Source organism: Triticum aestivum, chromosome 2B, assembly GCF_018294505.1.
Source record: "Triticum aestivum cultivar Chinese Spring chromosome 2B, IWGSC CS RefSeq v2.1, whole genome shotgun sequence".
Taxonomy (NCBI): domain Eukaryota; kingdom Viridiplantae; phylum Streptophyta; class Magnoliopsida; order Poales; family Poaceae; genus Triticum; species Triticum aestivum.
In genome coordinates, this window is record NC_057798.1 from 213,281,278 (window position 1) to 213,425,456 (window position 144,179).

Below are 144,179 nucleotides of genomic sequence, written 5' to 3' on the forward strand. Positions count from 1 at the left end.
CTCCGGGAAGAAGGCGGGATACTCGAGTCGAAGACGATCCTCCCTTTCCCAAGTTGCTTCATCCTCAGAATGGTGCGACCATTGAACTTGAGAAACTTGATATTATGACGTCGAGTGGTACGCTCGGCCTGATCGAGGATACGAATGGGGTACTCTCGATATGTAAGATTATCTTGGAGATCAAGCATTTCGTGGTCCACTCCACGGATAGGATCCGAGAAGCAACGCCTGAGTTGAGAAACGTGGAAGACATCGTGGACTCTGGAGAGGTGCGGAGGTAGTTCCAATTGGTAGGCAACTTCTCCTCGTTTGGCGAGAATGCGAAAAGGTCCAATGTAACGAGGAGCCAATTTGCCTTTGATACCGAAACGATGGGTTCCCTTCAGAGGGGTAACCCGAAGGTAAGCCTTCTCGTCAACCTCGAAAGTCATAGCCTTATGTTTTCGGTCATATTGACTCTTTTGACGGGATTGGGCTGTTTTCAACTTTTCACGAACGATGCGAACTTGTTCTTCTGCTTCCTGAATCATATCCGGGCCAAAGAATTGTCTTTCCCCGGTTCTGACCAGTTAAGGGGTGTTCGACATCGCCGTCCATAGAGAACTTCAAAAGGGGCTTTACCCAAGCTAGATTGATAGCTGTTGTTGTAAGCGAATTCGGCAAATGGAAGGCACTTCTCCCAATCCATTCCGAATGAGATAACAGAGGCTCGAAGCATGTCTTCTAGAATCTGATTGACGCGTTCCACTTGACCACTCGATTGAGGGTGGAAAGCGGTGCTGAAGGAGAGACGGGTTCCCATAGCATTTTGGAAACTTTCCCAAAATCGAGAGGTGAAAATACTTCCTCGATCCGAGTTAATTTCCAAAGGAACACCATGGAGAGACACTATCCGGGAGATGTATAAGTCTGCCAGCTGACTAGCGGTTATACTCTCACGAACAGGTAGGAAATGGGCTACTTTGGAAAGACGATCGACAACAACGAAAATAGCATTATTCCCTCTCTTGGTCCTGGGAAAACCGGTAATGAAATCCATACCAATTTTATCCCATTTCCATTCAGGAATAGCTAAGGGTTGAAGGGTGCCAGCAGGCCGTTGATGCTCTGCTTTTACACGACGACAAACGTCGCAATTAGCAATATACTGAGCAATTTCTCTCTTCATCCTAGTCCACCAGAACCTCTGGCGTAGGTCCTGATACATCTTAGTACTACCGGGATGAATGGTGAGAGGAGATTCATGAGCTTCCTTAAGGATCAAACGCCTCAGGTTTCGCACTTTGGGAACCACTAGTCGATTCCCGAAGTATACGACCCCTTGATCATTAATGGAGAAACAATTCGCAATTCCTTTTTGATGTTTCTCTTGATGCGGGAGATTCCCGGATCTACCTTCTGTGCTTTGATGATCTGATCCGTAAGGGTAGGTTTTGCCACCAAGGTGGAAAGAAAACCTTGAGGAACAATGTGAAGGTTAAGCTTCCGAAATTCCTCATGGAGAAGCGGTTGACTTTGTTGTAACATCAGGTTGTTACAATAAGATTTACGACTTAGCGCATCAGCCATGACGTTGGCTTTCCCTGGGGTGTAGGTTATTCCTAAGTCGAAGTCTGTGATCAACTCCACCCAACGTCTTTGTCTGAGATTCAAATCCGGTTGGGTGAAAATGTACTTCAGACTTTGGTGATCAGTGAATATTTCGCAACGGTTACCGAGGAGGTAATGTCGCCAGGTCTTGAGTGCATAGACTACGGCTGCTAGCTCTAGATCATGAGTAGGATAATTCTCCTCATGTGGGTGCAATTGCCGTGAAGCGTAGGCAATTACGTGTCGATCTTGCATGAGAATGCAACCTAGTCCTTGTCGCGAGGCGTCGCAGTAGATAACAAAGTCCTTGGAGAAGTCTGGCGGTACCAGTACGGGAGCAGAAGTCAGGCGTCTTTTCAGTTCCTGAAAGCTGTGCTCACATTGTGGAGTCCATTCGAACTTCTTATCTTTCTTGAGGAGTTCGGTTAGAGGTTTGGCAACTTTGGAGAAGTTCTCGACAAAGCGACGGCAATAGCTCGCTAAGCCCAGAAAACTCCGAACTTGCTTGACCGATTCAGGTGGAGTCCAATTAAGGACAGCTTGAACTCGCTCAGGGTTAACAGCAATACCTTTACCAGATATTACATGACCCAGATAGGTCACTTCTGACAACCAAAATTCACATTTGGAAAACTTGGCATAAAGGCGATGCTCTCGAAGTTTCTGCAACACTAGCCTTAGATGTTCGGCATGTTCTTCCTCGTTCTTAGAGTAGATGAGTATATCATCGAGATAAACTACGACGAATTTATCCAGATACTCCATGAAGATTGAGTTCATTAACCGAGAAAAGGTGGCTGGAGCGTTGGTTAATCCGAAGGACATGACGGTGTACTCGTATTGCCCATAACGAGTAACAAAGGCCGTTTTAGGGATGTCCCCGTTTCTGATTTTGATTTGATGGTAGCCCAACCTCAAATCCATCTTGGAGAAGACTGAGGATCCAGCGAGCTGATCATACAGATCGTTGATCCTGGGGAGCGGATATTTGTTCTTGATTGTGACCAAATTGACAGGTCGGTAATCTACAACCATCCGGTCCGTACCATCCTTCTTCTTGACGAATAGGACGGGGCAAGCCCACGGAGATGAACTAGGTCGGATGAAACCCTTTTTCAAGGACTCATCGAGTTGTTTCTTAAGCTCGGCTAGTTCTAGTGGTGCCATCTTATAGGGTCTTCTAGCAATCGGAACGGTTCCTGGAATGAGGTCTATTACGAACTCAACATCCCTGTCAGGTGGAACACCTGGCAATTCCTCTGGAAAGACATCCGGGAAGTCACGGACTACCGGAACGTCCTCAAGGTCTGGCAAAGGGCTGGCGTTAAGAGAATATAACTGTCGCTTGGCTATTCGGGTCAAGACATTGACTATCTTCCCCGAAGGATGGGTGAGTTGAACAGTCCTAGAGAAGCAATCAATTTTGGCTTGATGAGCTGACATCCAGTCCATACCCAAAATGATATTAATATCTGAAGATTTAAGGGCTATCAAAGATGCGAGGAAAACTAGTCTGTCGACTTGGATTTCATTTCCATGGCTTACTCTAGAAGTTTGCCATTTGGATCCCGGAGTTTGAATTACCATAGAGATTGGCATGTCACAGAATGCGATGTTATGCAAACGAGCATAATTTTCGGATATAAAAGAATGAGAGGCTCCTGTATCGAAAAGAACAGATGCCGGGTGGCAATTAACAAGAAGCGTACCAAGAACGACGTTGGGATCCTCTTGAGCTTCCTCGGCTGAGATACAGTTGACATGGCCACGTGTAGCGGTGGCCGGCTTGGCGTGGAACACTTTTCCTGTCGGCTTGCCACGGCCAACAGCTTTAGCAGACTGGTTGGGGTTGGTCTGGGGACACTCACGCATATAGTGGCCAGATTCCCCACACTTGAAACAAGTCACGGAACTGGTACGTGGAGGAGCATTGTTGGTTGGACCCCCATGGGGCTTGGCTGGAGCAGACTGTTGAACAGGGCGAGGCGCCTGGAAAGATGGCCTCGGTGTGAACCTGGGGGGCAGGGCGGTGTTGGGCACCCACACGCGGCGCTTCTGAGGACCAGCACCGGATGAGGAACCCATGTCACGGCCATGCTTGCGTGTTGCGTCATAATCAGTCTGACCAGTTTCAGCACTGATGGCTTTGTTAACAAGTTTCTGAAAAGATGTGCACTCATGCAGACGGAGGTCGCGGCGAAGCTCAGGACTAAGTCCCTTACGGAACCTTGCTTGCTTCTTGGCATCAGTAGAAACTTCCTCAGTTGCATATCGTGCGAGGTTACCAAACTCCCTGCTGTAAGCATCCACAGAGAGTCGGCCTTGGGTGAAATTGCAGAATTCCTCACGTTTACGGTCCATGAGACCCTCCGGAATGTGATGTTCACGGAAAGCCTCACTGAATTCAGCCCAAGTAGTGACATGGCCCGCTGGGCGCATAGCTCCATAATTCTCCCACCATAGACTGGCGGGGCCTTCAAGATGATATGCAGCAAAGGTGACCTTGTCAGCCTCAGCTACTAGCGCGGAACGCAGCTTGTGAGAGATACTGCGAAGCCAGTCATCAGCGTCGAGAGGCTCGACGGAGTGGTGGAACGTGGGTGGATGCAATTTGATAAAATCACTGAGTGACACCACGTTAGTCCTCTGATGGTGTGTTGTGTTCTGTTCAATACGCTCCAACAAACGGTTGGTCTCCCGCTTGTTTCTCTCAGCTTCCATCATAACCTCGGCTAGGGAAGGAGGATGAGGCAGATTTGCATCCCTGACTTCACTGCCTTCGGCCTGCTCTTGAGGAGCAGGGTTAGTGCGCGTGTTGACCATCCTAGGTAAACAAGACAATGATTTAGTCAGGATGATAAAATTCCGACATAGGATACAAAATGTAAGGAATAACTCGAAATGCAAGATGATCATCCGTATGACATGGTAGATACAGAAACTGCTTCTTTATTCCATCGTCATACACACCATACAGGGTTTAGTACAAGACCAAACAAAGTACTATTACGGTGAAAAGAGGATTACATCTCATCGGAGGCATCCCAAGCTCCTATACATTATTTTTCTACACCTCCGGAAAGAGTACAAACTAGGTCATATCCCACGAGTCACGCGGGACGATAGTCGACACAGATAGTGCGAACTAGTGATACTACCACTAACTCAGACCGATCCGTAGTAGTCCTCGTAGAAGTCACCTCCATAGCCTGGAAGCTCAACATGATCATCCGGAAACAGACGATCTCGCGGAGCTTGTGGACCATAGGGACTAGGATGAGGTCTTGGACCAACAGACGGTGGCCTGCGGGAACCGCGAGGTGGGGTGATGCCTCCTACATCACGCCAACCCATCACGTCTGGCAGAGCAGATCTCACAGGATAGAGATCGCGCATATCCGAATATCCAGCTTGCACCGCCGGTGCAAACCGAGTCAATGTGGCCCAGTGGTCAGCACGGGTATTAAAGAGCTCTAACCTCAAGGCCCGATTTTCACGGTCCTTATCCTCGAGCATCTCAGCAGTGGTGCGAGTCCGTGAATCCTCCTGAGTGGGGTCAGCATAGATAGCCTGAAGATACCCTTGTGCTCCCGGAAGTGATCCTGGCATATACCGGAAATCAGAGTCCCGAAATAGACCAGATCTGACTCGCATGATGGTCATCATAGAGTAGGCGGCGTCCTGCACAGCCATCTCAATAGTAACCCCGAGTCCATAGGAGCAGTGAAGGGGCTCGGTGGACCCAGGATAAGATGGAAATATCCTGACAGTGCAGAGATACTGGCTTTGATTAAAGTCTCGGAATTGCTCTTCGACCGTGTACTCAGGATACCAACGGTATCCAGCCTCAGTCATTACCCTGACCAACATGGCAGTATGGCCGGGTACATCTAGGCATCGGGTCAGGCGAACCACTTGATTGAGGTCGCGAGTGGCCATCTGAAAGCACAATCATAATGCAAAGGCATTAGAATTTCTAGCAAAATTTCGGCAGCATAACAGCTGTAAATGCTCAAGAAGGATTTTGAGACATTTGACAAAGGATTTCATACACACTCAACATCATCATATCAAAGTTCTGAAACCATCCTAACAACATAACGTGGTAGAAGAACTGAACTAGGCTTGTATCCATCAAACCTGTAAGGTACTACTGATTAGTAACACGTGAACCTGATAGAGAGAATAGATCCTAATTCCTTAACCCCCGGTGGAAGAATAGACTGACTCAGATCAGAATGTCATAAGATAAAGGAGTAAAAAGAGCCTTACGTTCCAACCCACAAACAATTCCCCTACATATAACTAAAGAATTTCTAGACTCAACATCGACCCGTTTGGCTTGGAGAACCTACAGGCAGTCCGGCTCTGATGCCAACGCTGTCAGGACCCCGACTCGATGTCACATTGATCTAGCTGGTAACACCTCATATCACTTTGCGGCCTCACGCATGGTATCCCCACGGGTGTCGCCTTACCTTTGCCCGGGACCATTTGCGCCTTTTGGCTCACGTATATGATAGTGTCGCTAGCATCCATATGATAAGGAGCCCGGGCTGACATGACTAGTCGTAAACCCAAAGTGGCACAGACTTACAGGGACAGGCATCCATGACCCAGCTTCGAACGTGTCGGTCATCAGCAAGTGGGTCCGGGCTGTAGCACTGGGCTAGCAGGACTCCGGTAAACCGGGCTGTAGCGGGCTAACAGGACTCCGGTACTCAATGCGTGACATTTCCCCGAAGGGACAGACACAGGAACGAAGAAGGACACATGCCGGCCAGCCTAAGTGTTCCAGAGCAGTAGCAAGCTACCATGGCTCAGCGGTAACACTAGGAGACATTTCCCGGTAAGAGAGGCTACTAAAGATAAACAACTAGATAGTCAGATCCCACACATACCAAGCATTTCAATCATACACACAATATGCTCGATATGTGCAAATACAACGAAGCATCACAACATGACTCTACGACACAAGTACTTTATTTAAGGCTCAGGGAGCCATACATAACATACACAAAGGTACGGGTCTCACGACCCAGCATTCAAGTCATACAGTCATACAAACCAGCAGCGGAAGTAACTTGTCTGAGTACAGACAACTAGTAAAATAAAAGAGGCTTGGAAAGCCTAGCTATACTACATGGTCCTTCACAAGCTCAGGATCACCATCTGGGCCTTTAGCCTACTCGTTGATGTCAACGTCTACGTAGAACCCATCAGAAGGGGTTGCAGCGTCTTCTGTAAAATGTAAATTATAGCAACATGAGTACAAAGGTACTCAGCAAGACTTACATCAGATCCTACATACATGCATATTATCAAGAAGGGTTGGTGGAGTTATTGCAGCAAGCCAGCTTTGACTCTTGGCTAGGCTAACCTACGAGACTCGAACTTGAAATGGTTTTGCGCACACGAGTCCATTACTCACCACTTCAATACACTACCGAGGATCCACCTCCGTCTCCCTACAGAAGAGCCATCCTCGGCACTCACGCTTATCTTGAGGCTTTTAGCAGTTTCCATTTACTTGTCTATGAACTGTATAGGCAACCAAGTAGTCCTTTACCGCGGACGCGGCTATTCGAATAGATCATGTTAACCCTGCAGGGGTGTACTTCTTCATACACGCTCTCACCACTTACCGTCGTTTACACGACATGTACTCGGCAACCTTCAAGCGGAAGCCCAACGTGGGTGTCGGCCACGACCTACCTAATCACCTAAGTCTCCAGTCCAGGTTTATCGCCTATCCAGGTTCCATCCGCAGGGAGTCCGGCCGAGGTTTCCCATACGGCCCCGAACGATGTGAACAGGGTTCCCGAGATACCTAACGGGTATTCGGTACACCGTGCCACGTACCTGCCGCATCACAGCCCACCCCTACGGTCAGTGCTGTCCACGACCTCCAGTAGGCTACAAACACCAGAAACTACTTGCAACTCCTGGACAGAGAACTAGGGTGAATAAGAAGTCGAGAGGGTCCATTGGTTTCGGGCCCAATGCATGGTAGTAGCTGATTCTTAAATCACACATACAGATCTCAGTGCTTAAGGTCGGCTTCAATGAAACAACCCACCATGTACTCCTACATGGCCTCTCATCGATACCTTTACCAAAACGTGTTCACCCCACCACTCTCATTACCGACATAATCATTTCACTCTAGCCCATCACCCAGATGAACCAGACCTGACACGACTCTAAGCATAGCAGGCATAGCAAGGTAGGAACAACACATACATATGGCTCAATCAACTCCTACACATGCTAGTGGGTTTCATCTAGTTACTGTGGCAATGACAGGTCATGCAGAGGAAATGGGTTCAACTACCGCAGCACACAGCAGTTTGAAACGCGTTGTCTTAATGCAGTAAAAGAGAGCAGGAGCGAGAACATGGGATTGTATCGATATGATCAAATGGTTGGTTGCTTGCCTGATGGTTCGATGCACTGATACGGTTCTTCGTTAGGGTAATCACGATACTCCTCGGAGACAGAACCTGTCGCAAGGGACACCGATACACAACCATCACCAAACAATGTGCAACAATATGATGCATGCATGAAACATGGCAATATGAGTGTGTTGGGCTAATGCAACTAAAACCAGAAGGGTTTGAACCAATTTGAATCAAAGATTCAAATTTCAAACTCAAACATGGCCTTTTAAAGTGCTTTTCCTTGTTCTGCATTAAACATCAGGTTAACTTGTTTAGTCATGCATGAAAATAGTACAGATGGATAGATTGGATTTTTCTGATCATTTTTCATATATAATTTGTCTGATTTGGAGTTACAGAATAAAAGTTATGAATTTTTGAAGTTTAAATTATATTCTGGAATTTCCTATATTAAAATAATTCCAGAAAATCATTATTGCGTCAGCCTGACGTCAGTGTGACGTCAGCAGGTCAACGGAACACGTCAGGGTCAAACCTGACAGTGGGTCCCGCATGTCAGGGTGATTATTTTAATTAAAGTTAATTAAAACTAAACATGTTTAATTAACAGGGCTGGGCCCCACCTGTCATTGACTCAGGGGAGTCAACCAGGGCCCACCCGCGGTCAAAGCCAATGCCAGCGGCGCCGGCGTTTAGCCGCCGGCGAGCCCGACGCGGCGGCGGGAGTGGTTTTGGCCGTTTCGGCCACCAAATGGGTCGCGGAGACCACCGGAGTGGGGCTGAGGACAAGCCGCAACTCTTGGTGGAGTCCATTGGGGTCGGGGTGGCCGGAGTTGGCGCCGGCGACGACTTTGGCGGCCACCGGGGTTCGGCCGAAGATGAACTTGGTGCTAGAGGGGTCGGTGAGGCTCGGGGAGTGGCTAGCTAGGTGCTGCGGAACTCGGTGAGTAAGATGGACACCAGCTTCTGGCCGGAGGGTGGCCGGAAGCACGTCGGCGACGAGATCCGCGGCGGTGCGGGCGTGTGATCCTCGTGCGGTGGCTACACGGCTCGGGAATGGGAGAGGGAGGGTCGGAGGAGTAGCTAGGCTCACAGCGCTCCCGTAGAGGCCACCGGCGGGGTCGGGGACGAGCTGAGGCGGCGACGGCGTTGAAGGGGATCTCCGGCGACGGCGAGCTCGGGCGAGGTCGGTGCGGTGGTCTCGGGCCGCACGAGCACACGGGGCTCGGCTAGCTCGATGAAGTGGACGGCGGCGGAGCTCCTGGACACGGTGGCACGGCGTGGGGTGGACGGAGGGCGTGGCTACAGCGAGGGGGTGGCGGCGATGGCGTCGGCCATGGCTGGGGCGTGCGAGGGGGAGGAGCTGGAGAGGAGAGGGGGTGTCTGGGGGGTTCGGGGGAGAGAGGGAGGCCGATTCACGGCGTTAGCCGGGCGAGGGAGGCGGCGAGGCGGCGAGCAGGTGCGTGGCACCCATGCGGTGCTCGCCGTCGAGCACCTGCCTGCCTGCCTGGCCGGCAAGCAGCTCGCTGGCGCGGTGTTGGGCTGGGCCGACAGGTGGGCCGGGTGCTGGGCGCCAGGTAAGCCTTTTCTATTTTCTTCTGTTTTCTGTTTTTTAATACTTCTGCAACTTTGTTGAATTAATAAAAATACTTAGGCAACTCCTAAAATCACCAAACCACTCCTGGTCCATAGTTGGATTATTTCCAACATGAAACATTTTAGTTTGGAGATATTTGAGCATTTAAATATTTTATATAATTTTAAATGCCCAAATTCAAATATTTAAGATTTAAATCAAAAACCCTAAGCTGGCCTAGAAAAATGTGCACCACTTTTGGCAGAGGTTCTGAACCAAGACAAAAATGATGGGCATTTTAGAAGGGCATTTCAGGTTCATTGAAAATTATTTTTTTAGTAACCCTAGTTGGTTTTAGAGGGGACTGGGGGTTCTGTCATCCCCATTTCAGTTTTCTGATGAAAGAGTAAACATGATGCAACACTCTAATGCATGGCTAACTAGGATGTGACATAGTTTCAGCCCGTTTATTTCCCTGCTGCGGCGATTTTAACTTTATCCGAGGATTTACAGTTTTACAGAATAGTCCCCCTAGTTCATGCATATAATAACTCCACAACCGTGCATCGGATTAAAATAATTTATATATGTAAAATGCTCAGAAAATTGTGTAGATTAATAATATGCCAGTTTCATCTATGTTAAAGATGTTTAACATGCTGTTTGTGTTTATTTTGCATAATGCCATGCTAAAATGCTTTATTTCATAACTTAATAACCGTAACTCTATTTTAAATAAACTTTATATGTAAATGAGGTGGAAAAATGCCTAGATTAACATGGTCCACCTTATTTTCCTGTTTAACAAACTTAAAATATGGTTTAGGGCAGAACAGTACTGAATCTAAAATATGCACATGGGGATTTTCCGAAATTGTTGTTTGTTACTTCCGGCCTCATTTAAACTTGCCTAAATAGTTAGTTTTCTTATGCTTCACTTCTTGCCATGTTTAACAACATTTAATATTGTTGGGTACAAAACCGAGATCAAACTAAATAATTGCATGTGGTGTTTTGTCAATATGCAACTCGTTGCATATTGAGCTCCACTTAATTTGTAGTATTGTGTGTTGCAGTTTGCCATGCCATCCCTCTTTAAACCGGACATGCATCATACTTGTTTGTGCTTCATGCCATGTATATGCTTGTGCATTTATCATGTTGTTTGTTTCTTTCCGGTGTTGCTTCTTAGTTCCGGTAACGTTGCGTTCGTGAGGATTCGTTCAACTACGTTGGTTCGTCTACTTCATGGACTATCATTGCTATGCTAGTTGCTTCGTTCTATCGCTATGCTGCGCTACCTATTACCTGTTTATCAAGCCTTCCCATATTGCCATGAACCTCTAACCTTTGACACCCTTCCTAGCAAACCGTTGCTTGGCTATGTTACCGCTTTTGCTCAGCCCCTCTTATAGCGTTGCTAGTTGCAGGTGAAGTTGAAGATTGCTCCATGGTGGACAGGATTTTGGTTGGGATATCACAATATCTCTTATATTATTAATGCATCTATATATTTGGTAAAGGGTGGAAGGCTCGGCCTTATGCCTGGTGTTTTGTTCCACTCTTGCCGCCCTAGTTTCCGTCATACCGGTGTTATGTTCCCGGATTTTGCATTCCTTACGCGGTCGGGTGATTTATGGGACCCCCTTGACAGTTCGCTTTGAATAAAACTCCTCCAGCAAGGCCCAACATTGACTTTTACCATTTGCCTCACCACCACCTATATTTCCCTTGGGAGTAATTAACCCAAGGGTCATCTTTATTACACCCCCTCGGGCCAGTGCTTGTCTAAGTGTTGGTCCGAACCAGAGCCACTTGCAGCGCCACCTCGGGGAAACTCAAGGGCTGGTTTTAGTTGTACGTAGTGTTCATCCGGTGTTGCCCTGAGAATTAGATATGTGCAGCTCCTATCGGGATTGTCGGCGCATCGGGCGGTCTTGCTGGTCTTGTTTTACCATTGCCAAAATGTCTTGTAAACCGGGATTCCAAGTCTGATCGGGTCTTCCTGGGAGAAGGTCTATTCCTTCGTTGATCGCGAGAGCTTGTCATGGGCTAAGTTGGGACACCCCTGCATGGTATAATCTTTTGAAAGTCGTGCCTGCGGTTATAGGCAGATGGGAATTTGTTAATGTCCGGTTGTAGATAACTTGACACCAGATCCGAATTAAAACGCATCAACCGCGTGTGTAGCTGTGATGGTCTCTTCTCGGCGGAGTCCGGGAAGTGAACACGGTCTTTGGGTTATGTTTGACGTAAGTAGGAGTTCAGGATCACTTCTTGATCATTACTAGTTGACGACCGTTCCGCTTGTTCTCTTCTCGCTCTTATTTGCGTATGTTAGCCACCATATATGCTTAGTCGCTGCTGCAGCCTCACCACTTTACCCCTTCCTTTCCCTTTAAGCTTTGCTAGTCTTGATACCCATGGTAATGGGATTGCTGAGTCCTCGTGGCTCACAGATTACTACAACAACAGTTGCAGGTACATGTTATGCGATGGTCATAACGTGAGAGCGATGTTTGCTTGTGTTGAGTTCTTCTTCTTCTTCTTCGATCAAGGGATAGGTTCCAGGTCGGCAGCCTAGGCTAGCAGGGTGGATGTCGTTTGAGTTTCTGTTTGTGTTTCATCCATGTCGGATGGTGTTCTTATGTATTGTGATGTTGTATTCGTGTGGCATTGTATGCCTTATGTATGTATCCCCATCTATTATGTAATGTTGATGTAATGATATCCACCTTGCAAAAGCATTTCAATATGCGGGTCTATCCTTGGTGGGACCTTTGAGTTCCTTTTGGATAGGGTCGCATATAGGATGTGACACAAGTAGATCACAAGATCCCTATGATCCTTTGAATTATACCGCCGGCTTATGTGACCCGGACAGTGAAGTTGATAACTCAAGTCTGTAAGAGCCGGCACATATGATATTTGTGACAACTCAAATACTTATGATTGTATAAAAACAGATAATTTTTTTGAGGCTTCTGATTTGAATAAGACCAGTAAACTGTTCCAAAGCGGTTAAGCTAAGATTCGAATACGATCATATAGCTCCCAGCGGCGTTGGCGTTGTCGATCAAAGTGGGTATCGACAGCTATGTTCTCTTTGGTTCGAATACGACCTATGTTTGAACAGGAAGCCCCCAAATGGCCTTAAAAGTTGTTTAACGACGCTGATTCGAATACGATCCACGTCGATTCCCAAAGGGGTTGAGCTATGATTCGGATACGATCAAGAAGCCACAAAGTAGGTTTAGTAGTTTGCTAATCAAAAGGGTATCGACAGCTATGTTCTCTTTGGTTCGAATACGACCTATGTTTGAACAGGAAGCCCCCAAATGACCTTAAAAGTTTTGGCATTGCGCTGATCAAGAGGATACTAATAGCTATGCCCGATGAGCAGGAAGCCCCCAAGTGACCATAATAAGATAAACCGTAAGGCATGATACCCATGTTTTGAACCGCGCCTCTTGGCAGCAAGCTCTCTTTGGTAACCATTAATTTGTGTGAGATCTCGAACTTGCGAGAGATTAATTCTTTTTGAACCGGAAATTCTTAACCCGGATATTGAGATCCTCAAAGCTTCGTAAGGGACAAATTTACCTTGATCCAGATGTTGAACAGGTTTTGAGAGCTTCAAAGCTTTGCGGGAGAGAGATGTCTCTTGAGCTGTATTTTAAACCGGAATCTTCATTTTGAACCGGAAATTTTCCTGACGGCTTTTAAATATTCACCAACAAAGCAGTAGCCTCCAGGGCTGGGTTATCTTCCCTTCAATGACCTGGAGCTCTTGAATTCATTGAAACCGGCTAATTTTGCCGTGCCATACCATTGTAGCCCCTGAGTCTCAAGATGACTCGAAGAGTTGGCTTGAGATTTTCCATATTTGACCATAGCAGAAGGTGTATATCATTGGCGTTGATAACGCGATGTGAATCCACAGAAGGTTGAGGTGACTGCGGTGGGTTATAAATGATCCCGTATGAACCATGTCAGCAACTCGGCCAATGGTTCCTTCAAACTGGTTGTTTGAAGTTAACCAAACCATAGTGGCGGCGACTTGTGCGCCTTCCCATTGAGCCATCCAGTGCAGACGACGACTGATAATATATGATAATTTGCCTCCAATTTGTTGGAAGAAAACCGGGTTTCCCAAGTAGTGACTTGCTCATACTCAAGAAACAACTCATGCAGACAGGTGCGGCCTGATGTGTTGATGTAGACCAGGCCACGAGAGACGGACGGTAAAGACGACCGCAACATTTGAGGCGACACAGATATAAACCGGCCGTGGCGTTGTCAGCCGGTGCGCACGGGCAAGTTGTCCTCCTTGTTGTAAGCCGGCGTGGTCGCGAGAGATAGCCACGACGTTGTAAGCTGGTGCGGGAGTCCATTGAGTAATGATGATCACCTGTGCCAAAAGATGTTGGCGTGCCTCCGTCTCCGCGGTATAATATCACTTTTTGTCATAAATAATTGCCCTGCATAAACAATATTGCAGACCAAGGCAAAGATAAACTATTCTTTGACAAAAACAACATGTGCTAATAAGACAAACTTGGATGGATATCACCTGATTTGTTCGGATGACGGATGATCCATTTATCGCTACAGAGGTGGCTCAGGCAGACCAACGACTCAATATAGTTCCGGCGGCTCAGGCAGACCGGCGACTTAATATAACCCCGGCGGCTCAAAGCGGCAAGGGCGGCTCAACGCGGCTCCGACGGGTTGATGTAGATTAGCTGCACGGGTGGCGACTTACACACACCTGTTCCATCATTAAGCGGGCGCAGACGCCGATGTGTGATGATGCTAACATACACTCCATCGGCATAGTATAGCACCACCTTTGTAATGAATCTTTGTCCTGCACACATAAAAAATACATAGACCAAAGTAGTTGTTCTCGGATGAAAATAATATGTATTAATACACAGGGCGACCGGTTTAGCACCTGCTGGCTGGCGCAGGTCGTTTTACCGGAGGCCTGAGGCGATGGGGAGGAGCCGGCCGCAAAGACTCGAGGAGGCCGTGGAGGTCTTTGGTTTATCAGGCCAGGCCGGACTGGTGGATTTGACTCGGAGTCAAACCTGTTGCAATTCGGCGACCAACGCCGGAAGTGGTTACTTAGCAGCAACCACAATGTCAGAGAAGCCGGATACAGAAACGAGCCACAACGTCAGAGAACCGGAGACGAGCCATGACCGAATTGAGCGAGTTAGCAAAAGACAGTCAGGGACGCCCACTTTGACGGCAACTTGATGCTACCGCATGAAGCAGAAGGTAGGGAGAAACAGTGCCAAGCAGCAGCTAGCAAGCACGCACACATATAAAATAACCGTGCATGCATAGCGGCAACAAGTACCCTTCAGCCCGCACACCTGCATCACAGCGACGGAGACCCGGAGGCGGCTCATAGCGGATGAAGACTCCGGCGAGACATGCGGAGACAGCCCACGCACAGGCACGGACGGCTCTCAGGCGGTGGCAAAGCTGGTGAGTGGATATGGTTTACGGGCGAAGCCGGCGAGGCAAGCCCGAGATAGCGTAGATGAGCCGACGTGACGGCTCATAACAGTTCTACGAGGACGATGACTAGAGGCCGGCGGTCCGAGGCTGTGGTGACTTGCGGCAGAAGTAGGCGGGTCATGGCACTCGGCGGCGACTCTCAGCGGAGTGAGGCCGGCTCTACGCTGCCTAGAGATGGCACAACCAGAGGCGGGGCTGAGTCCGCGGAGACCTCTACTTCAGAGTGATAGCAGGTTCAATGGATCCATGTTTTTTTTTGTGTGATGGCGTACTCAAGTAGTATGTGTATACTAGTAGTATTCCGACGTGGCAGATCGTATCTTTTCTCTGATTTTTTTTACGTGGAAGTAGCCTGCAACATCATTGGCTAATTGCCTTGGGACTTGAAGCTAGACGTGAATAAGAAGATGTGGCCGAGCTTCCAAACTTGAGGTCTTGGAAACGGTATTGACAGGCCATCGAGGCGAGACCCGGAGGCGAAGAAGCACCAGCGAGGCACGGTCGCAGCTACAGCAGAGTCCGAGTCCTTCTCCAGGTTGAAGTTACTTTGACCGAAGTCAACTGGGTTGATGGTTAGCGATTGTTGCGCTGAGACCCTGCGGCGCTAGATTGAATCCTTCTCAGCACTTTGTTTTCTTGATTTTTTTTCTTTGATGATTGAACGGTGACGGCGACCCCGATCGCACAGGTTTCGGCGAGCAACCAATGAAAACTTAACACGCCGATGGCGATGGCAACTTGTGACTTCTTTTCTTGGCGACTTGCGGCAGATATCAAATAGCAACCTTATTTTTTCTTAAATCTTTCAAACTATGAATCTGGACTAATGAACTCGAAACTGATGCAGATCTTCTCCAACCGGTTCTTCTTCACCCGGAAATTGCGAACTTGTCGATCCCTGTGAGAGATCCCTCCAAGAACTCAACACCATCGTGCGCGGGCCCCATGGTGGGCGCCAACTGTCGTGGTTTTGTCATGGCAGATGTCCTTAGTGTCAGGACTTAATGGTGAGGCCAACGTATCTATGTGGTAGCTTGAGAGGGGTTGAGTGGGACGAGAGACGCAGGGCAGATCAACACACAAGACAAGGATTTAGACAGCTTCGGGCCCCGGGAAACATCATCCGGTAATAGCCCTACATGTTGTTTGAGGATAGGTCTCATTATGATCACGAGAGAGTCGCCGGTCGGCCGGCTCTTGTGTCTAGCCTTAGAGATTATTGCTTCTTGCTTGTCCCTCTTTGGGGAGCCCTGCCCCTCCTTATATAAGTTAGAGGGGCGGGTTACATGTGGAGTCCTAGTAGGACTAGGACTAGTCTATCTTTTCTTACAAGTTGAATACAAGTCCGGGTCTTGCTTTCTTTCTCTTAAGCCGACCTACCATAACGTAAGCCGGCCTTCTGGGCGTTGAGCCTCTTGGGCCCCCGGGTCTTGTCACTCCTCTGATCCGCTTGCCAGGTCACCCATAAGTCGCCAGGCTCGGGCGGGTCACTTAGTGAGTCGTCTAGTCACGGCGGGTCATTAGTGAGTCGCCAAGTCCGGCCGGGTTATACATCCGGCCGGGTCATACCGCGGGGTATATCCCCGACACTACTGGTACAAACCCCCAGTCCCGAGGGTGGACTACTCCCTCCTCATGATGAAGATGGCAATCGATGATGATTTCCCCCTCCAGCAGGGTGCCGAAAAGGGGTCTAGATTGGTTTTCGTGGCTACAGAGGCTTATGGCGGCGGAACTTCTGATCTAGGGTTACCCCGAGGGCTTTTGGAATATTTGACAATTTATAGGGCGAAGAGGCGGTGCGGGAGGCCACCGAGGTGGGCACAATCCACCTCGGCGTGCATGTGCCTCCAGGTGCACCTTGGTGGGTTGTTCTCTCATTGGAGCTCCCCTCTGGTATTTCTTTGGCCCACCGGGTGTCTTCTGGTGCAGAAAAAATCTCCAAAAAGTTTCACTGCATTTGGACTCCGTTTGGTATTGATTTTCTGTGATGTAAAAAACAAGCAAATAACAACTGGCACTGGGCACTATGTCAATAGGTTAGTCCTAAAAAATGATATAAAGTTTCTATAAAATGAATGTAAAGCTTCAAAGAATGATAATATAACGACATGAATACTTCATAAATTATAGATACGCTGGAGACATTTCAGCATCCCCAAGCTTAATTCCTACTCGTCCTCCAGTAGGTAAATGATAAAAGAAATAATTTATGAAGTCTGAATGCTAGCAAAGTGCATAAGTTTGATCAATGATAATTTCAATCACTTTTCCTAGCATCACAACATCAATTCTTTCTCATAAACCTTCTCATGTTAAAGTAGCAACCAATTCACATGTTAAGGTTCAAACAATGAATTATCTTGGAACTTAACAACCTATATCCTTAGTCAGTAAACAATTGCAATTCAACTTATTCAGCAGAGTCTAAGTAAGAGATCCACATACTCAATCATCATATAGTCTTCCATGATTGCTACTACTCAAAGCATATTCTTAGAACAAATGGCATCCATCAAACACCGAGAAAGATAAGGGCTTAATATTTTGCCTCCTAATACGTCCATTTTGCATCATGCTTTTATATTGATATTTATTGCATTATGGGCTGTTATTACACATTATATCACAATACTTATGCCTTTTCTCTCTTATTCTATAAGGTTTACATGAAGAGGGAGAATGCCGGCAGCTAGAATTCTGGGCTGGAAAAGGAGCAAATATTGGAGACCTATTCTGCACAACTCCAAAGTCCTCACACTTCACGGAGAATATTTTTAGAATATATAAAAGATATTGGGCAAAGAAAGCACCAGAGGGGGGCACCTACCAGCCACAAGGGTGGAGGGCGTGCCCTACCCCCTGGGCGCGTCCCCCGTCCTGGTGGGCCCCCTAGCAGGCCCCCGATGCCCATCTTCTGCTATATGGTGTGTTTTAACCTGGAAAAATTCAGAAGGAAGCTTTCAGGACGAAGCGCCGCCATCTCGAGGCGAAACTTGGGTAGAACCAATCTAGGGCTCCACTGGAGCTGTTCTACCGGGGAAACATCCCTTTGGGAGAGGGAAATCAAAGTCATCGTCATCACCAACGATCCTCTCATTGAGAGGGGGTCAATCTCCATCAACATGTTCACCATCACCATCTCCTCTCAAACCCTAGTTCATCTCTTGTATCCAACCTCTGTCTTAAAACCTCAGATTGGTACATGTGGGTTGCTAGTACTGTTGATTAATCCTTGTAGTTGATGCTAGTTGGTTTATCCGGTGGAAGATTATATTTTCAAATCCTTAATGATAATTAATACTCCTCTGATCTTGATCATGAATATGCCTTGTGAGTAGTTATGTTTGTTCATGAGGACATGGGAGAAGTCTTGTTATAAGTAATCATCTGAATTTGGTATTCATTTGATATTTTGATGAGATGTATGTTGTCTCTCCTCTAGTGGTGTTATGTGAATGTCGACTACATGACACTTCACCATGATTTGGGCCTAGGGGAATGCATTGGGAAGTAATAAGTAGATGATGTATTGCTAGAGTGACAGAAGCTTAAACCCTAGTATATGCGTTGCTTCGTACGGGGCTGATATGGATCCATATGTTTCATGCTATGTAGGTCTGGGTTGGTGCCAATAGAGATTGGCTTGCATACCTCCGGCCAGATACCACCATCATTTCGCACACATCCACATCAGTGCGGTCGTTCCCGTAGATCCCTTCTCCACCATGGGGATTGGCCTTCCATACTGGCTGGGATTGAATACGTATGATGATGCCTACATGATATTGAAGAATATAGAAATTGCGGACCCACCGACAAAGGGACGCAGCTACGATGATTACTATCTCATCATGGTGTTCGACATAAGGATTGCCATCAATGCAAATGGCAGTAATGGCAGAGGATGGCACATGTTGGCCCCGATAGATTTGTACCCCTACATGTTCGAAGACGCCGTGTGCCATGCATGCCGCATCTTCGCGTGACAAGCCAGGGGACTTATTTCATCTAGTTTCCATCCTACTATATGGGAGATTACAAACGGAATGCACAAACAATCATTTGCATCCCTAACAGCACCCCATTATTTTGTAGGGTCCAACCATCCCGCGATCAAAATTAGATCACCGATCCTAGATGTGCATTTGCATCCACGATTTGGTCTAACCTGGAACCTTGTAGCTGACTTTGACATATTAGGATCAACTATCTTAGCAGTCGCTACCCATGGTTCCATTGATGTGCAACATGGTCACATGATCTAGCATGATTGGACCGTCACCATCCACCCAGGAATTCCATTTTTTCATTGATGTGTGTTAGAGTAGTAGTACTTGTTACCCGTTTTCTTTTCTTGACCAGGACATGTTTACTAGTACTGTTACTAAAGTTTGGTACTAAATTTTTTAACCCTCTCGCCTTCTCTTTCATTGTAGTAGTAAGGAGTACTAGTACTTTTTTTTACCTTGGAGGATGCGTATAGCTAGCTAGGCCCTTGAAGACTTGAACCCACTAGCTCCCACCATTTTTGTTTTTCCATGTCTAACTATCTCATCCGTGTAGCCAGGAGTGGCTATACATAATCAATGGGTTATTTTATTTCCTCTATACTGGAGTAGTACTACTTGCTGCACAATATTATTGACCGCCATATTTGAGCACAACATTATCATGCATGGACCTTGACCATATACATCACCATGTGTCTAGATCTGAGATGCTATGTGTACTAGATGAATGGCGCTGAGTTTGACCCCCGTGATGCTATGTGGGTGCCGAGGAACACTCTTGGAGAGTACCCACTTTTCATTGGGGAGAACTACCCCATTGTGAAGCAGATGCCACCTTTCGTGCACGACACCGAAGGCTTGCCATTCATGAAGCATGGTTGTGTCTTTAGTGCGCACCGCCGGATGAATGACATGCTAGGACACGCTATCCCTGATTTATGCCGCTTCAGCTTGGATGAGTCTCCATCGTGTGGAACCGGACAAGAAAGCTGCGACAATGATTCCCGTTGCCCACTGCTATCGATCGTGCCATCTATGAAGAACACCTGGGACTGGAACCTGGATGAGGACATGGACATGGTGCCCATCTATAACGTGTAAGTGGAGTATGGTAAATTGTGAATGGTAGTGCTGTAAATATATGTAGAGAGTAGTGTAGTCACGCACAAGTTTATCACATGAAGTGGAGATGAAGTTGTGTGGCATGCTGGCATTTGTCCTTTAGAATTTATTACTAGTAAATGTGTTATGTGTCGTGTAGCTATTGCATGGGCTCCAACACGCTTTGTGAGAAAAAAAGGTTGCCCAAGATTGGCTATAGGTGACGTGGCGGCATCATACAGTAGCGATCATTCATTATAGTTGTAGTACTAGGACAACAACTCCTATAAACCTTGCGCTTAGCTCTTAGCCTCTTCAGGAGGTTCAAAAGTTCATACTCCTATGAACATTGCACTTGGTTATTCGCCTCTTCGGAAGGTCCAACAATGATGATACTACAGTACAATATGCTTCTCGCAATCTAACACCAAAAGAACTATTGCACGTCCACCATGATGGCGAGGGAGATGGAGAGAGCGCTGTAGTCAAAACCCTCCACTCGTCCTATGAGCTACCACATGTGGGTGAGGGAGAGGGCGTAGTAAGCAAGCTTCTTGTCATTCAGTGAGTTGACGTGACACATCAAAGTAGTACTAGTCCATATTAAATCCTTTCCGGTTAATATGGCTTAATTTGAAACAAGAAAAACACACCGATGTTCAATGTACGTAACAATACGCTCATTACGGTCACTATATAGTTTTGAAGTGATTATACGGTCACTAGCTCATCGTATAACACCATATTGCACCCTGCTGACCGGCCACATAGTCGATGTGGCACTTTGTTGACTGGTTAAATTGACACCTGGTTTCTGGGTCCCACTTGTTAGTTGGTGGAGCAAAGAAATCAGTTAAACAAAACTTTACGCAGGCGCGACAGGAGTCCAACCCTTGCGCGCGAACCACCCTTGCTATGTATGCGAGTGCATGCACATGTATTCCCTCTGTCCGTGAAAAACTGTACATCTAGCATTATAAATTTTTCCAACAAAGAGTGTACATCTACACTTCCAATGCACTTAGCCTTTAATCTAATCGGCACTGATTGACTAATGCACGAACTTGTGCTCTAGCTATAGGTTGCATGTCTATCCTTAATTACAGCATGCAACAACATTCATTTAGTCTTCTTCTATCAATGGTCACATGCACACATAAGTTTGCTATACTTTTGGGCGTTAATTATGCCATGAAGTTTTGGTTCCTCTCCATCAATGTGTAAATATCTATATGTACAGTCTTTCACGGATGGAGGGAGTAGGTTGAGCACTTGAGCGTGAGCGCGTGTGTTGCGGCGTGCGCTGTGTGTCGCATGGATGCGTGAGTGTTGCGTTCGTGCATGTGTACGTGTGACTGTTGCATGCAAGCATGAGACTTTTACTCCCTCCCATCGACATCTTCATATTTCAAGCTTCATTAAAATGTTGCATGCCAGAATTAAGAGAAACTCACTAATGTGTGTAGGTATTTTGTTCCCCATGCATGCATTCCAATTAATATGTTCGTAAAAACAATTTTCTAGAGGAAACCGAGCCCATTATTGAGTACTTTTGGAAAAAAATCTTCGGGCACTCATCATTTACTACTACCTTGGTTGATGATTTTTTTATTGACCTATATATAAACATCCGTCCTGATTTATTTGCCCGCTTCTGTCAGGACCCCGATCCTATGCCACACTGATCTAGCATGTAACACCTCATATCACCTTGGGGCCTCACGCACGGTATTCCCACGGGTGTTGTCTTACCAGGCCCGGGACCGTTTGCGCCTTTTGGCACACATATATGATAGTGTTGCTAGCATCCATATGACAAAGAACCCGGGCTGACATGGCTAGTCGTGAACCAAAAATGGGGCTAACTTACAGGGATAGACATACGTGACCCAACAACGAATGTGTCGGTCATCAGCGAGTGAACCCGGGCTATAGCAGTTGGGCTAGCAGGACTCCGGAGAACCCGGGCTGTAACAGGCTAACAGGACTCCGGTAGACACCGTGTGACATTTCCCTGAAGAGACAGACACGGGAACGAAGAAGGACACATGCCGGCCAGCCTAAGTGTTCCGGAGCAGTAGCAAGCTACCAGGGCTCAGTGGAAGTACTAGGAGACATTTCCCGATAAGAGAGGCTACCAAGGATAAACAACTAGATAGTCAGATCCCACACATACCAAGCATTTCAATAACATACACACAATATGCTCGATATGTGCAAGTACAACATGGCATCACAACATGACTCTACAACTCAAGTATTTTATTCAATAGGCTCCGAGGAGCGAGATATTACAAACATGGGTCTCTCAACCCAGCATTCAGAGCATACAAGTCAAAGCACATGCGGAAGCTTAACATGTCTAAGTATAGACAACTATAAATGAAAAAGGCTGAGGATCCTGACTATCTATCAGATCCGGCCGAGGGCACAAGATCGTAGCTGAGGTAACAGGCTAAACGTCGAAGTCCACGCATAACTACTAGTGAGACTGGAGTCTCTCAGCAAAAATAGAAATTAAGCAAACGTGAGTACAAATGTACCCAGCAAGACTTACATCAGAACTAACTACATATGCATCATTATCAACAAAGGGATGGTGGGGTTTAACTGCAGCAAGCCAGCTTTGACTCGGTGGCTGTCCTGAACTACGACTGCAAGTAACTCTTTGTGGTGGCGCACACGAGTCAACATATTCACCAACCAATACACCACTATGGATCCACTTCTGTCTCCCTACGAGAACACCATCAATAGCAATCATGCTTATCTTGCGCATTTTAGAGTATCCACTTTACTTGTCTATGAACTGTATAGGCAACCCAGAGATCCTTTACCGTGGACGCGGCTATTCGAATAGATCATATTAACCCTGCAGGGGTGTACTTCTTCACACACTCTCTTGCCACTTACCGCCATGTACATGTCATGTATCTCGGCAACCTTCAAGCGGAAGCCTGGCGAGGGTGTCAGCCACGACCTGACTAACCACACAAGTCTCTAGTCCAGGTTTATCGCCTATTCGGGTTCCATCCGCAAGGAGATCCGGCCGGGGTGTCGCTCACGGCCCCAAACGATGTGTACAGGGTTCCAAGCCCACCAAACGGGCGGCGCTTGGCATACCCCGCAACGGTGCCTAGTCTGACCCAAGCTAACCTGTACCAGGTGCCACTTGGTAGACTACTAACACAACCTGCAAACACCAGAAACTAGTTGCAACTCCTGGACAAAAATTGAATTGATTAATAAGTCGAGAGAGCTTGGAGTGCCTGGAGCCCAATGTGTGGTAGTAACTGTTCATGGATCACAAACACAGAACTCAGTTCCTTAGGATGGCTTCAATGAGACAACCCACCGTGCACTCCTACATGGCCTCTCACCGCTACCTTTACCAAATCGTGTTCACACACTTAGCTCTCAACAGTAGGACATGTTCACAACTTCCCAATTCATCCCCGATGAATCAGACCTGACACGACCCTAAGAAATAGCAGGCATGACAAACAAGCATGAATGAGTAGGCACATTAGGGCTCAAACAACTCCTACTCATGCTAGTGGGTTTCATCTATTTACTGTGGCAATGACAGGTCATGCAGAGGAAAGGGGTTCAGCTATAGCATCATGTAACAGTTGAAACGTTGTTGTCCTAATACAGTAAAAGAGAGCAGGAGCGAGAGAGTGGGATTGTATCGGAATGAACAAGGGGGTTTTGCTTGCATGGCACTTCTGAAGATAGTATAGGTCTTCATCAGTGTCATTGAACTCATCGTCAGAACCACGTCTATCGAGGGGGGACAAACACCGGCAAACAAGGAAGAACACAATCAATGCAATGCACAATATGATGCATGATCATGACATGGCAATATGATGTGGTTTGAGCTAATGCAACTAGCAGCAAGTTAAATGGAGTTGGTTTGAATGAAAGATTCAAATTCAAACTCCATATGTGATGTTTTAAATGCCCTTCATATGATTTGCACTAAACAGCAGCTAACATGCATGAAAATGGTACAGATGGATAGATTGGATTTTTCTGATCATTTTTCATATATAATTTGTTTCATTTGGAGTTATGGTCGAATTTCTATGAATTTTAGAAGTTTTGGGCATTTTCTGGAATTTATAAATCATTTCTGATTTATTTTAAATCCCAGAAAATAGTTACTGCGTCAGCCTGACGTCAGCGAGTCAACGGCCAGCCAGGGTCAAACCTTACAAGCGGCGCCCACTGGTCAACGAGACAGGGGTTAACCCCATGTTGACTTGGACTTTGACCCGCTGCGGGGCCTGTCGTCATTGACTAGGTGGGGTCCAGCTGGCGGGGATTAGCGCTAATCACCCTGCCACGTCGGCTATTGCCAGAGTTCGGCCGGCGGCGACCAAACCCGCGGTGGCAACGCGCCGGACTTGCGCTAAAGGCGACTGCGGCGGCGGCTAAGGGCACCGGGGCGTAGCCCGGGCTCGTCTGCATCCAGGGAGGCAGGTGGGACGCAGCGGGGACGGCGGAGCTCGCCGGAGCGGAGCTCGCGGCGGCGGCCGGAGCTCGGCTCGAGCGGCCGCATGACTGCAGGGCACGAGGAGGCCGGATGAGGTGTGCCACAGCCTCTTGGGTCCTCTTGGAGCTCGTCTACGAGGCTCGTACACGATGGCGCTAAGCAGAACGACGGCGGCGAAGAGGTGCGGCGGCGGCGAGCCTTGGCCATGGCGGGGGATGGGGCTAGAGCATGCGAACACGAGGGGGAAAAGAGGTGTTTAGGGCAGGGGCTCACAGCGAGTCCATCAAGCGCGAGGGCGAGGTTGGGGACGCCCTGTAGCTCCCGAATTGACGGCGAGGATCCACGGTGGCCGGCGATGGAAACGGCGATGCTGGCGATGTTGTAGGGCACCCGAGGACACGTGGCACATCTGGGATGATGCAGATGGCAAGACAGAGCTGATGGGCACGACGGTTTCTCGAGGGACGGTCGGTGTGGCAGTGTGCGGTGGCGACGACAGCGGTCGGGCGAGAGAGAGAGAGATCAAGGGAAGGGGGTGAGAGTGCGGGAGAGTGAGGGAGAGAGGCAGGGAGGTGTGTGGCGCCATCTAGACGCGTCAGGGAGAAGGCGGCAAGCAGGACGTGGCCCTGCGCGTGCTGGCGTGTGACGAACACACGCTCGCGTCCTTCTAGCACGAGGTGGGAGACGACTGGCAGCGTAGGTGGGCTGGGCCAACTCTTGGGCTGCACAGTGTTGGGCCTGTGGCTGTAGGTAAGCGCCAGGTAAGGTCAGGTGAGCTTCCTCTCTATTCTAATTTTGTTTCTGTTTTCTATTTTTCTGTAATTGTTTTGACTTAATTAAAATGCTCACGCATTTTCAAAACCCCTGAAAATAATCCTGGGCTCTTTTTGGAATATTTCCAACAGCCCTCACTTAAGTTCAGAATTATTTGGACATTTAAAATATTATATAGCATTTAAATGGCCAAATGCAAATAGAGTATGATTTAATTCATTGACCTTAGGTGTCCTAGAAAAATGTGAACCAATTTTGACAGAGGTTCTAAACCAAGACAAAAGTGATGAACATTTTTGAAGGGCATTTCAGGTTCATTGAAAAAGTATTTTAGGTTGAACCTATTTGAATTCCATTTGATGCTAGGGTTTGAAAATCCCCATTTCAACTTAAATAGAATTTAAACATGATGCAACAAGATGCAAACACCAGGCAGTACCAGAAGCTAGGGATGTGACAGCTTCGTACTAAGTGTAAAATTTTGACCATAAATTTAACTAAGAAAGTGTCAATGCATGTCATAAAAAACTATACCATTAAAAACTATGTTCAAATACGAATCACTCGCTCTCTAGCTGGTCGTTTCTCAACCTAATTGCTAGCCTTTGCCTGTACTAAGCGGGACTATTGCTTGTGCATCCAAACCCTTAAACCAAAGTTATTCCAGATGAGTCCACTATATCTTCCTATATGCGGTATTACTCTGCTGTTCCAAGTAAATTTGCATGTGCCACCTCTAAAAATTCAAATGAACTTATGTTTTGTGTGCCCATACCGCTCATGGAGCGACAGGGGGTGGTCAGTATCTTCCATGCTAAGCGGGTTATTCTCATGATGAGTGTTTATTCACTTGTCCTTGCACGAGAGGGGCCGGTAATTGGGATCCCCAGTCCTATCATCAAAAAGTGCAAATAATTAAACAAAACTCCCCTGGACTGTTGTTAGCATGGAGATCACCTGAGGATTTGTCTAGCCATGGCTTGTGTTTGTTGGTGGAGGGGGGGGGGTAAACTTTACTTTTACTGCTTGGGAACCACCGCAAATTTGTTTATCATGGAAGATATTGGAAACTCTTGGTTGTGACGTTGACAGGAAAGGTATACCTCCAAAAAAATTATTTATATCTGATTTAAGCCTTGTGCTCTGGCACCCCTGCAAATCCCTGCTTCCCTCTGTGAAGGGCCTATTTATTTACTTTTATGTTGTTTTACTTTTATTATTGAGTCATCACCTTCTCAAATAAGCACTAGTACTGAGAGCACTATTGTCATCCCCATGCATTATGTATAGTTAATGTTGATGTTGGGGTCTACGGTAGGGTGTGTCGACTGCAAATTAAAATTTCCTATGCGCAGAACAACCAAGAACATGCTACGGGAGATGGATCACAGATCGTTACCAATAGACGCGCAGTGCCGTGCAACGGAAGTAGAGTTGAGGCGGCGCGTTGCCGGAGTCGTCTCGTGTTCCAGAAGTCGTCTCCTCCTTGCCGATCTCCCACGTAGCCGATCGGATCCTGCGAACAAGTTCACCGGAGCGGCGCAAGTGCACCGCCTCTAACAGTATCCGCGCGTGCAGGAGGAACACCGTGCGATGGACTGCTAGGTCCGATCACACAGTCGGTGCCGAGTGGAGGTGGCTAGTTGCAACACATGCAAAGCCCTAATGACGGCGCCGAAGCGATCAACCGCATGAGTGTGCCACACCTCCACTTTATATAGGCGTCCATCGCGGGCTCAACACTTGGGCCTCGCATGAACCCTAAAGCCCAAAGTCTACTCGGTCACGTTCCAAGTCCAGTTCGGATCACATCCGACTAGTGTCCTCCGAACCGACCTCGTAGGTTCCTTCCCTTAAGCGTGCGACCCCTTAGGTTCAAGTCGGCTTGGTCACAGTTTGGATCACCTCCGACCTGCACGGTTGGTAGCGGCCTCTAGCAAGGCGTGCCGACCACCAAGCAGACTATGAAGCTAGTTAGGTGAACCTGTACAATGTGTCACACTTCTGTTCCCTTTGCCTCATGATGTATGTTGTCGGGCTCAAGGCGAGACTATCATCCTTGTGCTAGCCTGACCTCTTTCTCGTTCCAGTGATGCCGACCACTATCCAGATTATCTCATAATCCTTGTCGCATGCCCATGCTTATCCTGGTCAGATCACACGAGGGGCCCAGAGTATATCTCTCCTGATCGGAGGGGCAAATCCCATCTTGCTCGACCATGTCTCGTAGCATGGGACTGGACAAACCCGAAACCTACCTTTGTAACTACCCAGTCACGGAGTAGCGTTTGGTCAGCCCAAAGCAAGTCTGTCACCATCTCGAGCACATGTGTCAGCTCAGTTCTTAGGACATAGAACGTATGTTGTACTAGAGACTCACATATGACATATCGCTGCGTCTCATAGTTGGGTCTATTTGACTCGGACCTTATCTCGACTCGGATTCGACTACGTCGAATCCGACCAGATCCTTCCGAGTCCATATTATCCGGTTAGCATCCAATGCTCCATGGCTAGTGAGACCGAGCCATCCACCGTGTCATATGCTAGTCTAGTCTGACGTGTGCCCACACATCACTTGCGACTAGGGACAATTTAGGATGTATCATACAACACAAGATCTCACAGACAAGTCACGTACTTGCCAACAAGTATCACTGATTACATCCAAAGACTATCTTTATTCATAAACACACAGGAAATATCATCATATATGATTGCCTCTAGGGCATATCTCCAACAGTCTCCCACTTGCACTAGATTCAATCAAATAGGCATCGAATGCCCATAGCTCTAACGTGCCCCTCATGCTTGGGTTGTGGAAGCGGCTTAGTCAATGAATCTGCAATATTTGCATCCGTGTGAATTTTGCATAAGTCTACATCACCATTCTTTATTATCTTTTGTATTAGGTGATATTTCCGATCTATGTGTCTGACCTTGTGGTGATTCCTCGGCTCCTTGACTTGTGCGATGGCACCAAAATTATCACAATAAAGGTCCAATGGTTTTACCGAGACTGGGAAATACCAAGATCATCCAGAAAATGCCGGATCCAAACACCTTCCTTTGCAGCTTCACACTTCTGTGGTAGAATCGGCCACCGTATCTTGCTTGGAACTCATCCAACTCACTGCCGCTCCGTTGATGACGTACACAAATCTGGAATGTGATCAACAATCATCTCTATCGGTTTGGAAACTAGCATCGGCGTAACCCTTTACGACGAGCTCTTCCTCACCTCCATAAACTAGGAACATCTCTTTAGTCCTTTTCAGGTACTTCAAAATAGTCTTTACCGCTGCCCAGTGACTCTCACCTGGGTTGGCCTGGTATCTACTTGTTAGGCTTATTGCAAAAGCAACATTAGGCCGTGTACATATCATGGCATACATGATGGATCCGATTGCCGAGGCATATGGGATCCTACTCATCCTGCATCGCTCATCAGAGAGCAACACGGGCAGAGGATCGGGCCCCACCGGCAGCTGTGGGTTTCCTCCCTCGGCGGCGATGATCGCGTGAACGATGCACCTTTTAGTCCTCTACACACACCGGCCGAAGGGATCCGGACGGACCTGTGACCAGTGGTGAGCAGAGAGAAAATGTCGCTACTGCTGTCTTGTTTAGATCTGGAGAGGATGAGAGAATGAAGAGAGCAACCCTAGTAAAGCAAGCGCTCAGGCACCTGTGTACATATATAGTGGAGTGATTATCTTTTTCTCTCCACAACAAGCGTTTCAATTTGTGTATGTGGCATTAAAGAAAAGAAACTCTCTATTTAAGGTGACTAACTGTACGACTCCTACTTACTACTAGTAGTACTAGTATTGTTCACTTGTGCTCCCCGGCCCTCCATTCATTGAACAACCCCATGGGTGAATAAACATATAGTAAGTATTTATATAGAACGAACAAGCTCGAACTATTTTCACGTAGTTAAAAGTTGAGAGCGGGGCTTTTCCCGGGCACTACGTGCGGCAGTTTTCGGGTAGGCGGTTTGTCAGAGAGGTGAGGAGGGTGAGGGATTGGCGGATTCAAACTTACTGCCGGAAAGGTCAGGCTGTGCGATTTGACGGCATGTTACTGCTGGAAAGACTTGTGATATGACTACTAACTATAGTCATGAATTACTGGTGCTACAACCGGGGTGATGCCCCCTTCCGTTCCGCACTCTAATCTGGTGCATGACACGTCGACCTAGATGCTGGCTCTCTCACATGTCGGCGAAGTACGTAGTAAGAAGGAGCCAAGAATGATGTGGTATATTCTACTACTATTACACACGTCGGAGGAGTGCGAACCACGGCAGCCCAGTGAATAAGCAGTGCGAACCACGGTAGCCCAGTGAACCAGCAGTAGAAAACAATGTGGTGATATGCCCATAAAAAATATTGTGCTACGGTCAAGACTGTAGCATGTACAGTACTACTCCTCTTTGTTTGGATCCCTGAGTTAGAGCTAGTTTGGGTTGAAATAGCCTCAAATTATCAAAACATGAGGGGTTAGTTTGAGCAAGTTTGCTCTAACCCAGCTGAAGAAACTAGCCCGATAGAGAGGTTCTAATTGGGTTAGTTATCCTCGGGCCCACTAAAAGAGAACTAAAAAAATCTCCCCTGCCCGCACCATATCGCTCCCTCCCCCGCCCCCCCTCGCACGACTCCTCTCTGTTCCCCATCGGGCCGCCCGCCCAAGCGCCACTCTACCGTTTTCCCCCTCTCTCCTTCGGCTGCCCTCTCCCTCCGGCCTTCGAAGGTCATCCCGCTCCCCCTTCATCGGTTGTTTTTCTTCCTCTGTCATGCACAGAGGCGGCACATCTACCAAGGAGGTCACGAGACGGGTGAGTTTTTTGTTCCTTCTCTGTCTCACAACCATATCATTGATCTTGCTCGCTCTAGCGCTAATTCTGATTTGGAAAAGTAGATCCTGATCAAACTTGGTATAGATTTGTGGTGCACACATGGAATTGTTTGATGCTGCTTGAGGAGGTAATAAATCTTTCTAGAGGCCCAAAGATTCAGTTCACCTTTCTAGGTATTTCAGTTTCAGGCTTGCACTATTTCTAGAGGCCCAAAGATTCAGTTCATCTTTCTAGGTATTTCAGTTTCATGCTTGCATTATTTCTAGAGGCCCAAAGATTCAGTTCACCTTTCTAGGTATTTCAGTTTCAGGCTTGCATTATTTCTAGAGGCCCAGAGATTAAGTTCCCAGTCAGCGGCAAGCGGCCCTGCTACCCATGTCGGTGTCGAGCTCAACTCACAAGCGCTGGCGTTAGAGGGGTTCCCGGGGCTTGGGCTCTACAGAGCCTTCCTCGAGAGCGACGATGACGAGCTCCTCGCTCGGTGCGTGAGGGGCTCCGGGCTCCCTCCCTATCGTGAATGACTTCCGTGATGAGTTAGCTCATGATTTGTTTCATGGAGTGTATTTTTTTTGTGAAGCTTGATTGATGACTTGTATGTTTAAGTGGGATATCTCATTTGTATGGAGAGAGTAAAATTTATCATGTTTTGCATGCTTGATTTGTAAAGATGGTTCATTTATGTCAATTGTGAGCAGGAGAAGGCCACACAAAACCCAGCCACACCAAATCTGGTAGGAAATAGGGTCCAAAGTAGTCAAATGATTGAGAAAGAGCATTTATTATCAATCTAACCCTGCCATCCATACACCTCTTTGGTTTAGAGTTAGTTCAGGGTTAGAATCTAACTCTAACCTCTAACTGAGTTAGAGTTCTCCTCATCTCGGTTCATCGCCATCATACTATCCCCATTCCTGTGTTTTCAGTATCCTGCGAATCAAAGAGGCCTTTTTTGCGGGAAAAATCAAAGAGGCCCTTAGACTGGTTTAGGTCCGGTCCTTTTTTATAAATGTGTCATGTCCAAAATTTAATGAATGTGCTCCGGTTTCTATGAAAATAATCCGGTTTCATGTAGTAATTCATTTATTTATTTATTCTTCTGCGGGGGGGGGGGGGGGGTTGCATGTAATTTGTGATGTCTGAAATGTAAAGTACCCCGGCTTATTCTCCGAGTTGTGCATACACTACAACCTAGATGCTCTATGTTCCACATGTCGGTGAAAGGGAGCACGTGGAAATAGCCTAGGAGTACATATAGGAGGATAAATGCGTGAAAAAATATGTACTGTGAAGCATAGCTGCGGTTCGAAAAGGAGACCTAAAGTGATGACTGCTATAAGCTCCACACACCCAACTAGTGGTACTAGACATACGACTATTTGTCCCTCAAAAAAAGAGGCATGAGTGCTCAGTACTCCTATTCTATCAACACGAGTCTCATCTGACAATAGCATCCGTGCTACAGCTAGCTCTCCTCCCTCGTTTCTCTCTTCTAATTCTAAACTTGGCCGATGCCTGGTGGGCGGGGTGGGTTTGCTCAACTGCGGCCCCACCTACAGTGAAAACGTTACGACTAGAATAAAAATGCCATATACTCCCTCCGTTCCTAAATATAAGCCTTTTTAGATACGGAATACATCATACATATGTATGTAGACATATTTTAGATTGTAGATTCACTCATTTTCCTCCGTATGTAGTAGTCACTTGCTGGCATCTTTAGAAAGACTTATATTTGGGAACGGAGGGAGCACTATACTAATAAAACATTAAGGCCACGAGGCGATGCAGTGCTGGTTACAGGAGGCAAGAAGAAGAGATGCATCCATCAACGATGTCCACCTCCTCGACTCAGGGCGTCGGCCCACCAAACGGCGCCTAAGGAGCAGCGGCTTTCGTGGCCAGGTCGACGTGCTTCTGAACAATGGCATCCAAAGATTCTAGTCGTTGGAAGAAGGCCAACGTCTTTCTGTCCTCGCTTGCCTTGTAGTGGCCTATGTAGACGATTTCCTCGTAGACGTGGATGTGTAGGTCGACAGTTTCTTGCATGGAGAGGCGCTGTGCGGAGAACGCGGCCTCGAGGTGCACATTCTTCGTTGCGACCTCCGGCACCTGCATGGCCACCAGGGCTTGAAAGTGTTCGTCACCATGGAGGCCGATGAGGGTGGCAGGCAATAAGGAGCCTGGGTGCACGGGCTGGAGCAGTACAACAAGGTTGTCCGCGCGCTTCTTGATGGTGGTGAACTTGCGGATGGAGTTGACCATCATGTCGTCTATGCGAGAGGCAAAGCTGGCGTCAGCGAGGGATACAATGCCGGCGGTCGCCAGCACCGTCTGGAAACGCTGCACGGTGGGCCGCAGGCCGGCGCCTTGGATGATTTGGCACAGCCGACTGCCGCTCACGTCCATCGCCTCCATAGGTGCTTGTGGCTTCTGGTCACTTGGTCTTGGATTGGAGTGAGCAGTGTTGCGTAGAGACTAGGAGTAGATGTATTGGAGTGAAACTCTGTTGCATTCACATTATGCTGGCTCTATTATGCTTCTCCAATTAATTCCCTCTGGATGTAATTGAGGATGCATCATTGACCGTTCAACGTCTCGGGAACCACTACCCTCTCCCTCCTTGGCATTCAAGCACCTATGGAGGCGACTACCGCTCGCGTCTATCGCGTGTCAGGAGACGTTCCCGTTGAAGACGAGGTGCCTATGGTGACTTCGTAAATTTCAAGATGATAGTGTCGGCTCAGTCTTTCGGAGGTGCTCATAGGGGTAGGGTGTGCATGTGTGAGTTCATGGGGGTGAGTGTATGCGCGTGTATATGAGCGCTTGTGTCTGTACTGTGTTAGAAAAACATAAATGCATGTCAGAGAGATACTAGTCAGTATACTCAATATTGTGCACCGCAGAGAGGGAAACGAGAGAACTACGTATTTATTTACAGTGCAGATTCACTCATTTTGCTCCATATGTACTCCGTCTCGGTGTAGTCTAGTCACTTGTTGAAATCTCTAGAAAGGAAAATACTCCTTTTTGGTTTACAGGGCTATACTAGCAAGTACATACTACAATAGTGGGCTCACATAGCAATTTTGTCTCATGCAAGAGCCTGGCTATATGCGTGCTCCAAGGTTCGCAACTGCCACGTTCGGGTTGCGCTTGGCTCTTTGCATCTTCGAGAAGATGAACAATGATGTTACTACTATTGCTTCTACAGTATCGAATCCACTATTGCATGTCCGTCCAGCGTGAGCGGGAGGGATAGCTTGTTGTAGTACTATAAGCAAAAGCCTGTCCTCATCTGCGAGCAACCGCGCGCATGGGCGAGGGAGAAGGCGTGTAGTAGTAAAATCAAGCTTCTCCTCGTTGTACAAGTTGACGTGACACATCATAGCACTGGCCCCACATGCTTGTCTCTAAACTTGGCTAAAAGACCCGTGGTGTACAATATATTTGCTGCAACCTCAAACATTTACCCACCACAAATTAAAATATATATTCATGTCTTGAACAGATGAGCGTGCATACTACAATCACCAGGATGACAGGTAGGGCCATAAGCCTATTTTAATTAAAAAAACTTCATGATGGCCACATAGCATGGAGCAGACCCCAATGATTTTAAGCTTACATGCATGATACACGCTATCCTAGACTACTCTACACATGAAACTGCCACACGAGCATCCGGGCTACGCTTGGCTCTTCGCCTCTTTGGGAAGTCGAACAATGATGGAGTACTACTGCACTGGAGGAGTACTATAGTACGCTTCTGGCCGTCTAACAATGATTGAACTGCTGCATGTCCACCGCGTGCGGGAGGGAGAGTGTGTAGCGAAAGCTTCTCCTAGTCCTGCCAGCCACCACGCTCATGGGCGAGGGAGGGACATCGCTTCATTGACTTAGTGATCCTGCCTTGGCGTGTATGACAGGTGGGCCCAACAGGTGGGTAGCCAACCTGTCATACAGCTAAAGGCAGGTGAAGTTAAGTCCGCGAGGGAGAGGATAATCAAACTTCTCGTTTTTGTACGAGTTTGTCAGGACCCCGATTCTATATCACACCGATCTAGCATGTAACTCCTCATATCACTTTGCGGCCTCACGCACGGTATTCCCACGGGTGTCGCCTTACCATGCCCGGGACCGTTTGCGCCTTTTGGCACACGTATATGCTAGTGTCGCTAGCATCCATATGACAAGAACCCGGGCTGACATGGCTAGTCGTGAACCCAAAGTGGCACTAACTTATAGGGACAAGCATACATGACCCAGCAACGAACGTGTCGGTCATCAGCGAGTGAATCCAGGCTGTAGCAGTTGGGCTAGCAGGACTCCGGAGAATCCGGGCTGTAGCAGGCTAACAGGACTCCGGTAGACACCGCGTGACATTTCCCCGAAGGAACAGACACAGGAACAAAGAAGGACACATGCCGGCCAGCCTAAGTGTTCCGGAGCAGTAGCAAGCTACCATGGCTCAGTGGAAGCACTAGGAGACATTTCCCGGTAAGCGAGACTACTAAGGATAAACAACTAGATAGTCAGATCCCACACATAGCGATACACATTACACGTACGCATAACATGCAAGTATGTGCTGTACAACATGGCATCACAACATAACTCGACAACTCATATAGATAAGGCTCAAAGAGCCATCATAGCATTTATTACAAGCGGGGGTCACATGACCCAACATTCAAAGCAAACAAGCAACAAGCGGAAGCATTACATGTCTGGGTACAGACATCTACGAATGAAAAAAGGCTGAAGAGGCTGACTATCTACAACATCCGATCTAGATCGTAGCTGAGGTACAAGCTACTTGTCGAAGTCCACGAGAAAACTAGTAAGACCGAAGTCTCCGCTGCAAAAACATAAATAAAGCAACATGAGTACGAAGGTACTCAGCAAGACTTACGTCAGATCCTATCATACATGCATTTGTATCAAGAGGGTAATGTGGGGTTTAGTTGCAGCAAGCCAGCTTTGACTCAGTGGCTATCCTGTTCTACGACTACGAGAAACTTCTTTGAGGTGAGACAAGGCACACGAGTCCACTAATCACCACACAATACACTACTATGGATTCATCCCCGTTGTAACGCCCCAGACACACCCGCCGGTGGTCGTTACTCCTGGCGGGATCTAGACTGGCCCCACAGATCAATACTAGTCTTTTCTGCACACTTTGTCCTCACTCGTGCGCACCCGGGAGCAACTTCCCGGTCGGTCACCCATCCTGAAACTACTCCAAGCTGAGCACGCTTAACTTTGGACTTCTATCTGAATGGGCTCCCAGAAAAGAAGGAATTCCTTATTGATATGAGTAGTCTATCATCCCTAATAAGCCATGCTATCACATACACCCCCACTCAGAGGAACCGACGTCCTCGTCAGGCCACAGGAACGTTCCCTCTTGGCACATACGTCTGTGCTTCCAGTCCGGCACATGTGCCATGTCGTGTGCCACGACGGGTCACAAACGTCATGCACAACATGACCGCACATCTGTCCGCAACCATCCGTGTAACCGCGAGGGTCGGCTCTGATACCAACTTGTAACGCCCCGGACACACCCGCCGGTGGTCGTTACTCCTGGCGGGATCTAGACTGGCCCCACAGATCAATACTAGTCTTTTCTGCACACTTTGTCCTCACTCGTGCCCACCCGGGAGCAACTTCCCGGTCGGTCACCCATCCTGAAACTACTCCAAGCTGAGCACGCTTAACTTTGGAGTTCTGTCTGAATGGGCTCCCGGAAAAGAAGGAATTCCTTATTGATATGAGTAGTCTATCATCCCTAATAAGCCAGGCTATCACACCCGTCTCCCTACGAGAAGGCCATCCATAGCACTCACACTTGTCTTGAGCATTTTAGAGTATCCACTTCAAGTTGTCTATGTACCATGTAAGCATCCAAGAAGTCCATAATCGTGGACCCTGCTATTCGAATAGATCATGTTAACCCTGTAGGGGTGTACTTCTTCACACACGCTCTCGCCACTTACCGCCATGTACACGTCATGTATCTCGGCAACCTTCAAGCGGAAGCCTGGCGCGGGTGTCGGCCACGACCTGACTAACCACACAAGACTCTAGTCCAGGTTTATCGCCTATTCGGGTTCCATCCGCAAGGAGATCCGGCCGGGGTGTCACCCATGGCCCCAAACGATGTGAGCAGGGTTCCCAAGCCCACCATCCGGGTGCCACTTGGTACACCGTCCCACTGTGCCTAGTTTGTCCCAAGCCCACCTGGCCGGGTGCCACTTGGTAGACTACTAACACCACCTACAAACACCAAAAACTAGTTGCGACTCCTGGACAGAGATCAAGTTGGTTAATAAGTCGAGAGGGCTTGGAGCGCCCGGAGCCCAATGTGTGGTAGTATCGAGTCATTGGACAACATGCATAGAACTCAGTGCTTAAGGACGGTTCCAGTGAGACAACCCACCATGTACTCCTACATGGCCTCTCACTGCTGCCTTTACCAAATCGTGTTCACACACTTAACTCTCAACACCAGAACATATCATAACACTCCAATTCATTCCCAATGAATCAGACCTGATAAAACTCTAAGCAATAGTAGGCATGGCATGGTAGGAACACAACATGGCTCAATCAACTCCTACACATGCTAGTGGGTTTCAACTATTTACTATGGCAATGACAGGTCATGCAGAGGAATGGGTTCAACTACCGCAGCACAAAGTAGTAGTTGAAATGTTGTTTCCCTAATGCAATAACTGAGTGCAGGAGCGAGAGAGTAGGATTGTATCGGAATGAACAAGGGGGTTTGCTTGCCTGGTAGATCAACAAGGAAGGCACTGCTTCACAGACAGGTACTCTCGAGCACTCTCCGGAGCAGAACCTATCGAGATGGAACGGTGACGGCATCAATACACAACCATATGCAACAATATGATGCATGATCATGGCATGAATAGATGATGCTGATTGAGCTAATGCAACTAGCTTTTATTTGGATGAAATCCATTTGACCCAAAGGTTCAAATGCATCTCCAAAATAAGCTCTTTATATAAGCCATTTTAGTGTTTCACTTATACAGTAGGTATAAGTTGGTTTGACATACATGAAACTGGTACAGATGGATAGATTGAATTTTTATGATAATTTTTCATATATAAATTATTTCAGTCTGAGCTACGGTTGAATTTTTATGAATTTTTGAAGTTTATAGCATTTTCTGGAATTTCCTGATTTAATTTAAAACTAGAAAATGATTGATTGCGTCAGCATGACAGTGGCATGATGTCAGCGAGTCAACCGCGGCTGACCAGGTCAAACCTGACGTGTGGGGTCCACACGCAAATGTCACAGTGTTAAATGGAGGTTTTCTTTACTAATCTAATTAAAATTTGTGGCGCTGGGCCCACTATCAGTGTCTCAGGGTTTAGTTAGGTTAGTTGGTGATTAGCTTAAGCTAATCACCTGACGGCGGGGTCCACTTGTCAGGCCGGCGAGGTCAAAGGGGTCAACGCCATCGACGTTTAGCCGCCGTCGAGGCCGAACGTGGCGGAAGGGCTCGGGATTCGCCCTCCGGCGTCCATTCGGGCGGCGGAAGCCACCCACGTGAAGCCCAGGCTCACGCGCATCTAGGGGGCAGACGGGAGGCTACGGGGGCGGCGAAGCTCGCCGGAGCGAGGCTAACGGCGGCAGCCGGAGCACGGCCAAGGGCGGGCGCAGCTCTGTGGTGCACGGGGACCGCGGCTGATAGCACCGGGGCATAGCCTGGGCTCATCCGCATCCAGCGGAGGCGACGGGAGGACGCAGGGTGGCCGGAGCTCGCAGGAGCAGAGCTCGCGGCGGCGGCCGGAGCTCAGCTCGAGCGGCAGAGGGGCTAGAGGCTCCAGAAGAGCAGGAGAGAGGGGGTTCGACGGTGGGGCTCACAGCGGTCTCGATGGCGTCGTCAGCGAGCTCGGGGAAGGCCGGACGGAGGCGTGGAGGCGAGGACGATCTCCGGCGGTCGGAGGCGAAGATGGCGATGCTGACGGCGTTCCAGGGCACCAGGCATTGCGTCGCTTGGTGGAAAGGACGAGGAAGTCGCTTGGTTCTTCTGAGCTCAGCGGCAGGGCGAGGGGTGGCTGGTGGTCGCGGCAACAGCGAGTGGCAGCGACGATGGCGCTCGGGTGTGCAAGAGAGGGAGCACCAGGGGAGAGGAGAAGGACGAGGGGGTGAGGGAGAGAGCCAGAGAGGTGCGTGGCGCCACCCGAAGAAGCCAGGCGAAGCGGCAAGCAGGAGGTGGCCGGGCGTGCGCCGGCGTGCGTCGGCCACGCGCCCATCTTCCTGGCAAGGAGGAAGACGACAAGGGAGGGGGGCCAGGTGGGCTGGGCCGGCTACGGCGCTGGGCCGCACAGGAAGGTAAGTGTAGGTGGGTTTTCTTCCTTTTTTTCCTATTTTGTTTCTGTTTTCTATTTTATGACATTTGTTTTGATTTATTAATAATACTAAATCATTTTATTTACTTATGCTATTATTCCACAGCCCTCAACAAATGGCATAATTTTTGGACATATATTACATCTGGGCTATTCTGTTACGCGTACCAGAATATTATTCTGTTACCCTACTTGAACTGACGTGGTTCACAGTTGGGACTGATGTGTTTTTCAACCAGAACTGATCTTCCTGCGTGCACGACGGACGGAAACAGGGGATGCAACGTGGAGCTTCCGGTCGTTCTCCAGTGCGATGTTGCGGGCCATTCGTTGCTAGAGGAGACATGTAAGGGGTTCCCCACGTGTGCGCGCTCAGCTGGATGTGTTTTGTGATCTGTAGTCACCGGACGTGACGGCATGGGCATTTTGGCGGCGAACATGTTTTGGGCGTCAGTGTTTACTGTGGTGTTCATGGGCCTCAATTTACGTCATGTTTGTTGTTTTTGATGTGAGAATTATTGGTATGTTAGAGGTTTTTGAGATTATTTTCATCTGTAATTTATGATTACAAGTTTTTGTGTTCTTGGTTGTTTTCCATGCCCGCCATGGAAATCTGTTCTTCTTTTTCTGTTGTTTTACTTTCGAATTGGTGTTGCAGGGAGAGATATAAGGATTGTATGAAAAGATTTGCGTTGTTAATTGTGCTTCTTTGAGTTGTTTCTACCCCGGATTCCCATGTTATTTTGTCGTTGGCGGAGGTGGTGTATGTCGGCTGACTGTAAGCTGCGATTTCTTGTAATCTGGTCAAACTATGTAATTAAGTTGAGTGTTTTTCAGTGTTGTTTTGAATTGCTGTTGTTTGTGTAGTTGGACTGCTGCGTGTCAAAGTTGTATTATGGTGTGTTGACATCGGAGCCGCACCGATGGCTCTGCACTTTGATTATAAAGCCCAAGCCCTCTGTCAGTTTCATTCTACGAGCTGCAATCAAAGAAAAGCGAGATGGATCCTGAGCTGGGAGAGGTCATAGAGGAGGAGGGGGGCGCCATAGATGTGAGGGCTGTAGTAGCGGAGCAGAGGAGGAGGAGGCGCAGGCGAAGGCAGATGGCGCGACGTGCTGCCGAGGAGGAACTAGAGGCAGAGTTCAACAGACGGCTTGCGCGTGAGGTGATGGATACTTGCAACTCCAATGAATTGGAGCTTCTTTTCCCAGAGGGCAGGGGAAGGAACCATATTCAGATCGTTAGTTGGGCTAGGGCGAGAGTGGCCACGGCTCCACATCCATCCACCACAGCAAAATGGCGGTGTTTCTTTGATTGTTATGAGTGAAGTAGTGAATATTATGTTTTTAAGATTTTTGTTGTGAGGGAGCAGATGTCTGAATGACTAAATGAATTCAACTGTTTTTGTCTCTGAATGTGTTGTTTTGTCTGCATATGTTTGACATGTGCACCTTTGAACTGCTTGTTTATCTGAAGTTGAACTGATTTGCGGTCAAATGTTGCATGGCTTGTGTAATAACTAGTTTGTACCAGCTGGCTGCCCATCTGCCTATTTATTATTTTTATAATCTGCGAGTCTCCCTGACTATAAACGCTATCCATCTATGTGTGGTGTGTGGCCAAGTCTTCCCCCTCCTTTTTCTTCCTTCTTCCAGAATCAGATCTAGGTTTCTCTCCTTCCCTTCATTGCCTTTTTCCCTGTTCCTGTGTGTTCCATGGAGGATTGTTCATGCGGATGCTTGGCAAAGATGGCGCGCATAGCTGACGGCTGTGTGTACGAGTCTGGTTTGGAGCTCACTCAGACTCAGCGGCGTGGGCAACTTTCTTGTCTGCTGTACAACAACCATGGGTTTCGTACACCCTATGTTTGTCGCCTGACGGATGGTGACTTGAAGGAATCATGGGTATGTGTTTCTATTTGTTTTGTTTTCTACTTTCTTGTTGGTTTCTGTTTGAATCCCATGGACTGGATCTGCAGTTTTGTCTTATGAATAGCTTGTCTTTATTTTTTTAATTTGGTTTTGTCAGATTTTAATAGTAGGGATTTATGTGTGTATTTGTTCATTACATAACAGTATTTTATCCATTTTTGTATAATCCCTGATCTGTTTATGAATAGATGTTTTTACTGTAGGTGTATTGATATGTATATTTCTTCAGTTTAGTCAGTTCACATGTCTAGTTAGTTTTGTGTTATTGTTTTGGTTCAGATTTTTTCCATTTTAGTTTGTTATGCAAATTGTTCCTATATCTGTGTAAAAATTCAGTTATGTCAGGTGTTCATTTTGTTTTGTACTCCCATGCCCATTTGCAGGAAATGTCACCCAGGATCAGGATTGTTGCTCCTAGTTCCGGTGTTCTGAAGACGGAGACTTCAGACAAGAATGGGTATCAGTTGATGGATGTTGCCTACCACATCGACTTTGATGGTTGCATCAATCTAACTACTGGGTGGAAGGAGTTTGTGGCTGAGTCTGGATTTGAGGATGGTGATGTGGTTATGGTTATGTTCTCGAAAGAAGACGACTCTCTGACGTTCAGAATTTATGTGCTGTAGGTTTAAATGTGGCAAATGACGCCGGTTGTGAGATTTGTGTGTGGTTGATTATGTTGCAGTATTTTTTCTTTTAAAACATTTGCATGTGAGATGGTTGAATTGTATGGTATTATCAGAATGGTATGGAACAAGTTAAGTAATGTTTTTCCTATTGTTCTGCTCAAGTATAACTGTTTTTATTTATACATTCTTTATATTAGTACTGGAACAATTTCTATAGTTGAACTGATGGGCATCCTTTGTTTTGACTAGTATATTTTTCATGTTCACTACTCGCAGACGGTGTTATACGCTGATGATTTTTTAGAACCCCTTTTTGTTATTTAGTTTGCTGAACTTACATTCTGTTAATGATAATACTGATCTATTTTAGGTTGTCAATTACCAATCAAATTTGTTTGTTGTATAATATTTTTTTCTTACTTTTTTACATGAATTTTGGAGAACATTTTTTCTTTTTTATGGATAAATAATGATAGTTTTGGTATTTTATAAAATTAAAAAATATAATCTTCGCTGCACAGTACTATTTTTTAGTACTTGACCCTTATGAATTGTAGTAATTGAACTTTTTGTAAATTCGTTTCTGAAATTTTTATTTACAGTCTTATTTTTTTTTACTTCTTACCATTATGATGTGTTTGAACTTTTTACAATATTTTTGTTTATTAACTGATTTTTCTTGTGAGTTTTTTTAAATCATCTGCATTTTTTATTTCTTTTGAATTGTATGGTTTTATCAAAATGGTTTGGAACAAGTTATGTACTGTTTTTCCTACTGTTCTGCTCAAGTATAACTGTTTTTATTTATACATTATTTATATTAGTACTGGAACAATTTCTATAGTTAAACTGATGGGCATCCTTTGTTTTGACTGGTATATTTTTCATGTTCATTACTCGCAGACGGTGCTATACGCTGATGATTTTTTAGAACCCCTTTTTGTTATTGAGTTTGCTGAACTTATATTCTCTTAATGATAGTACTGATCTATTTTAGGTTGTCAATTACCAATCAAATTTGTTTGTTGTATAATATTTTTCTTACTTTTTTAAATGAATTTTGGAGCACATTTTTTCTTTTTTATAGATGAATAATGATAGTTTTGTTATTTTATAAAATTAAAAAAAAATCTTCGTTGCATAGTACTTTTTTTTGTACTTGAACCTTATGAATTGTAGTAGTTGAACTTTTTGTAAATTCGTTTCTGAAATTTTTATTTACAGTCTTATTTTTATTTTTATTTTATTTTTTTACTTCTTACCATTAAGATTGTTTGAACTTTTTACAATTTTTTTATTAACTGATTTTTCTAGTGATTTTTTTAAATTACCTGCATTTTTTATTCTTTGTCGTGCGTGATCTGCTAGATTTTTGTAATGGGGCGAAGTATTTTGTTGGGCCATCGGCTTGGGTTGTTGTTTTCGGCCCGGATAGCTCGTCCCGCCTGGCTGTGCAGCACGGCGTGCGCGTGAGGTATGTGTTTAGTCCCACCTCGCTAGTCGAGGGGGCTCTAGACTTGTTCATAAGCGCAGCCGAGGCTCACCAGTCGAACTCCTCTGAACACTTACCAGAGCGCTTATACACGGCGCTCGCTCTCTCTCTCTTGACCTGTGGGCCCTGGACGGCAGGCCCTGTGGTTGTGCGGATTACTAGGGATTCGCCCACGGGCTCGAGTTCAAGTTATCTAGCATTGTCAGGGCCTGCGCCTGTCCTTGGGCGGTCAATTTTTTCATTTTTTGTTGTTTGAATCTAGTACTTGACTACACCAGCAACTTGGACTGGTACTTTTTTGTCCTTGGGCGGTCAATTTTTTTCTGTTCTTTTTTCTGTTTGTTTGAATATAGTACTTGACTCCACTAGTAACTTTGACTGGTACTGCGCCTGTCCAAATGAGCGCACTACCGCGTTAGCACGAGGCCGAGCCAGGAATGAGCCATAGCAGGCGACGACACGGCATGACGCAGCGTCGCATGCGGAGGCGAGTCCGTAACATGACTTGCCCCCGCACCGCACCGTCCCGAGGGGCATAGTTGTACTGACACATCTTCCTTGTATGGACTTTGCCCCATTATCTATCTTAGGGGTGCGTGGGTGGGGGACAGAATAACCGCACTGCGCCTATCAAACAAGCGCACTGCCGCGTTAGCGCGAGGCCGAGCCGGGGGGGAGGGGGGTCGGGACCCCCCCTCCCCCATCCCGGCAATGCCGAGCCAGGAACGCGCCATAGCAGGCGACGACGCGGAATGCCGCGGCGTCGCATGCAGAGGCGAGTCCGTAACATGACTTGGCCCATTATCTATCTTAGGGGTGTGGGTGCGTGGGGGGGGACATGACTTGCCCCCGCACCGCCACCGTACCGAGGGACATAGTTGTACTGACACATCTTCCTTGTATGGACTTTACCCCATTATCTATCTTAGGGGTGTGGGTGCGTGGGGGGGGGGACATGACTTGCCCCCGCAGCGCACCGTACTGAGGGGCATAGTTGTACTGACACATCTTCGTTGTATGGACTTTGCCCCATTATCTATCTTAGGGGTGTGGGTGCGTGGGGGGGGGCAACAGAATAACCGCATTGCGTCTGTCAAACGAGCACACTGTCGCGTTAGCGCGAGGCCGAGCTGGGGGGCAGGGGGGTTGGGACCCCCCTCCCCCATCCCGACGAGGCCGAGCCAGGAACGAGCCGTAGCAGGCGACGACGCGGCGTGCCGCGGCGTCGCATGCGGGGGCGAGTCCGTAACATGACTTGCACCATTATCTATCTTAGGGGTGTGGGTGCGTGGGGGGGGGGAACATGACTTGCCCCCGCACCGCACCGTACCGAGGGCATAGTTGTACTGAAACATCTTCCTTGTATGGACTTTGCCCCATTATCTATCGTAGGGGTGTGGGTACGTGGGGGGGGACAAAATAACCGCCCCCTCCCCCATCCCGGTGAGGCCGAGCTAGGATCGAGCCGTAGCAGGTGACGCCGCGGCGTGCCGCGTCGTCGCATGCGGAGGCAAGTCCGTAACATGACTTGCCCCATTATCTATCTTAGGGGTGTGGGTGCATGGGGGGGGGACAAAATAACCGCACCGCGCCTGTCAAACAAGCGCATTACTGCGTTAGCGCGAGGCCGAGCCGGGGGGAGGGGGGAGGGACCCCCCCCTCCCCGATCCCGGCGAGGCCGAGCCAGGAACGAGCCGTAGCAGGCGACGACGCGGCATGCCGTGGCGTCGCATGCGGAGGCGAGTCCGTAACATGACTTGCACCATTATCTATCTTAGGGGTGTGGGTGCGTGGGGGGGGTACAGAATAACCGCACTACGCCTGTCAAATGAGCGCACTGCCGCGTTAGCGCGAGGCCGAGCCAGGGGGACGGGGTCGGGTCCCTCCCTCCCCCATCCCGGCGAGGCCGAGCCAGGAACGAGCCGTAGTAGGCGACGATGCGGTGTGCCGCGGCATCGCATGCGGAGGCGAGTCCGTAACATGACTTGCCCCATTATCTATCTTAGGGGTGTGGGTGCGTGTGGGGGGGGGAGGGACATGACTTGCCCCCGCACCGCATCGTACCGAGGGGCATAGTTGTACTGACACATCTTTGTTGTATGGACTTTGCCCCACTATCTATCTTAGGGGTGTGGGTGCATGGGGGGGGACAGAATAACCGCACTGTGCCGGTCAAACGAGCACACTGCCGCGTTAGCGCGAGGCCGAGCTGGGGGAGGGGGTCGGGACCCCCCCTCCCCCATCCCGGTGAGGCCGAGCCAGGAACGAGCCATAGCAGGCGACGACGCGGCGTGCCGCGGCGTCGCATGCGGAGGCGAGTCCATAACATGACTTGCCCCATTCTCTATCTTAGGGGTGTGGGTGCGTGGGGGGGGGGGAATAGAATAACCGCACTGCGCTTGTCAAACGAGTGCACTGCCACGTTAGCGCGAGGCCGAGCCGGGGGAGGGAGGGGGTCGGGTTATTATTTGTACTTTAGCCGTTTGTTTTCTCCATCTATATTAAATTTTTTATTGTATTTGATTTTTGGTATTATCTTTTGTAACTGCCCAGAGAAAGTGGGTGTCGCCACGGTTGTGGGCTTTAGCCGTCTGTTTTCTCCCACTCATCTTTTAACCCTCCCACTCACCTTTTAACCTCCGATCTTCCCCATTCCGCTCCTCTCCCGTCCCCAAATCGATTCCGTCTTCGTTCCCCTCATCTTCTCTTCTCGCAGGGGAAGTTGCTACTCCTGTTTCGCCACGGGAGCGTCGGTCGGAGGGTTCAACCCCAGGGGTGGAGGTTCGGGTGCTCTGTTTTGTTCCTTTTGCTCTGCCATTGACTTTGCTTGCGTCCTCTTATGTACAAATTTTCTCTCTATTTCTAATCTGTTGCTCTCTTTGCTGTCCCAGGCTGCACTCGATAGGGTTCCTTTGTTGTTGAACAAGCGTTTGGCGGCAGTGATACTGGATTGCATGGCGGATTTTGTGTTTGCTAGTAAGACTTTTGCTTTTGTATGGCATGCTTCGTTTCTGAAATGGTTCAAAGACCTAATTTTGTTCATGTGTCTTGCAGATCTGGTTCGACAGATTTTAGGACTGTAGATCTCAATGGGTACATCATCCAGTCCGGACAAATTGAATGCAGGTGATTTTCCCTGTATTTTGGATGATGTTTTAACAGATCTGGTTTTTAGGTTGTATAGTTATTGCCGTATCGACTTTATAAGTTTTATGTATTTTTATATGTGTTAATTTTGTCCTGGATTGTATGGTGTGTATGGTTTTGGCAGTTTATGCGACCTGCAAACAGGTTGTAGTACTTATCACCATGTGTATTTGGAACTGTTGTCCTGGCATTTGAATAGGTTGTAGTAGTCAGTGAAGAACTAGTATGGTGTTGAAAGAGTTGTCTTTTCTTAAGTTTGTTCTACAAGTGGTGGGTTCATATTTGTTTTATTGGGTGAACTTGTAGTGTTCACATAGTTGAACTGATTGCTTGTTCTTTTACTTTTTTGCTTATTATGATGTCGTTGCAGATGTTGGAGTGTCGGTGCCTCCTGATTCTGACAAATCAGAACGCTCTCAAGATCTTGTGAATGTTATTTTTGGGACACCAAATCCTCTATAAGAACTTGCGAATGTTGCTGGTGTTTCCCTTATATTTTCTCTTTTTTATCAGCCTTTAATACATATGTATGCTTAGTTACATCAGTTGTTCCTCATGTTTGTGTCTGATGCTATGCGCTTTATTTATCTTTGTGTCTGCAATGTTAATTGTGTTTTAATTTTTTATGTGCGTGGTGATGTTATTGGTTTATGCAGTTAATGATAGCCATGGTGTTCCAGAGGACATTGCTGATGTTGTTAAACATATTAATGATGGAATGTATTCACTTAACGTTGATGATGGTGATCGCAGCTTGCAGTTGTCTGTTACTCAGTCTCAAAGTGTTGATGGCACTGAGCCTGTTACCCAGGCTGAGGATGTTCCTATGCAGTTACAGCTCGAGGATGAAAGGATAAGAAAGAACAAGTATGAATTCCAGAAGAGAAAGGAGTTGGAACAGTGTCAAAAGGCTGCCTGTGTGCAAGAAAGTGATGTTGATGTTGCTCAAGCTCCTAAATATGTAGGGGATGAAGGTGGTGACGTGGGTTTTTCAACTGTTCATGCCGGATCTCATGGAAGTGACATGCTTGTGAAGAAAAACTTGATGCAAACTCGTTTGACGCAAGTGTTTGATCGTGATGGAGTTAAGGAGAAGAAAGTTGTTTTGAAGAGGAGGATGTCAGATCGAAATCCTGATGGCACACAGAGGAGTAGCCCACGTGTGAAAGCTGGTTCCCCACCTGGTAATAGCAAAGCTGATGCGGATAGTGTTGCTGTGAAAATTGGTCCAAACAAACTTGGTGGCTCCTCTGTTCGACGGAGTCCACGAGGTTTGACAAATAAGAAGCCTTCTTCGTCTCCTCTTCAAGAACGGTCTTTGTTGAAAGAAAATAAGAAGCGTAAAGTTCATCCTGCAAAGGTGAACAAAGGTGTGAAGAAGCGTGCTCGTGTTGAAGCTAAAGATGTTGTATCTGAAGAAAATGATATTGAAGTTGATTCAGAAGATGAATTTGCAGTGGTATGTGTTTTGTACTGCATGTGACTTGCTAGTTGTACTTGCAATGATTTAATTGTGTTTGGGCTGGCATGCTGGCCATGTGAGGCTGGTCATTGTTTGCATCAATTTGATTGTGGTACTGATGTTGTTTTAATAGTTGAACTTGTGCAAACTTTTCTTTGTTTTACTTTCCTTCATATGCTTGTTTTGTTTTTCATATTCATTTTTTGCAATGGTATGTCTTTTGTTCTGCATGTGACTTACTAATTGTACTTGTAATGTTTTAATTTGTGTTTGGGCTGGTATGTTGGCTAGGTAAGGCTGGTCATTGTTTTCATCAATTGAGGGTGGTACTGATGTTGTTTTAATAGTTGAACTTGTGCAATCTGTTATTTATTTTTTTACTTACATTCATATGCTTGTTTTGTTTTCTATATTCATTGTTTGCAGTGGTATGTGTTTTGTACTGCATGTGACTTACTAGTTGTACTTGCAATGATTTAATTGTGTTTTTTCTGGTATTGCGACCAGGTGAGGCTGGTCATTGTTTGCATCAATTGAGGGGTGGTACTGATGTTGTTTTAATAGTTGAACTTGTGCAATCTTTTATTTTTCTTTTTACTTGCATGAATATGCTTGTTTTGTTTTCTATATTCATTTTTTTAAGGTGTGGCTTCTTTATTTTCATTTACAGCCTGTTAGCGTTATGAGTCCGGTCAAGCCGGTGGGAGGCAATGCTGGAAAAGTTGCCTTGGATGAAGGTGACCAACGGAAATTGAACTTAATGAGAGAGGTTGAAGATTGTTCTAAATTGCTCGAGAGTCGGCATGTGGCTAGGGTTCATGCATCTGGTTTTGGTTCTATCTTCAAGTGGAGGGTGAAGTCCAACATTTCCCGCCCTCTGATGGGAGTTTTGTACCTGAGGATAGATTCTGATACAATGACTCTTGACATGGGTGAGGCTAATAAGAAGCTTCGCATCACTAGCAATGGTATACAGCAATTATTTGGTTTCCCTCATGGTGGTCGTTCTGCGCCAAAGCCGTCAGAGGACGGATATGACAACGCTCAGATGAAGTTAAGATCGGAGCTTGACATTAGCAGGAACAAAGATATCAAGACAAAGGATTTGAGGAATAAGCTCAAGGTGCTCGTCAAGGATCCTAGCAAAGATGATCTTGCTCTGAAAGTGTTCTTCATTATTGTGTTTATGAAGGTTGTGTTGCCTGGTTCTGCCCCGCGTGTTTCCAGAGAGGCAGCAATGTTTGAGGGTCTCGTCTTTGAGGACATGGCTAATATGGATTATTGCCAGCTGATGGTTGATGAGCTTAGAAGGGCTGTTGCCAAGTACCGAGATGGTGATACCATGGGGAAGGCAATCACAAGCTGTGCCATAGGGCCTGTACTAATGTACCTTGACTGCCTTATCCATGGCAAGACTGCGGAGCCTGACATGTGAGTCCCCCACATATGTTTCATGGATCCTGCGAAGCTTTCTGATCTGGTTGATGCAGATTTGATAAAAAAAGGCAATGCAGATCCAAAGACTTGGGTGTTTGGGAAGCTTCTGGTGAGTTTTGTTTGTTTTGTGTCTTGCAGACCTTTTTTTATTTTAGGTATAGCTATTTTTTGCTGTAGTGGACATGTGTACTGTAGAGTTGTCTGTTTATATTTTGTATGGTTTAGGTATGGTTTTTTAGTACTGTTGTTTCGTGTGTGGTTGAACTGAATAAATTTATTCAACTGGCCTGTTGGTAAATACTAACAAATTGGCAATGACAGTTAAAGTTTATTAGTGGTGTTGATTTTAAATATGCTAATATCATGATTTATTTTTCCCTATGTGTTGCATTGATTGATTAACTATTTTCCCTTTTGTTTGTAGTGGAAAACTCATGAGGAGGTTGTTTTTTCTGAGTGTATAAACGGCCAGTCCTAGAGAAGCCGTCGTCTCAGGTTCCAAAGTTTTCATCTCTTCCTGATGAGTTGAGGGATGGCCGTGGTGTTGAGGGTGCTGGTTATGTCCCCCCTGGCCCTAGTAATGCTAGTGCTTCACAGAGGGAGGGTTTTGGTATTGATGTTGCTGTTTCAGCGTTGGAGCGTGCTGAGCATATCTGTGTGTTCTGAGCTGCAAAAGGTCCCAATGACAGTTGAGCATCTGAGCTGTATCAGCGATATCCTTCCTGAAGGTCATCAATTTAATTCTGAGGAACCTGTTAACTACATTGAGATGGAGAGAATTTTATTCGGTGATATGTGTGATGGTGCTGCTAATCTAGTTCAGAGCTCGGTTCGTCTGTTGAACAACATGAAGCGTTTCAGAACTACGCAAAACTCTCGCTGCAAGCCATATTAAGAAAGTGCAAATGTTGTTATCAAGCAGTTTGAGCAGCATGAGGCTGCTGCCACCGACAGCAGGGCTGGTGATGGTACCGAGGCTAATGTTTTTGATCACGAAACGAATGATGTTGGCTTGGAGCGTCCTGATGTTGATGGGAGTCAGTCCTTGGTGCTTGCAATTTTTACTTTGTTGTTCTGCTGTCAGTGTTATAGTTGAACTTCCTCATCTTCATCTATTTATTAATAATTTTCTTTCATGCAGATTGATCAGGATGAGGCTGCTGGCACCGATAGTAGGGCTGATGATGGTACCGAGGCTAATGTTTCTGATCAGCATACGAACGATGTTGGCTTGCAGCACCATGTTGTTGATGTGAGTCAGCCCTTGTTGTTTGTATGTTTTTACTATGTTGTTCTGCTATCAGTATTGTAGTTGGACTTCCTGATCTACATCTGTTTTATTAATTTTTCTTTTCATGCAGGAGACGAGTCATAATGTTGAGGCTGCTGTTGACCATGGAGTTAATGATCCATCGACTGATAAGTGCAAGGTTATTTTTATTTTCATTGTGTTTATTCATATTTTCTTGAATTTTCATGTGCACCAATGTGTCTTGCTTGTTCATTTTTCTATCCCACACCGTTTAGAGTTTGCAAGTGGGTAGCTACCTTCTTTGTTACTGTTGTTTTAATTCCTTGTGTTTATTGTTGCTGATAATAGCATTTTTTTGCCTCATTACATTTGAATCAGGGTCCTATTGTTGGCGATGAGCCTTGTTTGCTTGTTGGTGATGTTGCTTTGAATGTTAGCAGCACCAAGTTCGATGATGTTGCTGTGAATGCTTCCAAGGTTTATTTTTCTGTGCACCTCTTGGTAGATTACTGATGTTGAGAGTGAGGTTGTCCTTAGTGGTGGAGATGATGCTCGTGATGTTCCATTGAGTAGTGAGCGCAATGTTGGTACCAAAGTTGCTGATGAGGATGCTGGTGCTGCCAGCATACTTGATTCCAAATCGCCTGGCGTTGGTATTGCTGGGCATGAAAATGTTTCTATTTCTGAAGATTTGCCGCTGGAGAATTTCCTGCCTGGAGGTCTTGATTACGGTGATGCATTGCAAGATGCTTCTAGCACGGAGGAGGCGCCATCCGACGATGATGATTTACTTCTGTCAATTTCTTCTGACCCCTTGATACAGGACGCGCTCTTGTCGTCCCAAGATTTTCTTTCTACAGACCCTGAAAGCGCAGCAATATTGGTGTCCTCTCAAGATGTCCCATCGTCAAACCCTGAAACTGGAGGCATAATGGTCTCATCACAGGAACTACCGTCATCGTCAAACCCTGATAGTCCAGGTAAGGACTTGTAAATGGGGCGTACTTCTCAACTTTGGCATTTTGGACATGTTCTCTTGTAGTTGTTGAACTTATTATTTTTCATCATTTTCTGCAAGCAGAAAGTGGTAATGTTGTTAAGGTTGATACATTTTTCTTCGCTGTTACGAGGTTGCACACGAACCGTACGAAATGGTTAGTTTGGGATTTTGCCCGTACCATTTTTGTCTCTTTTTCTTTCTCTCGTATGATTATTGTTGTTGTTGCAGTAGTTTTAATTCATGTAATCTTTTGTGTTTTTCTAGTCACAAGCCGATGTTTCAAAATAAATAATGTGATGCCAGTGTTGGTTCTATTGCTAATGCATTTGTCTCCACTGGCATGCTCAACTCAGACAGTGCTGATGTTGTTTTATATTCTCTACATTAGAAGTACCGAGACACTGACAAGTTGATAGTTCCTAGATGGGTGACAGTCAGTATTTTGCTTTTTTGTAAATAGGATGATAATTTGTTTTGCCAATTTTCTAACTGTTGTTGTTCTTTTTGTACAACAGACCAAAATCCGTGATGGAAATATTGATTCCAATGTGCTAAATTGGTTCACGAGATCAGGTGCTGATGGTTTTGACCAAGTAGGTGAACTTGGACTTTTTGTACTCATTAACTAGAACTGTCATGTTTTCTTTGCAGTTTAGAGAGGTGGGGGAATGAACTTGATTAGCCTGCTTTTACACCTGTACTTATGAATGATCTGTGCTTCTTTTATTAAAGTTGCACTTATTGTTGCAAGGAAATTGAACTGATATGATTGTTCCTCAATTTTGGGCGGTGGATATAAATTCTTTATGATTATGTGATATTTTGTTTGTACTTCTGAATTTCAATTTCCCTCTTTTATTTTATTGTTTGGAGGCTGAATTTTTTGTTTCATTATGATTTGGTAAATTCATTTTTCCTCTGCGATTTTTTTCCAGCTTCTTTTCCCTACATTTGATCCGCCGTCATTTGTGGCTACCATGAAGCCTAGTGATGAATCTGGGCATTGGTGCTTGATTGTTCTGAATTTGAGGTTCCGTCGTTTCGATTGTCTTGATTCACTCCGTGATGAAACCTCGGGTGATGCAGTTAGATTCTTAAGGAATATGACAGATAATATAAAGAAGCTTTGGAGGGAGTCGAGTGTAGACAGGGCCAAACCGTTCTCGCCGGTGCATATTGATGGTTTCTCTTGTGAGTTTGTGCAGGTGCCGCAACAGGAAAACACGTGAGTATCCGTTTTTAATGATTTTTGCTGGTTGATTTTGTTGCTGGGAGGATGTTGTTCCTGTATTTTTCGGATTTGTGTTGTACCATTTTTTGTTTTTTCCTTTTTTTACAGGCATGATTGTGGATTCTTTATGCTACAAAACTGCAATACCTATTATTGCCGGGAGGATGGTGTAATTGAAATGGTCGATTACAACTATGAAGACATTCTAGACATTAGGAAGACTTTGATGTATACCTGCGCAACTAGCGATGTGTTTGATGTTGACTTCCGGTGTTTGTTTGGCATCAAACCCTGTACGTGTGCATGGACTTTTGTAATTTTTTTGCAGCTTGTACTTCTCTATTAGTACTGTCATGAAATATGTATTTGAACTTACGCTTTGTGCAGTCTTGTTTTTTTTCAGGTGACTGGCTAGATCTTGGTGATGATGACTACAGGTTCTTTGGTAGCCAGTTCTCAGAGCTCGAGCGCGTAGCTATTGATCTTAGCCAGGGGCGTTCTCCCGAAAAGACAAGATCTGGTGTTATGAAGGGGCGGTTGGGAGCTCTGAGTGGTTCTACGGGTGCTTGTGCAGAGAGCCCTACTACACCCAAGAATCCCATTGTGGAATTGATAGACAGCGATGATGATGTGTTTGACAAGATTGCTGGCGTTGGAAGAGTCACGAGGAGCGCTGCTGCCAAAGGTTTATCTCCCCTTGCTAGAATAGTGGCTCGTAGAGCTGGTGGTGCTAGGAAAGATCCTGCTTTGGATTCTGGCAATGTTGTAAGCACGAAGCGTGCGCCCAGAGCTCCTATAAAGTTTTGCTCCCCTGTGCAGCAGCTTCACCCTCATAAATTCCCTCACCTGGACAAGGCTCGCAGGTTGTATAATCGTTGCTTAGTGATGAATGGTGTGAGAAGTATGCCGTGTGAGTATCTCTCATTATTTTTCCTCTTACTTTTCTTCTATTGTTTGTAACTGCTAGATAAATATGACCTGAACTGTTACTTTTTATACAACTCGAACTTCTATGAATGCCTTATCTTGCTTCTCCTTCTTTTTGTTCTTGTGTGAGCTGCAGGAATACATTCTCAATGATACCTCAGCCTGATGAAAGCGTAACTAACTTCATTGGGAATCACATCTGTGAAGTTTTTTCAGCTGGGCAAATGATGGAGGGTGATGTAATGGACTTCCTCATTGATGATTGGAAGCAAGATCCCGAGAGAAATGCTGATTTTGCATCTAGGAAAAGGATATTGCTGAGTCCATATTTCATCACGGTAATCAGTCAGATCGGTTTCTTTCTGTTGAACAAGACTGCCTATTGTTTTTACGAGTTTTAATAATACTTTGCTTGTTGATCCTTTTCCGTTGTCTAGCTTTTTTGTAGGTTGTGCTTGACTGTTCTTTTTACGAGGATGAAAATGAAGTGTTTGATGTAGAGAGTGCAGTGAGAGATTTCAAGAGCTATGTTAAAGCTAAACAAGACTTGCTCAGTGCCGACCTTGTGAGATCTACGAGCTGATTTTTCGTTTTTATTTGTTTGTTGTGATGTTGGTTTTATTTTGAATATTTAACATCTCTTTTTTGGTCATTTGTTTTTAGATCATGATGCCTCTATTCAAGCCTATGGTTTTATCAAAGGATAGGAAAGTGAACCACTATTCCTTATATGTCATGAATCGGTACCGAAGTAGCGTTGACATCCTTGACTCTTTACCTTATCCGAAGAACCACCCTCCTTCAAAGAACACCTATCACAAAGACTGTGAGAAGATTGTGAGTGACATTTATTATTTGTACTGGATTTATATTTCTGCATCTTTGTTTCTGCTTTTTCTGAGACCTAAAACTATGTGGGTTGTTTTGTTTTTTTACAGATTTCTAGATTGGTCAAAGTAATGAAGGTTGTGTATGGTGATGCTCAGTACAATGCGAGCAAGCAGCCCAATTGGGAGCTGTTTGCAAAGAAACCAACGTTTGTCAAGGTTCCACTTCAAGGGGAAAATGAATGTGGCCATTATACTCTGAAGTATGCGGGATGCTATGATGGTGAAAAGATCGTTGAGAACATTCGGGATAATGACGTGGGTTTCTTGTTGAGCTTTTCACTTTCTATTTTTGGCTTATTGTGCATCCTTTTTTTATGTGTCATGATTTTTGATAATTTGTTTTATTGTTTTGCAGCCACGCATTGTTGATTGGAACTTTGAGGATCTGTATAGAGTTGTGTTCAACCGGAATAACCATCTTATGGTGACGGAGCTTCCCAAGGAGGTTCAGGCTTTGGCTCCTGATGCATAGGAGAAATGGTCATCATTTGCATAGTGAATGGGATTGTTGTGTGATATATCTCTTGAAAACATTGTAGGCTCTATTTTGTAGTGTTTGATGTCTTGTTGAGTACTATGTAATAACAAGTATATTTTGTGTTGTCTTTTAAGTGTGGCACAATGTTTAACAAACTTTTTTTCCATGATGATTGTGTGGTTGTATAGCTGTTTCACTTGTGTATGTTTCATCGGGAATTCGTTTTGGTTAAGTTTTATTTTGTTGTACTGAAGACTTATATAGTAGTTGAACTGAAAACACTTTTTTTCAAGTGTATTTACGAGTTGTTGCTGAGAAAGTGAGATTTATTTTATTTTTATCTGATTCCATCCTAAGTTGGACCTTTATAGTTTCTGTACTCTCGTTTTCTTGTAATTATAATATAGTTCTGTTAGTACTGATTTGTAATCTCATTCAGCGTAAGGCTTTTAAAATTTTGGTGGCAAATTTTTGTTTGAACTTCTTGAACTTTACTAGTTGAACTTTACTAGTTGAACTTCATAGTAAAAGTTAAAGTACTGGTTTAAATTAGCTACGTTTAAGAGATAGTCCTATTAAGTTCAAAACTATTTCTTTCTCAATGGATTAATTGGTATCATCATAGCACTTACCGAATATACTTAGTTGTACTGAGATTTCAATTGTGCTAGTACTTTGATTAATTATTTATTTTTTGTGTTGTTTGATGCTAGTACGTCTTCTGTTGTGTTTCTTGTGATTTTTCTGCTTTGTCGAACTTATATCTTTTTGATTTAGTTTTTGGCCTTCTGTTTTTTTCTAGGCTGTGGTTCTTCTACAGGCAATGTTTGGTATAATCCTAGCACTTGTCGTATAGACTTAGTTGTACTGAGATTTCAGTTGTATTGTTACTGTTATTCTTAGTATGTCACTGTTTTAAGGAATGTGAACTAAAGCTTCCCGTTCCTTTTCATATTTTGTAGAATGAACGTGCCGTGTGTTCAATTGTACCAGAACTTTCAGTCTTTGCTTTTCCTGTTACAGTACTTAGTGAATTTCTAAATACTATTTAGCACGATGCTTTTATTACTGAATGTTGTCCTCGGCTGAAACTTAGTCTTTTTAGTGTTCTTCTGAAACTAAAAACTGTTTTTTAGCGTGATAGTACTACCGTTCATGTCTAAGCTGTATTGAGCGTCGAAGGCTACTATTTGCTTTTGTCCTTAGTTAGTCTGCCACTTTTTTTTGCGAAAATATTCATGTGTTATTTTTTTCTCCATGACTAGTGCTGCGTGGCAGCCATCAAGTTTCAACTTCAACCTACTTCAACTTCAAATGATGGATCAACAAAATAGGAAGCTAGCAAACTTGTTGGGTGACATAAGCAAACGATGTACTTGATAGACATAGGCAAACTTGTTCAAACCCTGACACACATAGCATAAGGTAGCTGGTTCAACATAACGAAGGCAAACTACAAATCTGAATCAACAAGACTAAGGACAGGCATAAGCGCAAGCAACACGAATGCAGACTTTCATGCATCTTCATCCGCGAAGTTGCAGTGGTAATAGGGGTCAGCCTCCTGCTCTTTTGAAATATCCCAACCTGTCATGATGTTGTCGATTGTCTTCCATGACTTGTACGTTGCGTATGCATCTATTCCTGCGTACGTGATGAGGTTGTCTGGCAGCGGGCTGGTCCCCCACAGTTTGTGGTCTGCCCTGTTCATCTTCTTCTTCATGCCTTCGTAGAATGGGTGGATGATGCCGCCTGCAACATCGGCAAAGGAGTCGTAGTATTTTTTGGTCTTTGGATCTTTCCACTTGCGCTGCATGTCAATGAAGTTGTTGGGGTTGATTTCCAAACCAGACTTCTACAGCATCCGCTTGTCACCTCCAATGCTGAAACCGACAAATGTGTACAATTTCTCCTCCCGCAGGAAGTCTTTAAGGCGCTTGGGCCTGCAAGGGGGGAGACACACATTTAAAGATTAGTCTTCTTTTTTTGAGGATTTAATTCTTCTGCTTTTTTTGTTTTACAAGTAATAATCCATGAGGTAGATGCTTATATATTATGAGCCATGGATGAATGTAGTTCAGAAACTAGTACACAAAGTCCTGAAATTAAATTCAACTACACCGTGTTATTTTTTCTTTTTTGCTATCTTCGTTCCTTCACCAAATGCTTCACCAAATTAGAGAATCATTTTACTAGAGTCAATGATATATGCGCTGCTTGATTCAAGTTTAGTTTTCTTTTTTGTTGAATAAAAGACCTATACCAGTGCTTGATACATCTTTGTGCATTAATTCTATTTCAAGTTCAAAAATTAGTTTGAGAATCATGTGCATCAAGATATGGACCTATACCACTTCACCAAAGATCTTTTAATACATCAATTCTATAAACTATACTAGTGCATCAAGATCAGAATCTATGTTGGTACATCAAGTTCAGAAATTAATTTGGTGCATAAAGTTCAAAATGTTATAAACTTTTTTTCAGATGCTAATCTGGTGAAACAATCCACTTCACAGTTTCAGAAATGCATGTAACTTGAGAAACATGTACTCGTGCATCCACTTCATAGACTATAGTACTTCATCTAGTTGGGAAACAAGTTTTAATTATGTTTTTAGTGAGTTGTACTGGTACAACAGATGAATGAACAGTAGTATGGGTTACCATTTTGTGGCTGCTGCGATGTGGTATACCAAGCAGAGTTCCTCGACACACAACTGCGGGACTACCGCCATCTGTGGAGGTTCTTCTTCGTCGGTGTACTCCACATCAACTCCGATGAAGTTCGGATACAAGCCACCGCCCTTCATCATGAGCCTGCTCATCACCTCGTCGGCCTTGTCTGGTATGCTGGTGCAGATGATCTCCAGTGTCTCCTTGCCGTGGAGCTCAACCCCTATGAGTGTTTTGGTGTACTCGTGCTTCTTGCCGGGGACGTGAATGTCGACGAGGTTGCTGCTCTTGTTCGAAGTCTCGCCATGGTGACGTTTGGCGGACGGTTCCTCCGCCATCGCCTTCCTCCAGCGACTGTGGGCTTGGGAGAGAGAATTTTTTTGGTTTGTGTGCAGTGGAGATGGAAGCAGCAATGGTGGTTCTGTGAATGAGGCAGAGATGGAAGACAATGGGGTATTTTGAAGTGCGTCGACGGTGGTGTGTTGGATGCGGTTCGTCGGGGGCGTGGGTGTAGTGGTCGTGGGGGTCGCCGTTTGCAGTGCGTCATGGCAACCGCCCAGTGGGTGGCGCGGGTGGTGGCCTGGAAGAACTAACCGTCCAAGACAAATGTTTTTTACTGCTGCACTGATTAGTCTTGTCAAGATGTACTTACGATCTGCTAAATCCCACTTGCATGTTTCTGCGGTGGTGATGATGGCATTTTGGACTGTTTAGGTGACGTATGGATATGTGATGGTGCTGCTAATCTAGTTCAGAGCTCGGTTCGTCTGTTGAACAACATGAAGCGTTTCAGAACTACGCAAAACTCTCGCTGCAAGCCATATTAAGAAAGTGCAAATGTTGTTATCAAGCAGTTTGAGCAGGATGAAGCTGCTGCCACCGACAGCAGGGCTGGTGATGGTACCGAGGCTAATGTTTTTGATCACGAAACGAATGATGTTGGCTTGGAGCGTCCTGATGTTGATGGGAGTCAGTCCTTGGTGCTTGCAATTTTTACTTTGTTGTTCTGCTGTCAGTGTTATAGTTGAACTTCCTATCTTCATCTATTTATTAATAATTTTCTTTCATGCAGATTGATCAGGATGAGGCTGCTGGCACCGACAGTAGGACTGATGATGGTACCGAGGCTAATGTTTCTGATCAGCATACGAACGATGTTGGCTTGCAGCACCATGTTGTTGATGTGAGTCAGTCCTTGTTGTTTGTATGTTTTTACTATGTTGTTCTGCTATCAGTATTGTAGTTGGACTTCCTGATCTACATCTGTTTTATTAATTTTTCTTTCCATGCAGGAGACGAGTCATAATGTTGAGGCTGCTGTTGACCGTGGAGTTAATGATCCATCGACTGATAAGTGCAAGGTTATTTTTATTTTCATTGTGTTTATTCATATTTTCTTGAATTTTCATGTGCACCAATGTGTCTTGCTTGTTCATTTTTCTATCCCACACCGTTTAGAGTTTGCAAGTGGGTAGCTACCTTCTTTGTTACTGTTGTTTTAATTCCTTGTGTTTATTGTTGCTGATAATAGCATTTTTTTGCCTCATTACATTTGAATCAGGGTCCTATTGTTGGCGATGAGCCTTGTTTGCTCGTTGGTGATGTTGCTTTGAATGTTAGCAGCACCAAGTTCGATGATGTTGCTGTGAATGCTTCCAAGGTTTATTTTTCTGTGCACCTCTTGGTAGATTACTGATGTTGAGAGTGAGGTTATCCTTAGTGGTGGAGATGATGCTTGTGATGTTCCATTGAGTAGTGGGCGCAATGTTGGTACCAAAGTTGCTGATGAGGATGCTGGTGCTGCCAGCATACTTGATTCCAAATCGCCTGGTGTTGGTATTGCTGGGCATGAAAATGTTTCTGTTTCTGAAGATTTGCCGCTGGAGAATTTCCCGCCTGGAGGTCTTGATTACGGTGATGCATTGCAAGATGCTTCTAGCACGGAGGAGGCGCCATCCGACGATGATGATTTACTTCTGTCAATTTCTTCTGACCCCTTGATACAGGACGCGCTCTTGTCGTCCCAAGATTTTCTTTCTACAGACCCTGAAAGCGCAGCAATATTGGTGTCCTCTCAAGATGTCCCATCGTCAAACCCTGAAACTGGAGGCATAATGGTCTCATCACAGGAACTACCGTCATCGTCAAACCCTGATAGTCCAGGTAAGGACTTGTAAATGGGGCGTACTTCTCAACTTTGGCATTTTGGACATGTTCTCTTGTAGTTGTTGAACTTATTATTTTTCATCATTTTCTGCAAGCAGAAAGTGGTAATGTTGTTAAGGTTGATACATTTTTCTTCGCTGTTACGAGGTTGCGCACGAACCGTACGAAATGGTTAGTTTGGGATTTTGCCCGTACCATTTTTGTCTCTTTTTCTTTCTCTCGTATGATTATTGTTGTTGTTGCAGTAGTTTTAATTCATGTAATATTTTGTGTTTTTCTAGTCACAAGCCGATGTTTCAAAATAAAGAATGTGATGCCAGTGTTGGTTCTATTGATAATGCGTTTGTCCCCACTGGCATGCTCAACTCAGACAGTGCTGATGTTGTTTTATATTCTCTACATTAGAAGTACCGAGACACTGACAAGTTGATAGTTCCTAGATGGGTGACAGTCAGTATTTTGCTTTTTTGTAAATAGGATGATAATTTGTTTTGCCAATTTTCTAACTGTTGTTGTTCTTTTTGTACAACAGACCAAAATCCGTGATGGAAATATTGATTCCAATGTGCTAAATTGGTTCACGAGATCAGGTGCTGATGGTTTTGACCAAGTAGGTGAACTTGGACTTTTTGTACTCATTAACTAGAACTGTCATGTTTTCTTTGCAGTTTAGGGAGGTGGGGGAATGAACTTGATTAGCCTGCTTTTACACCTGTACTTATGAATGATCCGTGCTTCTTTTATTAAAGTTGCACTTATTGTTGCATGGAAATTGAACTGATATGATTGTTCCTCAATTTTGGGCGGTGGATATAAATTCTTTATGATTATGTGATATTTTGTTTGTACTTCTGAATTTCAATTTCCCTCTTTTATTTTATAGTTTGGAGGCTGAATTTTTTGTTTCATTATGATTTGGTAAATTCATTTTTCCTCTGCGATTTTTTTCCAGCTTCTTTTCCCTACATTTGATCCGCCGTCATTTGTGGCTACCATGAAGCCTAGTGATGAATCTGGGCATTGGTGCTTGATTGTTCTGAATTTGAGGTTCCGTCGTTTCGAGTGTCTTGATTCACTCCGTGATGAAACCTCGGGTGATGCAGTTAGATTCTTAAGGAATATGACAAATAATATAAAGAAGCTTTGGAGGGAGTCGAGTGTAGACAGGGCCAAACCGTTCTCGCCGGTGCATATTGATGGTTTCTCTTGTGAGTTTGTGCAGGTGCCGCAACAGGAAAACACGTGAGTATCCGTTTTTAATGATTTTTGCTGGTTGTTTTTGTTGCTGGGAGGATGTTGTTCCTGTATTTTTCGGATTTGTGTTGTACCATTTTTTGTTTTTTCCTTTTTTTACAGGCATGGTTGTGGATTCTTTATGCTACAAAACTGCAATACCTATTATTGCCGGGAGGATGGTGTAATTGAAATGGTCGATTACAACTATGAAGACATTCTAGACATTAGGAAGACTTTGATGTATACCTGTGTAACTAGCGATGTGTTTGATGTTGACTTCCGGTGTTTGTTTGGCATCAAACCCTGTACGTGTGCATGGACTTTTGTAATTTTTTTGCAGCTTGTACTTCTCTATTAGTACTGTCATGAAATATGTATTTGAACTTATGCTTTGTGCGGTCTTGTTTTTTTTCAGGTGACTGGCTAGATCTTGGTGATGATGACTACAGGTTCTTTGGTAGCCAGTTCTCAGAGCTCAAGCGCGTAGCTATTGATCTTAGCCAGGGGCGTTCTCCCGAAAAGACAAGATCTGGTGTTATGAAGGGGCGGTTGGGAGCTCTGAGTGGTTCTATGGGTGCTTGTGGAGAGAGCCCTACTACACCCAAGAATCCCATTGTGGAATTGATAGACAGCGATGATGATGTGTTTGACAAGATTGCTAGCGTTGGAAGAGTCACGAGGAGCGCTGCTGCCAAAGGTTTATCTCCCCTTGCTAGAATAGTGGCTCGTAGAGCTGGTGGTGCTAGGAAAGATCCTGCTTTGGATTCTGGCAATGTTGTAAGCACGAAGCATGCGCCCAGAGCTCCTATAAAGTTTTGCTCCCCTGTGCAGCAGCTTCACCCTCATAAATTCCCTCACCTGGACAAGGCTCGCAGGTTGTATAATCGTTGCTTAGTGATGAATGATGTGAGAAGTATGCCGTGTGAGTATCTCTCATTATTTTTCCTCTTACTTTTCTTCTATTGTTTGTAACTGCTAGATAAATATGACCTGAACTGTTACTTTTTATACAACTCGAACTTCTATGAATGCCTTATCTTGCTTCTCCTTCTTTTTGTTCTTGTGTGAGCTGCAGGAATACATTCTCAATGATACCTCAGCCTGATGAAAGCGTAACTAACTTCATTGGGAATCACATCTGGGAAGTTTTTTCACCTGGGCAAATGATGGAGGGTGATGTAATGGACTTCCTCATTGATTATTGGAAGCAAGATCCCGAGAGAAATGCTGATTTTGCATCTAGGAAAAGGATATTGCTGAGTCCATATTTCATCACGGTAATCAGTCAGATCGGTTTCTTTCTGTTGAACAAGACTGCCTATTGTTTTTACGAGTTTTAATAATACTTTGCTTGTTGATCCTTTTCCGTTGTCTAGCTTTTTTGCAGGTTGTGCTTGACTGTTCTTTTTACGAGGATGAAAATGAAGTGTTTGATGTAGAGAGTGCAGTGAGAGATTTCAAGAGCTATGTTAAAGCTAAACAAGACTTGCTCAGTGCCGACCTTGTGAGATCTACGAGCTGATTTTTCGTTTTTATTTGTTTGTTGTGATGTTGGTTTTATTTTGAATATTTAACATCTCTTTTTTGGTCATTTGTTTTTAGATCATGATGCCTCTATTCAAGCCTATGGTTTTATCAAAGGATAGGAAAGTGAACCACTATTCCTTATATGTCATGAATCGGTACCGAAGTAGCGTTGACATCCTTGACTCTTTACCTTATCCGAAGAACCACCCTCCTTCAAAGAACACCTATCACAAAGACTGTGAGAAGATTGTGAGTGACATCTATTATTTGTACTGGATTTATATTTCTGCATCTTTGTTTCTGCTTTTTCTGAGACCTAAAACTATGTGGGTTGTTTTGTTTTTTTACAGATTTCTAGATTGGTCAAAGTAATGAAGGTTGTGTATGGTGATGCTCAGTACAATGCGAGCAAGCAGCCCAATTGGGAGCTGTTTGCAAAGAAACCAACGTTTGTCAAGGTTCCACTTCAAGGGGAAAATGAATGTGGCCATTATACTCTGAAGTATGCGGGATGCTATGATGGTGAAAAGATCGTTGAGAACATTCGGGATAATGACGTGGGTTTCTTGTTGAGCTTTTCACTTTCTGTTTTTGGCTTATTGTGCATCCTTTTTTTATGTGTCATGATTTTTGATAATTTGTTTTATTGTTTTGCAGCCACGCATTGTTGATTGGAACTTTGAGGATCTGTATAGAGTTGTGTTCAACCGGAATAACCATCTTATGGTGACGGAGCTTCCCAAGGAGGTTCTGGCTTTGGCTCCTGATGCATAGGAGAAATGGTCATCATTTGCATAGTGAATGGGATTGTTGTGTGATATATCTCTTGAAAACATTGTAGGCTCTATTTTGTAGTGTTTGATGTCTTGTTGAGTACTATGTAATAACAAGTATATTTTGTGTTGTCTTTTAAGTGTGGCACAATGTTTAACAAACTTTTTTTCCATGATGATTGTGTGGTTGTATAGCTGTTTCACTTGTGTATGTTTCATCGGGAATTCGTTTTGGTTAAGTTTTATTTTGTTGTACTGAAGACTTATATAGTAGTTGAACTAAAAACACTTTTTTCAAGTGTACTTACGAGTTGTTGCTGAGAAAGTGAGATTTATTTTATTTTTATCTGATTCCATCCTAAGTTGGACCTTTATAGTTTCTGTACTCTCGTTTTCTTGTAATTATAATATAGTTCTGTTAGTACTGATTTGTAATCTCATTCAGCGTAAGGCTTTTAAAATTTTGGTGGCAAATTTTTGTTTGAACTTCTTGAACTTTACTAGTTGAACTTTACTAGTTGAACTTCATAGTAAAAGTTAAAGTACTGGTTTAAATTAGCTACGTTTAAGAGATAGTCCTATTAAGTTCAAAACTATTTCTTTCTCAATGGATTAATTGGTATCATCATAGCACTTACCGAATATACTTAGTTGTACTGAGATTTCAATTGTGCTAGTACTTTGATTAATTATTTATTTTTTGTGTTGTTTGATGCTAGTACGTCTTCTGTTGTGTTTCTTGTGATTTTTCTGCTTTGTCGAACTTATATCTTTTTGATTTAGTTTTTGGCCTTCTGTTTTTTTCTAGGCTGTGGTTCTTCTACAGGCAATGTTTGGTATAATCCTAGCACTTGCCGTATAGACTTAGTTGTACTGAGATTTCAGTTGTATTGTTACTGTTATTCTTAGTATGTCACTGTTTTAAGGAATGTGAACTAAAGCTTCCCGTTCCTTTTCATATTTTGTAGAATGAACGTACCGTGTGTTCAATTGTACCAGAACTTTCAGTCTTTGCTTTTCCTGTTACAGTACTTAGTGAATTTCTAAATACTATTTAGCACGATGCTTTTATTACTGAATGTTGTCCTCGGCTGAAACTTAGTCTTTTTAGTGTTCTTCTGAAACTAAAAACTGTTTTTTAGCGTGATAGTACTACCGTTCATGTCTAAGCTGTATTGAGCGTCGAAGGCTACTATTTGCTTTTGTCCTTAGTTAGTCTGCCACTTTTTTTTGCGAAAATATTCATGTGTTATTTTTTTCTCCATGACTAGTGCTGCGTGGCAGCCATCAAGTTTCAACTTCAACCTACTTCAACTTCAAATGATGGATCAACAAAATAGGAAGCTAGCAAACTTGTTGGGTGACATAAGCAAACGATGTACTTGATAGACATAGGCAAACTTGTTCAAACCCTGACACACATAGCATAAGGTAGCTGGTTCAACATAACGAAGGCAAACTACAAATCTGAATCAACAAGACTAAGGACAGGCATAAGCGCAAGCAACACGAATGCAGACTTTCATGCATCTTCATCCGCGAAGTTGCAGTGGTAATAGGGGTCAGCCTCCTGCTCTTTTGAAATATCCCAACCTATCATGATGTTGTCGATTGTCTTCCATGACTTGTACATTGCGTATGCATCTATTCCTGCGTACGTGATGAGGTTGTCTGGCAGCGGGCTTGTCCCCCACAGTTTGTGGTCTGCCCTGTTCATCTTCTTCTTCATGCCTTCGTAGAATGGGTGGATGATGCCGCCTGCAACATCGGCAAAGGAGTCGTAGTATTTTTTGGTCTTTGGATCTTTCCACTTGCGCTGCATGTCAATGAAGTTGTTGGGGTTGATTTCCAAACCAGACTTCTACAGCATCCGCTTGTCACCTCCAATGCTGAAACCGACAAATGTGTACAATTTCTCCTCCCGCAGGAAGTCTTTAAGGCGCTTGGGCCTGCAAGGGGGGAGACACACATTTAAAGATTAGTCTTCTTTTTTGAGGATTTAATTCTTCTGCTTTTTTTGTTTTACAAGTAATAATCCATGAGGTAGATGCTTATATATTATGAGCCATGGATGAATGTAGTTCAGAAACTAGTACACAAAGTCCTGAAATTAAATTCAACTACACCGTGTTATTTTTTCTTTTTTGCTATCTTCGTTCCTTCACCAAATGCTTCACCAAATTAGAGAATCATTTTACTAGAGTCAATGATATATGCGCTGCTTGATTCAAGTTTAGTTTTCTTTTTTGTTGAATAAAAGACCTATACCAGTGCTTGATACATCTTTGTGCATTAATTCTATTTCAAGTTCAAAAATTAGTTTGAGAATCATGTGCATCAAGATATGGACCTATACCACTTCACCAAAGATCTTTTAATACATCAATTCTATAAACTATACTAGTGCATCAAGATCAGAATCTATGTTGGTACATCAAGTTCAGAAATTAATTTGGTGCATAAAGTTCAAAATGTTATAAACTTTTTTTCAGATGCTAATCTGGTGAAACAATCCACTTCACAGTTTCAGAAATGCATGTAACTTGAGAAACATGTACTCGTGCATCCACTTCATAGACTATAGTACTTCATCTAGTTGGGAAACAAGTTTTAATTATGTTTTTAGTGAGTAGTACTGGTACAACAGATGAATGAACAGTAGTATGGGTTACCATTTTGTGGCTGCTGCGATGTGGTATACCAAGCAGAGTTCCTCGACACACAACTGCAGGACTACCGCCATCTGTGGAGGTTCTTCTTCGTCGGTGTACTCCACATCAACTCCGATGAAGTTTGGATACAAGCCGCCGCCCTTCATCATGAGCCTGCTCATCACCTCGTCGGCCTTGTCTGGTATGCTGGTGCAGATGATCTCAAGTGTCTCCTTGCCGTGGAGCTCAACCCCTATGAGTGTTTTGGTGTACTCGTGCTTCTTGCCGGGGACGTGAATGTCGACGAGGTTGCTGCTCTTGTTCGAAGTCTCGCCATGGTGACGTTTGGCGGACGGTTCCTCCGCCATCGCCTTCCTCCAGCGACTGTGGGCTTGGGAAAGAGAATTTTTTTGGTTTGTGTGCAGTGGAGATGGAAGCAGCAATGGTGGTTCTGTGAATGAGGCAGAGATGGAAGACAATGGGGTATTTTGAAGTGCGTCGACGGTGGTGTGTTGGATGCGGTTCGTCGGGGGCGTGGGTGTAGTGGTCGTGGGGGTCGCCGTTTGCAGTGCGTCATGGCAACCGCCCAGTGGGTGGCGCGGGTGGTGGCCTGGAAGAACTAACCGTCCAAGACAAATGTTTTTTACTGCTGCACTGATTAGTCTTGTCAAGATGTACTTACGATCTGCTAAATCCCACTTGCATGTTTCTGCGGTGGTGATGATGGCATTTTGGACTGTTTAGGTGACGTATGGATATGTGATGTTTTTCCGTGTGGATGTTTAAGTATTGTTTTTCTATTGAAGTCTTTATACACTATTTTATGTCAAAACATTTTTCAGTACCCTGGGAGTTGTTGCTCAAAACTTGTACTTATTTTATTTTCATCTGTACCAACCTAAGTTAGGCTTTTATAGTTTTTGTATTCTCATTTTAGTGCACTTATGTTTTAGTACTGTGTGAACTGAATTGTATTTTCATACAGTGCACGGGTTTGAAATTTGATGTCACAGTGGTGCGAGTGGCCTGACTGATCCTGCTGTTTTAGTACTGATGTCGTATGTATGTTTGAACTGATTTTTTTTATAACTTAGGTTGGGGGTGGGGGTTTGAGATTATTTTACGACTAGATCATTCGTTGTGGTGTGGACAGATTTTATATAAATAAGAAATTTAGCAGAATTGACAAATAAATTCTATTTGAACTTTTTGAATTTTAGTAGTTGAACTTGTCAGATTTTATATAAATAGGAAATTTAGCATAATTGACAAACATTATATCTTTGAACTTTTAGATTTTTAGTAGGTGAACTTGAAAGTAATATTTTAATTCGGTTTTTTAAATAATGTTTGAACTTTTTGATTTTTAGTAGTTGAACTTGTCAGATTTTATATAAATAAGAAATTTAGCATAATTGACAAACATTATATGTTTGAACTTTTAGAGTTTTAGTAGTTGAACTTGTCAGTTTTTCTATAAATAAGAAATTTAGCATAATTGACAAACATTATATGTTTGAACTTTTTGAGTTTTAGTAATTGAACTTGAAAGTAATATTTAATTCGGTTTTTAAATTATGTACATTTAATAGATAGGCTATTAAGTTCTGTTCTTTTTAGAGGTTCATTGTTTTTGTATCATATTTTTTCTTTTTTAGGATAATTGACAACATTTTTCTTGTAGTTTATATTTCTTTTGTCCCGCCCTCTGGTTACCTGGGCCCGGGCTTATTGGTGGGGTGTTTTGTTGACAATGCAGGCTATTGGGCCGTTTTCTGGCCCAGATACCTCGTCCGCGTGGCTGTGCAATGCGTCGTGCGCGTGCGCTCTGGGTTTAGTCCCACCTCGCTAGTCGAGGGGGCTCCGGACCTGTTTATAAGTGCAGCCGAGGGTCACCAGTCGAACTCCTCCGAACACTTACCTGAGCACTTATACACGGCGCTCGCTCTCTCTCTCTTGACCTGTGGGCCCTGGTCGGTAGGTCCTGCGTTGTGCGGATTACTAAGGATTCGCCCACAGGCTCAAGTTCAAGTATCTAGCATTGTCAGGGCCTGCGCCTGACATTGGGCGGTCAATTTTTTTGTTTGTTTGAATCTAGTACTTGACTCTACCAGTGACTTGGACTGATACTTTTTGTTCTAGTTCTTTGTCAGTTTTGTGTGAGTGTAATTTTTTTCATTTGAGTTTTTTGCCTTCTTTTTTGTGTTTGTTTTTGTGATTATTCTCAAGTGTCTTCTGGTGTCATTTTCAGAACTATTGTACTTGCGTGTAGACTGAGTTATACTGACAGTGCATTCATAGTAGCGCTTACGGACTGATGCTTCTTTGTACTTTTTATTATAGTAAGTATGTAATGTCCGATCAAGTGTACCTAGTTGTACTGACATGGAGCAACATTGTGTGATTAGTTGCATAGTGTGCCTACTTTTCAATTTTGAAATGATGGATTAACAACATATGAAGCTACCAAACCAAACTCATATAATGAGATAAGGAAAACATTGTACTTGCTGACATAACTAAACTTGTTCAAACATGACAAGCACGACATAATAATACTGGTTCCACCCAACAAGAGCAAACTACTAATTTGAAACAACAAGATAAAAGACAAGCACAAGCAGAAGTAAAACGAAGCAGGTGTTCGCACACGAACACGTCAGGTGTACCCTCGACGCCGGGGGTGATGCACCGCAGCTCACGTCGAAGGAGACCCGACCGACAGCGCGATACGCAAGACAGTCGGCGGGCGCTTTTGTAGACCCGAAGCCCCACTTGCCCGGGAGGGACCCCGTCAGGGCTCGCGGCGACTATGGGCTGCCCTAGGTCGATTCGGTCGCCCCTAGAGCCTCATGGATCGCTGCCCTCCAATGCGAAGAACGAACGAAGAATGAGAAAGAAAGATACAAGGGCAGGGGATAAAGATAGATGAACACAAAAGTGTAATAGATTGATTGGTTCGATTGGTGTTGTTCAATCGGCCGTCACCCCCAACATATATAAGAGGCGGCTGGACTTCCCGTACAAGTAAAGGATTCATCTAGGCTTTCCTTACAAGAAAAATTACATCAATTCGCGTTCTAGAGTCCTAGTTCTATTCCAACTCGGATTCAGTAGGAATCTGGCCCAACTTCTGTCTTCCTCCTTGTGCAGGCCGCCGAGCCTCCATGTGACCTCCGATCAAGATGGCCCAAATATCAAACTTGTGCGCCTCGACGATACGAACAACTCTCATGTTGATCACTTTTTCAAATAAGGCCATCTTGAATACTTTTCGAAGTTGTCTTTACCTTCCAGTCGGACTCAGTCTTGCGGTAGACTGAATTATCCGAGTCTTGTAGTGAATTTGCAGGTCATATACTATCTCTGATGACAATGACTCCAAAACCAAAGTTTACTGTCTTGATGATACGCACAACTTCTGTATTGAACACTTCTTCATCCGAAATCATCTTGATAAACTTTTGGGCATATGTTCAGTTTCACTCGGATTTGAGCTCATCCACTCGGATATTAGAGTCTTTCACTCGGATGGTCCGACTGGACTTTTTCACTCGGATGACTATATTTTCACTCGGAAGACAAACGATGACCACATTTTCAGTTGGAAGACAATCTTTTACTCGATCGGTAGGTTTTCACTCGACCTTTTACTCGATCAGTAGGTTTTCACTCGACCTTTTACTCGATCGGTAGGCTTTCACTCGACCATTTACTCGATCAGTAGGTTTTCACTCGACCTTTTACTCGATCGGTAGGTTTTCACTCGACCTTTCACTCGATCGGTAGGTTTTTTTCCCGAAAGGTAAACTTTCACTCGACCGGTGAGTTTTCACTCGGATGGTGAGCTTTTCACTCGACCAAAAACATAGCCTGATCTTGATTTGTCTCCCCAAGTCTCATACGACCTCGGATTGAGACGAATTATAAATGAAAATCGATCGGCTCGACGAGACGAAACTTTTTCGTGTTGAAGGTTTTTCGATTCAAGGCCGTCTTGAAGGCCGAATTGCTCACGCATTGCATCAGACACTTATCAACATGTGTCTGGTGTCAAGCGTAATATTTTGGTCTCTGACCTGTCCAGACCGTATTGACTATAACTTTTGCATATGAACTCGGATTGAGATGATTTATATATGAAAATCGACTGTCTCGACGAGACAAAGACAATTCCTTTAGAGCACTCCTTCATCTGAGGTTATATTTAGGATGTAATCGGCCAAAAAATCACTCGGAACATTGAATTATGCCACTCGGAGTATAGTTTCGGTCCGTAGGATAAGGTCGAATGAATATAACCAAAACATCAAAGTTGTTCCACTCGGCGACGTGAATCTTTTCATGCTGAAGGCCCATTCACTCGAGACCATCTTCATTGCAATCTGTATCTTGCCAAAAACAGGTGTCAACACATGCCCCCCTGTTTTCTGGCAGAGCTTGCGTGCCAGAAAATACCTTGCCTAGGGTAATTTTTATACACGATGTCAACACTCCATCGGCTGTGCATGTTGAGTATGATAATTTTAATCATCCATATGCTCATGTTTGTTGCTTCTTCGATAGAGCCTCTTGGATAATATTTGTCTGAAACAACAATTGGATGTCACAAAGGCTTCCACGTAAATTTCTTATGTCAATCCGGACCTTGCATTTGTCCAGCCATTCCCTGGGAATATTAGAACCCTTCAACAAAGACGGTTGCCAAACGATTATGACCATGCACCTCAAAGGAATACTATCAACAGTTCGGCGACTCAACTCATTATCAAAGTACACCATCAAGCCTCCGCCGAACAACGTCTGTCTCCTGACTTGGATCCTGCAGATAAGAGAAACTTTCTCCAGCCAGCTATATGACTCGCATTAGATCCATCAGTGGCCGACTCCACCGTGGATTCAGCCGCAACTTGTGAGATCAATGTTTGAGTGATTCGTCGATGCATATAAAGATAACATTTGTTGGACGGTTGGCAACGAATCATTGTGAACCTCGATGCACGCCACCCCTGTAGCCAAAAAGTCCTCTAGCCTGAATATCACATCATATTCGGCTTGATTATTAACATGTAAGCTCTAGTCGTCATGAAGTCTTCAAATCAAGCCCGTGAAGAAATACGTGAATAACGCCGATTTTGGGCGCTGCTTAACTGAATCCTGAAAATAATCTCCACGGCACTTTGATTTGGTGTCCAGTGAGTGCCGACTGATAAATGGGATGTCACGCTCCTTTCTTTCGGTCTCCTAAGTCAACATTTCCTTGCTCCCCGAGTGAACAGAGCGTCATTCATCTCGGTGACACACTTTCTCTAGGTCCTGCGATAAACCAACAATATGAGTCGACAACTTTTGCTGCACTAGATCCTCGATTAGTGGCCGAATAATTAGTCGGCCTTCCATTGTTTGGCAAAACTAAGAATTGGCTTTGGGAATATGAGATACACCACAATGAGCACAATTATTCAGATGCCAACTTTGTCAACATAATGTACTCTTAGGGCGATATGCAAATATCGGCCATGTGTCCTTATTTTGAAGGACATGGTGAACCCGTTCACCAAAGTGTGAATAGCCGAAATAATTCAGATGCTTCAGCTGGGATTAAGCTCTAGGACGCTGGCTTTGATGGAACGGTCAAAGAATATGGACGATGTGCCATTTGGAGTCCGCTATATTGAGATGAAAACAATCGACTCTGCCTACCGGCTTCACGCTTGTCCTCCTTTACTCCTGCCGGCTTTGCAACAGGAGATGTGATTCCGCTCTTGACTTGAAGATTTCTCTTGGGAACCCAAGCCATATTCCTCTTCTCCAGCTCCTTGACCCTGAGCCTCTTAAGTTTTCTTTCTTCCCAATGTGATAAGCCAAGTGAGCATCCCGGCTGTGATTTTGTTTTATGCACTAGCAAATTCTTCCTTGCTTTGGGCATCTCTGGCTTGGCCTGTCCAAACTTGGCGATTGGATCCTTAAAAGTAACCTGCTTCTCTTTCTTGTCCTTAGTAGCCAACATAGACTCGGCTGGCTTTTTGTCATCTGGAATTGGATCTGAAATAGCACACTTGCGGCCATCCTTTTTCACTCGGTACACTTGCTTGACCGCATCCATCTTCTTTGTCGAGCTCCAGACCGATTCTTTTTGTTTGAGTCGGTCTATAACATGTTGTTGTTGAACAAACGACGATCCTCTCGGAGCTACATAATTTTGCTGAGGTGGTTTAGAATATGATGGACAGTGTGCCCTTGATTCATACTTGTTCCATGATTGATATGAATAATAGTCAACATGGGGAGGAATCCATGACATTGGTATTGGTGACCCAAAAGGAGGATATAGAGTCTGCTTGCTCAACTTCTTCCTTCGCCCATCTCGGTGTTCAGATTTATGCCTTGGGGGTGACTTCCATGCTTTTATTTCACTCGGCCGATAAGCACTCTTTGCCTCACTTATCTTCTGATATTTTTCTAATAACTACGCGAAAGTGACTTTTGGCTTTTTACCTTTGTGTTTACCATTGCCTTTGCTTTCTTTAATTGTGCATGTATCGGTCTTTGAATTTTCTTGTTGCCCCCCAGTGCTAGATGTCGTCATTGTAGCTTTAATGGAATTCTCGTCTTCAAGATTTTTGTTGATGCACCTTTTAACCATATCCTTGCTCGAAGACTTGACCACGTCATCGTCAGTGTTTACCTGTTGACCTTTAGATGAATCGGCTTGAGATAGCCGAGTCAACATTTGATCACCATCAAGACCAATCTGATACGACTGGCCATATGCTTGTGCCTCAACAAACTCCAATCGTCCTATGTTGTCCGATTGTGCGGCTTGATGAATCACGTTGTTGTCTTTGATATTCTCTTCAAACAAGCATTGCATTTGTTCTTGTCCTGCACTGGACGTACACTCCTGGCCCATTAAACGATATTGTGATACCGGCTCTGAAACAAAACAACCGAATGGTGCCAGCTTAGTGTCATCTGACTCGGTTATGCATTGATTTTTGTTGTCCTTTCCCAATGCTTTTGAATCGGCTATCCTGGAGAACTTTGAACATGGCTTTATATTCCTACAACCAAAATAATTACAGAATATATGTCTCATCTGAGACCAAATGTTAGCCAGGCATGAAACAAACAAAGTTGTCCATATGAATATAAAGTTCAGTCGACATGACAGGAACAACTTTGGTTGCGATAAGTTGTCACTATTAGCCTCTTTGAATAATGCCATGTGTTGATCAGCATGATTAGTGACAAGATCACTCCTAACAAATAGATTACTCATTTCAATTGGTCTTTCAAAATTAATTAGAATCTTACTAACAGGTGCATCAACAATATGATTTTGACCGAATCGAAAATTGAGTAAACTATCTGCTAGGTGTACCTTTGTGAAGACGTTGGAAGAAGAAAATGGTTGCACCACTGGAACAATACATTGTTCCACTTCTGAATAATTCTCCAATGCCTCTTCCTCTTTTTCTGGATCTCGTGCCTCATCACTCGGATTGCCCGAGTATATTTCAGTCGGATTGCCCGAGTGGATTGGACGCTCTTTGTCAGTTGGACTTTGCTCGGCCGTATTTTCTTGGTCTTGATGTTCATCGTTAACTGAACTGTGTTCAACCATATTACTTTGTTCTTGATGATCATCAATATCTTTAGCACGAGACTCACAGGGTAGCATGTAAGCTCCCTTACATCTAGAAAAATCTAACAAGGCCAATTTATTGCGTTTACCATCCCTTTGCTCAGCGAAACTTGCATCTTCTGTTTTGGTACACGCAGCAATAATTGGCTTGATGCACTCGACTTTAGCTGGCGACGCACTCGTCTGGAACGATGCACTTGACTGGCATGATGTACTCAGATGGGTCGATGCATTCGGCTGGTATGATGTACTCGGTATGGACTCTATGCACTCGGTTGTAACCGTCTCTGTGCTCAATCTGGTTTCAACTGAATCTACCATCGTCTTTTCTTTAAAGGAATCGTTCGACTCGGCTGTAGATGACTTATTCGAATGAACCATATTAGCCGAGTGAACCCTTTCTTGCTGATTTGCTTGCAAACCTTTTTGCTTCAATATCGCAGAAGGGCCAACATAAGTGCTGGATGGAGGAAGGCAGTTGATGTATTCTTGCAAATATTCCTCTCCACGGCTCTTCTTGAGTGCTTCGTAAGCCTGTCGATATTCTACTGGTAATTCCTCAAGAGTTGGCGTAGTAAAGCCATTGACTCTATTCCCTGTGAGAGTTGGCTTGACCCCATCCACTTGGGCGACATGTTTTTCTTTAAACTCAGTCCTGCTTGGATTGGCTTGCCCCCCAATACTTTTATGATCTTTCGGCAATGGATTGATGTTGCCGAAACTTTGCAATTGTATAGGGGGTGTATAACATGCTGCAATGATAGGTGAATATGTGTGCACTGTTGTTGAATATTTTCTCACGCCAATTTGATCAATCGGCAACACTTCGTCTTCTTTTAAAACCCTAGCTTTTATTGCCTCATAATCAGGAACCAAACCTTTATCATGTTGCTCAAGGCAAAGAGCGGTAATCTTCTTATTTTGCGCTAAGCTTTTTAATGCAGCCAAAGTCACCTCATCTCCTGCAATATTAGGCACATATGCTCCTGCAGAATCTCCATTCACTCGGCCATAACCACAAAGGTAATCCGAGTCATGAATATTTTTAGTTTCATATGCCACTGAACAATTAATTTCACGAGGTGTAGTATATGATGTTTGAGGATAACCGATCAAATAGCTAATGGAAGCATGGCCGATTCCCCCATCCATCGGCATGTTTGGGGATGAACCCGCATATTGCGAGTCGGCTGCCGATGGATAAAACAGTGAGACAGCCTCTTGTAATTGAGGTGTCATATATTGATCACTCGAACAAATCATGTTGTTCACCGGCATATTGAAAGATGTTGCCGATGCACGAAAGTTCAGATTCGTAAGTTGCATGTCGCGATTCTGTAAATTCCCAGTTTCTCCAACGGAATAACTAGTCGGCCTTTGCTCGTTAGGGCTAGCCGACATGACATGTCCATTGAAAGATCTAGCAACATCAACATAATGGCTATTTGCATCTACATAAGGAGATTGATGATACATGTTACCATTGTAGATTGCAGCCGCTTGATGACGCTCTCCTCATAGCAAGAACAGGCTGGAAACTGTTCAAAGCTTCGTCCCCAGCGGAGTCGCCAAAAAGTGTGTTCGCACACAAACACGTCAGGTGTACCCTCGACGTCGGGGGTGATGCACCGCAGCTCACGTCGAAGGAGACCCGACCGACAGCGCGATACGCAAGACAGTCGGCGGGCGCTTTTGTAGACCCGAAGCCCCACTTGCCCGGGAGGGACCCCGTCAGGGCTCGCGGCGGCTATGGTCAGCCCTAGGTCGATTCGCACGCCTCTAGAGCCTCGTGGATCGCTGCCCTCCAATGCGAAGAACGAACGAAGAACGAGAAAGAAAGATACAAGGGCAGGGGATAAAGATAGATGAACACAAAAGTGTAATAGATTGATCGGTTCGATTGGTGTTGTTCAATCGGCCGTCACCCCCAACATATATAAGAGGCGGCTGGACTTCCCGTACAAGTAAAGGATTCATCTAGGCTTTCCTTACAAGAAAAATTACATCAATTCGCGTTCTAGAGTCCTAGTTCTATTCCAACTCGGATTCAGTCGGAATCTGGCCCAACTTCTGTCTTCCTCCTTGTGCAGGCCGCCGAGCCTCCATATGACCTCCGATCAAGATGGCCCAAATATCAAACTTGTGCGCCTCGACGATACGAACAACTCTCATGTTGATCACTTTTTCAAATAAGGCCATCTTGAATACTTTTCGAGGTCGTCTTTACCTTCCAGTCGGACTCAGTCTTGCGGTAGACTGAATTATCCGAGTCTTGTAGTGAATTTGCAGGTCATATACTATCTCTGATGACAATGACTCCAAAACCAAAGTTTACCGTCTTGATGATACGCACAACTTCTGTATTGAACACTTCTTCATCCGAAATCATCTTGATAAACTTTTGGGCATATTTTCAGTTTCACTCGGATTTGAGCTCATCCACTCGGATATTAGAGTCTTTCACTCGGATGGTCCGACTGGACTTTTTCACTCGGATGACTATATTTTCACTCGGAAGACAAACGATGACCACATTTTCAGTCGGAAGACAATCGTTTACTCGATCGGTAGGTTTTCACTCGACCTTTTACTCGATCGGTAGGTTTTCACTCGACCTTTTACTCGATCGGTAGGCTTTCACTCGACCATTTACTCGATCAGTAGGTTTTCACTCGACCTTTTACTCGATCGGTAGGTTTTCACTCGACCTTTCACTCGATCGGTAGGTTTTTTGCCCGAAAGGTAAACTTTCACTCGACCGGTGAGTTTTCACTCGGATGGTGAGCTTTTCACTCGACCAAAAACATAGCCTGATCTTGATTTGTCTCCCCAAGTCTCATACGACCTCAGATTGAGACGAATTATATATGAAAACCGATCGGCTCGGCGAGACGAAACTTTTTCGTGTTGAAGGTTTTTCGATTCAAGGCCGTCTTGAAGGCCGAATTGCTCACGCATTGCATCAGACACTTATCAACATGTGTCTGGTGTCAAGCGTAATATTTTGGTCTCTGACCTGTCCAGACCGTATTGACTATAACTTTTGCATATGAACTCGGATTGAGATGATTTATATATGAAAATCGACTGTCTCGACGAGACAAAGACAATTCCTTTAGAGCACTCCTTCATCTGAGGTCATATTGAGGACGTAATCGGCCAAAAAATCACTCGGAACATTGAATTATGCCACTCGGAGTATAGTTTCGGTCCGTAGGATAAGGTCGAATGAATATAACCGAAACATCAAAGTTGTTCCACTCGGCGACGTGAATCTTTTCATGCTGAAGGCCCATTCACTCGAGACCATCTTCATTGCAATCTGTATCTTGCCAAAAACAAGTGTCAACAGCAGGCTCTGATGTATCTTCATCCCGTAAAGGGGCAATAGGGGTGGTCGTAGAAGTTTTCACCCTCCCGCTCTTTCGCATATTCCGAACCATCTGTGATGTAGTCGATCATGAACCATGACTTGTACGCGGCGTACGCATCTACTCCTGCATACTCGATGAGGTTGTCTGGCAGCTCGCTCGTCCCCCACATTTTGTAGTCTTCCTGCGTGTTGATCTTGTTCTTCATGTCATTGTAGAATGGGTGGATGACGCTGGTTGCAACATCAGTCAAGGAGTCGTACTCTTTTCCGGTGTATGGAACTCTCCACTTGCGCTGAATGTCGATGAACTTGTTGGGGTTGATCTCCATACCGGACAACTTCAGCTTCTCTTTGTCGCTTTCAATGCTGAAACCGGCAAATGTGAACAACTTCTCATGCTGCAGCATCTCGGTTAGGCGCTTGGGCCTGCAAGGGCAGAGACATTTTGAATATTAGCATTACTTTGATGTTTGAATTATTCATTTTTTTTTGTTTTACAAGCGATGAATCCATGAAGTAGTTGTTTATGTAGGATAAACAATGGATGAATGTACTTCAAAAACTAGTAAAGAAAGTTCTGAAATTAAATTAAGTACATCATGTTATTCTTGTTCTTGGATTATACATAGTTTCAGTCAATGTTGTATGTTCTGCATTGGTACTAGTTTAGTCTACTTTTGTTGAAATAGGATAACACAGAACCAGTGCTTCACCAAGTCCTTAGTTTATTTTGTTATGAAAATAACATTAGATCAAATTCAGAAAATACTTCACTACATCAAGTTCAGAAACATCTTTTTAATACATCGAGTACATAGACTACTCTATTGGATCAACTTCAGAAACTACACTAGTCGATCAACTTCAGAATTAATCTTCCGAAAGATTTTCCAAATAGTAATCCAGTGCATCAGGTTCAAAAATACATTTATAGTGTATCTACTTGAGAAAGTGCAGTAGTGCATCCACTTTTCACAAACCACACTAGTACATCTAGTTGGGAAACAAGTCTGATTAAATTTTCAGGATACAATACTAATAAAACAGATAAACCATATGCAGGGCAAATGAGTAGGATTGCTCACCATTTTGTGGCCGCTGCGATGTGGTACACCAAGCAGAGTTTGTCGATGCACAATGGAAGGACTGCTGCCATCTAGGGAGGTTCATCTTCATTGGTGTAGTGCACACCAACACCGACGATCCTACGAGTCCTGCCGCCAAGCTTTCTCCAAAGCCTGGAGATCAACTCGTTAGCCTTTTCTGGTACGCTAGTGCAGACGATCTCCAACGTCTCGTTGCCATGGAGCTCAACCCCTTTGAGGGTTGTTGTGTACTCGCGCTTCTCGCCGGGGACGTTAATGTCGATGAAGTTGCTGCTCTTGTCCGACGTATCGGCATGATGACGCTTGGCACACAGTTCCTCCTCCATTGCCTTCCTCCGGCGACTGTGGGCTTTGGAGAGAGAAGTTTCTGGTTTGTGTGCAGTGGAAATGGAAGAGGCAATGGTGGTTTGTGGGAACGAGGGAGAGATGGAAGAGAATGGGTTTTTTGCAGTGCGTGGACGGGGATTTGTGGGAGGCGGTTCGTTCGGGGTCGTGTGTGTAGTGGGTGTTGTGGCATGGGGTCACTGTTTGCAGTCCCTTGTGGCAACCGCAGTGGGTGGCACGGGTGGAGACGTGGAAGAACTAACCGTCCAAGTTAAATGGTTTTTATTGTTGAACTGACTAGTCTTGTCAAGCTGTACTTATGACCTGCCAAATCCCACTTGCACGTCTCTGCGGTGGTGATGATGGCATTTTCTGTGGCACCGAATCGTATAGTCAAGATGTACTTATCAGCTGCTTATCCCTCTTGCACGTGTCAGCGTCGGTGTTGATGGAGGTCTGAACTCCTCTACTGTCGTACTCGGACTGATGATTGAAGTGTAATTGAGCGTACCAAATACCAGTGAGACTATGTGGTGGTAATGTTTTTTTAAAACAATTTTCGTATTTTTTAAAGGATTGTTTATATCAAGATAATCTGAGTATTTTTTTACAGATAAATTAGATTTTCACTAGTACGGGATGTATTATATTCGCATTTTGCTTGAGGTAATTATTTTTATGTACTGTTGGTCTTTCTGAATTGGGACTGGCAGAAGCAGGCATAGCTTTGTTTTTTCAAAACGATTTGTTTTTTGAGTCGTTCACTGGTGTGTTTGTTTTACTATGCCTTTTGTACTGCCGACTAAGTATTATCAGTACTGATGTACTACAAGAGTTTAAATTTTTCCTTGAATTTTTTGCTGAGTTACTAGTTGACAGTAGCGTTTTGCGTCATATATATCCAGATAAGTTTTTTCAAATTTATTTGTGACTGCATACAAAAGGATTATCAAATGGTTTATGTAATAATGTCACTGCTTCACCAGGCACAAATCAGAAATTATATCAGTACTGATGTGTACTCTGCCTTGTACTGACAACTGAGAGTTATCAGTACTATAAGAGTTTAAATTTTTCCTTGACATATTTTTTTGCTGAGTTACTGGTTGACAGTAGCATTTTGCGTCAGATATATCCAGATAAGTTTTTTCAAACGTTTTTGTGACTGCATTCAAAATGATTATCAAATGGTTTACATAATAATGTCACTGCTCCAGCGGGCACAAATCAGAATCTAAAAAATAACTTTAGTTCTGATCGAGAAATCACGATAAAGCTGTTTTGGTAACGACAATGTTTCTGAAATGCTTCCTCATTGTGTGCTGATGCAACTGAGACTACAAGGTTATTTTTTAGTTGACGCAGCACGATAACCACTATGTACTGTTCAGTCTTGAGCTTCTCCTAACTGTCCCCGAATGTTGTGCCTTGCCAGCGCTCTTTCCAGGTTGAGCCTTGGTAGCTTCATCGTCAACTTCAGTTTCCTCGCCCCCGACACTATCATCTTCATTGTCTTCGTCCGATTGGCTGTCATTCTCGTCAAACTCTTCTTCTTCATCGTCTTCATTTGATTGCTTGGAACTCTGTACCTTGCCCTGTTTTTGTTCAGCTCCACTGACCTCCTTGCCCACTTTGCACATGCGGGCATTATGTCCGTCAGTTCCGCCACACTTGCGGCAAGTGTAGCTGTTACGTGTGTTGTCTCCATTGGTAGAAAGCTGGGTGGTCCCAATCTGCTTGTTCTTGTTGACAGTGGCATCTGTGCGGAGTGGCATGTGCGGTAGTTATGGTTGCTCACGATGTTGCAGAATCCGCATGCCCTTGTCCCGAGGGGTTTGCCATCCGGGCCAAATTCCACGTGCTTGATGGGGTGTGGTGGCTTTTTGGCTGCTGCTTGCGTCTTGCTGTTCCTCCCTTTTGTGTTTGAGAATATGGGTGGTTTAATCACCCTTTCCTGCTGCTGCTGGTAGGATGTGATATTGTCATGTCGTTCGCCTACAGCACCATCAAGCTCATGATCTCACATGTGAGCTTGTCGGTGCTCTTGAGTGTGCACATGGGCAAGCTCCGGTTGTTGCTGCTCCTCTTCCTCATTGTCAAACGGGTCAATAGCTCCCAGATGGTTCATCTCGGATAACATTGTAGCAATATCCTGCTCAATGGCTTCATTGTCTGCGACACATCCATTTTCAGCAGAATGCATGGCGTCGAGTTCTTGTTCAAGTTTGTCCATGACGACCCGCGACCTTGCCATTTGCTCTTGGCTTCTCAAGCTTTTTCTGTGCACCCTCATGTTTAGCGTCAGCAGTGAGCTTTGAATGCAATATTGGGATGCCTTGTTTGATGCTGTTGTCCTCAAGTCATTTCTGTCAAATGTTGGCTGGATGTTCGGGCATTTGGTGTATCTCCTGAGGATGTATTTCTCTGGAACGCTGGCAGCCTTAATTGTCTGCATCATGCATAGGACATGCACGCAGAAAAGACTTGTATTTGTTTTTGGAAGAGGTGCATGTTTTTTGTCATTTCATTCGAACAAAAACTTTGCAAAAAAAGTAGTACATTATGTAACATCTTTTTTGTAGTCCTCACCTGTGTGGTCCCATAGCCTGCACTCACACTCATATGTTTCTCCCATGGTGTCTGCAACCACCTGGAATGCGTGCTGAGCCCACACAGACAGTTTTTGCAGGTGGTTGTAGTGCACTAGGTACTTTGTGGGCTCTTCCGTCTCTGTCGCCGTGAAGAGTGTGCTCAGTTTTGGCCTATCTCTAATCTCGCTGTACACAACTCGTGTGTACAGCTTTGCCATCTGGGTGTCAAACCCATAGAAGGTCAGCATGTTTTGTTCCTTCTGCAGATGCAAGAATGATGACCAAATTGTTAGTTTTCTCGCAACAAAAACTTCTAATAAAGTTTTTACTTTAGTAAGCATGTAATTTTTTGTCTTACGACAAGTGATAGAGCTATACCCTGTTACCCATTGTCTCCTGCTTCTCTGTCTGCCTCCTGGTTTTGACACAGGAGTTTACCTGGCTGACAAACCGGTGTAGGTTATGTCTCTCATTTACGTAGTTCTTCTTGAGCACATAGTTCATGCTATCACTTTGCTGTGTGGATGTCATTTTGGCACAGAAAATTTCTTTGAAGTAGGCTGATATCCAGTTCTCACACTCGTTCCACATGCCCACCATTGTGGCATCATCGTGGAGGTTGTACTTATCCATGAGTCTTTTCTAGGCATCCTCAAACTCAGTTGGCATGAGGGGCCAGTTGAGAATTGATGTGAATTCATCCTTAAAGTCATCGTGTAGGAAATACAGGTACGCGAGGTGTTCCCTGTACTTCTTCATAATGTGCCAGCGGCATAGCTTATTGTATTGTGTTCTTGAAAACATCTGCGATCGCCAAAGCCATTGCCGGGCACTGGTCTGGTAATGAGAAAATAGACTCCGAGTGGTCAGCAGATGGTTGTGCATATATACCAATAGAACTGACACAACATTTTTACTGTGTTACTTTCCTTTTCTTTTTTGGATGGGGGGTGGTGGTTGGGGGTGGTTTTGGCGATTGTACCTGTGAGGATGCATGTAGGAGCCTTCCTTCTCATGCACCTTCAAAATGTCTTGAACAACCACTTGAATGAATCTGCATCCTCATCTCTTATCAGGGCAAAACCAAAGAATGTAGTCTGTAAGTGGTTGTTAGTTCCGACAAACACCCCAAGTGGCATATGGTACTTGTTGGTCTTATATGTTGTGTCAAACGTTACGCAGTCCCCAAAGTCCTGATACGCCCCTCGGCAGCTTGCGTTCGCCCAGAATATGTTCTTAACTCTGTCAGACTCATCGACTTGCATGTCACAGAAGAATCCCATGTTTATAGCTTTCATCTCCCTAAAGAAGTTGACAGTCTTTAGGACATCGTCCACATCACTGGCGTTAGGTCATGTGTTGCGTAATATATTCGTACTGACAGAGGAAAAAGGACGGAGGCGATTTATGGGAGGAGAACATGTTTGTACTTACAGGTTAATTAGGTCTTTGGTATTCATTTCGAGGAAGTAGCTACCAGGGTCATCACCGCCCAGTATGCTCATGACTTGCGTGTGTTCAACGCCTTTGAACTGCAGGTACTTGACGTATTCCAAGATTGTTTTGTCAAAGTTTTTGTGGGAGTGCAAGAAGACAAGCATTTCTATGGTGAGCTGTAGCATGTGGTTTGTTCCCAGACTATCTCTTTTACGACAAATGTTCCATCCTTTTCCTTCTTCAGCCTCATTTTAGCCCCACAGTTAGTTCTGGCTATCGTCTTGTTATGCTGTCTATTTGCTTCAGACACCTTTGATTCATAAACTCCATGGCACGTGCAATAAAGGTAGGCTCTGGTCTTAAACTTGGGGCCTTCCCTGACAGCAAAACCCGCGTGCTTGTCATATACGTTGTAGAAGTTCTTTGTTTCTTCGAAAGTTTCAAACCTCATCTCTAGCCTTGGCAGAACATAAGCTTCAATGTCAGGTGGCTGCATGCAACAGTGACCAAACAAAAACGGAGTTATGAAAATGTTAGATGGGGTGGTCACAGCACCATGGTATGGACTGTGCTTGTATGTTTTTTTATATGGATATTTACATGTGTATAGCTCTGTGCTGCCTCCGGTGTTTGTTGTTCTCCCTGGTTTATGGGTGCCGGTGGTGTCACCCTTGGCACATGCAGCAATGCATCTCTTGGAGGGATCAATGTTGACGAAGATCTCCGTCTCTCGTTGTACGACCGTCTCCCCTCAGATTCATTGTGAGGTTGCTCCTGTCTATATGGCTCATATCTTGTACTTTGAACCTGCTAGAGTAGCCAAAATTTCTATCTCTTTGCCCTGGTCTTCCCGTCGCAGCCGCTTTTGCAGCACGGATGATTGATGTTGACGGAGCGACTGGTGGAAGACTTGTTGCAACCCATCCACGGCTTCCTGTCCTTGGCTTTTTGCATGCGTTGGGGAAGGAAAACATTTGTTGTTGGTGATATTGTTGGCCTTGTTGCAACCCAGCAGCGGCAAAGCTTGCATTCCCAGATATTGGTGTTTGCTGTGTAGAAGAACCTGTCCGTGCTTCTAATGATTGCGGTGTATCTTCAAATCTGCCAGTATTATTGAAATATCCAGGCGGTATTTCTGGTGTTACCCAACCAGGTGGTGCCCCATATCTGTTTCGCTCATGAAATGCTCGATTCGTACGCCGCCTTGCATGCTTCTGCAAACGACATTCAACGGTTTTGGGATTAATCTGGTTTCGTTTTCAGTCGAACTGATGAACGTTCATGTTCAACACTGATGTACTGGTTTTTAGCACTGCTTGTAAACTGGACATTGAACTCATGCACGACTTCTCTTTTGTTCGTCTATAACTTATGCAACTACACTAGAAGTACTGCTAGTTTATGTATCATTGAACTTACTGTGTAACTGTGGCACTGTCTTAGTACTATCTACTTGGACTGATGCACAAGTTTAAGTTTTTTCTACTTGAACTGAAGCTAACATATTAGAGGTACTGACATTAACCTCGGCATCCTAATCGTGCATCAATGCATCTACATTACAAGTACTGCTAGTTTCTGTATCATTGAACTTACTGTGTAACAATTTTATATTGTTTTCAGTAACAATTTTGTTACTCGTTCGAACTGACGCAACTACATGACTTGTAGTCTTAGAAATAACCACATACAACTTTTCAGTGATAGCTGAACCTTAGTACTATCTACTTGGACGGATGCACAAGTTTAAGTTTTTTCTACTTGAACTGAAGCTAGCATATTAGAGGTACTGATAGTAACCTCGACAACCTAATCGTGCATCAATGCATCTACATTACAAGTACTGCTAGTTTATGCATCATTGAACTTACTGTGTAATAATTTTTATTTTTTTTAGTAACAGTTTTGTTACTCGTTCGAACTGACGCAACTACATGACTTGTACTCTTAGAAATAACAACATACAACTTTTCAGTGGTAGTTGAACCTTAGTACTATCTACTTGGACTGATGCACAAGTTTAAGTTTTTTCTACTTGAACTGAAGCTAGCATATTAGAGGTACTGACAGTAACCTCGACATCCTAATCGTAAATGAACTGATGCAAGCATTTGCAATGTACCATCGGGTTCTTCTTCTTAGCAGGACTGATGAACTGATGGACTGACACAAACGTGGGAAGCAGACATTACCTCCAGTGGACTGACTTCTTCTTCTACCTCTCGTGGCCATCGTACTGGCATGTTCTTCGGAGGCGGCGCCATTGAGGCAACTCTTGCTTGTGGTGGACGTCTGGCGAAGAGGTTCTTTGAGGCAGCACCTTGTGGGGATCACTGCCCCGGAGAAGGAGCACCGGCAACGGAGGGAGGCAGGAGGCGGGGATGACGGCCCTGTCGATGGATCCGGCGATGGAGGGAGGCAGGAGGTGGGGATGGCATCCCCGTCGATGGATCCAGTGAGAGAGGGAGGCAGGATGAAGGGATGACGGCCCTGTCGTTGGATCCGGCGATGGAGGGAGGCAGGAGGCGGGGATGAAGGCCCCGTCGTTGGATCTAGCGTCGGAGGGAGGCAGGAGGCAGTGTCGGATCCGTCGCCGGCCAGTCGTGGCGCCATGGGCTCCCTCGCTCCGGTTGCCGCCGTCGCTCGCTCGCCCACGACGCTTGCCTCCGGCGGAAGAAGGCGGGTTGGGGTCGGGGGGATTCGACGGTGGTGGACGCGTCGCGCCTTATAGGGGGTGTGGGTAACAGAATAATATTCTGTTACCGGTAACAAAATAGTCAAGCCCTTATATATATAACATATATATATATATATCCAATGCAAATAATTATGCATTAATTCCAAATGGGGAAAATAAATATTTATGAGCTCTTAAAAATATTGGTTTGATTTTTATCTCTGTCCAATATTTTCAGAGAGCAACATGAACATTTTCTTGGACCTTTTTGGAGCAATTTTTATCTGGGTCATTTTAAGTAAAGATTCTGAGGGTTTCACAAATCCCCATTTCAAATTTAACTAGTATTTAAACATGATGCACACATGACTAGCTAGCCTCGAGCATACCAGAACTAGGGATGTGACAACTCGCCCCCACTTGAAAGAATCTCGTCCCGAGATTCGGGGGTCGACGGAAAGAAAGCGGGGTACTCCAGTCGAAGACGATCTTCTCGCTCCCAAGTAGCTTCTCTCTCGGAATGATGAGATCACTGGATCTTGAGAAACTTGATGTTATGACGTCAATTGACACGCTCTGGTTGATCAAGAATGCGAACAAGGTACTCTCGATATGTGAGGTTATCTTGGAGATCAAGCGTTTCGTGGTCCACTTCGCGGATAGGATCCGAGAAGCAACGCCTGGGTTGAGAGACGTGGAAGACATCATGAACTCGAGAAAGATGTGGAGGTAGTTCCAACTGGTAGGCAACCTCTCCTTGTTTAGCGAGAATACGAAAAGGACCAATGTAACAAGGAGCCAACTTGCCCTTGATACCAAAACGATGGGTACCCCTTAATGAAGTAACCCAAAGGTAAGCTTTATCGCCAACTTCATAAGTCATATCCTTATGATGATGATCTTACTAGCTCTTTTGACGAGACTGGGTTGTTTTCAAATTCTCATGAATGATGTGAACTTGCTCTTCTGCCTCCTGGATCATGTCCGATCCAAAGAATTGTCTTTCACCAGTTTCTGACCAGTTCAAAGGTGTTCGACATCTTCGTCCATAGAGAAACATCCACCCACTCCCTTTTTAATGTTTCTCTTGATCCTGGAAATTCCCGTGTCCTGCTTTTGAGCAGCGATAATCCGATCCTCAAGATCGGGTTTTGCCACCAAGGTAGAGAGGAATCCATGAGGAGCAATGTGAAGGTTAAACTTACAGAATTGCTCATGGAGAAGTGGTTGGCCCTGCTGCAACATGAGATTTTTGCAATGGGATTTACGACTTAGCACATCAGCCATGATATTGGCTTTGCCTGGGGTGTAAGTAATCCCTAGATCATAATCTGAGATCACTTCCAACCAACGTCTTTGCCTAAGGTTCAAATCTGGATGGGTGAAGATATACTTGAGACTCTCGTGATCAGTGTAGATCTCGCAATGTTTACCAAGAAGGTAATGTCGCTAGGTCTTGAGTGCATAGACTACGACTGCAAGCTCTAGATCATGTGTAGGATAATTCTCCTCATGTGGATGCAACTGATGAGATGCATAGGCAATCACATGAGGATCTTGCATAAGAATGCATCCTAGTCCCTGTCGCGAGGCATCGTAGTAGATAACAAAGTCCTTCGTGAAATCTGGTGGCACAAGTATGGGAGAAGAAGTCAGGCGTCTTTTCAATTCCTGAAAACTATACTCACACTATGGGGACCACTCAAACTTTTTATCCTTCTTGAGAAGTTCCGTGAGGGGTTTGGCTACTTTGGAGAAGTTTTCAACAAAGCGGCGATAATAGCTGTCTAGACCAAGGACACTCCTAACTTGTTTAATGGTTTCAGGTGGAGTCCAATCGAGAACGGCCTTCACTCTCTCAGGATTGACAGCAATGCCCTTACCAGAGATTACGTGGCCTAGGTAGGTCACTTCTGGCAATCAAAATTCACACTTGGAGAACTTGGCATAAAGGCAGTGCTCTCTGAGTTTTTTAGCACAAGTCTAAGATGTTCAACATGCTCTTCATTGTTCTTTGAGTAAATAAGAATATCAACAAGGTAAACCACGACAAATTTATCTAAGTACTCCATGAAGATCGAGTTCATCAAGAGGGAGAAGGTAGCTGGAGCATTGGTTAGACCGAAGGACATGACGGTGTACTCGTACTGGCCATAACGAGTGACAAATGTTGTCTTGGGGATGTCCCCGTTCCCGATCTTGATTTGGTGGTAGCCTAACCTCAAATCCATCTTGGAGAAGACTGAGGATCCAGTGAGCTGATCATACAGGTCGTTGATCCTGGGGAGCGGATATTTGTTCTTTATCCTGACCAAATTAACGGGACGATAATCTACAACCAGCCGGTCCGTACCATCCTTCTTCTTGACGAAGAGGACGGGGCAAGCCCAAGGAGAAGAACTAGGACGGATGAAACCCTTTTGCAAGGACTCATCAAGTTGTTTCTTAAGCTCGGCTAGTTCTAAGGGTGCCATTTTGTAGGGTCTCCTAGAGATTGGAGCGGTTCCTGGGATAAGATCTATGACAAACTCTACATCTCTGTCAGGCGGAACACCTGGCAGTTCCTCTGGAAAGACATCCAGAAAGTCACGGACTACCAGGATATCTTCAAGGTCTGGAAGAGGGGTAGCATTAAGAGAATAGAGCTGACGCCTTGCAACTCTAGTGGAGACAGTGACTATCTTGCCAGATGGATGTGTAAGATGAACGGACCTGGTGTAACAATCAATCTTGGCATAATGAGCTTTCATCTAGTCCATACCCAGGATGATGTTAATATCTGTAGACTTGAGGGCTATAAGTGATGCGAGGAATACAAGTCTGTCAACAAGGATTTCGTTACCATGGCTTACACTAGAAGTTTGCCATTTGGATCCAGGAGTTTGAATGACTAGTGGAGAGGGCATATCACAAAATGATATGTTGTGCAAGCTAGCATAGCTTTCAGAAATGAAGGAGTGAGATGCTCCGGTATCGAACAGAACCAATGCTGGGTGACAGCTGATAAGGAGTGTACCAAGAAGGACATCTGGATCATCATGAGAATCTCTACCTGAGACGTGATGCACACGTCCACATTTAGTGCGAGATGGCTTGGCATTGATCGTCTTGCTTGATGGCTTGAGACAGCCAACAGACTTCTCGAGCTGGGGTGGAACATAACTAGCCTGAGAGCAGTCACATGCATAGTGCCCTGGCTTCCCGGATGTGAAGCAAGTCCCTGAAGTTGGACGTGGACCCACACTGAGAAGCGGTCTACCAGTAGGCCTGGGTGGAACATACGACTGAGCTGGGGGAGGCACCACACAGAATGGTCTCGGTGCATATCCGGAAGGAAGAGCGGAGTTTGGAACCCAAATCCGGCGCTTCTGAGAACTAGAACCGGAGGAAAATCCCAAATCATGGGTGTGCTTACGAGAATCCTCATAAGTGAGCTGGGTTGTCTCTGCATTAATGGCCTTGTTCACAAGTGCTTGGAATGTATCACAATGATGCAGGTGGAGATCATGACGCAACTTGGGGTTGAGACCCTTCCGGAACCTAGCCTGCTTCTTGGCGTCCGTGGACACCTCTTCTGTGGCATAACGGGCGAGGTTATCAGACTCTCTACTGTAAGCATCAACAACCATCTTACTCTGGGTGAAACTACAGAACTCTTCTCTCTTGCTATCAATGAGGGCCTGAGGTATGTGATGCTCGTGAAAAGCCTCAATGAAATCCCTCCAAGTAGGAATCTGGCCAGCTGGAAGCATAGCCTCATAGTTCTGCCACCAAAGACTAGCAGGACCTTCCAGGTGGTATGTGGCCTAGGTGACTTTGTCATCTTCAGCTATGTTTGCGGAATGCAACTTATGAGTGATGCTACGAAGCCAGTCATCCGCATCAAGTGGCTCGATGGAGTGATGAAAGGTAGGTGGGTGCAAGCGAATGAAGTCATGAATGGTTGCAGACCCTTTAAACTGATGTGCGGTGTTCTCCTCAATACGTGCCAACAAGCGGTTAGACTCACTCTTGTTCCTCTCCATCTCTAACATGAACTCTGCCAATGAAGGTGGGTCGGGAGGATCCTCATCCCTACCATCTCCGTGGTTCTGGCTACGAGCAGCAGAACATCGTTTATCTGATGACATCCTGAGAAACGAAACCAAGGACGGAATCGGCATCAACTATAGATTGTAGAATGTAGGACAAGGAAAATAATATCTCTTGAACTCCTAGGTAATTCCGGCAGCATAACGGCAGTAAAATGCCCAGAATGAGACATCCTGCTAAAATGGGGTAGTAACATACTCAACATCATCACCCAAGGCTCTGAGATAGTACTAAGCAGGCTACACCGGAAGTACTCGAAAACTGGGGTATGACTCTGATCAACCAATCCTATGGGACTACAGAGCAGTAACACGTGATCCTGATAGGCGGAAAAGAAAGCCTAGTTCCTTAACCCCGTAGGAATAATAGGATGACTCAGATCAGAAAGCCATGAGGTACAAGGAGTAAAAGGAGCCTTACATTCCTTCCCACAATCAATTCCCTTACATAACTAAAGAATTTCTAGACTCAACTTCGACCAGTTTGGCTTGGTAATCCTACAGGCAGTCAAGCTCTGATGCCAAAGCTGTCAGGACCCTGATTCTATATCACACCGATCTAGCATGTAACACCTCATATCACTTTGCGGCCTCACGCACGGTATTCCCACGGGTGTCGCCTTACCATGCCCGGGACCGTTTGCGCCTTTTGGCACATGTATATGCTAGTGTAGCTAGCATCCATGTGACAAGAACCCGGGCTAACATGGCTAGTCGTGAACGCAAAGTGGCACTAACTTACTAGGACAGGCATACATGACCTAGCAACGAATGTGTCGGTCATCAGCGAGTGAATCTGGGCTGTAGCAGCTGGGCTAGCAGGACTCCGAAGAATCCAGGCTGTAGTAGGCTAACAGGACTCCGGTAGACACCGCGTGACATTTCCCCGAAGGGACAGACACAGGAACGAAGAAGGACACATGTCGGCCGGCCTAAGTGTTCCGGAGCAGTAGCAAGCTACCAGGGCTCAGTGGAAGCACTAGGAGACATTTCCCGGTAAGACAGGCTACTAAGGATAAACAACTAGATAGTCAGATCCCACACATAGCAATACGCATTACACGTACGTATAACATGCAAGTATGTGTTGTACAACATGGCATCACAACATAACTCGACAACTCATATAGATAAGGCTCAAAGAGCCATCATAGCATTTATTACAAGCAGGGGTCACATGACCGAACATTCAGAGGAAACAAGCAACAAGCGGAAGCATTACATGTCTGGGTATAGACATCTACAAATGAAAAAGGCTGAAGAGCCTGACTATCTACAACATCTGATCTAGATCGTAGCTGAGGTACAAGCTACTTGTCGAAGTCCATGAGAACACTAGTAAGACCGAAGTCTCCGCTGCAAAAACATAAATAAAGCAACATGATACGAAGGTACTCAGCAAGACTTACGTCAGATCCTATCATACATGCATTTGTATCAAGAGGGTAGTGTGGGGTTTAGTTGCAGCAAGCCAGCTTTGACTCAGTGGCTATCCTGTTCTACGACTACGAGAAACTTCTTCGAGGTGAGACAACGCACACGCGTCCACTAATCACCACACAATACACTACTATGGATTCATCCCCGTCTCCCTACGAGAAGGCCATCCATAGCACTCACACTTGTCTTGAGCATTTTAGAGTATCCACTTCAAGTTGTCTATGTACCACGTAAGCATCCAAGAAGTCCATAACCGCGGACCCGGCTATTCGAATAGAACATGTTAACCCTGCATGGGTGTACTTCTTCACACACGCTCTCACCACTTACCGCCATGTACACGTCATGTATCTCGGCAACCTTCAAGCGGAAGCATGGCGAGGGTGTCGGCCACGACCTGACTAACCATGCAAGACTCTAGTCCAGGTTTATCGCCTATGCGGGTTCCATCCGCAAGGAGATCCGGCCGGGGTGTCACTCACGGCCCCAAACGATGTGAGCAGGGTTCCCAAGCCCACCATCCGGGTGCCACATGGTACACTGTGCCACTGTGCCTAGTCTATCCCAAGCCCACCTGGCCGGGTGCCACTTGGTAGAGTACTAACACCACCTACAAACACCAGAAACTAGGTGCGAATCCTGGACAGAGATCAAGTTGGTTAATAAGTCGAGAGGGCTTGGAGCGCCCAGAGCCCAATGTGTGGTAGTATCGAGTCATTGGACAACATGCATAGAACTCAGTGCTTAAGGACGGATCCAGTGAGACAACCCACCATGTACTCCTACATGGCCTCTCACCGCTACCTTTACCAAATCGTGTTCACACACTTAACTCTCATCACCAGAACATATCATAACACTCCAATTCATTCCCAATGAATCAGACCTAACACAACTCTAAGCAATAGCAGGCATGGCATGGTAGGAACACAACATGCCTCAATCAACTCCTACACATGCTAGTGGGTTTCAACTATTTACTGTGGCAATGACAGGTCATGCAGAGGAATGGGTTCAACTACCGCAGCACAAAGTAGCAGTTGAAATGTTGTTGTCCTAATGCAATAACTGAGAGCAGGAGCGAGAGAGTAGGATTGTATCAGAATGAACAAGGGCGTTTTCTTGCCTGGTAGATCAACAAGGGAGGCACTGCTTCACAGACAGGTACTCTCGAGCACTCTCCGGAGCAGAACCTATCGAGAAGGAACGATGTCGGCAATAAATACACAACCATATGCAACAATATGATGCATGATCATGGCATGAATATGTGATGCTGATTGAGCTAATGCAACTAGCTTTTATTTGGATGAAATCCATTTGAACCAAAGATTCAAATGCATCTCCAAAATAAGCTCTTTATATAAGCCATTTTAGTGTTTCACTTATACAATAGGTATAAGTTCGTTTGACATGCATGAAACTGGTACAGATGGATAGATTGAATTTTTCTGATAATTTTTCATATTTTAATTATTTCAATCTGAGCTACGGTTGAATTTCTATGAATTTTTGAAGTTTATAGCATTTTCTTGAATTTCCTGATTTAACTTAAATCCAGAAAATGATTAATTGCGTCAGCATGATAGTGGCATGACGTCAGCGAGTCAACCGCGGCTGACCAGGTCAAACCTGACGTGTGGGGTCCACATGTCAGTGTCATAGTGTTAAACGAAGGTTTTTTTACTAATCTAATTAAAATTAGTGGCGCTGGGCCCACTGCCAGTGTCTCAGGGTTTAGTTAGGTTAGTTGGTGATTAGCTTAAGCTAATCACCTGACGGCGGGGTCCACCTGTCAGGCCGGCGAGGTCAAAGGGGTCAACGCCACTGGCGTTTAGCCGCCGGCGAGGCCAAACGCGGCGGAGGGGATCGGGATTCGCCCTCCGGCGTCCATTCGGGCGGCGGAAGCCAACCACGTGAAGCCCAGGCTCGCGCGCATCCAGGGGTAGACGGGAGGCTGCGGGGGCGGTAGAGCTCGCTGGAGCGAGGCTAACGGCGGTGGCCGGAGCACGGCCAAGGGCGGGCGCAGCACTGCGGTGCACAGGGACGGCGGCTGAGAGCACCGGGGCGTAGCCCGGGCTCGTCCGCATCCAGCAGAGGCGACGGGAGGACGCAGGGTGCCCGGAGCTTGCCGGAGTAGAGCTCGCGGCAGCGGCCGGAGCTTGGCTCGAGCTGCAGAGGGGCTAGAGGGCGCCAGAAGAGCAGGAGAGGGGGGGGGTTCAACGGCGGGCCTCACAGCGGTCTTGATGGCGTCGTCAGCGAGCTCGGGGAAGGCCGGACGGCGGCGTGGCAGCGAGGATGACCTCCGGCGGCCGGAGGCAAAGATGGCGATGTTGACGGTGTTGCAGGGCACCCGGCGTTGCATTGCTCGGTGGAGAGGACGAGGAAGTCGCGGTGGTTCTTCTGAGCTCAGCGGTAGGGCGAGGGGTGGCTGGTGGCCGCGGCAATGGCGAGCAGCGGCGATGATGGCGCTCGGGTGTGCGAGAGAGGGAGCACCAGGGGAGAGGAGAAGGATGAGGGGATGAGGGAGAGAGCCAGAGAGGTGTGTGGCGCCACCCGAAGAAGCCAGGCGAAGCGGCAAGTAGGAGGTGGCCGGGCGTGCGCCGGCGTGCGTCGGCCACGCGCCCATCCTCCTGGCAAGGAGGAAGACGACAGGGGAGGGGGGCCAGGTGGGCTAGGCCGGCTAGAGCGCTTGGCCGCACAGGGAGTTAAGTGCAGGTGGGTTTTCTTCCTTTTTTCCTATTTTGTTTCTATTTTCTATTTTCTGACATTTGTTTTGATTTATTAATAATGCTAAATCATTTTATTTACCGATTCCAATTTTTTCACGAACTAGTGGTATTATTCCAGAGCTCCTCAACAAATGGCATAATTTTTGGACATATATTATATATATAACACATATATATCCAATGCAAGTAAATATGCATTAATTCCAAATGGCCAAAATAAATATTTATGAGCTCTTAAAAATATTGGTTTGGTTTTTATCTCTGTCCAATATTTTCAAAGAGCAACATGAACATTTTCTTGGAACTTTTTGGAGCAATTTTTATTTGGGTCATTTTCAGAAAATATTCTGAGGGTTTCACAAATTCCCATTTCAAATTTAACTAGTATTTAAACATGATGCACACATGACTAGCTAGCCTCGAGCATACCAGAACTAGGGATGTGACAGAGTTGATGCGACACATCAGAGCACTACACTCAATATATTTCAGTAATTTGCATTTTACCAATGCATTAATTACAACGCATGCATGCATGTCGTTACTCTCCTTTTGATATTTGCATGTGTTGATTTAATGCACCTTGAAGTAGTATGAATATGTGACGGTAAAGCTTTGTAATGCCCCAGCCCTAAAGCGAGAGATGGTTGTGCACGAGGAGGGCGAGATCATGCAGACGGAACAGGACCCGATGATGGAGCTCTCTATGGTCTCGATGGACCTCACCTTGCTCCATAGCCCCTTGTGACTCCACCCCTTGAAGCCTCCAGTGTATGAGGTTCGAATACACCTCATCCGTTCGGCTGATCAAGCAAGCTGCAGGTTTCTTGATTGACGTGTTGTTCGATTGATTTCTGCAGTGCAAGGGAGGGCACCTGGCCTGCACGGACTGCCATGTCGAGCGCCCTGGGAACCAGCGGCAGTGCCAGAAGTGCAAGCGCGGCGGTGGCTTCGACGTGTGGAACACGGAGGTGGAAGCCATCCTTTCATCGGCGAGGGTGGAGTGCCCGTGTCGGGGAAACTGATCCACGAACACCTATGGGACCGGCGGACCGAGCCCCTTTCGGTTGGGCGGGGGGCGGAGATCGCACGAAGAGTGGATCGAGGCGAAGAACACGAGCAGTTTACCCAGCTTCGGAGCTCTCCGGAAGATAATACTCCTACTGCTGCTTGTCTGATTGTATTGAGTTCTTGCTCGGGAGCGCTGAGTGCTACAGTACACACGAGCTGCTAACGAGACCGAGCGTGAGTGTGTTTCTGGCTTCCGAACCCCCCTCTACGTTGCGCATGGGCCTCCTTTTATATGCTCAAGGGGTCACCGACAGGTGGCAAAGTAGACAAGGGTAAAAATGGAAAAAGAAGGGTGGTTGGTACAGCTACCTGTACAGTGTATCCTACCTAACCCTGACGACAGGGGACAAAGGCATTAAATGCCCGTCTGCGTCGCCCAAATAGTGTAGAAAGGGACCGTCAGGGATGCCACCGCTTGCCACGATGGCAATCTTGTCAGCGTCGCATGCCACCGCGCACCGCTGGTTGCACAGCCTCTCGCCACGCGCGCCTGGAAAAGGCCCCAGGGCGACCCGTGGGTGGATGCGCTGGAGCGCGGGTACAGAGTGGTAGCCTGCCGCGGCAAGCGCCTTGCCGCGTTGTTGTCTTGTCGCGTCCGGAAGCTTGTCGCTCACCGGGCCTTGCCGGGACGCATGGCGCGTCGCGGCAAGTTCCTTGAGATGCCTTGGTTGGCGTTCCCGGCAAGCTCCTCTTGCCGGGGCCTTGTCTTCTTGGCTTGAATGCTTTATTCTTGAATGGCTCCAAAGGGACCACGGAGGACCTTGGCGGTCACCCGGCAAGCCTTGCTGCGGGGTGCTGCAACTGCCCGTGCACAAGTTCGGGATACTAGGGTACCCCTACTCTAGTACACCGACAGGAGCCCCCAGGCCTGGGCCACACACGGTGCCGAGCGCTGTTGGGCCAGGCCCAAAACAGGGCACGGGCACGCGCGGGCTGGGTTACACCGTATCTTACTCCGTATCCACCGCGCCCTCCCCCAACGGCACGCGTCGAATGCGGCGTCGTGGAAGAAATCGTGGGTGGTTTCTTTATTCGGAAGGACGAAACGTCCGCCCCCTCCCTCTTTATAAGCAGGGGAAACAGGGGCAGTTCGCCCATCTCGCCGGTTGTTACTCCAATTTCACAAATCTCCGCCGCTCCCCCTTCTTCCCGAAGCTGAAAGAGAGCAGCGCTCTGCCCCCCATTGCCACCATCACCACCAACGCCGTCGATCTCCCCCACCACTTCCGCCATGGCACCGAAAGCCGACAAGGGGAAGGGCATGAAATCGGTCGAGGCGCAGCGGCTCGCGGCGCTGCGAAAGGAGCGGGCCATCTTCCCCGCCAAAGATGTCGGGGAAACTGATCCACGAACACCTATGGGACCGGCGGACCGAGCCCCTTTCGGTTCGGCGGGGGGGGGGGCGGAGATCGCACGAAGAGCGGATCGAGGCAAAGCACACGAGCAGTTTACCCAGCTTCGGAGCTCTCCGGAGAGATAATACTCCTACTGCTGCTTGTCTGATTGTATTGAGTTCTTGCTCGGGAGCGCTGAGTGCTACAGTACACACGAGCTGCTAATGAGACCGAGCGTGAGTGTGTTTCTGGCTTCCGAACCCCCCTCTACGTTGCGCATGGGCCTCCTTTTATATGCTCAAGGGGTCACCGACAGGTGGCAAAGTAGACAAGGGTAAAAATGGAAAAAGAAGGGTGGTTGGTACAGCTACCTGTACAGTGTATCCTACCTAACCCTGACGACAGGGGACAAAGGCATTAAATGCCCGTCTGCGTCGCCCAAACAGTGTAGAAAGGGACCGTCAGGGATGCCACCGCTTGCCACGATGGCAATCTTGTCAGCGTCGCATGCCACCGCGCACCGCTGGTTGCACAGCCTCTCGCCACGCGCGCCTGGAAAAGGCCCCAGGGCGACCCATGGGTGGATGCGCTGGAGCGCGGGTACAGAGTGGTAGCCTGCCGCGGCAAGCGCCTTGCCGCGTTGTTGTCTTGTCGCGTCCGGAAGCTTGTCGCTCACCGGGGCTTGCCGGGACGCATGGCGCGTCGCGGCAAGTTCCTTGAGATGCCTTGGTTGGCCTTCCCGGCAAGCTCCTCTTGCCGGGGCCTTGTCTTCTTGGCTTGAATGCTTTATTCTTGAATGGCTCCAAAGGGACCACGGAGGACCTTGGCGGTCACCCGGCAAGCCTTGCTGCGGGGTGCTGCAACTGCCCGTGCACAAGTTCGGGATACTAGGGTACCCCTACTCTAGTACACCAACAGGAGCCCCCAGGCCTGGGCCACACACGGTGCCGAGAGCTGTTGGGCCAGGCCCAAAACAGGGCACGGGCACGCGCGGGCTGGGTTACACCGTATCTTACTCCGTATCCACCGCGCCCTCCCCCAACGGCACGCGTCGGATGCGGCGTCGTGGAAGAAATTGTGGGTGGTTTCTTTATTCGGAAGGATGAAACGTCCGCCCCCTCCCTCTTTATAAGCAGGGGAAACAGGAGCAGTTCGCCCATCTCGCCGGTTGTTACTCCAATTTCACAAATCTCCGCCGCTCCCACTTCTTCCCGAAGCTGAAAGAGAGCAGCGCTCTGCCCCCCATTGCCACCATCACTACCAACGCCATCGATCTCCCCCACCACTTCCGCCATGGCTCCGAAAGCCGACAAGGGGAAGGGCATGAAATCGGTCGAGGCGCAGCGGCTCGCAGCGCTGCGAAAGGAGCGGGCCATCTTCCCCGCCAAAGATGTCGGGGAAACTGATCCACGAACACCTATGGGACCGGCGGACCGAGCCCCTTTCGGTTCGGCGGGGGGGGGGGGCGGAGATCGCACGAAGAGCGGATCGAGGCAAAGCACACGAGCAGTTTACCCAGCTTCGGAGCTCTCCGGAGAGATAATACTCCTACTGCTGCTTGTCTGATTGTATTGAGTTCTTGCTCGGGAGCGCTGAGTGCTACAGTACACACGAGCTGCTAATGAGACCGAGCGTGAGTGTGTTTCTGGCTTCCGAACCCCCCTCTACGTTGCGCATGGGCCTCCTTTTATATGCTCAAGGGGTCACCGACAGGTGGCAAAGTAGACAAGGGTAAAAATGGAAAAAGAAGGGTGGTTGGTACAGCTACCTGTACAGTGTATCCTACCTAACCCTGACGACAGGGGACAAAGGCATTAAATGCCCGTCTGCGTCGCCCAAACAGTGTAGAAAGGGACCGTCAGGGACGCCACCGCTTGCCACGATGGCAATCTTGTCAGCGTCGCGTGCCACCGCGCACCGCTGGCTGCACAGCCTCTCGCCACGCGCGCCTGGAAAAGGCCCCAGGGCGACACGTGGGTGGATGCGCTGGAGCGCGGGTACAGAGTGGTAGCCTGCCGCGGCAAGCGCCTTGCCGCGATTGTTGTCTTGTCGCGTCCGGAAGCTTGTCGCTCATCGGGCCTTGCCGGGACGCATGGCGCGTCGTGGCAAGTTCCTTGAGATGCCTTGGTTGGCCTTCCCGGCAAGCTCCTCTTGCCGGGGCCTTGTCTTCTTGGCTTGAATGCTTTGTTCTTGAATGGCTCCAAAGGGACCACGGAGGACCTTGGCGGTCACCCGGCAAGCCTTGCCGCGGGGTGCTGCAACTGCCCGTGCGCAAGTTCGGGATACTAGGGTACCCCTACTCTAGTACACCTACAGGAGCCCCCGGGCCTGGGCAACACACGGTGCCGAGCGCTGTTGGGCCAGGCCCAAAACAGGGCACGGGCACGCGCGGGCTGGGTTACGCCGTATCTTACTCCGTATCCACCGCGCCCTCCCCCAACGACACGCGTCAAATGCGGCGTCGTGGAAGAGATCGTGGGTGGTTTCTTTATTCGGAAGGACGAAATGTCCGCCGCCTCCCTCTTTATAAGCAGGGGAAACAGGGGCAGTTCGCCCATCTCGCCGGTTGTTACTCCAATTTCACAAATCTCCGCCACTCCCCCCTTCTTCCCGAAGCTGAAAGAGAGCAGCGCTCCGCCCCCCATTGCCACCAGCACCACCAACGCCGTCGATCTCCCCCACCATTTCCGCCATGGCTCCAAAAGCCGACAAGGGGAAGGGCGTGAAATCGGTCGAGGCGCAGTGGCTCGCGGCACTGCGAAAGGAGCGGGCCATCTTCCCCACCAAAGATGTCGGGGAAACTAATCCACGAACACCTATGGGACCGGCGGACCGAGCCCCTTTCAGTTTGGCGGGGGGGGGGGGGGGGGCGGAGATCGCACGAAGAGCGAATCGAGGTGAAGCACACGAGCAGTTTACCCAGCTTCGGAGCTCTCCGGAGAGATAATACCCCTACTGCTGATTGTCTGATTGTATTGAGTTCTTGCTCGGGAGCGCTGAGTGCTACAGTACACACGAGCTGCTAACGAGACCGAGCGTGAGTGTGTTTCTGGCTTCCGAACCCCCCTCTACGTTGCGCATGGGCCTCCTTTTATATGCTCAAGGGGTCACCGACAGGTGCAAAAGTAGACAAGGGTAAAAATGGAAAAAGAAGGGTGGTTGGTACAGCTACCTGTACAGTGTATCCTACCTAACCCTGACGGCAGGGGACAAAGGCATTAAATGCCCGTCTGCATCGCCCAAACAGTGTAAAAAGGGACCGTCAAGGACGCCACCGCTTGCTACGATGGCAATCTTGTCAGCGTCGCATGCCACCGCGCACCGCTGGCTGCATAGCCTCTCGCCACACGCACCTGGAAAAGGCCCTAGGGCGACACGTGGGTGGATGCGCTGGAGCGCGGGTACAGAGTGGTAGCCTGCCGCGGCAAGCGCCTTGCCGCGGTTGTTGTCTTGTCGCGTCCGGAAGCTTGTCGCTCACCGGGCCTTGCCGGGACGCATGGCGCGTCGCGGCAAGTTCCTTGAGATGCCTTGGTTGGCCTTCCCGGAAAGCTCCTCTTGCCGGGGCCTTGTCTTCTTGTCTTGAATGCTTTGTTCTTGAATGGCTCCAAAGGGACCATGAGGACCTTGGCGGTCACCCGGCAAGCCTTGCCGCGGGGTGCTGAGACTGCCCGTGCACAAGTTCGGGATACTAGGGTACCCCTACTCTAGTACACCAACAGGAGCCCCCGGGCCTGGGCCACACACGGTGCCGAGCGTTGTTGGGCCAGGCCCAAAATAGGGCACGAGCACGCGCGGGCTGGGTTACGCCGTATCTTACTCCGTATCCACCGCACCCTCCCCCAACGGCACGCATCGAATGTGGCGTCGTGGAAGAGATCGTGTGTGGTTTCTTTATTCGGAAGGACGAAACGTCCGCCCCCTCCCTCTTTATAAGCAGGGGAAACAGGGGCAGTTCGCCCATCTCGCCGGTTGTTACTCCAATTTCACAAATCTCCGCCGCTCCCCCCTTCTTCCCGAAGCTGAAAGAGAGCAGCGCTTCGCCCCCCCATTGCCACCAGCACCACCAACGCCGTCGATCTCCCCCACCACTTCCACCATGGCTCCGAAAGCCGACAAGGGGAAGGGCGTGAAATTGGTCGAGGCGCAGCGGCTCGCGGCGCTACGAAAGGAGCGGGCCATCTTCCCCCCTCAGCTTGGTGCGCAGGAGCTGAGGGAGTACTACTACCTCTTCTGGTCGACGGAGACGCGAGCGCATCCGCGCACGAAGGTACTCCCGGCTGCCGCTTCAGAACTAGTTCCAAACGGATACCCCTTCTTCGCGCTGTTCTTCTACTACGGGCTCTTCCCGCCTTTCTCTGAATTCTTCTGTGACATCATGAACACCTACGGGTTCCGCCTCCTTGACTTCACCCCCAACGCCGTTCTGACCATGGCAGTTTTCGCACATCTCTGCGAAAACTTTGTCGGAGTCCATCCAAACGTAGCCCTTTTTCGCCACTTCTTTATGCCCCGAGTCGAGAGAGGAGAGCCTCTTGCCGGCGGGATCGCTTGGATCTCGAGAGTCGGCAAGAAAGAAGCTTATCTGGAGGGAGAGCTCCACAGCAAGTGGGAGGAATGGAGAGCAGAGTGGTGCTGGATCGTCGAGGAGAACCCGCAGCCGTTTACTGCCCTGCGCCAAGCCCCAATAGTGTGTGGTAATGATTGGAGCAACGTGGCCCCGGAAGACGACAGGCTGAAGATCGCCGTCACCCGGATCCTATGCCTCAGGCTTGCCGGGCTCACCGTAGGCGCCGTTGACGCAGATTTTCTTCGCCGCTGCATCGCCCCCTTGCAGGAGAGGAGGAGACCCGCTTGGGAGTTCCAGAACTCGGCGGATATCATGAGACTGCGCCCGGGCCTCAACTTCAACTTCACCGTCCTGGAGCTGGACGCGATGCTCCTGGAGCTGTTCAAGCGCGATCCTCAACATCCATTCATGTTTCCAAGGGATGTCGTTCCGCTGTGCAACAATTCCTCGCTGGCCCGCATCCATGCAATGATGCCTTTGTGCGACTCGCATGGAATTGTCCCAACTTGGCAAGAGCCGGCAGACGCCATCGTGCAGGAGTTCTTTGACGGCCTGGTAGAAGTGCCGGTCCGCGCTGATGAACAGAAGAGCCTCACCCGCGACACCACCAATGCGGAGATGCAGCGCATCGCCACCAGGCTGGAAGAGGCGGCAGCAGTCGCTGCCGCGGGTGAGTTTGGATTCACCGTGGAGGAGGCAGAAGCAGCAGAGGCGGCAAGCACCAAGGGAGGATTCCCCGGCAAGGGAGCGTTCTCCGGCAAGGGAGAATTCTCCAGCAAGGGACAGTTCTCCGGCAAGGGACAGCACCAACGACCCTCCGGTGGTTGACACCATGACTGCAGATCCTAGTGCAGGTAATCCTCTTGCTTAAAAACTTCCCTTGGGTTCTTCTTCTTCTGATTTTCTTTCTGGATATTTGCTTGACTCTTCTCCTTTTTCCATTCGTCAGATCCATCTGCCGCGGAGCCAATGGAAACCGAAGGAGAAGCCGGCGCTGATGATGCCGCTGGCGAAGAGGCTGCCAAAGCTGCCGCCGCAGAAGCCGGCGAGGGATCCGGCGATCGCACTGACGGGCCCGAGGCCGCAGGAGCACCAGGCGCTGCACCGACCGCCGATCCCTCCGCCGCTGCTGCAGCGCCAGGCTCCGAAGAGCCACGGCCCGGCGCCTACTTGAAGGCCGGCGACAGCATCTTCTTCAAGCTCCCCTGGGCGTCCAGCTCCAGGGCGCCGGTCGAAGGACAAATCTTGGACGGGGAGGTGCTTGCTTCCGCTGGGCTGATGCTGGTCGACGCGCCAAGCAGCAGCAGCGACGAGCCTGAGGAGGAGCGGCTGCTGCGGAAGCTGATGTCGCTCTACCGCGCCCGACAGGCTAAATTGGCATCCCGGGAAGCGCTTGTCGCGAAGGCGGGAGTGGACATTGAGAAGCGCGTGGAGGAGCTCCGGAGTCTCAGGAAGGAAACTCTCCGGTCCCTGGCGGAGGAGTGGGAGCAACTTCTCGAGGAGCGGAAAGCCTTCCTCCTCGAGAAGGCTGAAGTTGAAGAGCAGCAGCGGCTTGCTGCCGAGAGGCTATCTGCACAGGAAGGCGAGTTGGTGCAGCGCAAGGTTAACCTTGACAGCCACGAGGAGGAGCTTGCCGCGCGCGAGCAAGCAATCAGCGGGACTCTGAAGGAGGCAAAGGGTGCTGCCACAGCTGCCGAGGCCGCCAAGAAGGAGCTGGAGACGAAGGTGGCGCAGCTGGAGGCCGATCTCAAGGCGAGCGGCGAGGAGCTTGCTGCGCTCAAGCGTGAGCGCGAGAAGGACGCTGCCGCTCATGGTGAGCTGCAGGGTCTTCTCGCTGAAAGGAGCAAGGATCTTAGCGCCGCCAAGGACTCCAATGCAGATCTCGAGCTGAAGCTGGCTACTTTGACCCAGACGCTGGACGGCGCCAGGGAGCGGGAGGTGACCTTGGCGGAGAAGATCAAGGCCGACGAGGCGCTGCTGGCAAGTGCTGCTGCCGCCCAGAATGCTTTTAGGGAGACTGTGGAGCACTGGACCGAGGGTCTCGTGAATGTTGCCGCTAGGGATGGAGGATTTCAGGTACTCCTCCGATGAGCACCTCCAACCCAGCGCCAAGCTCAACTTGTTCTTCAAGGGCGTGGCGACGGCCCTCCAACGACTCCGGGAGAAGATCCCAAAGCAGCTGGCCGACGAGTCGCGCAAGATCTGTGTAGGAGTTCTTCAGAAGGTGCTGGTGAAGGTGGCCTTCCGCAACCCAGGCCTCAACCTCACCAACGTCCTCAAGTCCTTGCCGCCGGATGCTGATCTGGAAGCGCTCAAGGCCATTGTCGCACCCACTGTGGACAAGGTGAGCGGGATCAAGAGGGTTGAGGGCGATCGCGTAGATTAGGCCGCCCGTTTTCTCTTTTTCTTGTCGCTGCTGGTCATGTTATGAGAACAATCTGTTAGAGCTGTGACAAGCTATCTTGTAATATGACTCTATTTCTGGTATCGACTGCTATGTTATTTCCTTTACTTGATTCCTTCCTTTGTATGTTTTTACCCTACGCTTTTAGGGAACTTGTCGGCGCAGGCACCTGGGCCGCGAGCGCTGAGTGCGGGACGTCAGCAGCCTGCTGGCGGTGCCGCTTCCGACAAGAAACCTTGTCGCAACTAGCCGCAGCTCACTTAAGTTGTTGAGCGGACTCGAAACAAAGTAAGGGCGCAACTAGCTACGAGTTGGTTCCTCCGCGCACAGGTTTTCCATACAAAGCATGGTCGTTCGAGGAAGATAACTTAAAATTTTTAAAACTGATTGCTCAAACTTTGGCAACTTAGCTTTTCTGTCGTTTGCTATCCGGCAAGGAGAAACCTCCTTGAACGACGCCTGGTCCACACCATTATCTTCTCCTTTCCCCCCAGCAAACTTGTGGGCGAGGGAACTTTCCTTTACTTTTTGAGAAAAAGAAAGAAGAGAAAATAAAGATATGGAGCCTTATGGCTCGTTATTACTTACCGGAGGTAGGTGCTGCACAAAGTGTCAGACAACGCATGCAAAGTAAAAAAGCATGAAATTGACAAGTTGTGCGGAGCACATGAGTTTTACTTATGCACGGGATCTGCGCCCGGCTTTGTACAAAGGATTACATGCAACATCGGCAAGACTTGTACAAAAGGTGGTTGCTGGAACAGGTTCCGGCAACCGCGCCCTACGGGTAAAACTTACGAAGATGCTCAATGTTCCAGGAGTTGCTCACCGGAATGCCATCTTCGGTCTCAAGGCGGACAGCGCCAGGCCTAGTGACTCGTTTCACCCGGTAAGGGCCTTCCCACTTCGGCGTCAACTTGTTGGAATTCTTGGCGGACTGAACGCGCCGAAGAACAAGGTCGCCTTCCTCGAAACTTCTGGGATTATATTTGCGGCTATGGTAGCGTCGCAAAGCTTGCTGGTATCGAGCAGCTCGCACAGCAGCCTGAAGACGGTCCTCCTCAAGAAGCAGCGCGTCATCTTGCCGCAGCTGCTCTTGCTCGAGCTCATCATAAGCGAGCACTCGAGGTGACCCGTATACGAGTTCCGTGGGGAGAACTGCCTCTGCTCCATAGACTAGAACGAAAGGTGTCTGGCCAGTGGCTCAATTTGGCGTCGTCCTGATCGACCAAAGAACCACCGGCAGCTCCTCAATCCAGTTCTTTCCGCACTTGCATAGCCTGTCGAAAGTCTTGGTCTTGAGCCCACGCAGCACTTCAGAATTTGCCCTTTCCGCTTGACCGTTGCTTCTCGGATGAGCAACAGAAGCGAAGCAGACCTTGGCGCCAAGATCTTGGAAGTACTGCATGAAGGTGCGGCTCGTGAATTGTGTGCCATTGTCGGTGATGATCCTGTTAGGGATCCCGAAACAGCAAACAATCGACCTGAAGAACTTAACTGCTGACTGTGTTGTCACCTTCCTCACTGGTTCCACTTCCGGCCACTTTGTGAACTTGTCGATTGCAACGTACAAGTACTCAAAGCCCCCGACAGCTCGGGGAAAGGGGCCGAGGATGTCGAGCCCCCAGACCGAAAATGGCCAGGATAAAGGGATCGTCTGGAGAGCTTGAGCTGGATGGTGTATCTGCTTGGAATGGAACTGGCACGCTTCACACTTGGTTACTTGTGCAGTTGCATCCTCGAGGGCTGTCGGCCAAAAGAAACCTTGCCGGAATGCTTTGCCGGCAAGTGCTCTTGCGCCAATGTGGTGACCACATATGCCTCCATGTATCTCTGCCAACAGCTTTTGTCCGTCTTCCCGGTGAATACACTTCAATTTCACGCCGTTGAGTCTTCTTCTGTACAGTGTGCTGTCGACAAACTGGTACATACTTGACTGCCGGGCTACATTTTCCGCTTCTTCTTGCTCTTCGAGAAGTTCTCCTGTCTGAAGGAAATGGACAATCTGCTGTGCCCATGTCGGAGCTTGTGGCTCGACAACAAGGACTAAAGGCACATCTGCTGCTGCGGGAACATCCGCTTCTACGGCGAGAACCTGCGGCTCAGCCGGAGCTTGATGTTCCCCGGCAAGCTTGCCGGAGCAAAACTTGTCAGGAGCGCCTGCTTCAACGGAACAAATTCTAGGGCTTGTCGGAGCAGACTGCTCCTCAGCACCCTTGGTGTTGATTTTGATGACCTTCTTGGCGGCGGCTTTGGGGAGCTCTGCCGGAAAATAGTCACCAGAAATCAACTTCCTCTTCTTGCTCTGTCCAGTTGATGGCGTTACAGATGGTTGAGTCAGCTTGAGCACAAAGATCCCTGGTTCCACAGGTAACTTAAGTGCGGCGCACTTTGACAGGCCATCAGCAATGTCGTTCTGAGCTCTTGGAACATGTTCCATTTGTAGGCCATCAAAGTGCTCCTCTAGCTTTCTCACTTCATCAACGTAGGCTTCCATCAACGGACTCTGATAATTCTTGTTCACTTGGCGGACGACAAGCTGTGAGTCACCCCTGACAATGAGCTTCTTGATCCCAAGGTCTGCTGCGGTTCTGAGGCCGGCAAGCAAACCTTCATACTCTGCAGTATTGTTCGTTGCTTGCTCCTTGGGAAAGTGCATCTGGACTACGTACTTGAGGTGCCCTCCGGTGGGTGCAACAAGTATCATGCCCGCACCGGCGCCTTGAAGCGAGAAGGCACCATCAAAGTACATCAGCCACTCTTTGCTTGCTTCCTTGACAGGGATGCTTGTTTTTGGAATCTCTTCATCTTGTGTTGGTGTCCATTCTGCTATGAACTCTGCCAATGCTCTACTTTGGATAGTTGAAGTGCTCTCAAACTTGAGGCCAAAGCTTGACAGTTCCAATGCCCACTCGACAATCCTGCCTGTTGCTTCTGGATTCTGCAGTATCCTCTTCAGCGGAAAACGAGTGACGACTATGATCTCATGTGCTTGGAAATAATGGCGCAACTTTCTCGAGGCCATGAGAAGGCCGAAAAGCAATTTCTGCACACCAGAGTACCTTGACCTAGCTCCCTGCAGAAGGGAACTGACAAAGTAAACTGGGCGCTGCACCATCCTTTTCTGCATCTTCTCACATGTCTGCGCAGATCCATCTTTGTCGGGACCAGAGCTTGCCGGCGAAGCCCCCTACTTGTCGCTGGATGCATCTGCCGTGGTTGCTGGCTCATCATCCGCCTCCCTCTCCGCTACTAACGCAGCACTAACCACTTGATTGGTTGCCACTATATATAGCAGCAACTTCTCTTGTGGCTTAGGTGCGACAAGTGTTGGAGTGGAGGACAGGTATCTCTTTAAGTCCTGCAGCGCAGCCTCCGCTTCCGGAGTCCATTTCATTGGACCTGCCTTTTTCAATATTTTGAAAAATGGCAGGGCGCGCTCAGCAGACCTAGAGATAAACCTGCTGAGAGCAGCCACGCAACCGGCAATTCTTCGTACATCCTTGACGCGCTTTGGTGCTTCGATCTGCGATAGCCTTGATCTTGTCGGGATTGGCTTCAATTCCCCGCTGAGACACGAAGAACCCGAGAAGCTTGCCGGAGGGGACTCCAAACATACACTTCTCGGGGTTAAGCTTGAGGTTGATCTTGCGCAGATTTGCAAAGGTTTCATCTAAATCTTGAATCAGAGTCGCCTTGTCCTTGCTCTTGACCACTATGTCATCCATGTAGGCCTCCACATTTCTGTGTATTTGTGGCTCAAAAGCGTCATGGACTACCCTTGCAAATATTGAACCAGCATTCTTTAAACCGAAAGGCATCCGTACGAAACAGTATGTGCCACATGGGGTGATGAATGCGGTCTTCTCCTCATCCTCTTCTGCCATGAAGATCTGATGGTATCCTGAGTATGCATCAAGAAATGAAAGCAAGTCACATCCGGCCATGGAGTCAACAATCTGGTCGATGCGCGGCAAGGGAAATGGGTCTTTGGGACAAGCTTTATTGACATCGGTAAAGTCGATACAAAGTCTCCATTTCCCGTTGGCCTTGCGCACGACTACAGGATTGGCCAACCACGTAGGATGGAGCACTCCTCTGACAAGGCCTGCTGCTTCCAATTTCTTGATTTCTTCTGCAATGAATTCTTGGCGCTCCACTGCCTGCTTCCTGACTTTCTGCTTGACGGGCCGCGCATGAGGACAGACGGCAAGATGGTGCTCGATTACTTTCCTGGGAACACCGGGGATGTCAAACGGTTGCCACGCAAACACGTCGACATTCGCCAGCAGGAAAGCAATGAGTGCACTTTCCTATTTAGGGTCGAGAGTGGCACTGATGGTGAAGGTACCACCAGTGCCGTCCTCCTTGGCGGGCACCTTCTTGGTCTCTAGTGGAGCTGCCATTGTCTTCTTACACTTGCCGGTGGAGCTCAATGGTGCGTCCTCGACGGTAGCGCAGCACTCCGAAGAGGTGCGCTTGCCGGGGTGGGCATCAGAACTCTTGCCGGACTTGGTCTTCTTCTTCGCCCCGGGAGCTTCAACGGCAAGTGACTTGCGATCTGTTGCGGCTGCTGCTTCCCGGTAGATCTTGTCGGCGCAGATAAGAGCATCCTTCTTGTCTCCAGGGACAAAGATGACACTTATCGGGCCTGGCATCTTCAGCATGTTGTATGCGTAGTGAGAGGCCGCCATGAATTTGGCGAGTGCTGGATGGCCAAGTATCCCATTGTAAGGCAATGGAAAACCAGCAACGTCAAAAGTGACCCTCTCAGTCCTGAAGTTCAACTCGCTGCCAAATGTCACCGGCAACGTGATCTTTCCCTTCGGCTTGCTCCTTCCCGGATTGATTCCTTGGAATGTGCCGGTCTCTTCGAGCTCGCCATCAGGGATCTGGAGTTTCTGGAGTACCGCGGAGGAGATCAGGTTCAAGCCGGCCCAGCCGTCAACTAGCATCTTAGTGACCTTGAGGCTGCGGATAGTTGGTGAAACCAACATCGGCAAGCACCCGACCGCAGTTATGCGATCAGGGTGGTCCTCAATATCAAAGATGATAGGCGTGCTGGACCATTTCAGAGGCTTGCGTGACTCGACGGGTGGTTCTGCTGCATTAACTTCCCGCACCCACTGCTTGAGCTGGCGGTGTGAAGTATGCAGAGAAGCACCACCGTCAATGCAGAGGACCTCTGTGGCTTTCTGGAACTCCTGCTCATCGGTCTCATCATCATCCATATCTTCATCGTCGTCGTCATCTTCGTCCTTGTCGCGGCCGCGGAGAGGTGTGTCTCCTTGCCGCTGCTTGGCCTTGTTGCGGCATCCTCCTCGGCCGGGACGTTTCTTGCCGGCTCCTCCAGCACCTTCCTGGGCCTTCTCCTTGTCGCGTCGCTCGTATTCAGCCTTTTGCTGCTCTACAAGCTGCTCAACTTTCTTGCAGCTCTGGAGGTCATGGCCCTTGGTGCGGTGGATCTTGCAGTACTGATTGTTGGTGTCGTCCTGCTTGTCGGCGACTGCCACAGCCTGGTAGTTGGTGCCTGCGGCAATCTGCTTGCCGGAGCTACCAACTTTTGCTTTCTTGGCGCCACCTCCGTTGCTGGACTGCTCAACAACCAGCACATCTTTGCCTTTCTTTTTCCTGTTTCTCCGCTGCCAGTTTTTCTTTGCCGGGGCAACATCCTCACTATCAGACCCTCCCGCTTCTTTATTCTCTCCGGGGAGTTTCCTCCCTTCCTCAGAACGTGCACACTTGTCGGCGATGGCATACAGCTCACTGACGTCTCTGATCTTGCACATCGCCATCTCCTCCCGCATCCTGCGGTTTCGCACGTTCTGATGGAACGCGCTGATTACTGCGGCAGGGTGGACATCTGGGATGTTGTGCTGTACGCGGCTGAATCTCTGAATATACTTGCGTAGGGGCTCTCCTTCTTTCTGGGCGAGCAGGTAAAGATCGCTCTATTGGCCATGAGGTTTGTGGCCGCCTGTAAAGGCGCCGACAAACTGATGGCATAGGTCTGCCCAGGAGGATATGGAGTTGTCCGGCAAATGCATGAGCCAGGATCTGACATTGGGCTTGAGCACCAGCGGGAAGTAGTTGGCCAAGATCCTGTCGTCCCGCCCCCCGGCAGCCTGCACCGCGATGGTGTAGATGCTGAGGAACTCCGACGGATGTGTCTTGCCATCGTACTTCTCTGGTACATCTGGCTTGAAGTTTTTCTTACTGGGCCATTGGACTTGCCGCAGCTCACGAGTGAACACAGGGCAACCTACCGCGTACGGCAAGTCGCCTGGTTCCCATGGCGCATGCATGTCGACAGAGGGCCCAGCGCGCTGGTCAGATTGACGTCACGCTTCTCTTCGGCACTCGATGCGAGTACGAGCGTCTTCTTGCTGTCGTTCATGAAGAACTTGGCACTGATCGCGACGAGCTCGTGGATCCGACGATGCGTTGGAGTCGCTGTTGAGGTGGATCCGGCAAGTCGGTGATCTTGGCCTTTGGGGTGGAGAGTGCATGGTGGTTGCACCCCCACCGGTTTCGTCGCCACCGGCTCGTGCCTAGCAGTCCTGCCGCGGGAGCGATGTACTCGGCTGCCGCGGAATGTCGCCGTTGGCGTAGCCGATGAGACTCTGAATGGTGGCCCTCCATTCATCGATCTTGTCCGACGTTGGAGGGTAATCCAGGAGCAGTTGAGCTCGCGCCAAAGCTTCTGCTGGAGTGGTGGGCGGTAGTGGCGGACGGCGCGAGGAGCGGGATATGCTCGGACTTCTAACTATGTTAGAAGGAGCAGTATCCCGTCCAGGCGACCGTGTCTCGCTCGTGCCGGCACGTTGACGTGCATGTTGGTCTTGAGCACCCCGGGATCCACCAGCTTGATCTTGGTCCAACAAATGTATGGTACTATGAATACCATGACGCTGTCGGTCCTGCGCCTCCAGAGATGGGCGCGGCACATGTACGGACGCCGAGGTCTGCGCGGCCTTGTCCTTGGGCCTGGCACCACCGTGGGTTCCCTCGTCGATGTCCGTTCTTCCGCCGGCGTCTACCCCACCACTCATTTGCTCTGGTGGCGGTGGGATCGACGCGGACGGAACAGCTGCCTCCGAAGCCTTCTTCTTCGGTGGCATGTCGATGAAGAAGATGAAGATCTAGCTCGTGTGAACGCCGGATCAGGTTCACACAACCTCGACGCACCCCTACCTAGCGCGCCAAAGATGTCGGGGAAACTGATCCACGAACACCTATGGGACCGGCGGACCGAGCCCCTTTCGGTTCGGCGGGGGGGCGGAGATCGCACGAAGAGCGGATCGAGGCAAAGCACACGAGCAGTTTACCCAGCTTCGGAGCTCTCCGGAGAGATAATACTCCTACTGCTGCTTGTCTGATTGTATTGAGTTCTTGCTCGGGAGCGCTGAGTGCTATAGTACACACGAGCTGCTAACGAGACCGAGCGTGAGTGTGTTTCTGGCTTCCGAACCCCCCTCTACGTTGCGCATGGGCCTCCTTTTATATGCTCAAGGGGTCACCGACAGGTGGCAAAGTAGACAAGGGTAAAAATGGAAAAAGAAGGGTGGTTGGTATAGCTACCTGTACAGTGTATCCTACCTAACCCTGACGGCAGGGGACAAAGGCATTAAATGCCCGTCTGCGTCGCCCAAACAGTGTAGAAAGGGACCGTCAGGGACGCCACCGCTTTGCCACAATGGCAATCTTGTCAACGTCGCATTCCACCACGCACCGCTGGCTGCACAGCCTCTCGCCACGCGCGCCTGGAAAAGGCCCCAGGGCGACACGTGGATGGATGCGCTGGAGCGCGGGTACAGAGTGGTAGCCTGCCACGGAAACCGCCTTGCCGCGGTTGTTGTCTTGTCGCGTCCGGAAGCTTGTCGCTCACCGGGCCTTGCCGGGACGCATGGCGCGTCGCGGCAAGTTCCTTGAGATGCCTTGGTTGGCCTTCCCGGCAAGCTCCTCTTGCCGGGGCCTTGTCTTATTGGCTTGAATTCTTTGTTCTTGAATGGCTCCAAAGGGACCACGGAGGACCTTGGCGGTCACCCGGCAAGCCTTGCCGCGGGGTGCTGCAACTGCCCGTGCACAAGTTCGGGATACTAGGGTACCCCTACTCTAGTACACCGACAGCCCGCACGAAGGTTGTGGGCTCTACGTCACTTACCACAAGCTCGCCGATCACCAGAGTGTGTGTCCGCTCGCGCCCTGCAAATGCCCCGTGCCCGTTCTGCGGCTATGAAGGACTAGCGCCGACGCTCTACCGCCACATCAGCACCGCACATCCCATGCCCATGCACAAGATCCAGTAAGGCAAGGTGCTCCAGCTGCAAGTGCCACTGTCGGATCCATGGATCTTTCTGTTCGCGGAGGAGGACGGCCGCGCATTTTTCTTGGTCGGCAGCGTGCTCGACATCAGCGCTCCTATCACCGTGTCGGTCATCTGCATCAGAGCGGGGGCGTCCCCACTGCAACACTACATGGCCAAGCTATGGGCAAACGGCCCGTCGGGGGAGCCCAGAGGCATGACCGACGCCGTCAAGGTGGAAATGGAGGCGACAAGCAGCAAGAATCCCGGCGAGGTCGCCGTGGAGGAACTAACCTTCTTCACAGTTCCGCCCAAGCTGCTGGCCGGGGCTAAGCTAGTGTGCCTCCACATTCAGATTGACAAGCTCACATCCTAAATGTCTCTACAGTGCTTTCTGTTTATCTTAGTAATATGCTAACATAGGGATTAACTCGGTCTACTTTAGCTTAAGAGATGGTGGGTTTTGGTGGCAATGCAACAATTACTTTGACATCAGATCAGTAATTTCCAACAGTCGAACGGATATTTTGTGTCTGTTGGATATAAAGTTCCTTTGGGTAAGAAGTAGTACTTGTCTTCAAAGTGGATAAAACGAGATGTATGTTGACATATTTTAGTTCTTGATACGTCCCGTTTTATCCATTTTGATGACAAGTATATGCTTGTTTGTTCACGAAGTGTTTCATACTTGTGCGAGTTGATGCGACACATCAAAGTAGTACTACTTGTCGTGAAATTGTCACAGCAGATGTCCTTAGTGTCAGGACTTAATCGCGAGGCCAACACATTTATGTGGTAGCTTGAGAGGGGTTGATCGGGACGAGAGACGCAACACGGAAGACAAGGATTTAGACAGCTTCGGGCCCCGGGAAACATCATCCGGTAATAACCCTACATGATGTTTGTGGTTAGGTCTCATTATGATCATGAGAGAGTCGCCGGTAAGCCGGCTCTTTGTGTCTAGCCCTAGAGATTGTTTTCTTCTTTTTCTCTCCCTCTTTGGGGAGCCCTGCCCCTCCTTATATAAGTTAGAGGGGCGGGTTACATTTGGGGTCCAAATAGGATTAGGACTAGCCTATCTTCTACTACAAGACGGATACAAGTCCGGGTCTTGATTCCTTGTAAGGAAGATATTACTCACGCCTTTCCTCTTAAGCCGGCCTACCATAACATAAGTCGTCCTTCTGGGCCTTGAGCCTCCTGGGCCCCCGGGTCTTGTCGCTCCTCTGACCCGCTTGCCAGGTCACCCATAAGTCGCTAGGATCGGGCGGGTCACTTAGTGTGTCGTCCAGCCAGGGCAGGTCATTAGTGAGTCGCCAAGTCCGGCCGGGTTACACCGCGGGGTATATCCCCGACATTAGCCCCCAAGTTTAGCTTGGATTTATCCATGGTAAACTTATGCTACAAAATAAACACAAGAAAAAAATTGACAGGTTGTGCTCCGGGTTAAGAATTCTTGCAAACCGGCACCTGAACATCCTTAAGTCCTTGTCATTTCCTTCTTCTAGAAAATCCGGGTCAATAGACCAGCTTCACAATCGATTTGCTTGTAGAAGAAATATTGTAAACAAGTAATCCACTTGAACCGGCTTCCAAAGTGCCGGCTTAAAACATTTTGGTCTTGAAATACTCATTTGACTTTCAGACGGCTTGTAAATTGCCGGTTTATCATAACCAAAATTTCAGGCTTGTAAATTGCCGGTTTATCATAACCAAAATTGTCGGCTTGTAAATATTGATAGCACCGGGTCATAACTGTAAACACCCGGATCATGATTGTTGCAAACACCGGATCAAGCTGATCTGCTCAAAACTAAGAATTTGAAGATTTTTCCCTTTATATGTATATCACCTGTAGCCCCCAAGTGCCGGGTTGTCATGCTTGTAGCAACCTGGGACTTGTAATTGCCTTATGCTCATAAAACTTCAACCAGTGTGGCCCCCAAGGGCCGGGTCAGTAAGATATTACTAAGCTGGGACTTTGTATATAATTCATTGATAATAACATCATATAATGTAATCTCCACCATGGGGCTTGAACCCACGTCCACAAGGTAAAGAGCTTTGTACTCTACCAACTGAGTAGTGGACCTTTCAATAGAATGGATTAAGACTTATGTACCTTGTATTGTTGATAGGAGCAATTGGTAGCCCCCAATGGCCGGCTCAGTACGATGTGATGAGTCGGGTCTTCAATGAGGTGAGCAAAAATGACTTTGTATTAGTCCCCAAGTATCATGGTGCATGCTTGCAGCGACATGAGACTTGCATATTTGATGTAACCTCAATTTAAATAATGTAGCCCCCAAGTGCCTGCTCGTAAGCCTGCAGCGACTCGGGACTATTTCCTCCATTGTAAAATAAATCATGTCCATTGATAAAAATAATAGTTGTTGCGCTAAAGCGACATTGAAAACCTCAATCATAATAGAAATCCAGCCATGTTGGCTATTCAAGATTTGAATAATATAATCCGGTATGAAAACCTCAATCATTCAATATCATCATGAAAATCCAGCTAGTTTTGGCTATTAAAGATTTGAATACCTCATCGGTTGACAAGTAAATCCGGAGTTTAAATACCTGGCGGCTCTTGGCCAATGAAGACTTAATGCGCATTCATTGTAAGCCGGAATTTTTGTAACCCGATGGCCTATAGCCCTTGAGAAAATCAATAATTGATAACCCGTTTGAGACACCAATTTCAGTAATGAGCTTGGACTGAAGCATTTATATAAGTCACAGTTCTGCAAATCCTGCACAGAGTTTAAACAACATACGCCCTGGCGACTTAACGTCAAAAGCCAGGGCGGGTAACCACCCAAATGTAGTCTTATCCTGCACACAAGTTGATCACCAGATCCCTATGATCCTTTGTATGATACCGCCGGTTTATGTGACTCGGACAGTGAAGTTGATAACTCAACTCTGTAAGAGCCGACACATATGATATTTGTTATGTGCTGACAACTTTATTGATCAAGGTTAAGCCGGTGGAATCGAAGCCACTCCCTAGATGCTTTCAAATATGATCAAAAAAGTCTCAAGACAAAGTCAAATAAACTGCGATTGCCAAAAAACTATACAAGAAATAGAGAAAATTTTGAGGCTTCTGATTCGAATACTATTAGTAAACCGTTCCAAAGTGGTTAAGCTAAGATTCGAATACGATCATATAGCCCCCAGTGGCTTTGGCGATGCCGATCAAGAGGTTATCGACAGCTATGTTCTCTTTGGTTCGAATACGACCTATGTTTGAACAGGAAGCCCCCAAATGACCTTAAGAGTTGTTTAGCAACGCTGATTCGAATACGATCCACGTCGATTCCCAAAGGGGTTGAGCTATTATTCGGATACGATCAAGAAGCCCCCAAGTGGGTTCGGCAGTTTGCCAATCAAAAGGGTATCGACAGCTATGTTCTCTTTGGTTCGAATACGACCTATGTTTGAACAGGAAGCCCCCAAGTGACCATATAAGTTTTGGCATTGCGCCGATCAAGAGGGTACTGATAGCTATGCCCGATGAGCAGGAAGCCCCCAAGTGACCATAATAAGATAAGCCGTAAGGCAGGATACCTATGTTTGAACCACCCATCATGGCAGCAAGTTGTTTTTAGCACCCTTTAATCTTTCTGAGAACTCGAACTTGCGAGAAATTCATTCTTTTTGAACCGGAAGTTTAAACCGGATTTGAAAGCTTCAAAACTTTGTGAGAGATAAATTTACCTTGAGCCCGATTTGAACCGGATTTGAGAGCTTCAAAGCCTTGCGGTAAATGAATTTCCCTTGAATCGGTTTTTAAACCAGATATTAAGAGTGTTAGTGCCTTGTGGGAGAGAGATGTCTCTTGAACCGGAGTTTAAACCGGAGTCCTTATTTTGAGCTGGAAATCTTCTGACGGCTTTTAAATTTTCATCGATCTAGCAGTAATCTCCGGGGCCCGGGTTATTTTTCCCTTCAATGAACCGGAGTTCTTGAATTCATTGAAACCGGCTAATTTTGCCGAGTCATACCATTGTAGCCCCCGAGTCTCAAGACAACTTGAGGAGTTGGCTTGAGATTCTCCGTATTTAACCATAGCAGGAGGTGTATATCATTTGGCAGTGATAGGGTGATGTGAACCTACATAACGTTGAGGTGACTGCGACGGGTTATAAATGATCCCGTATGAGCCATGTCAGCAACTCGGCCAATGGCTCCTTCCAACTGGCTGTTTGAAGTTAACCAAATTGTAGTGGCGGCGACTTGTGCGCCTACCCATTGAACCATCCAGTGCGGACGGTGGCTGATAATATATGATAATTAGCCTCCAATTTGTTGGAAGAAAGCTGGGCTACCCAAGCAGTGACTTGCTCATACTCAATAAACAGCTCATGCAGATAGGTGCTGCCCGGTGTGTCGATGTAGACCAGGCCGCGAGAGGTGGATGGAAAAGACAACCGCAACATCGGAGCTGGTACAGATAGATGAGTCAGCTGCGGCATTGTAAGCCGGTGCGGACGGCGATTCAATCGCAGGCGCGGTAAGCCGCACGGACTGGCAAGTCAGCCATGTCGTGTTGATGTAGTGAACAATTGTCCTACATCAGAAAATATTACCAAGCGAAGCACTTGTTCTTTGACAAAAACAATATGTGGTAATCAAAATAAACTTTAGATGGATATCACCTGATATGTTCGGACGACCGATGATCTTTGCATGGTCCAGAATTTAACTGGAATATACAAAGGTTCAGCAGTAGCGTGCGTCGCGTTGGTGTAGTAGGGGTGGCGACTTGCTCATGTATCCGTCCAGCAGCACAGCATGGGCAAACGCTTAAGTCATATTCCTTTACCCACTGCCGCGTTGATTTTTACATGAAGATGCAGCATTCTTTAACATAACCAGAGATATAGTGGCATACTGACGCCTCTGTTTTTTCCTTGATCATCGCTGTCAGCCTCGTGTAGTATATTTTCATTGGAATTGTTTTCTGCGCAAGCGTCAGCTGGCGCTTCTCCTCTTCCGTTCTGATAAGTTTTCGGACGTAGCACTAATGGTCCTTTGTATGACAAAAAATTTGTACGTATAATTCTTCTACTTTTTAGACTACCAACACACCCCCTTATGACGGCCAACGCAGATCACTGGGACTCGTGCTCTAGTTCAGTTTGCAGAGTGGTCTTCAAAGCAATTATTTATGCATGCACTTCCTTTCCACGTGAATGCTCCAATGGAAACAGATTTGTACTTTGACCAGCATTGTTTTCGCTTGGTTCACCGAGCGGCAATGATGGAAACCCGATATAACAATTACTCAAAGTGCAGTCATTCATCGAGGACGGCCTGAAGCAGCTCGATGTGAGGCTTCGTGGGTCAGCAGCGGGCCACCAAAGGTGGCACGAGGTCATGGAAGCAGCGTTCCGGCTTAGCGAGGACGGCTACGGGGCGGCGACTCTAAGGCGAGGCCAAGGCAGCTCAGCGGTCATGGTAGAAGGAAGTCGGCAACTTTGAAACGGAGGTAGCTCAGGAGATTGGCGGCCTAGAAGCGGCGAGTCGGCATGCTGCGAATCCGTGCAATGAGGCGGAAGCGTGGAGCGGTGCAGACGGTGGCCCAAGGCAGGGCCACAGCTGCAGCATGCGGAGATGATGACCGCGAGTAAGAAAATGAGGACAGCAAGGCGACTTGAGACAGAGCAAAGCCAGGCCAGCTTGGTACAGTGGCCGCGGCGGGTCAACGAGGCAGCTTGGAGGTGAAGGCGAGTCCGGCTTGGTGCAGATGCAGCTCACAAGGTAACATGTGTCGACCGTCGCAGCTTGCAGCCACGAGGCGTGGGCCGAAACCAGCTTCGTGCGGCTGTCGCCGCGAGCATCTTGCGGCATAGGCAGAGGCGAGTCAACGGCGGAGCCCGAGTTCGGGTCATGACTGGATCCATTGTTTCACGTCCGTGTCCTCCTCCAAGTTGCGGTCGTCTTTCCTCTTCTTCTTTTGGTAATTGAGAAACCAACAGCTCCACGTATACTGATACTAGTTGCTTGTTGGACAGAATACTCCTCCAAATCTGAGCTTTTACGTGGACAGCACAAAAATACTCAGTGGATCTCAAACAGTAGCCGCAGAGTAGTACTATAATAACATTGCCTCAGGGTTAGTCCTGGGTCTTGGATGCACGCGTATACAACCATATGTACGAGCGCCCGGATGATTACGAGTGCGCGTTTGTGCTATTGGTGATCCAGCCATTTGATGCATTGGCGCAGCAACGAAGATCCGACTTTCTCTTCTCTTGATGTATCACAGATCGCGGCGGCGGGTGCGCAAACACAACCCTAATTTCCCTTGATCTCAAACTTGTATACACCGGCTCCAAACATAATCATGTTCCCGATCACAAAACAACAAATTTGCCGGTTCTTCTTCATCTCATGAATTGCGAGCTTCTCGATCCCTAGGAGAGATCCCTCCAAGAACTCAACACCACCGTGTGCGAGCCCCATGGTGGGCGCCAACTGTCGTGAAATTGTCACGGCAGATGTCCTTAGTGTCAGGACTTAATCGCGAGGCCAATGCATCTATGTGGTAGCTTGAGAGGGGTTGATCGGGACGAGAGACGCAACACGCAAGACAAGGATTTAGACAGCTTTGGGCCCCGGGAAACATCATCCGGTAATAACCCTACATGCTGTTTGTGGTTAGGTCTCATTATGATCATGAGAGAGTCGTTGGTAAGCCGACTCTTTGTGTCTAGCCCTAGAGATTGTTTTCTTCTTATTCTCTCCCTCTTTGGGGAGCCCTAGCCCTCCTTATATAAGTTAGAGGGGCGGGTTACATGTGGAGTCCAAATAGGATTAGGAGTAGCCTATCTTCTACTACAAGCCGGATACAAGTCCGGGTCTTGATTCCTTGTAAGGAAGATATTACTCACGCCTTTCCTCTTAAGCCGACCTACCATAACGTAAGTCGGCCTTTTGGGCCTTGAGCCTCCTGGTCCCCCGGGTCTTGTCGCTCCTCTGACCCGCTTGCCAAGTCACCCATAAGTCGCCAGGATCGGGCGGGTCACTTAGTGTGTCGTCCAGCCAAGGCGGGTCATTAGTGAGTCGCCAAGTCCGACCGGGTTACACCGTGGGGTATATCCCCGACACTACTACTAGTAGTACTCCCTCCGACCCTAATTTCTCCGTGCATAAGTCGAGGCACAGATACCAAGCAGGGCCTGGTTGTGTTGGACAACTCACCGGACTGCGCACTAGGAAGATGAAGCTCGTGTCATGTTGGTTGTCTTGGTTCTAAGGCTGACAGTAGAAAGGGGGGTAGGTATGGAGAGGCAAGATCTCAGCTATGGTGAAGATGTACACACGAGTTTTACGAGTTCAGGCCCTTCTCGGAGGAAGTAATAGCCCTACGTCTTGGTGGTCGATTGGATTATAAGTGTGATGTTACAGGGGGTGCCAACCCTTGTGCCAGAGGAGGAGGGTGGCTTATATAGAGTTCGCCAGGACCCTTTCCGCCCTCCATTACAAGGGACTTAATGTACATAAAGTGGTGGTGTTACTGGTAACGCCAGCCTTAAGTGTTGTTAATGACCTTAAAGACTACGGAGTGAATGCCTGCCCGTTGTAATGCTGAGTGACTCCTAATCTTCGAGAGGTCGAGTGATTCTTTGGATGGTCGAGTGACAGTAGGTAGGAAGATTCCCGAGTGACATGATGTCGAGCGGATTGCACTCGACATCTTCGACTGGGGGTCTCATGCTGCCTCTTGAACTTCTTGTCTTCTTGGGTAGTGACCTTGGGTAGGACGTATAGGTCAGGCCTATGACCCTACCCCAGGTCTGTATCCTCATCAGTAGCCCCGAATGGATTAAGGTTCGAGTGGAAAGTAGGTTGGAGTTGAACTTGTTCTAAGTCTTGCGCCTTCGCGAGCGTTTTCTGCAAGATGGAAAACTCGCGTTGGTACTTCAGCGTCGATTCAGTCGCCTTGATCCATTCAGGGAGTCGTCGACTAAACTTGTGGCGTCGTTTGCAGAGTGTTGGATCTTGGGCGCGATTGGCTACTGTGTATCCCGGATTTCGCGGGATACGAAATTTTGGGGAAGCGCGTGGGACGGGGAGTGCCGAAGCGGGCGGAGCGGATAAAATAGTGATGCCTCGATTTCTGCGCCGCCTTTTTCGCCACATACGCTCCGCGCGACTGTTGCGGGATTTGACAGGATTGCCTGGTCCCACGCGTCAGTCACTCAGAAGCGACCCTTTATAAGGTGACGGGGCCGAGGCGTCTGCACTGTGCATGCCCTTTCCTCCTTCTTCTTCCTCCAATTCTTCGCCGCGCCCAGCTCTTCTGTTCCGATGCCACCGCTCCGCCGCCATGGTGAAGGACAAGACGGCGGCGCTAGATCATGCAAAGAAGGCAAAGGGGGTGGCGAAGGGCAAAAAGCAACACCGCGGGTCGTCATCGCGCGCGGGGCTGCTGGCGGGCTGGATCCAGGGCGACTGGATCCAGTGTTTGATTTGGCAGGAGGATTTGGACGAGCTGGCGGAGTCCGGGCTGATCGCCAAGGGAGCGGCAAGGTTGCCGAAGGGGGAGATGAATCCTCTGACTCTACCGAGTGAGTGCGTATTGCTTGCCACCCATGTCGACCGGGGTTTTTCGCTTCCACCGCATCCTTTCTTCCGGGGGTTCTTGAACTTTTTCGGCGCCCAACTCCACCATTTTTCTCCTAACACCATCACGTATCTGGCCGCCTTTGTGTCGATGTGTGAAAATTTCTTGGGGTGTCGACCGCACTGGGGTCTTTTCAAACATATCTTCACCATCCGATCCCAGTCGGTCAAAAAAGCAAAGTCGAGTGACTCAAAGACCAATGTCATCCAGATGTGTGGGGGTTTAGGTATCCAAAAAAGGCATAGGAGCTCCTTCCCTACTATGACTCTCCCTGAATCAGTTAGAGGCTGGCAGTCGACCTGGTTCTACAGCCAGGACGAGGTAGCTCCAGGTCAGTCGACAGGCCTCCCTCACTTCACATTCGACCGCGTCCAAACTCCTTCTCCACTCAAAGTGACCGCGGCTGAGAACATGGAGACGAAGATGCTGGTAGAGAAAGTGGTTCAGCTTATCAATGAGGGTGTTACCGGCCTGGACCTGCTTGAACTGTTCCTCAGTCGATGCATCCAGCCTCTCCAGGCCCGTGATCATCCTATGTGGCTGTATTCTGGACCTGAAGACACCGCTCGGGTCCATCCAGAGGAAGTGTCATCCGAGACCGTGGCCATGTGGTTGAGGAGTATCACAGGCAATCAGGATAATCCCAGAGGATCCAGGCGAGTTATCCCTTTCAGAGACGACAATCCACCCGACAAGGTATGCCCTTTTGTTTTGACTGCTTGGCGCATAAGTTCCGACTGCATGTGATGTCGACTGATTTTTGCTTGACTTTTCATCTTGTAGGTCTTCACCGAGATGTACTCTATGACCAATGGTGAACAAGCCCTGGAGCAGGGCCAGGAGGAAGAGGCCAACACAAACGAGAGCGGCGACTGGGAGTCTTCGGATGGAGAGGAGGAGGAGGAGAGCAAGGAGTCGGACGATGAGGAAGAAGCCAACTTGCCGCCGCGTTCCGAGCGCTGATCCAAGCAGCAACACGACCCGGCGGGCGGACGCGGGAAGAACGTGGCTCCGAGTACTCACGCTCAGAAGCGTACTCGCACGTCGATTCGGGAACCGACAGACAAGACCGCCAAGCAGCCCAAGGTTGCCCCTCCCAAGACTCGGAAGACTTTGCCGTGGATCAAGATGGACGTCCGAGTGGATTCGGGGTGAGTAACACACTTGTGCTTATACAGACCGACTAAAATTTCTGTTCTGAACGATTGGATTACGCATCTCTCCAGACCCACCTCTGCTGTTACTGACATGGATGTCGATAAGGCACCAGGAGATGAGGAGTCCACCTCCCGAGCTGGTAAGTTCGTTCGACCAAGTTTCATTTAGTCGAGTGAGTAGTCAATCGGCAGAATATTTGATACTTCTCTCTTTTTGTAGCTCCGCAAGAGATCGTCGTTCTCCCTGATGACGAGGAAGAAGAAGTGCCTCTACAAGAGAGGAGGAAGAAGAGTGGAGGATCGAGCAGGAGGAGGCTTGAAATCCAAGTCCCTCAGTCGACGCCAGCGCTTGAGGCGGTGGTCGAACGTTCCAAAGGGCCAGTTCGAACCAATGTCACATTCGCCAACCAGCTGACGACTGATCGTCTGTCGGGATCGACTGCACAGACTCCTGCTGCTCCAGTGCAACTCCACTCGTCTGACCCGGTAACTGCTTCGACCACCTTGGAGCCATCACTCTTTGCCATGTATCAAACTCCAGACGACTCGCCGGGCGCCGCTAGGGAAGCTCTTCGTTAGGTGAACCTTGTCATGGAGTAGGTGAAGGTGATGCATGAAGCTATCCAGGTAGCTTACAACGCCAGCACTGCCCTTCAGACCAATGTTCAGGTCAGCAAAACTCCGACTGAACTTTTGAGAGTTGCTTTATATCTGATCACCCACTGGGGTGTTCCTTTGTTTAGAATTTAGGAAATCTTCAACTCCGCTTGCCTTGAGCTGAGTCTTAGTAAACTGTTCGAATCAGTGGGGGCACGCTGTTATTCAGAATCTCAGATAATGGTGTGTCGCTGACGATTGTAATGGGTTCAGAACCTTTTGTGCTTCCCAAGGCACGAGGGTCGACTACGCTTTGGTCGTTCATCCTCAGTCGAATGGGCATGCTGAGCGAGCAAATGGATTGATTCTCAAAGGACTGAAACCCCGGTTGATGCGCGACCTCAAGCATGCAGCAGGAGCTTGGGTCGACGAGCTCCCATCGGTACTTTGAGGACTAAGGACAACTCCTAATTGGTCGACTGGAAGGACTCCCTTCTTCTTAGTCTACAGAGCCGAAGCCATACTCCCGAGTGATTTTCTCGACAATGTGCCCCAATTCGAACTCTTCTCAGAAGAAGAAGTGGAGCAGGCTCGACAAGATGCAGTCGATCTCTTGGAAGAAGAAAGAGAGATGGCCTTGATCGGGTCGACCATTTATCAGCAAGATTTGCGTCGATTCCACAACAGAAATGTAAGGGGTTGAGCATTTCAAGAAGGAGACATGGTTCTTAGGGTGGACCAGCAGAAACCACACAAGCTCGCTCCTGCTTGGGAAGGCCCTTTCATCGTCACCAAGGTGCTCCACAACGGAGTGTATCGTCTCTTCAACGTCGAACACAATAAAGATGAGCCACACGCTTGGAATGTGGAACTGCTCCGCCCTTTTTACTCTTAAGTATTTAGACTGATGAGATATAATAAGAAATACCTTTTACTTTGAGTATCAAAAGACATGATTTTACAGTCTTCCGAATGATGGTTGTTCATTTTTTTCATGTTCTAAAATCACCCACTGGGTATACCCCCAGTGGGTGTCTTAGCTGCAAATCCGTTTCGCCTAAGTTAAAGAACCCTACCGAGTGGTGAGCCCGCCTCTCGCTCGGAGGCTTAGCCGCGAATCTGTTTCACGTAAGTAATAAAAAAATCCTACCGAGTGGTGAGTCTGCCTCTCACTCGCGGGCTTAGCTGCAGTCCAGTACTCGCCTAAGCAATAAAAAATCCTACCGAGTGGTGAGTCCACCTCTCACTCGGGGGCTTAGGTACAATCCAGTACTCGCCTAAGTAATAAAAAATCCTACCGAGTGGTGAGTCCGCCTCTCACTCGGGGGCTTAGCTGCAGTCCAGTACTCGCCTAAGTACTAAAAAATCCTACCGAGTGGTGAGTCCGCCTCTCACTCGGGGGCTTAGCTGTAGTCCAGTACTCGCCTAAGTTTGAAAAATCCTGCCGAGTGGTGAGCAATCCTCCCACTCGGAGGCTTAGCTGCAGTCTAGTACTCGCCTAAGTTTTGAAAACCATCCCGAGTGAAAATTGATCTTCTCAACCGGGAACTTAGCAAAGTGCAGGCCGACCACGACCCCCACTTCAGAATTGTACCATAAAGAAGAAGGATGAGATTGAGCGTGTCACCAAGGCGAGCCACTCTCAGGAACATCAAGACCATTGCTGAATACCTTGTTGATGAGTTAACCAGGCCCGCCGAATGGTGTGGGTCGACCGTGACCCCCCCCTCCCGGGGGGCTACACCGTCCAGAAGAAGGACGAGATTGTGCACACTGACAAATGCCCATCCAACGACTGGCGCCAAAGCAGACGGCTGACAGGAACGTCAAGACAATTGCTGAGTGCCTTGCTGACGAGCTAATCAAGGTTGCTCAAGGATTGTCCAACTGGTCAATTGCCAATTCTTCTTCAGGAGCTGCATCAAAGAAACAGAAACCAATCCGGGAGAAGAACGAATTTCACTCGGGAGGTAAACGCACCGTATTCGAAGATAAATCCAAAGCTTCCTAACCGCAGATTAAAGTACTCGGGCGTCAGGCTCGGAGGAGTTTTAATGATTACAAAATCACTCGGCATTCCGAGGCAAATAAATGTGAAGCATAATGTTTTTCAATCACTAGGCGGGAGAAGGACTGGCCGGGTCGCAGAACCTGTCGAGGTCGATGCTGTCGGCAATACGAGTGGCTGCCTCGAGGAAGGTGTTCATGAAGGACTGGAAATAGTGCTTCTTAATATTCGCTACCTTGAGAGCAGCCAGCTTGTCTTCCTTAGCATCCTTGCAGTGCACTCGGACCAATGACAAGGCGACGTCAGCACCATAATGAGCAGAGGACTTCTTCCATTCTTGCACTCGGCCTGGGATCTGATTAAGTAGAGTCATCAACGACTCGAGGTCTTGAGAAAGTTCCGCCTTAGTCCAGAGTTCGGTGTCCACTCAGGTCATTGCCGTCTTCAGTCGAGCCAGATAAGCGACTGCACCATCCAAGCGTGACTCCAATCGCAGCAGATTCATTGCCAAGCCATCTTTCATGGGACAATTGATGGGGTCGAGACCTGTCTCGACCCGCCCAGTTTCAGCTTGAAAGTCCTGACACAGTTCTGTCCCATCGCGAAAAACGATGAGTCGACAATATAACAACAAACTTCAATCGATGACAAATTGACTAGTCGAATGATCATACCTTCAAGCTTCAGAACAAGTTTCACGGCAAGTTGTTCCAGATAAGACTCTAGCTTGTTTGTCTTGGCTTTGAGGCCGCCGACTTCTATGGTCAGGTTGTCCTTGTCCTTCCTCAGCTGCTCGACTTCCTGATTAGCTTCCGAGATGGTGGCCTTGAACTTCACGTTCTTCTCCTCCAATTTGTCGACTGAAGTCAGCATCTGGCCCGCAAGCTTCGTCTTCTCACGTGCTTCCTTCTCAGCAGCGGCGAGGTCGAGGTCCTTCTTCTCCAAAGCCTCCTTCATCCTCTCTAAAGAAACAACACTCCTCAGATGGGCCTAAAGTTGGCGATTTTCACTACGCACATCTGCTTGTGTGAAGTCACTCGGTTCAAAGAGACTGAAAGAAAGACCAGTGCAAAGTGCGAGCTACAAAGGAGACAAAACGGTCGAATGATTACCTCCCATGATGGCCGTCTCTTCTTGAGCAGTCTTGAGATTCTTCTTTGTGAGTTCACTGTCAAGTTCAACACTGATATGATTCTTCTTTAACTTAGAGAGCCGAGCTCCAAGATCACAAGACCTCTGCAGTCAGCAAGAGAGATATGTCAGTCGACAGAAATAAGAGACAGTGACGGAGAAAAATTACTCTAAGACTACTACCGAATCAAACATTCAACAGTAGTCTCAGGGACTACACCCAGTGGGTGCACTTAGCGTGCCCCCACTGGTTCAGATCAATACTCAGCAGGGTCTGCACAACGTGAGTTCAAAAAAAAGCAAGAGGATACATCATTAGACCTCAATCGACTGCCAACAGTCGACCGTGGTCTCGGGGACTATGTATCCAGAGATTACAATGAGAGGAGAATGGATCCCCGTAGTCCTGAGACTAATGGTGAAAAAGAGAGAGAGAGATGGAAGAAAAGACCCCTAGTCTAGTGGTGGGGGTGGCTTATATAGAGTGCGCCACCCCCTCACCTCCTATGTTACAAAGTGGAGCATCAATGCCATAATGCCTTCCCAATACAAAACCGCCATGCTGAATATTGGTCTTCGCATATCCGAGTGAGTTACACGGCCGAGTGGAATGAGCTCGTCGAGTGGAGTGTCATGCTCCGAGTGGTCGTTGTCGTCCAAGTGACTTTCAAGTTGCTGTACATCTGGACGGCGATCTGGCCCAGGGGCCCAGTACAAAATGTACAGTGTCCATGGATAGGGTCTTTAGGTCAGGCCTGTTACCCTACCCCTAATACATGTCCTCGTCATTAGCCCCCGAATCGGTCGAGGTTGAGCGGGTCGAGTCAAGGTGAATTCCCAGATGAGTCGAGTGCTACGGAGGCACTTATGAACTTCCTCTGGTCACTTGGCGGTCTTATCTCCACGTGTTGCCTTGATGGATTCCAGACTGCATGGTGTCCGAGTGAAATGAGCTCAAACGGGTCCGCGGAGGAGCATTGAACTGACCTTATAGCAAAACATTTTGGAGTGATTTGGAGTTGGTCCCGCATCAAGTAACTGATTATTCGGAATTTCTTCATGCGTGGAACATGTCTTTTTTGTTGTTTGGCTGTCACTCGGACCGGGAGGACCATTCCGAGTGGATACCATTCTAGTGGGGGCATGCTGAGTGCATCCACTGGGTGTAGTCCTCGAGTGCCGTCGACTACGGGCAGTCGGCGGGAGTCTTAGAGCCTGTCTTTTTTGTTGTTGTTTGGCCGTCACTCGGACCGGGCGGACCGTTCCAAGTGGATACCAAAAGTCGTTGGGAGTCTTAGAGTCTATCTTTTTTGTTGTTGTTCATCACTTGGGCTGGTCAGGCCGTACCGAGTGGAGATTACTCCAGTGGGGCACGTTGAGTGCACCCACTCGGTGTAGTCCCCGAGACGTCTGTCGACTTCCCGGGTCTGAGAGAACTAAAAATCTTCTTAGCTGGTACTAATCGAACTTGTTCTTCTCTGACTCGGAGGTCGAGTAATTCTGGCGCTGGTTTTGCTTCGAGCAAAATGTTTCTTTCTGAGTTCTCTTCCAGTGGGGGCGCACTGAGTGCACCCACTGGGTGTAGTCCCCGAGCCTCTATCGGACAAGATGAGTCGGGCAAAGGCTTTAAGTCTCCTGGTAAACCTCCATGCAGTTGACACGGTAAATATCTTTTAGTCTGAAATTGAGTCAATCGGATGCATCTTCCGACACTTGACATGGTAAATAAGCTCAGCCTGGAGCTAAGTCAGTCGACCTGATCTTCGTGCACTCGTCATGGAATAAATTCAGCCTGGAACTCGGTCAAGCAGGTGAATCTTTGTGCTCTTGGCATGGTGAATGAATTCGGCTTTGAAACTGCTGAATGTAGAAAAAAGCTGGACACTCCAGGGAGTAATCGTTCCAGTAGTACTTCTTATATTGACCGTTAGATTTTGTGTGAAAGGGGTATTTGCAAGAGTACATTGTATCCATAGAGGAGTTTCGTTTTCACCCTTTTGCATGAAAGGGGTATTTATCTGAGTGGACATGCTTCCTGACTGATTGGGGTATGTTGACTGCAAGGAAAAACCTGGTGGCACTCGTATGTCTCCCGGAGGATATAGACTAGTGGTCTGACATGGACGTGCTATGAAACCCGAGTGGCGAGGCTAGTGTGTGGGCTGACTCTCCGGAGAGAGGTCACTCATTATCCCGGGGGAACACCAGCACATGCCATCTCTGAGTCCAAGTTTGGGAAACTGACGCCTTGGAGCCTAGGATAAGGGTCAAGTGTATCCGTAGAGGAGCGTCATTTTTCACCCTTTGTAGTCTTGAAGATGAATTCAGGTAACGATTTGGGTGATTGTCCGAGTGGACAGTACTACCCTTATAGATTTTCGGCGGACGAGCATGTATGGTTAGAAAGATATTCCTGATGTGATCAATGGGTTTATCGAATGGGCATAACCCCTGAGGGTGACATGACCAACAGCTGTGCGTAGCCCCCGAGTGATGCTCGAAGGAGGTAAGCTTGCTAGAGAGTGTGATATGAGGTTTGATCATATGAGTAACTTAGTCATTCCCGTGTTGGGGGTGTAGAGGTAAAGAAATGTCCAACTGATGGTGACGCGCGAGGTGGCCGAGGGGCGATGATGTGTACATACCGTGTGACGAAGCGCGGGGCGGCCGAGTGGTGGACACGTGCACTTCTGAGTGGTGACGCGCGGCGCGGCCGAGTGATGAAGACTTGCCCAACTGAGTGGAGACGCGTGGGGCGACCGAGTCATGATGTGTGAGGTGGCCGAATGATGAAGACGTGCACAACTGAGTGGCAATGCGTAGGGCGGTCGAGTGGTGCAGACATGCACAACCAAGCGGCAATGCACGGAGCGGCCGAGTGAAGGACTATGTGTCCAGCCAAGTGGTGATGCGCGGGGTGGTCGATTGACAGATTGCTTGTCCAGACAAGTGGCTGAAATGGTCTTCGAAGGAATTAGCTAGATGCTTTCGGAGCTAATGTAGTGATGAGGTCAGTGTAGTGTGGTTGTGACACAACAAGACCGGTGTGAAAACTGAGTCTGGGTAGGAATGAAGAAGGCGTGCATAGCGTTTGGGTGATTATAAAACTTGTCAAAGTGGCGGATCGAATGCACTTGTTGAAATGAATGATCTGACTGGTGATGAAGTACTCGACCACTCAGGAGAGTGTCTTTCCAAATGAGATGCAGCCCCAGAGTGCAGCGTACCCCCGAGCATACTACAGGCTTCGACAACAGACATGTCGGAATACGATAAATATAGTTTTGAATGGATGATTTGCAATTCTTCGAGTTGGGCACTGGCGGATCGCATGCACTTGTTGAAATGAAGGATCTGACTGGTGATGAAGTACTCGACCACTCAGGAGAGTGTCTTTCCAAATGAGATGCAGCCCCAGAGTGCAGCGTACCCCCGAGCATACTACAGGCTTCGACAACAGACATGTCGGAATACGATAAATATAGTTTTGAATGGATGATTTGCAATTCTTCGAGTTGGGCTCGGGTAAAGATGAGGAGAAGCTTCCGAGTGATGCCCGAAAGAGGCAAAGAGTGAAGTGTGAAGTTTACTTATAAAAGGGACTTATCTATCTTATGCCTGACGAGGTCTATATCATTGATACAATGAAGAGGGTTCCACAGAGGGGTTTGCTGGATGTGTTTGAAGTGAACAGAGCGACGAGGTTGGTGTTGTGGTGCGTTGGGACCGGTATGGTGACCAAGTCCGAGCAGCGATGAAGTTGGTGCATAGGGTCCTCGAGTGACCGTGTAACTTGTTAAAAATGGCACAAGCCAATGAAATAATTTCTTGAGGAAATTTGATGTGTGCTGAAATGATTTGTGTGAATAACACCCATAGACACCCGCTGGGAGTGCAAGGGGCTTGCTGGTTAACCAGCAAGAGTCTGAAAGAGCGAAGGATCCGTTCGAACTTGTTGAATCGACGGATCCAACTGAACTCATTGGAATACTGGCTCAAATAAAATGGAAGTGTAGTGTTTCGACTGAGTTGCAGCCCTAGAGGACCGATGCAAACTCGAAATGAAGAACAACACATGGTGTTCGTGAATGATGTACGCGAAGAAAAGGAAGTTGTACTCGGGAGTCACATAACCAGTACTAAGCAAGTATGTGAAAGTAAGCAGCCGAGTGTAGAGGTACACTCGGTGGCGTGGCCTCCGAGTGAATGTGATGTGTGAATTACGGGATACTCGGGAAGACGGAAATAACAGATTGTAAAATGACTTAGCTGTCTGAAGGCGCGCGAGTGGCCGAGTGGTGATGAGGCGACCAACCGAGTGGCGACGTGTGGGGCGGCCAAGTGGTGTTGAGGTGACCAACCAATGGCGACGCGCGGGGCGGCCAAGTGGTTATGAGGTGACCAACCGAGTGGCTACACGTGAGGCGGCCAAGTGGTGATCAGGGGACCAACCGATGACGACACGCGGGGCGGCCGAGTGGTGATGAGGTGACCAACAGATGGCGACGCGCGGGGCAGCCGAGTGGTTATGAGGTGACCAACCGATGGCGACGTGCGGGGTAGCCGAGTGGTTATGAGGTGACCAACCGTTGGCGACGCGCGGCATGGCAGAGTGGTTATGAGGTGACCAACCGATGGCGACGTGCGAGGCGGCCGAGTGGTTATGAGGTGACCAATGGATAGCGACGCGCGGGTCGGCCGAGTGGTTATGAGGTGACCAATCTATGGCGATGCGCGGGGCGGCCGAGTGGTTATGAGGTGACCAACCGATGGCGACGCGCGGGGCGACCGAGTGGTTATGAGGTGACCAACCGATGGCGACATGTGGGGCGGCCGAGTGGTTATGAGGTGACCAACCGATGGCGACGCGCGGGGCGGCCGAGTGGTTATGAGGTGACCAACCAATGTCGCCCCGCGCGGGGCGGACCCGTTTGAGCTCATTTCACTCGGACACAATGCAGCCTGGAATCCGTCAAGGCAACACGCGGAGATAAGACCGCCGGGTGACCAGAGGAAGTTCCCAAGTGCCTCCATAGCACTCGACTCATCTAGGAATTCACCTCGACTCGACCCGCTCAACCTCGACCGATTCGGGGGCTAATGACGAGGACATGTATTAGGGGTAGGGTAACAGGCCTGACCTAAAGACCCTATCCATGGACACCGTACACTTTGTACTGGGCCCCTGGGCCAGATCGCCGTCCAGATGTACCGCAGCTTGAAAGTCACTCGGACGACAACGACTACTCGGAGCACGGCACTCCACTCGACGAGCTCATTCCACTCGGCCGTGTAACTCACTCGGATATGCGAAGACCAATAGTCAGCATGACGGTTTTGTAGTGGGCAGGTATTATGGCATTGATGCTCCACTTTGTAACATAGGAGGTGAAGGGGTGGCGCTCTCTATATAATCCACCCCCACCACTAGACTGGGGGTCTTTTCTTCCATCTCTCTCTCTTATTCACCATTAGTCTCAGGACTACGGGGATCCGTTCTCCTCTCATTGTAATCTCCGGATACATACTAATATAAAACAAAGCCTCTCCGGAGCACGAGACGTAGGGTTGTTATCTCCACCGTGAGAGGCCCGAACTCGTTAAAACCACCGAGTCACCCATATGCATCTTGATAGATCATGCTCCTTTATCCTACCCCTCTCTTATTGTCGGAATCGTTACCACGACATTGGTGCCGTGTGCGGCCCACACATTAACCAAAACCATGCGCCTCCAGTTTAACCTCCGACTTTTAAACTTCTCAATCTCAAGGCCAAGGAGCAATCTGAATCCTATGATAGATCCAATCAGATGGTTGAGAACACTACAATTTGTAGCTACAGATGCGTGTGTGAGAGAGTGCGTGCGTGCACCTCTTCTCTTCCTGTATAACGTACTAAACTCAAAGTACAAGTGTATGTGGGTGGCATCGACCTAGAGATGGTGCGTGCGAGAAGTCCTGAGAGATAGGTTTAATGCGTGTGAAAAAAGACTAGTCTATAGCTCGCCACACGGCTATTCCTGTCGAATGCCCCAATAACCATAAGATATGTATCCGACGGTGCCAGTTATTGCACGTACACAGCAGTAGAAAAAGAACTACCATGGCATATGCTACACCACGACCGACAACACGTGCCCACGTTATGCCATCCAGGAATAGTGCCGCACTTCGAAACTAGAACCGTCAATAAATTTTGAGCTTGCGTCTCGTCACATTCCAAATTACTACTACTATTATGCTATATTTAATTGCAAACTTGTTCACACCGATCACAACCTAGACGGCTTCCCACTTAGGAGCGTATTAGTACTCGGTTATAAATACTACTATGCTAAGATGACCGCACATTCCTCCTTAACTCCTCATCCACAAAAACAAACAAGTCATTCAGCATCCTTCCCTTGCGTCTGCAATGGCCAGCGTGAGTTCTGTATCGAGAGATTACCACCAGGGAGAGGCGGGCATGGAAGCGGAAGCACGAGAGATGTCCCGCCTTGCCGCGAAAGTAGCCGACACGTCCTGCCACGCGGAAGTAGCAGCACAGAGGTCCTGCTGCACCGCCGAAGCAACATGGAGGTCCCACCGTGCCGTTGATGCAGCAGACTGGTCCAGCCGCGCTGCGAAAGTAGCAGAGCTATCCTGCCGCGCTGCGAATGCAGCAGAGATGTCCCGCCGCGCCGCGGCGGCCTAGGAAAATGTCTCGGAGGCAGGCGAAGACTCTTACAGGCACCTGCATGCGATCGTCCATAGCCAGATGGATCAGATCTCTGGCTGGGCGAGGTTGCAGGACGACATGAAAGCATCGTTTGAACAGGCTACCAACGTCATCCGACAACTAAGGGAGGGCAATGATAGGCTCCAGTCCGCATGTGACCTGCTGAGGGCGAAGATCCTCCAAAGTGCATACCAACAGGAGGAGACCAGTGCCTTGTTGAAGAGGACCGACACCATCATGAAGAAACTTATGGACGAGAATGACATGCTCTGCATCGAGCGCCAAAGTTTGGTGGAGGAATCCGTGGATGCTCTGAAGCAGCGTCTTGAGGACACAAAAGAGCTCATCACCGCTCGCCGCAGAGACTAGTTCCCGCGGCCTGCAACTACGCATCAAGAAAGTAGAGATCAGCGAGCCAGATCATTGTCTTCCTTCTTCTTTTGCCCTTGTGTATTTCGGGCGTAGCCGCATGTGGCTTTTTTAATTATCTTCCTAATTATGTAAGACAATTATTATCCACTGTCGTCGTCCTCATATATTCATCAGTCTTGCTATAAGTCGCAGTAGATGCTATATAGGTCCGTCAGATCTTACATCAAGATCCGTGCCTTCAGGTTTTCTTTTTTCTCTCTTAAATCTCAGTTGAGTGATGCATAGACACGCCATTAAACAGAGGCTTGGGTGCCATTAATGGAGACCTTGGGAGAGAGGTGGATGACAGATGGAGGTTAAAGGGCTCTCCTCCCGATAAGCACGCGCAAGGGTATTATCGCACGCCTCTCGTACTGAAATAGCTACCCTGCATGGTGCCTCCTAGCTAATAAAAAAAGGGGACGCGTGGTGGCACGTAAATGTGAAATAGAACGCCCATGATTTCAATAATACTTGTGTTTCCGATTGTAATGTGACAGCACTTGTTCCAAAATGACTTTGTTGATTGTTAATGTGTGCGCCTTCGCAAATAGGACAGCAAAATTACCACAACATGTTGGTGCCATGTCATGGCACCAAGCCAAGTTTCATTATTTTCATGCGTGTTTTGGATTTACAGGAATTAAAAAAACTAAGTTTCTCAATGTTTGCAGCCCAGCCACGATGCCCAGAATTTTGAATTTCATTCCCATTTCTTGCATGGGACCTAGACATTTACCTGAGGACACACATGTGATTTTCAACCAACTTTGGTGCAGTGGAGCATGTGCTTGTATTTCAAATTTGAATTATGCACACAAAGGTGACACATTCCCTCTCAGAACCATGAGCCTTCTTGAGAGAAGCTCTGGTTTGCAAGAAGCTTATACCAAAATTTGTTCCTATTCGGCCAATTTTTTCACCACAACATGGTAGTACCATTACATGTCACCATGCCAAGTTTCATGATTTTTATTCCCATTTCTTGCATGGGACGTAGAAATTCACCCCAGGACACATATGTGATATTTCGACCAACTTTGATGCACGGGAGCATGTGCTTGTAGTTCAAATTTGAATTATGCACATTAAATGACCAGAAGCTCAATTAATGTACAAAAAAGGCCAAACGAACCCGGAATAATTCCAAAATTTAACAGGTCACTCATGTAGTTCTATGTTGCCTTTGTAAAGAAACTCAAGGGGGCAACGTATATCATTTCACACTCAAAGGTGGCACGTTCCCTCTCTGAACCACGAGCCTTCTTGAGAGAACCTTCAGTTTGCAAGAAGCTTATACCAAAAAAATTTCCTATTTGGTCATTTTTTTACCACAACATGATAGTACCATGACATGACACCATGCCAAGTTTCATGATTTTCAGACATGTTTGGATTTACAAGAATTTTAAAATCAAGTTTCTCAATGTTCTCGGCCGAGCCAGGATGCCCAGATGTTTGAATTTTATTCCCATTTCTTGCATGGGACCTTGAAATTCACCCGAGGACACATATGTGATTTTTCAACCAACTTTGGTGCACGGGAGCATGTGCTTGTAGTTCAAATTTGAATTATGCACATTAAATGACCAGAAAATTAATTAATGTATAAAAAAGAACACACGAACCCAGAATAATTCCAAAATTTAACAGGACACTCATGTAGTTCTATGTTGCCTCTGTAAAGAAACTCAAGGGGGACACGGTATATCGTTTCGCACTCAAAGGTGGCATGTTCCCTCTCAGAAGCACGAACCTTCTTGAGAGAAGCTTCCGTTTGCAAGAAGCTTATGGGGCTGTTTGGATGGCAGCCCCATGCTGCCCTTCCAAAATTTTGGTTGTTGACCACAGGTTGGGCTAGTGTTTGGATCGCAGCCAAGTTTTTGGCTCATATCCAACTTTTTGGCCAGCGGTTGTGATTCCGCACTAGCATGTGGGCGAGTTCCCCACGACTATTTCCTTCGCCAAAATTTTGGTCAGGCTAGTGTGGGCATAATCCAAATGCCCCCTATACCAAAACTTTTTCCAAATCGGCCCAATTTTTTACCACAACATGTTAGTGCCATTACATGACACCATGCCAAGTTTCATGATTTCTAGGAAAGTTTTGGATTTACATGAATTTAAAATCCAAGTTTCTCGATGTTCTCGGCCGAGTCACGACGCCCAGATGTTTGAATTTCATTCTCATTTCTTGCATGTGACCTAGAAATTCAACCAAGGACACACATGTGATTTTTTAACCAACTTTGGTGCACCGGAGCATGTGCCTGCAGTTCAAATTTGGATTATGCACAATTAAACTCCAGAAACTCAATTAATGTATAAAAAGGCCAAACGAAACCGGAATAACTCCAAAATTTAACAGGGCACTCATATAGTCCTATGTTGCCTCTGTAAAGAAAATTAGGGGGAGGCAGCGTATATCGTTTCACACACAAAGGTGACACATTCCCTCTCGGAACCACGAGGCTTGTTGAGAGAATCTCCGATTTTGCAAGAAGCTTATACCAAAACTTGTCCCAATTCAGCCAAAAATTATACATATGAAAACAAGGTTTAGATTATCCCGAACATCTCGCTACCTAGCCAATGTACTATGATTTGAATTCAACATAAAATCAATACAAATATTTGAATTGGAGATTGTATGGCACATGTAGTTCATAGTGAAATATGATTACTGCTATATGCATGTTTTTTGTTATCAAGATAATATTTAAATGATTGTATATCTTGACAACAATCGTATTCAAATAAGGAAAATTGATTCAAATTTAGTACATATTGTAGATGACAATATATATGTTCACAAGGTGGAGTAAAATGTTCATATCTGATGAAAGATCAAAATGTACGACTACATCAATTATAAACCGCAAGGTCACCTAACGATATATTCGAATTCAACATAACATGGATTCAAAATTTGAAATTCGATATCCTGGCATTTGTAATCATATAAAAAGATACATTACTCTTTGTTTTGGTGGGAATTGATTTGTTTCTTGTTGTTGTTGAGGGAAGAAAGAATTGATTTGCGGGTAATCTTGTTCTCCCGATTTTTTTTACATTTTTCTTGTAGTTTTTTCAATGGCATCTATAGAAATATAGTAAAAGGGGACATGACTCTCTTGTGTCTTGTATGAATTTTTTTTTGTATAGTTAAGTTTGTTCTGCCGAACAAGGAATCCACACCTTGTTATCCTAAAATTTTCAAGATCGAGTATCTTTTGTCTCACCTGCTTTGAAACTCCCGCCTCTTCAACCCGCTCCCCGCCTTGTTATTCCGAAATATCGACGCGCCCGAAAACTCCCTCCTCATCCGAGATCGGTCCCGCAGCTCAGACACGCGAAATCCCCCATGTACCCCTCAGCCGGAAATGAAGCTCGACATCGCTGTGTCAAAAGCGGTGGGGGTACACTGGTAACGTACCTACATTTCGGACAAGCACGTACCTAAGCCATGGCTCCCCTCCCTTCCCCTTCGTTCCCCCCATTCATACACCGAGGCCGCCAAAACCCGCGAAACCCCACGCTCCTCCGTCGGCCTCGCGACCACTGCCTAGCCGGAGACTCTTCCCCGACTACGTCGCCTGCCGCAACAGCTCGCCGTCCCTCATCCACCGCACCGATGAGGATACATCGTCGATCTCATCATCCCGCCGGATCAGCCGCCCCGTCCTCCACCTCCAAGGATCTTCCCTAACATTCGCCTCGTCTATCGTGCCACCTCCATCCCCACAGCGCCGTCTTGACCTGCCCCGCCGGAACCACAACACCCTCACCAATTCCTCCGATGAAGCTGAGGCCAACTCTGTAACGCCCCGGATTCGATGCGCCAGGTGTCCGCCAGTTATTCGCCGTCATTGCCATGTAATTTGCTTGCGTTTTGCATTTTATCATGTCATCATGTGAATTGTATTGCATACATGTTCGTTTCTTGCATCCGAGCATTTTCCCCGTTGTCCGTTTTGCAATCCGACACTCGTATGTCACACGACGCCCCTTTTGCCTCTTTTCATGTGCGGGTGTTAAACTTTCTCGGAATGGCTCAAGGTTTGCCAAGCGGCCTTGGTATAGCACCGGTAGACCACCTGTCAAGTTTCGTTCCATTTGGAGGTCGTTTGATACTCCTATGGTTAACCGGGTAACCGTAAAAGCCCTCTTTGTGTTGCAGCCCAACACCCCTCCAAAGTGGCCCAAAACCCATCCTAACCCCGTGCATGCTCTCGGTCGTTCGATCACGATCGTGTGGGCGAAAACCGCTCCTCATTTGGACTCTCTTAGCTCCCAGAATCTATAAATATGTGCCTCCCCCTGAAATTCGCGGATGAACCCTAGCAGTTTTCCTCCTCGCGCCGCCGGACATGTCCATCCACGCCGGACATGTCCGCCAGACATGTCGCTCCAGACAATCGCCGTCCGCCACCTCAGCCGCGCCGCCGCCCGCGCCCAATTGCGGCGCGCCACGTCATCGCCGCCGCCCCCCTTCCCTCTCTCTCCTCCGCCGCCAGGGCCCGCGGGGCCCGAGTCAGGCCCGCGGGGCCCGATGCCCGCCGCCCGCGGACCGAGCCGGCGCCGCGCTGCGCCGCCTCCCGCGCCGGCATCTGCCGCGCCGCCGCCCTCTGCCAGGCCGCGTCGCCGCCCGTCGCCTCCCGCGCGCCCCGGCCCCCGCGCCCGTCGCCGGCGTGTCGCCTCCCTGCCGGCCCCGCTGCCTCCTCCCGCGCCCGAGCCAGGAGGGCTCATGCCGTGCCGCCCGGCTGCTCCGCGTCCTCGCCGGCGTCCCACGCGCCGCGCCCCTCCGCCAGCTCCTCCGCCCGCCATGGCGCCGCCGCTAGAGCTCCGTCCCCGACCGGACATCGCCCCGGCCTCCCCTCGCCTCTAGCCACAGATCCGGCAGGATCCGGCGACCCCCGCCTGGATCTGGCCTTCCCCAGCTCCGGCCGCCTTCTACCCCAACTCCGGGGAAGATTCCGGTGAACCTCATAATCCATGCGAACCCTAGATCCAGATCTGGGAGGTGATTTTCCCACCAAGTCCTCGAATATTTAGACATTTTCATGCCCTGTTCATCGCATCAAAACTCCATGCATACTGCTCCGTTTCGTGCGTGCGATATATCAAAATGTTCATCATGAGATGCTCTTCACTTCATTCGATTGGGACGTGCTTCTTTGAGATCAGCTTGATGCCCTAATCATCGTTGCAAGTGTGCTATATGATGTTAATCTGCTGAAACTATTATAACTTGATGATTTGTCATTTTTGTTGCATTTATTGTGTGCATCCTATGAGCATGAGCTCTACATGTGTTTTGAACTAAATTATGCCATCTCTACAGGGGTTCCATCCATATATTTTTGTGAGTATTGTTGTGAGTGCATCAAGCTTGTTAAGTAGGGTACTTGTTGTTGCTGTTCTGCTAGGCTGATTCTGTTATATTTTGTTGCTATGTAAACCTGCTGCTACAAGTCATTCTATGCATCATCTGGAGATGTTCACTAAGGATGTTTTGTTATACATGTCATGATCTATCCATCCATGTCCCTGGTTGCATTTATAGCCTGCAGTAGCTTGTCGTAATCTTGCTCTCAAATTGCTAAATAATGTTGCTGTCAGCCTGTTAACTTTAAGTTCAATTTTGCCATGAGTTTTGCTAGTGATCCATGCACCCTATGAACTTGCTCTTGCCATGCTTAGCTTCATAAATATGTCTTAATGATGCTGGTTGCCTTGTCATGCCATGTATTGCTCTGTGGTGAGTGGTACAAGCTCACCAACATGCCTACTTATTGTTGTTTCTGCCATGTATGAATCTGTCATATAACTTGCCATGTTTACATGGGTGCCATCATATCTTCTGATCCTTTTTGGCTCACGGTCAGTAAGGGACTTCTGTTCTATGCATTTAGTAGTATCATGCCATGCCTTTGTTTGCCATGATAAGTTCCTGTAGCATGTTGTTTGATAGCTCTAAACACTACAACCTCATTTAAATTTGCCTTGACGTGTTGCTCTTGTTTGCATTATCTCTTGCCATGAGTAGCTTCATGTAGTCTTGTCTTACATCATGCTTGGTTGTGCATCATCTCTTGTATATGTGTGGTGTGTTCACCATGTTGTGTGCTTCTCTTGATAGTTCCTGTTTCGTTGCGATCGTGAGGATTCGTTCGTCTATGCTTGGTTCGTCTTCATGGCTTCATATTCTTCATGGACTCGTTCTTCTTCCTAGCGGGATTTCAGGCAAGATGAGCACTACCCTAGATCTCACTACTATCATTGCTATGCTAGTTGCTTCGTTCTATCGCTATGTTGCGCTTCCTATCACTTGTTCTTCAAGCCTCCCAATTGACATGTTAGCCTCTGACATTTTCACCCTTCCTAGCAAACCATTGCTTGGCTATGTTACCGCTTTTGCTCAGCCCCTCTTATAGCGTTGTTAGTTGAAGGTGAAGTTGAAGATTGCCCCATGACGGACAGGATTATGTTGGGATATCACAATATCTCTTATTTTAATTAATGCATCTATATACTTGGTAAAGGGTGGAAGGCTCGGCCTTATGCCTGGTGTTTTGTTCCACTCTTGCCGCCCTAGTTTCCGTCATACCGGTGTTATGTTCCTGGATTTTGCGTTCCTTACGCGGTTGGGTGATTTATTGGACCCCCTTGACAGTTCGCTTTGAATAAAACTCCTCCAGCAAGGCCCAACATTGGTTTTACCATTTGCCTCACCTAGCCCTTCTTTCCCTTGGGTTTTCGGAGCCCGAGGGTCATCTTTATTTTAGTCCCCCCGGGCCAATGCTTGTCTAAGTGTTGGTCCAAACCGAGCGATGTCCGACGCCCCCTGGGCAACTAGGGTCTATGCCAACCCGTCGTCTTGCTCATCCGGTGTGCCCTGAGAACGAGATATGTGCAGCTCCTATCAGGATTTGTCGCACATCCGGGCGGCTTTGCTGGTCTTGTTTTACCATTGTCGAAATGTCTTGTAAACCGGGATTCTGAGTCTGATCGGGTCTTCCTGGGAGAAGGAATATCCTTTGTTGATCGCGAGAGCTTATCATGGGCTAAGTTGGGACACCCCTGCAGGGTATCATCTTTCGAAAGCCGTTCCCGCGGTTATGTGGCAGATGGGAAGTTGTTAATGTCCGGTTGTAGATAACATGACACCAGATCCGAATTAAAACGCATCAACAACGTGTGTAGCCGTGATGGTCTCTTTTTGGCGGAGTTCGAGAAGTGAACACGGTTTTTGGGTTATGTTTGACTTAAGTACGAGTTCAGGACTACTTCTTGATCATTGCTAGCTTCACGACCATTCCGTTTGCTCCATTCTCGCTCTTATTTGCGTATGTTAGCCACCATATATGCTTAGTCACTGCTGCAACCTCACCACTTTACCCCTTCCTTTCCCCTTTAAGCTTTGCTAGTCTTGATACCCATGGTAATGGGATTGCTGAGTCCTCGTGGCTCACAGATTACTACAACAACAGTTGCAGGTACAGGTTTATGCGATGATCTTGACGCAAGAGCGATGCTTTCTTGTTTTGGAGTTCTTCTTCTGCTTCTTCTTCCATCAGGGGATAGGTTACAGGTCGGCAGCCTGGGCTAGCAGGGTGGATGTCATTTCAGTTTCTGTTTGTGTTTCATCCGTAGTCGGATGGTGCTCTTATGTAAGATGATGTGTATTCGTGTGGCATTGTATGCCTCTTATATGTATCCCCATCTATTATGTAATGTTGATGTAATGATATCCACCTTGCAAAAGCGTTTCAATATGCGGTTCTATCCTTGGTGGGACCTTCGAGTCTCTTTAGGATAGTATCGCATATTGGGTGTGACAAGTTGGTATCAGAGCCTCGACCGACCTTAGGAGCCCCCTTGATTGATCGTGTAGTTTGGTCATTGTCGAGTCTAGAAGAAAACTGTTTTCGGAGTCTAGTTATATCAGAGAGTAGGAATTCTTTTTACTCCTCAGCCCCTTCGTCGCTCTCGTCAGGAATCTTGATGTAGGTGTTTTGAATTACTCCTCTTCCCTTTCAAACTTTCTTTAGGATCACGCAGTTGGTTTTTTGATTGTTGGTTCTCAGCTCTTTTGATCCGGTGCATTTCTCGTCAAGTCGACTCGAGCCTCTTCATCGTTGCCAAGTTCAATCCTCAGTTGTCTTCTTTTCCCACCCGCCCACCCTTTTTCGCCTCGGAGCCGGAGTCCATAATCGAGTATCCATCCTACTCGTGTGAAGCATTTGCTTTCTTTCAACCAATGTTTTCTCTTCACGATATTCGTCGGATCCCCCTTCCAAGTTGCCTTTGCTTTCCCGCCCTCCCACCCTCTTCTTCCCGGAGCCTGAGACTGTTTCGACCATCAATTTCATTCGTGCGGAGCCTCTTCGGTCTTTCCTCAATTATTTCAACCGGTGAATTCTCTTTTGTTTGACATTCTTCATCTCTTTTCCGGTGCACTCAATTCAAGTTTTCGGGTTGATCACATTCTTTTCCTTTGATCAAGTGTTTTCCCTGCTCGTTTGCCTCTCGCCAGTTTATCCTTCCGGAGTGTTCAAGACATCTCAAGAGATTCGTCAGTGTTCCAAGTAATTCGAGGTTGTCACCTAATTAAAATATTTCAATTGTTCCGGTGCATCAACTATCTTTTCAACAATCCTTTTCAACGGTGTTATCTCTCTAGTGGGCCCTAACCCACATGTTTTTTCCACATGATCTTACCTGACTCTTCTAATTATTCCGGAGCTTTTCCCAAATTCTTTTCAAAGTGTGACGTAAGAATGGATTTCATCAGTCAGATGCCATCTCCAAGATCACTTTCAAATTCTTTTCATCTTTGGTTCAACCCTTCCTCTTTTTCATTCTACCGGAGTACCTTAGTAATTTTGGTGGTGTTTCTCGTCGTCATTTGAAGATCGAAGAAGAGTTTTTCCTTTAAATCTTGCCCGGTCTCGCGAAGATTCGTGGTTCTAGCTTCATGTTATCACTCTTAAATTATTCCATTTGTCAGATATTCCTTTTCTTACCCATCCGGAGTATGTCACAAGTTGTTTTTCTGTTTCTTTTCACCGGAGGCCATCGTCCAAGAAGAATTCTTCGTCCTCACATTTCACCTACTGTTATCCAATTATCCCGGTGCTTCGTTCAAGCGTTTTGTAATCAGCTCATGATCTCTTTGTTCTTTTGCATCTAAATCCCCTCTAGCATATTGGTTCTTCTAATTCTTCCCATTGATTCATTCTCTTTAATCAGTCATTTTCAAATTCTTACGGTGGTTCATTCAGATTCTTTTTCCTTTGTTATCATATCAATCCATTCGTTCTTTCCAAATCCTATCGGTGGTTCATGAAGACTTTCTCAAGTTTTGCGCTATATCCCCCCTTAATCCTTTTCAACAAGAATAAGTTGAATGCAAAATCCATTTGTCATCAATTAAATTTGATGAGAATAAGCATAACGTAATTCTTATTCTTATTTCATCGTCGTCAGGTAATCCCTGTCTTCAGAGTTTCTTCTTGGCGAATAAATTCTAGTTCCAAGTGTTTTCATCTTTTCTTTTTGGGAGTTCAAATTTCCTAGGCCATTTCGTCGGAACCTCCATCTAAATCACCGCAAGGCTCATCTTATTCTTTCATCCTTCAATCTTATCTCGTCATCCTTTTGGCACCAGATTTCTTCATGGTGGTTCTTCATGATTTATTTCATTCTTCAAGAGTTCATCAAGATTTTGTTGGTGGAGTTCCAGTATCTTTTCTTCTCGCGTCTCGAAGTGTAATTAATTCTCCGTATTCTTTTGAAGTGGAGTTTTGCATTTCTTCGTTCTTCTCAGCTATTCAAGCTTTTGGTTGTGGCATAATTTCACCTCAAGTTTTGGAGTTGTTTTTGGATAAGTCCACAACAATCTTATTCTTTCGTTGTTGATTTTCTCAACAACTTTGTTCAATCCTTCCTTCTAAGTTCTTTTCATTCAACTCTTTCAATTCTTTCCGGAGGTTTTGTGTCATGTCTTCATCAAGGATCATTCCATCCTCTCAAGCTCGTGTTCTATTCCTCCATGTTTCAGCCGGAGTGCTGCCTAAATCCTTTCAGTCTTATTCGTTTCTTATCTCGTTCTAACCGGAGTGGTTTCATAGTCTATATGATTCCGTGAGCTTTCGATTCTCGTCATTCTCGTCGTTCCTCTCTTCTTCTCGAGTGCTCTCGATTCTTTGCTTCCTCTCTTGAGTTCTTGCTTCACCTCATCCCTTTTCCCTTCCGTCTCGGTCCTAAGATCTCGGGACGAAATCTCTTGTTAGTGGAGGAGTGTTGTAACGCCCCGGATTCGATGCGCCAGGTGTCCGCCAGTTATTCGCCATCATTGCCATGTCATTTTCTTGAGTGTTGCATTTTATCATGTCATCATGTGCATTGCATTGCATACGTGTTCGTTTCTTGCATCCGAGCATTTTCCCCGTTGTCCGTTTTGCAATCCGACACTCGTATGTCACACGACGCCCCTTTTGCCTCTTTTCATGTGCTGGTGTTAAACTTTCTCGGAATGGCCCGAGGTTTGCCAAGTGGCCATGGTATAGCACCAGTAGACCGCATGTCAAGTTTCGTGCCATTTGGAGGTCGTTTGATACTCCTACGGTTAACCGGGTAACCGTAAAAGCCCTCTTTGTGTTGCAGCCCAACACCCCTCCAAAGTGTCCCAAAACCCATCCTAACCCCATCCATGCTCTCGGTCGTTCGATCACGATCGTGTGGGCGAAAACCGCTCCTCATTTGGACTCTCCTAGCTCCCAGAATCTATAAATATGTGCCTCCCCCCGAAATTCGCGGATGAACCCTAGCAGTTTTCCTCCTCGCGCCGCCGGACATGTCCATCCGTGCCGGACATGTCCGCCGGACACGTCGGTCCAGCCAATCGCCGTCCGCCACATCAGCCGTGCTGCCGCCCGCGCCCAATCGCGGCGTGCCACGTTGCCGCCGCCAGCCCCCCTCTCTCTCCTCCGCCGGCAGGGCCCGCGGGGCCCGAGTCAGGCCCGCAGGGCCCGATGCCCGCCGCCCGCGGCCCGAGCCGGCGCCGCGCCCCGCCGCCTCCCGCGTCGGCGTCTGCCGTGCCGCCACCCGTCGCCTCCCACGCGCCCCGGCCCCCGCGCCTGTCGCCGGCGTGTTGCCTCCCCGCCGGCCCCGCCGCCTCCTCCCGCGCCCGAGCCAGGAGGGCTCGTGCCGCGCCGCCCGGCCGCTCCGCGTCCTCGCCGGCGTCCCGCGCATCGCGCTGCGCCACCAGCTCCTCCGCCCGCCATGGCGCCGCCACTAGGAACTCCGTCCCCGACCGAACGTCGCCCCGGCCTCCCCTCGCCTCCGGCCACAGATCCGGTGGGATCCGGCGACCCCCTCCCGGATCCGGCCTTCCCCAGCGCCGGTCGCCTTCTACCCCAACTCCAGCGAAGATTCCGGCGAACCTCATAATCCATGCGAACCCTAGATCCAGATTTGGGAAGTGATTTTCCCACCAAGTCCCCGATTATTTAGAGATTTAAATGCCATGTTCATTGCATCAAAACTCTATGCATACTACTTCGTTTCATGCGTGTGATATGTCAAAATGTTCAACATGAGATGCTCTTCAATTCATTCGATTGAGCCGTGCTTGTTTGAGATCATCTTGATGCCCGAATCATCGTTGCAAGAGTGCTATATGATGTTAATCTGCTGAAACTGTTATAACTTGATGATTTGTCATTTTTGTTGCATTTATTGTGTGCATCCTATGAGCATGAGCTATACATGTGTTTTGAACTACATTATGCCATCTTTACAGGGGTGCCATCCATTTATTTTTGTGAGTCTTGTAGTGAGTGCATCAAGCTTGTTAAGTAGGGTACTTGTTGTTGCTGCTTTACTAGGCTGATTCTGTTATATTTTGTTGCTATGTAAACCTGATTCTACAAGTCATTCTATGCATAATCTGGAGATGTTAACTAATGATGTTTTGTTATATATGTCATGCTCTATCCATCCATGGCCCTGGTTGCATTTATAACCTGCTTTAGCTTGTCGTAATCTCGCTCTCCAATTGCTAAATAATATTGTTGTCAGCCTGTTAACTTTAAGTTCAGTTTTGCCATGAGTTTTGCTAGTGATCCATGCACCCTATGAACTTACTCTTGCCATGCTTAGCTTCATAAATATGTCTTAATGCTGCTGGTTTCCTTTTCATGCCATGTATTGCTCTGTGGTGAGTGGTACAAGCTCACCAACATGCCTACTTATTGTTGTTCCTGCCATGTACGAATCTGTCATATAACTTGCCATGTTTACATGGGTTCCATAATATCTTCTGATCCTTCTTGGCTCATGGTCAGTAAGGGACTTTTGTTCTATGCATTTAGTAGTATCATGACATGCCTTTGTTTTCCATGATAAGTTCCTGTAGCATGTTGTTTGATAGTTCTAAACATTGCAACCTGATGTTATCTCTGCCAAGTCTATAAACTGTTAATATATGCAATCTTGCCATGTGTTTTTGAGCATGTTGTAGTGATTTATGGAGATAACTCAGTGTTCATGTTTTGTTATGCTTTACTTGTACATCATGTCCATGGCTTTTGTTGTTATGTTGAGGTGCTTTAGCATGTTGTTTTGATGCTTGCTCCTTTAAACTTGTATCGAGTGTATGTGTTGAACCGTTGCTCCGTTTTGACTGTGCTCTATATGAAACTTGCTTGATTTTGCATGTAGCTTCATATTATCATGTTGCATCCTTTTTTTGA